Below are 135,079 nucleotides of genomic sequence, written 5' to 3'. Positions count from 1 at the left end.
TGGGGCCAGGAGCCCCCATTTGGCCATGTGTCGGACCAGCCAATTGGCTGGTCTCTGGTGCAGAGAGACCCACAGAGCCGTGCTGAATGGCACCGGCCGAGCTGGGGGGAGCCCAGGGCTGGGATAGCAGGGGCTACGGGTCGGGAGTGAGGGGCACCAGCCGCGCTGTTGTGGGGAACCCAGGGCTGGGATAGCAGGGGCTTCGGGTCGGGAGTGAGGGGCACCAGCCGTGCTGGGGGGAGCCCAGGGCTGGGATAGCAGGGGCTGCGGGTTGGGAGTGAGGGGCACCAGCCGCGCTGTGGGGAACCCAGGGCTGGGATAGCAGGGGCTGCGGGTCAGGAGTGAGGGGCACCAGCCGTGCTGGGGGGAGCCCAGGGCTGGGATAGCAGGGGCTGCGGGTCGGGAGTGAGGGGCACCAGCCGCGCTGTTGTGGGGAACCCAGGGCTGGGATAGCAGGGGCTGCGGGTCAGGAGTGAGGGGCACCAGCCGTGCTGGGGGGAGCCCAGGGCTGGGATAGCAGGGGCTGCGGGTCAGGAGTGAGGGGCACCGGCCGAGCTGGGGGGAGCCCAGGGCTGGGATAGCAGGGGCTGCGGGTCAGGAGTGAGGGGCACCAGCCGAGCTGGGGGGAGCCCAGGGCTGGGATAGCAGGGGCTGCGGGTCAGGAGTGAGGGGCACCAGCCGAGCTGGGGGGAGCCCAGGGCTGGGATAGCAGGGGCTGCGGGTCAGGAGTGAGGGGCACCGGCCGAGCTGGGGGGAGCCCAGGGCTGGGATAGCAGGGGCTGCGGGTCGGGAGTGAGGGGCACCAGCCGAGCTGTGGGGAGCCCAGGGCTGGGATAGCAGGGGCTGCGGGTCAGGAGTGAGGGGCACCGGCCGAGCTGGGGGGAGCCCAGGGCTGGGATAGCAGGGGCTGCGGGTCGGGAGTGAGGGGCACCAGCCGTGCAGGGTCTCGTTATCGTGCCACCCTCAGGCCAAGCGCCTTATGGGCCTGGCTTTTTCCCCCTCTCTCTGATCCACTCCCCCATCCCTGGTGGCTCAGGCCCTTGCTGGGACCCCAGCCCAGGGGGGAATCTGCCCCTCACAGCGCCCCTCCCCCCCGGTGATGTGAAATGACATCTCTGCCTCTCTCTTTGCAGGTCTGCAGCTGGCCAGCGGGAGCCCTGACTCACCCACCTGCTCCCCACTCCTGCAGCTGCTGCTCAGCTCCTCCTGCCTGCTCCTTGCTGGAGCCCCCTGAGCCGGGGCCCAGGGCCAGGCCTGGGCAGGGGGTTGGAGGTGCAAGGCCTCAGGGAGCCCTGGGAGGGCAGGCAGGGGGTGGCCAGGCAGGCAGGCGGCCAGTCAGTGCTCTGGGAAGAGGGGCTGAGCTGGTCCCCTGCCCCCCAGCACCCTCACGGGGACCCAGTGAGGCCACAGCCCTAGCAGGTGAAGGAGGAGCCTGGGAGAACCAAGGGAATCCCAGTGCCCCGAGCCTGCCCCCCCCCCCCCGCTACGGTAGGGGGTGAATAAAGTGAGTGCGAGACTCTCTGGGCTGTGACTAGTAGCCTGGCTTCGCCACAACAGGGGAGGGGGCTGGGAGCCAGGACTCCTGGGTTCGCTCTCCAGCTCTGGGAGGGGAGGGGGTCTGATGGTCAGAGTGGGGGGTGGGGCTAGGACCCAGGATTCCTGGGTTCTGATCCAGCTCTGGCTGTGACCTTGGTCAGGTCCTTTCCCCTGGGTGCCTCTCTGCTCCTCTGTGACATGAGGATGATGAACGGACCCGTCTTTGGTGGGGGGTGGGGGAGGCTCCGCGGCTGCCTGTGACTGGCCCTGGGCCCCTCGCCCGCCCTGGGAGTGGGGCTCGGGCTGCCAGTCCCCTTGCGGCAGGGGTGGCCGGGGGCTCCACGACTGGGCGTCCCTGCCCTGGGTGCCCCCGCGCCCGTAATTAGCTGCCAGGCGCTCCCCAACAAACCACCTGCCAGCAGCCCCACACGAACCAACCCCTCCCCCAGCAACACAACCCCCCCCTCCCCCGCCAGCAGCCCCACACGAACCAACCCCTCCCCCAGCAACACAACCCCCCCCCGCCAGCAGCCCCACACGAACCAACCCCCTCCCCCAGCAACACAACCCCCCCCCGCCAGCAGCCCCACACGAACCAACCCCTCCCCCAGCAACACAACCCCCCCCCCGCCAGCAGCCCCACACGAACCAACCCCTCCCCCAGCAACACAACCCCCCCCCCGCCAGCAGCCCCACACGAACCAACCCCTCCCCCAGCAACACAACCCCCCCCTCCCCCGCCAGCAGCCCCACACGAACCAACCCCTCCCCCAGCAACACAACCCCCCCCCCCCCGCCAGCAGCCCCACACGAACCAACCCCTCCCCCAGCAACACAACCCCCCCCCGCCAGCAGCCCCACACGAACCAACCCCTCCCCCAGCAACACAACCCCCCCCCCGCCAGCAGCCCCACACGAACCAACCCCTCCCCCAGCAACACAACCCCCCCCCCGCCAGCAGCCCCACACGAACCAACCCCTCCCCCAGCAACACAACCCCCCCCCCCCCGCCAGCAGCCCCACACGAACCAACCCCTCCCCCAGCAACACAACCCCCCCCCCGCCAGCAGCCCCACACGAACCAACCCCTCCCCCAGCAACACAACCCCCCCCCCCGCCAGCAGCCCCACACGAACCAACCCCTCCCCCAGCAACACAACCCCCCCCCCGCCAGCAGCCCCACACGAACCAACCCCTCCCCCAGCAACACAACCCCCCCCTCCCCCGCCAGCAGCCCCACACGAACCAACCCCTCCCCCAGCAACACAACCCCCCCCTCCCCCGCCAGCAGCCCCACACGAACCAACCCCTCCCCCAGCAACACAACCCCCCCCCCGCCAGCAGCCCCACACGAACCAACCCCTCCCCCAGCAACACAACCCCCCCCCCGCCAGCAGCCCCACACGAACCAACCCCTCCCCCAGCAACACAACCCCCCCCTCCCCCGCCAGCAGCCCCACACGAACCAACCCCTCCCCCAGCAACACAAACCCCCCCCCGCCAGCAGCCCCACACGAACCAACCCCTCCCCCAGCAACACAACCCCCCCCCCGCCAGCAGCCCCACACGAACCAACCCCTCCCCCAGCAACACAACCCCCCCCCCCCGCCAGCAGCCCCACACGAACCAACCCCTCCCCCAGCAACACAACCCCCCCCCGCCAGCAGCCCCACACGAACCAACCCCTCCCCCAGCAACACAACCCCCCCCTCCCCCGCCAGCAGCCCCACACGAACCAACCCCTCCCCCAGCAACACAACCCCCCCCCGCCAGCAGCCCCACACGAACCAACCCCTCCCCCAGCAACACAACCCCCCCCCCGCCAGCAGCCCCACACGAACCAACCCCTCCCCCAGCAACACAACCCCCCCCCCCCCGCCAGCAGCCCCACACGAACCAACCCCTCCCCCAGCAACACAACCCCCCCCCCGCCAGCAGCCCCACACGAACCAACCCCTCCCCCAGCAACACAACCCCCCCCCGCCAGCAGCCCCACACGAACCAACCCCTCCCCCAGCAACACAACCCCCCCCTCCCCCGCCAGCAGCCCCACACGAACCAACCCCTCCCCCAGCAACACAACCCCCCCCCCGCCAGCAGCCCCACACGAACCAACCCCTCCCCCAGCAACACAACCCCCCCCTCCCCGCCAGCAGCCCCACACGAACCAACCCCTCCCCCAGCAACACAACCCCCCCCCGCCAGCAGCCCCACACGAACCAACCCCTCCCCCAGCAACACAACCCCCCCCCCGCCAGCAGCCCCACACGAACCAACCCCTCCCCCAGCAACACAACCCCCCCCCCCCCGCCAGCAGCCCCACATGAACCAACCCCTCCCCCAGCAACACAACCCCCCCCCCCCCCGCCAGCAGCCCCACATGAACCAACCCCTCCCCCAGCAACACAACCCCCCCCCCCCGCCAGCAGCCCCACACGAACCAACCCCTCCCCCAGCAACACAACCCCCCCCTCCCCCGCCAGCAGCCCCACACGAACCAACCCCTCCCCCAGCAACACAACCCCCCCCCGCCAGCAGCCCCACACGAACCAACCCCTCCCCCAGCAACACAACCCCCCCCCCGCCAGCAGCCCCACACGAACCAACCCCTCCCCCAGCAACACAACCCCCCCCGCCAGCAGCCCCACACGAACCAACCCCTCCCCCAGCAACACAAACCCCCCCCCCCCCGCCAGCAGCCCCACACGAACCAACCCCTCCCCCAGCAACACAACCCCCCCCTCCCCCGCCAGCAGCCCCACACGAACCAACCCCTCCCCCAGCAACACAACCCCCCCCCGCCAGCAGCCCCACACGAACCAACCCCTCCCCCAGCAACACAACCCCCCCCCCGCCAGCAGCCCCACACGAACCAACCCCTCCCCCAGCAACACAACCCCCCCCCCCCGCCAGCAGCCCCACATGAACCAACCCCTCCCCCAGCAACACAACCCCCCCCCCCCGCCAGCAGCCCCACACGAACCAACCCCTCCCCCAGCAACACAACCCCCCCCCTCCCCCGCCAGCAGCCCCACACGAACCAACCCCTCCCCCAGCAACACAACCCCCCCCCCGCCAGCAGCCCCACACGAACCAACCCCTCCCCCAGCAACACAACCCCCCCCCCCGCCAGCAGCCCCACACGAACCAACCCCTCCCCCAGCAACACAACCCCCCCCTCCCCCGCCAGCAGCCCCACACGAACCAACCCCTCCCCCAGCAACACAACCCCCCCCCCGCCAGCAGCCCCACACGAACCAACCCCTCCCCCAGCAACACAACCCCCCCCCCCGCCAGCAGCCCCACACGAACCAACCCCTCCCCCAGCAACACAACCCCCCCCCGCCAGCAGCCCCACACGAACCAACCCCTCCCCCAGCAACACAACCCCCCCCCCCGCCAGCAGACGCGCTATCTCAGAGTCCCCACACGAACCAACCCCTCCCCCAGCAACACAACCCCCCCCCCCGCCAGCAGCCCCACACGAACCAACCCCTCCCCCAGCAACACAACCCCCCCCTCCCCCGCCAGCAGCCCCACACGAACCAACCCCTCCCCCAGCAACACAACCCCCCCCCCCCGCCAGCAGCCCCACACGAACCAACCCCTCCCCCAGCAACACAACCCCCCCCCCGCCAGCAGCCCCACACGAACCAACCCCTCCCCCAGCAACACAACCCCCCCCCCGCCAGCAGCCCCACACGAACCAACCCCTCCCCAGCAACACAACCCCCCCCCGCCAGCAGCCCCACACGAACCAACCCCTCCCCCAGCAACACAACCCCCCCCCCGCCAGCAGCCCCACACGAACCAACCCCTCCCCCAGCAACACAACCCCCCCCCCCCGCCAGCAGCCCCACACGAACCAACCCCTCCCCCAGCAACACAACCCCCCCCCGCCAGCAGCCCCACACGAACCAACCCCTCCCCCAGCAACACAACCCCCCCCCGCCAGCAGCCCCACACGAACCAACCCTCCCCCAGCAACACAACCCCCCCCCGCCAGCAGCCCCACACGAACCAACCCCTCCCCCAGCAACACAACCCCCCCCCGCCAGCAGCCCCACACGAACCAACCCCTCCCCCAGCAACACAACCCCCCCCCCCCGCCAGCAGCCCCACACGAACCAACCCCTCCCCCAGCAACACAACCCCCCCCCCCGCCAGCAGCCCCACACGAACCAACCCCTCCCCCAGCAACACAACCCCCCCCCCGCCAGCAGCCCCACACGAACCAACCCCTCCCCAGCAACACAACCCCCCCCCGCCAGCAGCCCCACACGAACCAACCCCTCCCCCAGCAACACAACCCCCCCCCCGCCAGCAGCCCCACACGAACCAACCCCTCCCCCAGCAACACAACCCCCCCCCGCCAGCAGCCCCACACGAAACCAACCCCTCCCCCAGCAACACAACCCCCCCCCGCCAGCAGCCCACACGAACCAACCCCTCCCCCAGCAACACAACCCCCCCCCCGCCAGCAGCCCCACACGAACCAACCCCTCCCCCAGCAACACAACCCCCCCCCGCCAGCAGCCCCACACGAACCAACCCCTCCCCCAGCAACACAACCCCCCCCCCCGCCAGCAGCCCCACACGAACCAACCCCTCCCCCAGCAACACAACCCCCCCCCCCCGCCAGCAGCCCCACACGAACCAACCCCTCCCCCAGCAACACAACCCCCCCCCCGCCAGCAGCCCCACACGAACCAACCCCTCCCCCAGCAACACAACCCCCCCCGCCAGCAGCCCCACACGAACCAACCCCTCCCCAGCAACACAACCCCCCCCCGCCAGCAGCCCCACACGAACCAACCCCTCCCCCAGCAACACAACCCCCCCCCCGCCAGCAGCCCCACACGAACCAACCCCTCCCCCAGCAACACAACCCCCCCCCCGCCAGCAGCCCCACACGAACCAACCCCTCCCCCAGCAACACAACCCCCCCCCGCCAGCAGCCCCACACGAACCAACCCCTCCCCCAGCAACACAACCCCCCCCGCCAGCAGCCCCACACGAACCAACCCCTCCCCCAGCAACACAACCCCCCCCCCCCGCCAGCAGCCCCACACGAACCAACCCCTCCCCCAGCAACACAACCCCCCCCCCGCCAGCAGCCCCACACGAACCAACCCCTCCCCCAGCAACACAACCCCCCCCCGCCAGCAGCCCCACACGAACCAACCCCTCCCCCAGCAACACAACCCCCCCCCGCCAGCAGCCCCACACGAACCAACCCCTCCCCCAGCAACACAACCCCCCCCCCGCCAGCAGCCCCACACGAACCAACCCCTCCCCCAGCAACACAACCCCCCCCCGCCAGCAGCCCCACACGAACCAACCCCTCCCCCAGCAACACAACCCCCCCCCCCGCCAGCAGCCCCACACGAACCAACCCCTCCCCCAGCAACACAACCCCCCCCCCGCCAGCAGCCCCACACGAACCAACCCCTCCCCAGCAACACAACCCCCCCCCGCCAGCAGCCCCACACGAACCAACCCCTCCCCCAGCAACACAACCCCCCCCCCGCCAGCAGCCCCACACGAACCAACCCCTCCCCCAGCAACACAACCCCCCCCCCCGCCAGCAGCCCCACACGAACCAACCCCTCCCCCAGCAACACAACCCCCCCCCCGCCAGCAGCCCCACACGAACCAACCCCTCCCCCAGCAACACAACCCCCCCCCGCCAGCAGCCCCACACGAACCAACCCCTCCCCCAGCAACACAACCCCCCCCCCGCCAGCAGCCCCACACGAACCAACCCCTCCCCCAGCAACACAACCCCCCCCCGCCAGCAGCCCCACACGAACCAACCCCTCCCCCAGCAACACAACCCCCCCCCGCCAGCAGCCCCACACGAACCAACCCCTCCCCCAGCAACACAACCCCCCCCCGCCAGCAGCCCCACACGAACCAACCCCTCCCCCAGCAACACAACCCCCCCCCCGCCAGCAGCCCCACACGAACCAACCCTCCCCCAGCAACACAACCCCCCCCGCCAGCAGCCCCACACGAACCAACCCCTCCCCCAGCAACACAACCCCCCCCGCCCCCCGCCAGCAGCCCCACACGAACCAACCCTCCCCAGCAACACAACCCCCCCCCCGCCAGCAGCCCCACACGAACCAACCCCTCCCCCAGCAACACAACCCCCCCCCCCGCCAGCAGCCCCACACGAACCAACCCCTCCCCCAGCAACACAACCCCCCCCCCGCCAGCAGCCCCACACGAACCAACCCCTCCCCCAGCAACACAACCCCCCCCGCCCCCCGCCAGCAGCCCCACACGAACCAACCCCTCCCCAGCAACACAACCCCCCCCCCGCCAGCAGCCCCACACGAACCAACCCCTCCCCCAGCAACACAACCCCCCCCCGCCAGCAGCCCCACACGAACCAACCCCTCCCCCAGCAACACAACCCCCCCCCGCCAGCAGCCCCACACGAACCAACCCCTCCCCCAGCAACACAACCCCCCCCCGCCAGCAGCCCCACACGAACCAACCCCTCCCCCAGCAACACAACCCCCCCGCCCCCGCCAGCAGCCCCACACGAACCAACCCCTCCCCCAGCAACACAACCCCCCCCGCCAGCAGCCCCACACGAACCAACCCCTCCCCCAGCAACACAACCCCCCCCCCGCCAGCAGCCCACACTAACCAACCCCTCCCCCAGCAACACAACCCCCCGCCCCCCGCCAGCAGCCCCACACGAACCAACCCCTCCCCCAGCAACACAGACCCGCCCCCGCCAGCAGCCCCACACGAACCAACCCCTCCCCCAGCAACACAACCCCCCCCGCCAGCAGCCCCACACGAACCAACCCCTCCCCCAGCAACACAACCCCCCCCCGCCAGCAGCCCCACACGAACCAACCCCTCCCCCAGCAACACAACCCCCCCCCGCCAGCAGCCCCACACGAACCAACCCCTCCCCCAGCAACACAACCCCCCCCCCGCCAGCAGCCCCACACGAACCAACCCCTCCCCAGCAACACAACCCCCCCCGCCAGCAGCCCCACACGAACCAACCCCTCCCCCAGCAACACAACCCCCCCCCCCCGCCAGCAGCCCCACACGAACCAACCCCTCCCCCAGCAACACAACCCCCCCCCCCCCGCCAGCAGCCCCACACGAACCAACCCCTCCCCCAGCAACACAACCCCCCCCCCGCCAGCAGCCCCACACGAACCAACCCCTCCCCCAGCAACACAACCCCCCCCGCCAGCAGCCCCACACGAACCAACCCCTCCCCCAGCAACACAACCCCCCCCCGCCAGCAGCCCCACACGAACCAACCCCTCCCCCAGCAACACAACCCCCCCCCCGCCAGCAGCCCCACACGAACCAACCCCTCCCCCAGCAACACAACCCCCCCCCCGCCAGCAGCCCCACACGAACCAACCCCTCCCCCAGCAACACAACCCCCCCCCGCCAGCAGCCCCACACGAACCAACCCCTCCCCCAGCAACACAACCCCCCCCCCCCCGCCAGCAGCCCCACACGAACCAACCCCTCCCCCAGCAACACAACCCCCCCCCGCCAGCAGCCCCACACGAACCAACCCCTCCCCCAGCTACACAACCCCCCCCCGCCAGCAGCCCCACACGAACCAACCCCTCCCCCAGCTACACAACCCCCCCCCGCCAGCAGCCCCACACGAACCAACCCCTCCCCCAGCAACACAACCCCCCCCCCCCGCCAGCAGCCCCACACGAACCAACCCCTCCCCCAGCTACACAGACCCGCCCCCCAGCAGCTCTGCAATGAGAAGCTCTCCGCCTCAGGAACCCCTCCCTAACAAATCCACGGGCCTGGGCAGCCCTGGCCTAGCTTAGCACCTGCCAGCAACGCTGCAATAACAAGCCCCGGTGCAGAGCCCTCCAGCGACCAAGCGGTGCAGCCTCGCCATGTATCGCAGGCCCTACAATGACAAACAGGGCCCGTGTCCCCAGGCTCCCAAATGACCCACCTGTGCTAAGCCGCCTGCCGAACAACCGGGGTGTCCGGGAGCCCCAGCCCCGGGGACACAGCGGCAGGCCTGGCCCTGCTCGAGCTCCCTGCGGCCAGGGAAGGGGAAATAGGCCGGGGCCGGCGAGTCGTTCCGCCCAAGGCCTGGGTGCAGGAGCCGGGCCCGGAGCCCAGCCCAGAGTTCAGGCCGGGGACAGGCAGGGAGGGACACAGCCTGTGCTGGGGCGTTGAGCATGAGCTGGGAGGGACGGGGGCTGTGTCAGGACCAGCGGCCGCGGGAGCCGAGCAGGGGTGGGGGGGTGGCCACGTTGTTTGTTCCCCGGGGTGGGGGGGAGACTTTCTGGTGCAGCCCCCGGGTCCAGGCTCCGGTGGCAACTGGGGCCTCTGCTGTCCCAGTGCCCTCCGGGACGGGCTTGATGCCCAGACCCCAAGGCAGCCCGTGGGCCCCGCTCGCCAGGGGGTTGAGGCCTTGCCTGCCCCAGCCTGAGCGAGCCCTGGCCAGGATCCCAGCCCCTCCCCACAGCTCCAGCACCACCTGCCCCCCTGCCCCCCCAGCAACCAGGCCGGCTGGAAACTAGGGGACAGTGCTGGGAAAGAACAGCTGTGCTGGTGCCCCTCACTCCCGACCCGCAGCCCCCCCCCCAACCCACAGAGCCGTGCTGGTGCCTCACACTCCCGACCTGCAGCCCCCCCACCAACCCACAGAGCCGTGCTGGTGCCCCACACTCCCGACCCGCAGGCCCCCCACCAACCCACAGAGCCGTGCTGGTGCCCCACACTCCCGACCCGCAGGCCCCCCCCCAACCCACAGAGCCGTGCTGGTGCCCCTCACTCCCGACCCGCAGCCCCCCCACCAACCCACAGAGCCGTGCTGGTGCCTCACACTCCGACCTGCAGCCCCCCCACCAACCCACAGAGCCGTGCTGGTGCCCCACACTCCCGACCCGCAGCCCCCCCCCAACCCACAAAGCCGTGCTGGTGCCTCACACTCCCGACCTGCAGCCCCCCCCCCAACCCACAGAGCCGTGCTGGTGCCCCTCACTCCCGACCCGCAGCCCCCCCACCAACCCACAGAGCCGTGCTGGTGCCCCACACTCCCGACCCGCAGCCCCCCCCCCAACCCACAAAGCCGTGCTGGTGCCCCACACTCCCGACCCGCAGGCCCCCCACCAACCCACAGAGTCGTGCTGGTGCCCCTCACTCCCGACCCGCAGCCCCCCCCCAACCCACAGAGCCGTGCTGGTGCCCCTCACTCCCGACCCGCAGCCCCCCCCCCAACCCACAGAGCCGTGCTGGTGCCCCACACTCCCGACCCGCAGGCCCCCCACCAACCCACAGAGCCGTGCTGGTGCCCACACTCCCGACCCGCAGGCCCCCCACCAACCCACAGAGCTGTGCTGGTGCCCCTCACTCCCGACCCGCAGCCCCCACCAACCCACAGAGCCGTGCTGGTGCCCCACACTCCCGACCCGCAGCCCCCCCCCCAACCCACAAAGCCGTGCTGGTGCCCCACACTCCCGACCCGCAGGCCCCCCACCAACCCACAGAGTCGTGCTGGTGCCCCTCACTCCCGACCCGCAGCCCCCCCCCAACCCACAGAGCCGTGCTGGTGCCCCTCACTCCCGACCCACAGCCCCCCCACCAACCCACAGAGCCGTGCTGGTGCCCCACACTCCCGACCCGCAGCCCCCCCACCAACCCACAGAGCCGTGCTGGTGCCCCTCACTCCCGACCCGCAGCCCCCCCCAACCCACAGAGTCGTGCTGGTGCCCCTCACTCCCGACCCGCAGCCCCCCCCCAACCCACAGAGCCGTGCTGGTGCCCCTCACTCCCGACCTGCAGGCCCCCCCCACCAACCCACAGAGCCGTGCTGGTGCCCCTCACTCCCGACCCGCGGCCCCCCCCCAACCCACAGAGCCGTGCTGGTGCCCCTCACTCCCGACCCGCAGCCCCCCCCACCAGCCCACAGAGCTGTGCTGGTGCCCCTCACTCCCGACCCGCAGCCCCCCACCCACAGAGCCGTGCTGATGCCCCTCACTCCCGACCCGCAGCCCCCCATGCACAGAGCTGCGCTGGTGCCCCTCACTCCCGACCCGCAGCCCTCACCAACCCACAGAGCCGTGCTGGTGCCCCTCACTCCCGACCTGCAGCCCCCCACGCACAGAGCCGTGCTCCTGACCTGCAGCGCCTCCCCCCGCCCCCAGCTCTGTCAGTGTCCCACAAACCCTGCTATCCCAGCCTTGGGCTTCCCCCATGCCCAGACACAGTGCCCTGCCCTGCCCTGCCCATGCCCAGTTCTGACCCTACCCCTCTGCATGGTGGGAGCTGAACACATTTTATAGATGTTAATTCAGGTCAGCTAGGAGGGGAATCATCGGCCCATAGAACAGAAAGGGAAACTGAGGCATGAAGGGGCTAAGATTTGCCCAATATGACATTGAGTCCCTGTCTGTGGTGGGAAGAGAACTCACCCCCCTCCCCCTCTCTAAGCCACTAGACCCCCACTCTCCTCTCTGAGCTGGGGATAGAACCCAGGAATCCTGGCTCTCAACCCCCCTGCTTTGGATACCACCAGCTCCCCCGTTCCTGTGCAATACCCACAGCCAGGAATGCCACGAGCTGCCCCCAGAGCAGTCACAGGGGGGTAAAGGGCAGGGGGCAGCGCACTGCCCGGCCATTGAACTCCGGGTGCCCTGGCCTCCCAGCTGGGCCCACGGGTGGGCACTGGGCTCTGAATGGCGGCACTCCAGGCTCAGGGCTGGGCTGGGCACCTCCCCTCTGCCACGTCCTGTGCTCAGAGCTGCCTGCACAGCGTCCCCCCAGCGTGACCCGGAGACAGCGGGAGTCACGGGACCCCAAAGTACTGGGGAACTGAGGCATGAGACGGGAGGGTCTCACAGGTCACACAGAACTGAAAGGACAGAACCCACGCGCTATCTCAGAGTAGCCCCCCAGCCCCCCCACCACTCGAACCACTAGACCCCACTCCCCTCCATGTGTCCGCCACCCTCTCGAGACCTAACTGGCTGCCACATCCTGTTGCCAGGGGGTGGCTGGGGCTCAGAGAGCAGAGCCGAAGGAGTGGGTGAGTTGCTCCCACACGATCTGCCCCAGCTCTGCCCTGGAGGGTCCCCTCGAGGGGGGGTGGGGTGAGGGAAGGGAGAGCCGCTCCCCATGAACCAGCCCCGTCACTGTTAACAGGGGACCCACTCCGCAGAGCTGGGCAGAGACTCACTGAGCTCAGAGCAAAATCATGGGCCCTGTCCCTGAGCCAGCGCCCCCAAGAGGGGAAAGGCCCCATGCCCCATTTCCCCCTCCTCCACCCCGAGCCAGCCAGTCCCCGCCCTGGGACTGGATCGGAGCCGGCGCCCCCTAGAGGGGAAAGGCCCCGTGCCCCATTTCCCCCTCCTCCACCCCGAGCCAGCCAGTCCCCGCCCTGGGACTGGATCGGAGCCGGCGCCCCCCAGAGGGGAAAGGCCCCGTGCCCCATTTCCCCCTCCTCCACCCCGAGCCAGCCAGTCCCCGCCCTGGGACTGGATCGGAGCCGGCGCCCCCGAGAGGGGAAAGGCCCCGTGCCCCATTTCCCCCTCCTCCACCCCGAGCCAGCCAGTCCCCACCCTGGGACTGGATCGGAGCCGGCGCCCCCGAGAGGGGAAAGGCCCCGTGCCCCATTTCCCCCTCCTCCACCCCGAGCCAGCCAGTCCCCGCCCTGGCCTGTTCTCCTTGGGGCTGCTGGCTCTGTGTGGGGCAGGCGGGTCCCGGGGCAGGGAGGGGCCACACATTGTTGCCAGGTTTTATCATCGGCTCCCAGAATTTCCTGTGGAGGCAGAACAAAGCCTGGGCCGGACCCCCCCCCCCACCCCCCAGGCCTGGCTTTCAATGGAGCCTTGTGTGGCCGCCAGCGCTGGACAATGGGCCTCTGTGCGCGGCTGGGCCGGGGGAGCCCCATGGGGCCGGGGTCAGCGGAAACCAGCGTGTGCCCGGGATGGGGACAGGGCAGCAGCCATGGGAGCCAGGATTCCCCACTGCCCCCCTTCCCCCACAGCCCAGCCCCCCGCAGGGCCCCTGCCCCCCTTCCCCCACAGCCCAGGCCCCTGCTAACCCTGCCCCCCCCAGCTCCGCCTGGTGCCCCCACTGCTGACCCACAGCCCCCTGCTAGCCCAGCCCTGCCCCACCCAGCTCCGCCTGGTGCCCCCACTGCTGACCCGCAGCCCCCTGCTAGCCCAGCCCTGCCCCCCCCAGCTGCGCCTGGTGCCCCCACTGCTGACCCGCAGCCCCCTGCTAGCCCAGCCCTGCCCCCCCCCAGCTCCGCCTGGTGCCCCCACTGCTGACCCGCAGCTCCCTGCTAGCCCAGCCCTGCCCCCCCCAGCTCCGCCTGGTGCCCCCAGTGCTGACCCACAGCCCCCTGCTAGCCCAGCCCTGCCCCCCCCCAGCTCCGCCTGGTGCCCCCACTGCTGACCCGCAGCTCCCTACTAGCCCAGCCCTGCCCCCCCCCAGCTCCGCCTGGTGCCCCCAGTGCTGACCCACAGCCCCCTGCTAGCCCAGCCCTGCCCCCCCCCAGCTCCGCTTGGTGCCCCCACTGCTGACCCGCAGCTCCCTGCTAGCCCAGCCCTGCCCCCGCCCAGCTCCGCCTGGTGCCCCCAGTGCTGACCCGCAGCCCCCTGCTAGCCCAGCCCTGCCCCCGCCCAGCTCCGCCTGGTGCCCCCAGTGCTGACCCACAGCCCCCTGCTCGCTCAGCCCTGCCCCCCCCCAGCTCCGCTTGGTGCCCCCACTGCTGACCCGCAGCCCCCTACTAGCCCAGCCCTGCCCCCCCCAGCTCCGCTTGGTGCCCCCACTGCTGACCCGCAGCCCCCTGCTAACCCAGCCCTGCCCCCCCCCAGCTCCGCCTGGTGCCCCCACTGCTGACCCGCAGCCCCCTGCTAGCCCAGCCCTGCCCCCCCCAGCTCCGCCTGGTGCCCCCACTGCTGACCCGCAGCCCCCTGCTAGCCCAGCCCTGCCCCCCAGCTCCGCTTGGTGCCCCCACTGCTGACCCGCAGCCCCCTGCTAGCCCAGCCCTGCCCCCCCAGCTCCGCCTGGTGCCCCCACTGCTGACCCGGAGCCCCCTGCTAGCCCAGCCCTGCCCCCGCCCAGCTCCGCCTGGTGCCCCCAGTGCTGACCCACAGCCCCCTACTAGCCCAGCCCTGCCCCCCCAGCTCCGCCTGGTGCTCCCAGTGCTGACCCGCAGCCCCCTGCTAGCCCAGCCCTGCCCCTGCCAGCTCCGCTTGGTGCCCCCACTGCTGACCCACAGCCCCCTGCTAACCCAGCCCTGCCCCCCCCAGCTCCGCCTGGTGCCCCCAGTGCTGACCCACAGCCCCCTGCTAGCCCAGCCCTGGGCTTCCCCCTCCCCCCAGCTCTGCCTGGCACCTGAAGGGAGTGCAGACAGCCAGGCAGATGGCCAGAAGCGGGTCTGAGGGTCCGTGCTGCTCCTGGTTTTACAGTAAGTTGGGGAAAGGAAGCAACTGAGAGGTGAAAGTCAATCCTGGGGTATCCAGGCCCCAAGTGTGGGGGGGGGCCGAAGGCCCAGCACAGCTGCTGCCCCCCGCAGCGGGGGTGGTGGCGCCTGGGGCGGGTCTCCTCTGATCTCCCTCCAGGGGGCTGTGGGGAGCTGTCAGGGCAGGACCACCCACCCCAGGCCTCTGCCTTTCACTGTTGAGCGGTTCCCACAGTGCAGAGCCAGGCAGGACAGCCAGGGCTGGCAGTGTGCCCCAAATTCCTGCCCGGGCACCACGCAAGCCCCATTGTGCTTCCCCAAGGGACTGGCACCAGCCCCACTCCCCCCGCAGCAAAGGCGCCTTGAACAGGCAGCCAAGAGCCAGTGAGGAGGGGCAGAGACTGGCCAGCAGCATCCACTGAATGGCTGCATGGGCAGAGATGGCGTGCCCGGTGCTGAGATGCAGCCACCTCTGCGTGGAGCAGCTGGGGAACAGCTGCAAATAATGCCGCAAAAGTTCAGGGTAGGAAGTGAGGAATCCAGCTGCAGCTGATGGGGATTTGCACAAGCTGCAGTTTAGACGTGACACAAATACACTGCCTGGGACAATCCATCTTCAGTGTCCCCATAGCACAGTGTCCCTTACTGAGCCCCCAAAGCACAGCGCTCATGGCTGAGCCCCCCACCCCGCTCCCTGCAGCACAGCGCCCCTGTCACGGACTCCCAGGTCGTGCCCACTTTTGGCCCGTGCAGTCCCTGGGAAGAACCCCCTTCAGTGCGACAGCCCTTCTCGGGGGTCCACTCTCTCTTGGGGGTTAAGCTCCTCCGGCCCCTGGGACTGCACCTCTCTGAGCCTTAGCACGCCTGTCTCTCGCCGTGGGCCCCTCAGGGAGTCCACTCGCTCTGGACCCCTGGGACCACCCACTCCCAGAGGGAATAATGCCACCTGTTCTCCAGACCGGAGCGACTCTCAGCCAGCGTAACACAGGAGGGTTTATTGAGCATCTGAACCCAGCAGAGGAAACTCTCAGGGCCTCAGGCCTGGCCTCCTTCAGCACCGTACATCTAGGGGTCTCCCCTGCATCCAGGGGGGCTCTGCCTGCTCCCTCTCTCCAGTCCCGAGCCCCCCTGCTTCCCCACTGGGCATCTGATATCACCTGCCCCAAGCCCCACCTCTGTCCATTGTCTTTTCTCCAGGTAAACAGGGTCACCTGGGCCTCCTTTCCTCTCATCCGTCCTTTGTTCCCCTCTGGCTGGAACCGGCTGGTCAGGTCACCGGGGTCCTCTCTCCGCAGCCCATTGTCCTCCCACCGGCCAGAACCGGAACTGGTGACTCCCGAGCTGGGCCTCCCGGTCACCAGTCGCTGGGGTGTCCATTCTCCAGGCTGCTTGCTGGCCCTCTGTAACAACAACCCCGCTCCCCCACCACCTCGTTAAACCAGTAACACCCAGGGAAACTGAGTCCCATCCCCTCTGCATGCATACCATTGAAAACAACAAGAAAAGCCCCTGCTTCATCACAGCCCCCTGCTGAGCCCCCTGCAGCCCAGCGCCCCCTACTGACCCCCTGCCCCGCTCCCTGCAGCCCAGTGCCCCCTGCTGACCCCCTGCCCCGCTCCCTGCAGCCCAGCGCCCCCTGCTGAGCCCCTGCCCCGCTCCCTGCAGCCCAGCGCCCCCTGCTGAGCCCCTGCCCCGCTCCCTGCAGCCCAGCGCCCCCTGCTGACCCCCTGCCCCGCTCCCTGCAGCCCAGCGCCCCCTACTGACCCCCTGCCCTGCTCCCTGCAGCCCAGCGCCCCCTGCTGAGCCCCTGCCCCGCTCCCTGCAGCCCAGCGCCCCCTGCTGAGCCCGGGTTCTCCTGCCTGCTGTGGAAGGGGAGTTGGGCTCTCGTGTTTAGAGCCAGGACCTATGAGATCTAACTATGAGGTTCAAGGGTGCTGGAACAATTTTTATCATGGGGGTGCTGAGAGCCATTGAACCAAACTGTAAACCTGTATAATACGGAAACCACTTCAAGACAGGGTGCTGCAGCATCCCCCGCATCCCTAGTTCCAGCACCTATGACGAGACCCCAGCTCCCCGCCCTGAACTGGGGAGAGAACCCGGGAGCCTTGGCTCCCAGCTGATGATCCATCCTGCCCACACCAGGTCTCGCTGTTAAAGTGAATGGAGGTCCCCAGTCCTGCTGCTGGCACCCCCATGGCAGGGCTGGAGGTGCCCATCACCGGTTCTTTAACCTTTCCCAGCATCAGCTGCAGCACCGGTGTCACGGAGTGTGGGGGAGTCCAGGCCCTGCACCCCTCTTCCTGGGATTCACTGAGACTCTCAGCCAGCCAGTAAAACGGAAGGTTTATTGGACCACAGGAAAACAGCCTCAAACAGAGCTTGTGGGTACAACCAGGACCCCTCAGTCAAGTTCTTCTGGGGGAGCAGGGAGCTTAGACCCCAGCCCTGGGGTTCCCTGCGTTCCTCCACCCAGCCCCAAACTGAAACTAAACCCCCCCAGCAGGTTCCCCTCTGCAGCCTCTGTACAGTTTCCTGGGCAGAGGTGTCACCTCCCCCTCCCGGCTCAGGTGACAGGCTCTCAGGTCTCCCATCCCTAGGGCACATTCCCAGGTCAACGCTCCCCCCTCCCTGCTGCCTCACATCGTCACAACCCGCCCTCCCGCTTTATCTCCAGGGGCCAGGCTGTGCCAGGGCTCTCGCTGCTGGGCAACGTCTGCATCTGGGAACGGCAAATACAGAGCTGGGAGGGAATGTCCTGAACACACAGACAACTAGGACCTGCTCCCGGCCCTGGGCTCCCTGCCGGTGCCCCTCACTCCCGACCTGCAGCCCCTACTGGCCCAGTCCTGCCAGCTCCCTCACTTCTGCCCCAGAGCCCTGACAGCCCCCCTCACTCCGGCCCCACAGCCCCACCGACCCAGTCCTGCCTGTCCCTCTTACTCCCACCCCACAGCCCCACCGGCCCAGCCCTGCTGGTGCCCCTCACTCCCGACCCACAGCCCCTGCCGGCCCAGCCTGTCCTGCCTGCACTCCTCACTCTCAACCTGCAGCCATTGCTAGCGCAGGAATCCCTCATTGAATGTTGACTTCTAGCATGCTGCATAATCCTGCAATTCTGTTACCCACAACCACTCAGGAACTCAGGGCCCCCCAACCCCACTCCCTTCACAGAGGCAGGGCAAGAACCCAGGAGTCCTGACTCCCAGCCTGCCTGCTCTAACCCACCAGACCCCGCTCCCCTCACAGAGCTGGGGAGAGAACCCAAGAGTCCTGGCTCCCACTCTGACACTTTGCACACTGACACACAAGAGGGGACCACGCAGAGACCTCCAAACTCGTCTCCATGGTGCCCGGCCCCCGAGGGGCTGCCCGATCCCTGCTGCGCTGCCTGGATCAGCTCCTGACTGGCTGAGGTGGAGGATCTAGGCTCAACCCTCCCCTCCTTGGAGCCCAGGCAGCCAGACCTGTCTCCACCTGCCTGGGTGTGGTCTGGACCCTGCCCTACTTAACCAGCTGAGCCAGGAGAGGGCTGAGCTGTACTGTCTGTGCCTAGCTGCTGTTGCTGCTCTGCCCTGGGTAAGTCACCTGGTACTGCCCTTACTGGGCTGGGGGATCCTGGCCCTAGTGTGGAGCTGCTGCCTGTTGCTGGGCTGCCGGGGGCAGATTGTCTGGTTGCCCTGGGAGTGGGTATTGGGGTGAATGTGCTGAGCGCCTGGCTTCTATTCCTGGCTTGGCTGCTGGCATCCCAGGCTGGCCTTGCTCTGTGCCTCAGTTTCCCCATCTGTAAAGTGGGGAGGATAAGGCCAAGAGGCCAATGGCATTTTGGGATGTATAAGTAGGGGCATTGCCAGCAGATCGAGGGACGTGATCGTTCTCCTCTATTTGACACTGGTGAGGCCTCATCTGGAGTACTGTGTCCAGTTTTGGGCCCCACACTACAAGAAGGATGTGGAAAAATTAGAAAGAGTCCAGCGGAGGGCAACAAAAATGACTAGGGGACTGGAACACATGAGTTTTGAGGAGAGGCTGAGGGAACTGGGATTGTTTAGTCTGCGGAAGAGAAGAATGAGGTGGGATTTGATAGCTGCTTTCAGCTACCTGAAAGGGGGTTCCAAAGAGGATGGATCTAGACTGTTCTCAGTGGGAGGAGATGACAGAACAAGGAGTAATGGTCTCAAGTTGCAGTGGGGGAGATCTAGGTTGATATTAGGAAAAACTTTTTCACTAGGAGGGTGGTGAAACACTGGAATGGGTTACCTAGGGAGGTGGTGGAATCTCCTTCCTTAGAAGTTTTTAAGGTCAGGCTTGACAAAGCCCTGGCTGGGATGCTTTAGTTGGGGATCGGTCTTGCTTTGAGCAGGGGGTTGGACTAGATGACCTCCTGAGGTCCCTTCCAACTCTGAGATTCTATGATCTGCCCTCTACAAGTTAAAATGCTACAGGAGGGATGCTGGATTGTGGGGGGTCTGTGCAGTGCTGGGAGGGGAGGGGGGGGGCCCTGATCTGTGGGGAGGGGAAGGGGTCTGTGCGGGGCCTGGAGAGGGTGCAGTATTTCCCATTACGTCCTCAAAGATCCTGGGGGCCAGGGCTGCCCCTGCCCCGTGTCAATGGCTGTTCTGGGTGGCCAGCTCAGCACTGAGGTTCTAGAGCTCTGAGGTCCCAGTGGCAGGTGCCTGGCACTGGGGTAGCGATGCCTGGTGCCAGCTGAGGGGGTTGCACTGCAATGTGAAAATGACCCGAGGCAGGCCTGGTTCACTGGGATTGTTACTGGAATTATTAATCCTGCCCCACCTGGGGACTAAGGGGTTACTGCTCTAGGGGGTTGCCTAGAAACACGATTAGCCTGAGCCGTGCTGCACCCTCAGCCTACCAGCTCCTGCCAGCAATGGGGAGAGAACCCAGGCGTCCTGGCTCCAAGCTCCTCTGGTCTAACCCCTAGACCCCACTCTCCTCCCCAAGCCAGGGAAAGAACCCAGGCATCCTGGTCTAATCCCTAGACCCCACTCTCCTCCCCAGGCCAGGGAAAGAACCCAGGACTCCCGGCACCCAGCCAGCTCCCTCCCCTCCCCAGGGCAGAGCTGTGGTGGGCTGGACCCTTTGCTGCCCCAGGCGCCTCTGGGGCAGGGCAGAAAGAGGGGACCCTGGGAGGTGGGTTTCTATGGGCCACACCCTGGCCTGGCTCCCTGTGCAGCGGGATCAGCCAGCTCTGAGGCCTCAGGCTTGGGAGACGCCCTAACCCTGGAATCCGCCCGCCCCCGGGGAATCCTGGCAGCTCCCTGCTGCTCCCACAGCCCCAGCTGGCTCTAGGAGCGGGAGGTAGCTGAGCGCAGCGGCCCCCCTGCCCAGCAGACACAGGCTGAGCGGGAGCGGACAGCTGGTTGACGAAACCAGACAAATCCAGACTAGCCAGGGGATCCCTTTGCTCCTGGGAGAGGAATTCACCTTTGGCACAACGGCCTCAGGGTTGGGGTGGGGCTGGGCTGGGCGGGTTCTCCCTTGCTTGGAGACAGGGCAGCCTACTGGGTAGCTTGGATTGAGTCCTGGTCCTTCTCTGTGCCTCAGTTTCCTCAGTTGTCCTGGGAGACCGTGATATCGGCCTGCTCAGAGCCCTACTGATGAGAAGTGCTAGGTGGGGGCTGGGGGCCATCCTGACACCCAGACTGGGCATCTGGGGCTTGAGTCCCTGGGATGTCCTACTGGGGTGACTTGACCGGGGCAGTTCAATGGCTCCAGGTGTCCCAGCCCTGCCTTCGGGAGGCACTCTCCATCTGGGGGCAGAGCTGAACCCTGGCCATGTGATGCTGGTGGGGCAGGGCTCAATCCCAGCCTGGTTCAGGGGTGTTGGACTGTCTCCTGTGTTGGAATGACCCCCCCCCGGCCCTCCCCTCTGTGCCTTACCCCAATGGTACAGACCTGACCCTGGCTGCAGCTCTGCCAGCAGATATAGCACCCCTAGGAGAGGGGGCAAGGTTAAGGATGACGGGGAGGAGTTAAGGACATTCCAGCAATGCCAGCTGCTATGACCTCCTTGGGAGAAGGGGGTGGGCTAAGGCTTGGCTGAGGGATGTCATCTCTCTTGTCCTGGAGGGGGCTGGGTGGGTGGCCTAGTCTCTGGGGCAGCAGGGCTAAGGGGCCCTGGGTGCCTGGCTTGGGGGGAGGAGCCTGTTGAGCTGGCTGAGGCCCTCCCACCTTTCCAGAGCTGGGGGAGGAGCTCCCTGTCCCATTGCCAGTCCTAGCCTATCTTCTACCATGTGCCACCCTTTGGACCCCTGGGGGACTCCTAGGAGTCCTAGGGGACTCACTGGGGGTAGGGTGGCGGGGGCACTTCAGCCTGGACTGTCACTCCTCTGATGGGGTGGGAAGGGTAGAGGCCTAAGGAAAATGGAGCAGCTGGGGGAAGGATACCAGCCTGGATTGGTCCAAGGAACCCAGGAGTCCTGACTCCCAGCCCCCACGCCTGCTCTAACCCAGTGGAGACCCCACGCCCCTGCCAGAGCTGGGGGTAGAACCCAGGAGTCCTGGCCTCATGACCCTAACTCTTTCTTTTCTGCCCCATGCCAGATCCAGCAAGCCCTGCTGTGATGGGGGCATGTGTGCCCTGGTGCTGCTCGGGCTTGGCGTTGCCCCCACTCCCCCATCTGAGCACTGGGGAATTGGCCCAAGGGCCACTCAGAGCAGAAGGGGAGGATGCTGACCCAGAGAGGTGCAGCAAGCCAGTGGCACAGCCAGGATGGAACCCAGGTGTCCTGGCTCCCCTCCCACCCTCAGCTCTAACCACTGGACCCCACTCCCCTCCCAGAGCCAGGGATAGAACCCAGGAGTCCTGATCCAGCCCTGGCTATGCTCCCCACCACCCCACACGCTTTGTGGACCGTTTCTGGCCAGTTGCATTGGCCCCTCAGGGAGTCCACTGGCTCTGGGCTCCCGGGGCCTCCACGCCCAGAGGGAGCAAAGCAGCCCCGGTCTCTAGCCTGCAGGGACTCCCAGCCAGCGTAACACAGGAGGGTTTATTGAGCATCTGAACCCAGCAGAGGAAACTCTCAGGGCCTCAGGCCTGGCCTCCCCCAGCAAAGCACATCTAGGTCTCTCCTGCATCCAGGGGGGCTCTGCTTGCTCCCTCGCCAGTCCAGCAGCCCCCTCCTTCCCGCCGAGCATCCTATATCCCCTTCCCCAACAGCTCGTCCCCTGTCCTTTGTCCTCCGTCCCAGGTAAACGGGGCGCTGGGCCCCTCTCTCTTCCGTCCTTTGTTCCCCTCTGGCTGCAACCGGCTGGTCAGGTCACTGGGGTCCTCTCTCCGGCCCCCGCAGCCCTTTGTCCTCCCACTGGCCAGAGCCAGCTGCCTGCCAAGCTGGGCTGGGCCTCCTGGTTGCTAGGATACCGCATCTCCAGGCCATTCTCTGGGGGTCCCGGCTGCGAGGTGGGGTCCCAGGCAGGGCTCTGCGCGCTCGGCTGACTGACCTTGCCGGTTACGAACCCACGGCCCAAGCTGGGGAGAGAGCGAGCGCCCTCAACTGACAGAAGAAGCCTTCATGTCTAGGGGGCACCGCTCTGATCCGGCCCCAGGGGTGGGGGCTGGCTGGCTGGGGAGAGCTGCAGGGGTACGGGGAAACGGGGCCTTTAACTTCTAGGGGGCACCAGCTCTGATCTGGCCCCAGGGCGGGGCTGGCTGGTGGTTTGGGGAGGGGGCGGGAAATGTGACACGGGGGCCCAGGCAGATGTTGGTTTAACGTTGGGGAGTGAGGTCTGGGGGGGACCCAGGAGTCCTGGTGCTGGCCCCTTCTCAGCTTTAACTGCCCTGCCCCTTTGTGTAGGGACCTGCCCCCCAGACGCGGTTCCAGGATGCAGCCAGTGACCACCGGCCTCCTGCTGCTCTTGGCAGGTGAGAAGCTCCCCACAGTGCCCCCTGCTGGAAGAGGCTGGGGCTGGAGTAGCCAGGAGCTCCCCCTCTGCCAGCTCTCCTGCCCTGCTCCCCACAGCGCCCCCTGCTGGGAGTCCAATGCTATTTTCTCTTTCAGCAGCGTTTCCTGCCCTGAAGGCTGAACACCCTATGGGTGAGTTCACCCTCTGCTCTCCTGCTGCCAGCATGGTCCTGAGCTGCCCTGGGAGGCGGGAGGGAGCAGAGGGGACTCACTGGGGGTAGGGTGGCGGGGGCACTTCAGCCTGGGCTGTCACTCCTCTGATGGGGTGGGAAGGGTAGAGGCCTAAGGAAAATGGAGCAGCTGGGGGAAGGATACCAGCCTGGATTGGTCCAAGGAACCCAGGAGTCCTGACTCCCAGCCCCCACGCCTGCTCTAACCCAGTGGAGACCCCACGCCCCTGCCAGAGCTGGGGGTAGAACCCAGGAGTCCTGGCCTCATGACCCTAACTCTTTCTTTTCTGCCCCATGCCAGATCCAGCAAGCCCCTTCTTTTATGGTAAGTGCTGCTCCTGCCATCTCCCTCCGCTGGCATCTCCCGGGGCAGGACCCCGCCAGCTGAGCCTGGCACAGGGAGGGGCTGGACTAGCCAGGCCAGTCTCCTGCCCTCTCATGGGGAGCTGGGAAGTAGCCTGGGATGGGCTGTGGAGAGCCTGCACTGGACCAAGGGGTGGGGGAGGGAGGGAGGATGGATTGGATGGGGGGAAGAGGGTGGGGGAGTGGAGGGATTTGGGGATCTAGTTGGGGGTTCTGGGTGTGGGAGGCTAGGGGAGTCAGGGATGGGAGGGATTCAGGGGATGTGGTGTTGGGCGGGGAGGAATTGGGGGGCAGGGGGATGGAGGGATTTGGGGGATGTGGTGTCAAGTGGAAGGATTTGGGGGGGATTTGGTGGGGATTCAGGGGACATGATTGGGTGGGGGGATTTCATGGGGGGGTTGGGGGACATGGGGGGATGTGGTGTTGGGCGGGGGGATGGGGGGTTCAGGGAATGTGGTGTTGGGTGAGGGGTTCTGGGGGTGGATCTGGGAGCATGGGGGTGGGGGTATAGCTGAGCTGCCCCTCTGCAGCAGAGGGAGATGATTTAGGGGTCCCCTTAGGCCAGGTTCTTACGGCTCCTCTTCCCCCAGACTGGCACCGCCTGCGGGTCGGGGGGCTGATCGCCGCTGCCGTTCTCTGCACCCTGGGGATTGTCGTGCTGCTCAGTGAGTGGGGTGGGGGCAGGGACTGGGGAGGGGGTCTCATCACCCAGCAGGTGAGGGTTGGCTGGGGGTGTCCCAGGGCCCTAGGAAGGTAGGTGGGGGGGCCTCAGAACTGGGACGGTGTCCCAGTGTCCATGGGGTGATGGGGAGGGGGGTGTCCCTGTGCCCTAGGGGTGTCTCGGCAGCAGGAGGGTGGAGGTGGGGTGGGGATATTCTGGCACCTGAGGAAATTGGGGGTTGTCTGCACTGAGCATCTGTCACTAGCGGTGGGGGGGGCAGTGATAGGGGGGCAGCTGTTCCTGGGTGGAGGGGATCACTGCTTCTCCCCCACCAGGTTTGTGTCTAACCCTCCCCCCGCTTTTTTTTTCCCTAGGTGGAAAATGCAAATGCAAATTTAACCGCAAAGCCAGGTAGGGGGTGGGGTCTGGGGGGTTCAAGGGGGGGGGGTCATGCTACACTTTGGAAGAGGTGGGGTCATGCTGTGGCTGGGGATGCAGGGGGTTCTGCTGGGGGTGTGTGGTGTGAATTGGGGGAACCAGTGGGGGTGGGGTAGTGAGGAGGGGGCATGGTGTGTGGGTGGAGGGGTCAGGCTGGGGCAGTGGGAGGTCGTGGTGTTGGGGGGGGGGTAACGTTCCAAATGCCCATAACCCCCTCTCTTCCTCCTCAGCCGGCGACCAAATGAGCCCCTGCACCTCATCACTCCTGGTAAGTCCCCCAACCCCTCTCCCTTTCCTGGTTGGCCCAGGGGGGATGCATTGGATTCTGGGGGGTGGGAAGGGGATCTCTAAACTTGTCACCCTGACCCTTGTGGGCCGCCTCCTGCTTCCCTGTGTCGCCCCCTACTGGCTGCTGGCAGGAGAGACCTCTCAGGCTGCAGAGGGGAGGGGGTCCTATGTGGGGCTAGTGGGTTGCATGTTTTTCCCCACCCCCAGCTCCACAGACTGCTCCCATGGCTCCTTTGTAAGCGGGTCTGTTCCTCTTTTTCCCCCACCCCCATCTCTCCGCAGGCAGCACCAGTAACTGCTGAACCAGGATGGTCCCGGTGCCAGGTCTCGCCCGGGGCGCTGGCTCCTTGCTGGGACATCCCGTCCCCCCACCCTCCCCATCTAGGGAAGTGGGAGGGGGAGAAGTTTTTTAACTGAACTTTCCACGCTGTGGAATAAAAGTCTCCTGAGCTTGAAACCCTGAGCAAGTCATGGGTGCCTTTCCCCACTGTGGGGCACCAGCTTCCATCCGGCCCGGCGGGGGGACAGGACTGGCTGACTTGAGGGGGGGCAGGGAATGGGACAAGGGGCCTTTCCCCTCTAGAGGGCGCCAGCTCCCATCTGGCCCCAGGGCAGGGAGGTAGGACAAGTGGGCTCTCCCCCTCTAGGGGGCGCTGGCTCTGGTGTAGGGAAGGCCCCGGTGGCTATGGGGCAGAAAACCAGCAGGAGAACCCCAGGAAAGCTCCTAGTTCCAGCAGAGTGTGAGGAACCTGCAGCGTCCCGTGAAAATGCGTTGAATTGGCTGAACTCTTGATGAAACCCTGGCTGGGCTGGCCAGAAGCCTGGGGGCCAGGCCCTGCACTCAGTGCACACCTAACTACTGGCCAAGAAAGGCCCAAGTTGCCCCCAGTTTGCGGGCTGGGCATGGGATGAACCACAGGCATCCTGCCCCTACTCAGCTGCTCTGTGCCAACTCCCGCTTCTGGCTGGGCCCTTGCCAGCTGCTCACACAGGCAGTGCCAAGCAGCCAGCCCTTCTGCCCTCCATGTAACCCTGTGGGCGGGGCACACCGCTGGCCCTGGGGAGCCCTGGGTCCAATCCCACTGTGCCGCAGGGGAAGACAGGGTTGGGAGAGGGGTTTCCAGCTCTCAAAGGCTCTCCTCCCTGCCCCCTAGCGTCCTTTTCTTGCAGCCCTGGCTAGCTCGCCTGGGTCCCGCTAGACAGGGTGCCACGGCTGGCCACCAGCACTCTTGGGAGCCTAGCTCCCTACGCCCCACAGCAGCCAGGGCTAAACAGTGGCTACCCCATCTCTGGGGCTCCTAAACCCAGGCTGCCTGGGTTAAACTGCCCTTGCCCTGCCATCACAGCTTCCCTCTCAGTTGAGCCAGGCCTGCCCCGGGGGTAGTTGGGCAACACCTGTGCCCATCCTTTCTCCCTGGCCGCAGGGAACCTGCTCTCCCCTGGCCCAGCTGCCTGCTGTAGCCACAGGGCTGAAGGGGGAGGAGCCAGGCCGTGTCCTTAGCCATATTCCAGTGCAGCATTAGGCCGGCATGGCTGGGCTTCCAGCCCGAGTCCTGGCAGGGGGGACTGCCGCCAGAGCCACTGGGCCAAGGGGAATGTTCTGGAACTGTAGGGAGCCTGTGTGACTCAGTTTCTCTCTCTACTTTGCATTGTTACCTCAGGGGTGCGAAACAGTTAACGCTGTGCCAGGAGCCAGGAACCCGCGGTCTGTGCCCCAAAGCTGGGGGATGGGGACCTGAATGGGACTAGCTGAAACCTGCCCGCTCAAGGGTGGAGTCAGAAGGCCCGTGGGAGCCTGAGGGGGCCATCAAGCACCCTCCCCCCAACACACACAGAGGGGAAGGTGATTTTGCCCCCCACCTCTCAGCAAGGGGAGCAGTGCCAGTGAACAAAGGGGGGAGGAGGATTAAGGGCTGCCCTAGGAAGGGGCGCAGGGTATGCAGCCAGATGGCCCTGGGTACCCAATGCCCTTCCAGCCACACCCCTCTCCTCAGCACTTCCTATTGGCTACTTTAGGCTCCTCCCCACTCAGCCTGCTGGCTCTGGTGGGGCTCAGACAGTGCCTGATGTGCCCATGGTTGTGGGCACCAAATGTGCAGTGGGGGGCACTGGGGCGGGGGAGGGCCCTGGCAAGGTCGGTGCTGCCACACTCAGCATTGCAACAGCTAAATCCCCTAGGCCCAGGAGTCCTGGCTCCCCTCTGCCGCTCCCAGTGCCTGGGATAGATCCCAGGAGTCCTGGCTCCAAGTCCTGCCTTGCTCTACCCTCTAGACCCCACCCCTCCCAGAGCCGAGGTAGAACCCAGGAGGCCTGGCTGTCTCCCCCTTTCTCGTCTTTGCTCTGCCCCCCACCCCCATCACAGCAGCACAGGGACAATATATAGTGTTATTTACAGAGCTCTGGCTGGGGTAATGGGGCAGGGGGCATTGGTCGTGTCTGGGGGAGGGGGACAGAGGAATGCTCCATGCTGATTTTTCAGCAGCTACCTCCAACCTGTGTGCCCCCCGCCCATCCCAACATGGGCACTAGCTACACAGGCACCCCTGAAGTCCCTATTGCCCCCAGGGGCAGTGGAGGGTGTGGGGATGGGGCACCTGTAGCTGAAACTGCTGGTTAGTGACCAGCAGGGGTGGCAAGGGTTAAAATTCACCAGCTGGTTGAGGCCTATTGGACTGTCAAGTCCTGTGTTACTCCCCCAGCCCAGAGTGGGCCTAGCTAGCCCCATAGCCTCCCTTCCCCCTGGAGCCGGCCCATGAGCCATCTAGCCTGGCATCCTGTCCCCTCCCATCAGCCCCATGGGCCCATCTAGCCTGGCATCTTGTTGCACTAGTTCAGGCCCAGGGGGTGCCCAGCAGCTAAGAATCCAGCCTATGAGCCACCTGGATGGGGGGCCTTGATCACAATTTTATTTTAAAAGCAAAATTAAAAACCAAGGACAAATTAGTTGGAGAAAAGTAAATAAAATTCCAACTTAACGGGGAAAAAGGCAAACAAAACCTCCCTTTGAATGACGGGACAGGACGCCCCCCCCCCCTTGGAACTGACCCCCTTAAACGGGAACTAAAACAAAGGGCAGTTGGGGTGGGGGTACCTGAATTTTCTATTTAATGTTTTTTAAAAAGGAAAGAAACAATGGAACGAAAACAAAGCAAAGTGTTTTCTCGGTACCGAGAAAAGTGACAGAATCAAAGCAACAGGGTATTATTGTGGGGGGAGGCTTAAAAGAGTAAATAAAATTAAACAATTAACGTGACTTTTAAAACTTTGAGACAAAATGACTCAGTAAATGAACCCGAACATTTAATGTAGGGGAGATGGAAAAAGATTTAAAGGCTAAAAAGGAAATGCCATCAAAGTAAGAAACATGAAATGAATGAAAAAGGTGGCAAATGGTTTTCTTTAATGACTCTGTGAAATGACTCAGCGGTTTAAAAGCAGGACCTGACTGAAAATTGAATTTTTTTAGTTAAGGAAAATTGTAAATGAATAAAAATTTGAAAAAGACACACCTGAAAGGGAAATGCTAACGATGAAAAAGCCACAGGACACTGGCTCTTAACCAGAAACCTTTGTAAAGAGGTGGGGAAAAAACAAGTCTCTGAAATCCATTTTTAAAAATGTAACGGGGAAACGGTTCTTAACCAACTCCAGAACCGATTTTAAAAGGCGGGCGGGCGGGCGGAGGGTTGGCATCGAAATAGGTTTGAAAAGTCGGTCCCTGCTGCTGTCCCCACCTAGTGGGCATCACTGGCACAGCCTCCTCCTGCTCCGTTCCCCCTTGTCTGGGGCCTGTTCTGCACCCCCAGTGGCCATGGCTGGTGCTGCACCCCCATTGTCTGTGTCTCTTTCTGAGCCCCAGTGGCCACGGCTGGTGCTGTACCCCCCCATTGTCTGCGTCCCCAGTGACCAAGGCTGGTGCTGCTCCCCCACATTGTCTGAAGCCTGTTCTGTGCCCTCGGTGGCCGTGGCCGGTGCTGCACCCCCATTGTCTGCATCCCATTCTGTGCCACCCGGTGACTAAGGCTGGTGCTGCTCCCCCACATTGTCTGAAGCCCGTTCTGCCCCCCTCTGCCCCGGCGCGGGGCTCAGGCACTCAGGTCGATGGTGATGTGCCGGTAGATCTGCGTGTCTCCCTTGAAGCTGGCAGCGAAGACGAAGTCCCGCTGGTGGACGGCCAGGTGGGCAAAAGAGCGGGGCGCCTGGGTGTTCAGCTCCTGGAAGCGGACAAAGAGGCCCGAGCGGGCATCGTAGCGGTAAACCTGGCTGAAGGAGTAGTCGTTGCCCAGCACGGCATAGCGGTGGTTCCCAATTCCCAGCGGCTGGAAGACCATGGAGCCGCGCGATGGCATGTGCTGGACGTCCCGGAACATGGAGCCCTCCCAGCGCATCACCTGAAGAGGCAGAGAGGACTGTGGGTTATGCCAGAAATGCCAGCAGGGCAGAGAGGCTGGAGATTACAGTGGATGAGAAGCTTGACTGGGATGATTTAGTTGGGGTTGGTCCTGCTTTGAGCAGGGGCTTGGACTAGATGACCTCCTGAGGTCCCTTCCAACCCTGATATTCTCTGATTCTATGGGTAATGCCAGACTGGAGGCAGAGGGCATCATGGGGGACAGAAAGCATGCTGAGAGAAGAGAATGATGGGAGTGGCTGAGTGGGAGCAAAGCAAGATGGGAGCATATTGGGGGCAGAGGCAAAGTCAAGAGTATGGTGGGAGAAGCTGAGCAGAGACAGAGAGCATTATGGGAGCAGAGCATGCTTGGCCCAGTCAGAGCATTCCGGGAGCAGAGCATTCTGGGAGCACTGTTAGCAGGGTACAGCGGGGGCACACTGCAGGGTTGCTGGATGCATGCAGGGCATGCTGGGAGCAGGGGGGTGCATGCCGGATGCAGGGCATGCTGGGAGCAGGGGGGTGCATGCCGGATGCAGGGCATGCTGGGAGCAGGGAGGTGCACACCAGGCACAGGGCACGCTGGGCACGCTGAGAACAGGAGGTGCACGCCAGGCACAGGGCACACCGGCACGGGGGGGCACGCTAAGCGCTGGGCAGGCGGGGAACAGGGCACATTGGGGGCACACTGGGAACGGGAGGTGCACGCTGGGCGCAGGGCACGCTGGGGACACGCCAGGCGCTGACCTTGGAGTCACCAATGAAGCGGGTCAGGCACACGTAGACGTCCCCGCGCAGGCGGAAGTGCTTAACGGCGTAGACGTCGTCCATGTCGGGGATATCCGTGTGGCGCAGGAAGGCACGGCCGGGCCGGCTCCACTGGTAGACCACGGGGCGCTGGGAGCTGCTGGCCAGGATGAGGCTGGGCCGGCCGGCGAGCTCCAGGAACTCCACGTGGGTGTCGCGGTGCCAGGCATGCAGGGCCTGGTGGGCGTAGAAGCCGCGCCCACCCCAGCGGAAGAGCGTGGTGGCCCCCGCCTTGGAGCTGTCGGCCACGGCCAGGAACCAGTCGCCGTCCACCCGGAAACTGGCCAGGGCGTTGGGCTTGCGGATGCGCTGCGGGCCCAGCTCCTGCAGCCGCACGAAGCGCCCCGAGGCCCCCTCCTGGCGCCACACATGGGAACCCCCGGCCAGCTGTGCCAGCACCACCAGCAGCCGCCCCTCCACCACCAGCGGCTTGCAGGCCACGGGCGACGAGCCTGTGGGGGCAGGGGTCAGGGGGGCTGCCCAAGGGGACAGGGGGGCTGCCCAAGGGGGCAGGGATTGGGAGGCTACCCAAGGGGGCAGGGATCGGGGGGCTGCCCAAGGGGGCAGGGATCGGGGGGTTGCCCAAGGGGTCAGGGGGGCTGCCCAAGGGGACAGGGGGGCTGCCCAAGGGGGGCAGGGATCAGGGGGTTGCCCAAGGGGGCAGGGATCAGGGGGTTGCCCAAGGGGTCAGGGGGGCTGCCCAAGGGGGCAGGGATCGGGGGGTTGCCCAAGGGGGGCAGGGATCGGGGAGTTGCCCAAGGGGTCAGGGGGGCTGCCCAAGGGGTCAGGGATCGGGGGGTTGCCCAAGGGGTCAGGGGGGCTGCCCAAGGGGGCAGGGATCGGGGAGTTGCCCAAGGGGGGCAGGGATCGGGGTGCTGCCCAAGGGGACAGGGATCGGGGGGTTGCCCAAGGGGTCAGGGGGGCTGCCCAAGGGGTCAGGGATCGTGGGGTTGCCCAAGGGGACAGGGATCGGGGGGCTGCCCAAGGGGGCAGGGATTGGGAGGCTACCCAAGGGGGGCAGGGATCGGGGGGTTGCCCAAGGGGGGCAGAGGTTAGAAAGAGGGAGGAAGGGAGAGGGGTTCAGGAAGGCTGCACAGGGGGAGGTTTTGGGGGGAAGGCTGTCCCTGGGGTGGGGAGATGGGTTAAGGGGGTCAGGGGATCTGCCTGGTGGGAAGAAAAGGGGCAGCTGAAGGTAGGGGTGCCGGGGGGGTGGGTGATCTCGTGGAGGGGAGGGGGCTGCTCCGGGGTACCCCTGGGGCAGGGCTCAGGGGGGCTGTGAGGGTATCCCTGCAGGTGGGGTGCAGGGGGCACTGGCGGACATGGTGGGGAGGCGGAGCACAAGGGGACTCGGGGGTAGCCGGGCGGGCTGGGGCCCTCGCTCACCGTTGATGGAGGCGTAGGCCCGGAAGGCCCCGTCCAGGTGGTCCCACTCAAGCAGGCTGCAGCGCCCTGCGAAGGGCTGGGTGATGGCCACGTGCTGCTCCCCCTGGTACCAGAACGGCTCCACCGCCAGCGCCTGGAAGGGCAGCGACTGGAACAGTACCAGCGCTGGTGGGGGTGGAGGTTAGACCAGGGCTGGGGAGCAGCTGGGCGCCTGGGTTCATCCCCAGCTCTGCGCTCTCTTCTGCTTCCTGTGCCAGCCTTGAGACAATAGAACCCAGGAGTCCTGGCTCCCAGCCCCCTGCACTGGACCTCCCTCCCCTCCTGGGTCTGGAGATAGAACCCAGGAGTCCTGGCTCCCAGCCCCCTGCACTGGACCTCCCTCCCCTCCTGGGTCTGGAGATAGAACCCAGGAGTCCTGAGGCTTCTCACACAGCCAGCTCTGGAGCAGTTTGTGTCTCACCAGGAATTGGGTTGAGATGCAGCGAGGGCAATGAGCTAAGAATGGGTTCACCCGGGGCTGAGATGCAGCCACCTCTGGGGCGGGGCAGCTGGGGAACAGCCGCACATAACGCCGCATGGGGCCGGCTACCCGAGGCTGGGTGCAGCTGGCTCAGGGGTTCCGTACCGGTGGTAATGCAGTCAAAGTCCTGAAGGTGCAGCTGGCTCAGCCGGGTGCCGTTGAGCTCGGCCGGGCCCTGGCACTCGCCCAGCTCGGCGCTGGCATTGGTGCTGCTCAGCCACTCCACCAGCCACTTGATCCGGCAGTCGCAGTGGAAGGGGTTCCCCCGCAGGTCCCTGGTGGGAGAATCGCCCCGCGTGGGGCCGGGGGACATGGGGCAGGGGGGCCAGAGCCAGGCAGCAAGGCCCTCCTCTGCCCCTCCCCCCCACTGCTGCCCCGTCCTCACCCTTCATTTCTTCCTCCTCCTCTTTTCTGCCCATCTCTACCCCCCACCGCTCCTCCGCATCCCCTCCCCCACGCCTGCCCCCCAGTCCCGCCTCTGCCCCCCACTCACACGTGGGTGAGGGCATCCAGGCCCCGGAACAGGTGGCGTGGCAGCGTCTGCAGCTGGTTGTGTGCCAGGCTCCTGGACGGGGGGAGACGTCAGATGGGGAGGGCCCTTCGACACCGGCGCCCTTCCCCTCTGTGGGGTGTTTGCTCCCATCTGGCCACAGGGCGGGGGCAGGGTCCCGTGGGGACAGAGGGGTCCCAGTGTGTGTGTGGGGGGGTGGGGTGGGGGTTCCACTGGTACGGGCTGTCCGCGGGTCGGGGGGGAGTGTGGGGATAGGTTCCCTTGGGGGTTGCCCCATTGGGGGATTCATTTTAGGGGTGACAGGAGTGTCAGGGGGAGGGGTCCCCTTGGGGGGTGTCACATCAGGCTGATGTTGGGGTCCCTGGGAGGGTGTTAGTGCCAAGGAACCTCTGGTGTCAGGGATCGCAGGGGGATATCAGGGCTGGGTGTCAGGGGGTTCTTGGGGGGGTCTGTCAGTGTTGGGGTGGGGGGTGTTGGGGGGCCAAGGGGGTCAGTCACAGGGGTCCCTGGGGTCTGGTATTAGAGTGCTGGGGGGTCATCGTGGTCTGTCGATGCTGGGGAGCTGGTGAGGTCCCCAGAGTCCATCGGTTTTCGGGGGCCAGGGGGGTCACTGGGGTCTGTTGGTGCTGGGGGGCGAGAGGCCATGGGGGGGGGTGTCACTCACAGATGCACAAGCCCCTTGAGGCCCCGCAGTGCGTTCTTGGAAATGGAGCCGACTTTGTTGTTCTCGATGAACCTGCAAGGGGGGGGGGCTCTGTCAGTGGGTCACGCCCTGTGTGCCCCCTGCTTCCCGCCCCCACAAAGTCCCCTGTGCAGACTCCCCCTTGCACCCCCACCCCCTCGCACACTCACAGATACTCCAGGTGCAGGAGTCCCACGAAGGCATCGTCCCTGATCAGCCCCAGGGTGCTGGATGTGAACAAGCTGGGGAGAGAGGGGGAGTCAGTGCCTGCCGGGACCCTGAACTCTTGACCTCCCTCAATCCCAGTCCACAGCCTCCGCTCCCCCCAGACAGCCTTGTCCTGGCTCCAGAAGGGGAGTGGGGCCTTATGGTTAGAGCGGGCGGGGACTGGGAGCCAGGACTCCTGGGTTCCCTTGCTTGCTCTGCTACAGACCTGCTGGGTAAATCTGGGCAAGTCATTTCCCTGCTCCGTGCCTTAGTTTCCCCTTGCCCCCTGTGTCTGTGTAGATGGTGAGCTCTGTGGGGCAGGGCCCATCCCTCACTGTGCCTGGGCGGCACCCGGCTCGGGGCTGTGAGCATTCCTGGGCTAACGGTGAGCACCTGCCCCCCACAAGACTGCCCCCTCAGCTGCTCCCTCTGAGCAGCACACATCCATTTGCACATGCACCTTCCCATATGCACTGGCTGACACACACCCATTTGCACACTCGCCTCCCCATACACACTGGCCAGCACACACCCATTTTCATGCTCTCCCTGCCCCCATGGGCTACCATGCACAGACATGGCTCCCCCTTGCACACTAGAGAGTTGGGGGCATTGGTCTCCTTACAGCAGCTGCAGGGATGGCGTCTGCAGGAAACTTCCCTCTTGGAGCTCAGTGAATCCGGATCGCACCAGGGACCTGGGGAGGGGAGACGGGGTGTGAGGGGGGTACGGGTCAGAACCGGCACCAGCACCGGTGCTGCACCCATCACCAGGACTCCCACAGAGAGGGCACAGCACCACGGGCAGCTCCAGAGCCAGGAGAGGAACCAAGTCCAGAACCAGCACCAACATCAGACCAGCACCAGCAGTCCAGAACCAGACCAGAACCAGCACCATCAGACCAACATCAGACCAGCGCCAGCAGTCCAGAACCAGACCAGAACCAGCACCATCAGACCAGCACCACCAATCCAGAACCAGCACCATCAGATCAACATCAGACCAGAACCAGCACCATCAGACCAGCACCAGACCAGAACCAGCACCATCAGACCAGAACCAGCACCATCAGATCAATATCAGACCAGCCCCAGCAGTCCAGAACCAGACCAGAACCAGCACCATCAGACCAGCACCACCAGTCCAGAACCGGCACCACCTTCTGATCACAACCAGCACCGCCATCAGGAACAGAACCAGCACTAATATGAGACCAGAACCAACTTCAAACCAGTCCCAATAGCAAACCCAAAGCTGAACCAGAGCCAACACAGAACCAGAACTGACCATAAACCAGAACCAGCACCAGCCTCCTGCCAAGACCCAGGTTCAACAGCACCATTGAGAGAGGCAGCCTGGAGGCCCAAGCTAAAACCAGCTGGGAGGACGATGTTAATCAGGAAAAGGAGGCTGATAATTGGACTCATTTCAGAGCCCCGGAGAGACCCCAAAGCGCTGGCAGTCACTGGGTGGAGGAAGGCCGTGCTGGTTCCAAAACCAACCCGCTTTAGAGGGGCCGTGAGGGCGGTTCTACAACCTATACAGCGCCTGGATGGGAGGAAGGGGAGTGGTGAGTATCAGTGGGGGTGGGTTTATGTTTCCCTCCACATTGTTGGTGGTAATGTTGAAGAGCATAATTTATCTTTCTCCGTGGCCCAAGGGGCTCCTGGGACACATAAACAGAGGAGTCTTGAGTAGGGGCAGAGAGGTTCCTCGGCCCTGGTGTGTATACAGCTGGACTCCTGTGTCCAGTTCAGGAAGGAGGCGGATAAATTGCAGAGGAGCCAGAGAAGAACCAGGAGGAGGATTATAAGACCAGAAAAGTCCAGGAGCTCCATCGCTGTAGCTGAGCACAGCGCAGGTCCAGGGGTGACGTGATCCTGGCTAGAACAGAGCGTTAGTCCAGCAGAGGAAAGTCTAACATGGTCCAAGGGCTGGGAGTCAAAATTAGACAATTTCAGACTAGAAACAAGATGTAAATTGTTACTGGCGAGAGCATTAACCATGGGAGCAATTAGCCAAGGGTCGGGGATGCTCCCTCACTGGCAATGTTTAAGCCATGGTTGGACATTGTCGAACAGCTCTGCTCTAGGGATGACTTGGGCCCTTCTCCGACCTGGGAGTCCCACGAGATGCGCACAATAGTCCCTCCTGCCTTGGAACCTGGGACTCAAGCCAGAACCAGGCGCCCCCTGGCACTGAGCCAGCACCTCTATCACAGCACGACTGGTACCACTGCCAGAACCAGCCCCAGAGCCTTCCCAAGGGGACACCGGGAGCAAGGCCGCCAGCACCATCCAACCCAAACCAGCCCCCGCGCAACGCCCACCCCGGGTGCAGAGCTGTAGTGGAGCTGGTGAATGGCCCAGCACCAGAACCAGCACCTTAACCAGAACAGCCAGCAACCTCCGACCAGCACCAGCATCAGAACCAGCCCCAGATCAGAGCTGCTCCCAGAACCAGAAGCAGAACCAGCCCCAAATCAGAGCTGCTCCCAGAACCAGAACCAGCCCCAAATCAGAGCTGCTCCCAGCACCAGAACCAGCCCCAAATCAGAGCTGCTCCCAGAACCAGAACCAGCCCCAAATCAGAGCTGCTCCCAGAACCAGAACCAGCACCAAATCAGAGCTGCTCCCAGAACCAGAACCAGCCCCAAATCAGAGCTGCTCCCAGCACCAGAACCAGAACCAGCACCAATATCAAATGAGGACCAGAACCAATGCCAGAATCAGCATCAATGTCAAACCAGAACTAGCACAAAGATCCAAGTGGCACAAAGACCAGCGGTGACACTGAACCAGTACCAGAACCGGTGCCAGAATCGGGTTCTCAGCAGGCCCCCTACCAGGGCTGACACCAGTGTCCCACCAGACACAACGCAGTCACCCACCCCAGCCGGCAAATAGACCAGAACCAGCCACAGCAACAGAACTGGCACCAGTGACCGATAAACCCAGCACCATTGAATCAGAACCAGAATCAAATCACAGCTCCAGCTTCCAGTAACAAGGGATTGTGTGACAGGGCAGGGTCGTGAGGAGGGGGGTGCAGGGGTGGCAGAGGGCTGCTGGGGGATCTTACAGGGAGGTGATGTCGGGGGGCAGTCCTTGGGGGACCCCGTCTGTCCTGTCACACAGTGCGTTGTCCTGGGTGCAGCTGCAGCCGATGGGGCATTTCCGCCGGGGGGCCCGGCGCCGCTCACCCCCCCCAGCCGCCAGCAGCAGTAGCATGAGCAGGGGGGCACAGGCCCATGGTCCCCCCCAGCCCATTGTCTGGCCCAGGGGCCCTGGGCTGCTCCCCCCTATACAACCCTGGGACCCCCTCCACGCTGGGGTCCTTCTACCTATCCCTGAATTCCTGATTCTTGCTATGCAGCTCTCTGCCACCCCTGTATCTCTCCCCCTAGCCACCCCTGTATCCACCCCTCTATCCACCCCTGTATCTCTCCCCCTAGTCACCCCTGTATCTACCCCTCTATCCACCCCTGTATCCACCCCTCTATCCACCCCTGTATCTCTCCGTCCACCCTGTATCTCTCCCCCTAGTCACCCCTGTATCCACCCCTCTATCCACCCCTGTATCTCTCCCCCTAGTCACCCCTGTATCTACCCCTCTATCCACCCCTGTATCCACCCCTCTATCCACCCCTGTATCTCTCCGTCCACCCTGTATCTCTCCCCCTAGTCACCCCTGTATCCACCCCTCTATCCACCCCTGTATCTCTCCCCCTAGTCACCCCTGTATCCACCCCTGTATCCACCCCTGTATCTCTCCCTCTATCCACCCCTGTATCTCTCCCTCCATCCACCCTGTATCTCTCCCTCTATCCACCCCTGTATCTCTCCCCCTAGTCACCCCTGTATCCACCCCTCTATCCACCCCTGTATCTACCCCTCTATCCACCCCTGTATCTCTCCGTCCACCCTGTATCTCTCCCTCTATCCACCCCTGTATCCACCCCTGTATCCACCCCTTTATCTCTCCGTCCACCCTGTATCTCTCCCTCTATCCACCCCTGTATCCACCCCTCTATCCACCCCTGTATCCACCCCTCTATCCACCCCTGTATCTCTCCCCCTAGTCACCCCTGTATCTACCCTGTATCTGTCCCTTTATTTTTCTGTCTAACCCTGTGTCTCTCCATCCATCCCCGGTTCTGTCCCGCTGTCCCCCTGCGATCTCGGTCAGTCCGCTTGTCGGTGCTCCCCCGTCCCGCAGTTCTTGTGGCCGTCCCTTCCTCTGTGAGTGGCAGTGCTGCCAGCCAATCGCGAGCCGGAGATGGGGAACCTTGGGGAGGGGGGTGTTGACCAGGGGCGGAGCCATAAGTAAAGAAAAGGAGGGGGGCAGCTCAGCCCAGGGGCTGGGAGAAGGGGCCGGGCACCCGGACTCCTGGGTTCTACCTCAGCCCTGGGGGGCACTGGGGTCTGGTGGTTAGACTTGGGGAGCGCTGAGAGCCAGGACTCCTGGGTTCTGTCCTGGCCGTGGGAGGGCTCAGCAGCTGCCTGGGCCATTCCCTGTTTGTGCCAAAAAGTGAAGCTCTGTGTGTCATGGAAGCAAACCATGTGGCTGGAGTGAGGGGGTGGGGGTCACCCTGGGGTGACGGGAGGGCGGGGGCAGCAGGGTTATATAATTTTTGGTGGTGCCCAGAACGGGTCCAAGTCCTGCCCCCCCACCTGCCTAAGGCTCTGGGAGGGAGTTTGGGTGTGGGGTGCAGGCCCTGGGCGGGGGCAGGGAGTTGGGGTGCAGGAGGGGGTGCGGGCTCTGGCAGGGAGTATGGGTGCTGGGTGTGGGCTCTGTGCTGGGGCAGGGGTTGGGGTGCAGGAGAGAATGCAGGGGGCGGGCTCTGGGAGAGAGTTGGGGTGCAAGAGGGGGATGGGCTCTGGGAGGGAGGGGAAGGAGTTGGGGTGCAGGAGGAAGTGCAGGGTGCAGGTTCTGGGAGGGAGTGTGGGTGCTGGGTGCGGGCTTTGGGCTGGGGCAGGGGGTTGGGGTACAGGAGGGGGTGAGGGGTGCAGCACATACCTCAGGCGGCTCCCAAAAGCAACCCGCACGCCCCTACGGCAGTGGCTCCTACCTGGGGGGCCGGGAGGTCTCTGCATGTCGCTGGCTGCAGGGATCACCTCCGCTTCTCCCAAAGGTCGCAGTTCCAATGGCGGACACGGCGCTCAGGGCAGGGGCATGCATGGAGACACAGGGGCCGCAGGGACGTGCCAACTGCTTCTGGGAGTGGCGTGCTGTGCGAAGCAAGGGCAGGCAGGAAGTTGCTTTAGGCCCGCTGCACATCTGGTGATGGCGGCAGGGGCCCCCAGTCCCTTTAAAATCATCTGGGGCAGCAGGCAGGGCTGGGGAGATACCCGGCCCTGAACATTGGTGGAGCCAGGCTGCCGGGCCTTGAATATTCCTGGAGCCCGGGCACCACGGGCCCATATAACTCACCACCCCTGGTGGGGGGAGTTAGCTGGTGGGGCAACTTGGCTCCACCTCCCCCCACCAACTAACCATGTACCCCACCCAGCATCACCAAGCTCCACTTACAGAAGCAGGCCCCACCCACAACCCCAGGTCACCGCCATTACAAAGAGCTAACAGGTGGTGTCAGTAGGGTTCAGAGTGAACATCCATGTGCTCGATGACCAGTAAGGGCTGGGACTGCATGATCGCATCCTACACCTGCTGTTAACCCTCTGCTAGCCGCAGAGCAGGATAATGATCTGCCATTGCCGCCAGTTACCAGAGTTACCCTGTACTCCCGGGACCAGAGGACACCACCCCACTCCCAGAGCCTGGGAGAGAAACCAGGAATCCTGACTCCCAGCCTCCCCTGCTTTGATCCCTGGAGTTGCCCCAGACACAAAGAAAGCCTCATAGATGGCGGGAACTGGGGGGGTGCAGGATCGTCGCAACTCCTACTGTAGACAGGGCCCGTGTCTGTCTGCCCAGAGAGGGCAGGGCTTATGGCTAGTTAACCTCCCCTGCCCACATCCCATCCCTCTGCTCCAGGCAGGAAATGGGACATGAGCCTTTCCCCTCTAGGGGGCACCAGCTTTAGGAGGGCAATTGGGGCTTGTTGTTAGAGCGGGGAGTGGTACTGGGAGCCAGGACTTCTGGGTTCTATCCCTGGCTCTGGGAAGAGAGTGGGGTCTAGTGTTTGGTGGGGGGCTGGGAGTCAGGACTCCTGGGTTCTTTCCCCGACTCTGCCTTCCCCCTCCCAGGCTGGTTCCTAATCTTCCTGCTATCCCAGCTGTGCCCCCTCACCCAGAAATGCCTGCTCAGATGCTCAGGACCAGGGGTGGATTGTGGGGGCTGGGGGACAATGGGCCCAGCTGTCTGGCTGCCCGCCAGTCCCTGGGAGTGGGATCCCAGCCCGGAGCTGGCATTTCCCCTCACACAGGGGCCTTTGTCCTGTGATGGGGGGTGGGAATCTGGGTGGTGGAAACACTCCCTGCAGGGAGATGCCGGGGGTACTGGGGGGTGAGGGGGAAGGAGGCTGCAGCTGGGCAGAGGGCTTGGAGGTGTGAGTGTGGCTGGGGGGGATGGGCCCTAACAATGGGATCCGCAGCTGGAGTAAGGCTAGAACAGAGAGAGAGAGAGAGAGTGTGTCCCTGCTGCCCCCTGCTGGAGGGGACAAGCCCTGCTGGAGGGAGGGCGGGGGAGGTGGCACCCTGTGCTTTCTTCCCGAGTGAGAATTGTGATCAGGAACCAAGAGTCCTGACTCCCAGCCCCCCTGCTGTAACCACTAGACCCCACTCCCCTCCCAGAGTCTGAGCTCACTTGTAACTTGGCTGTGCTACACTAGTCAGTGACTGTGTATGTGTGTGAAGGAATAGCAGAAATCTTGTTAGGTTTAATGACCACCTGACTCCTCTTCTTCCTGCTCAGGATCCCAAAGTGCCAGGACATTAACATTATAACATCATCCCCCTCCCTGCCCCGCCCCACCCCGCCCCAGAAACACGACCTCTCCCCTCTTTGGAATCTGCTGGATTCTGTGCTTTGCGTGGATTTATGATTCCACATACGCAGCCACCTCTGGAGCAGGGCAGCTGGGGAAAAGACGCACATCACACTGCATGGGGATGGCTTGTCCGCCCTGAGATGCAGCCACCTCTGAGTCGGGGCAGCTGGGGAACAGCCATTTAGGACAGGAAGTCCTAACCAACCTGTGTCAACCAGGAGCTAGAACAGAGGCAGTCTGAACTGGGCTCTGGCCCAGACACTGGGGTTCACACTCCAGCTTGGCCTATCAAACTGCCTTCAGGCCTTGGGATCTTTACTGGCCATGAAGTGTCTGTCCCAGCCCTGCAGGGGGGTGCGTGGAATAGGAGGGACGATCCTGGCCAGTGGCCACCCACAGTTCAATTCCACATGGGGGCAGCAGTGGGACCCAGAGAGAGGGAGCTGCCCTGCAGCAGCCCCTTCTTCCCCCAGGGCCCGCCCCAGCCCTCTGCCCCAGTTTAATGACCCCCAGCTCCCCCCTGGCCAACCTGCAACCAGGAAACAGAATCCACCCAGCCAGGCTATACACAGGGACACGTCACCCCGACACCCAGTCACACCCGGATACACTGTCACCCCAACAGCTACACCAATACCCCGACAATCAGACACACTATCACCCTGACAGCCACACTGACACCCTGACAGCCATAGCAATACCCTGACACACTGACATGCTGTCACCCTTACAGTCACACTGATACTCCAACCCACTAACATGCTGTCACCCTGAAAGCCACACCTATACCCTTACACACTGACACATTGTTGCCCCGACAGCCACACCAATAGCCTGACACTGCTGTCCCCCTGACAGCTACACCGTCAACCTGACAGCCACACCAATACCCTGACACACTAACACGCTGTCACCCTGACAGCCACATTGATACATTGACACACTGACACAGTCACCCGGACAGCCACACTGAGAGTCACCCCAACACACAGCCACACTGATACCCCGACACACTGACACAGTCACCCGGACAGCCACACTGACAGTCACCCCAAAACACAGCCACATTGATACCCTGACACACTGACACAGTCACCCTGACAGTCACCCCAACACACAGCGACACTGATACCCCGACACACTGACACAGTCACCTGGACAGCCACACTGACAGTCACCCCAACACACAGCCACATTGATACCCTGACACACTGACACAGTCACCCGGACAGCCACACTGACAGTCAGCCCAACACACAGCCACATTGATACCCTGACACACTGACACAGTCACCCGGACAGCCACACTGACAGTCACCCCAACACACAGCCACACTGATACCCCGACACACTGACACAGTCACCCGGACAGCCACACTGACAGTCACCCCAACACACAGCCACACTGATACCCCGACATACTGACACAGTCACCCTGACAGCCACACTGACAGTCACCCCAACACACAGCCACACTGATACCCCGACACACTGACACAGTCACCCGGACAGCCACACTGACAGTCACCCCAACACACAGCCACACTGATACCCCGACACACTGACACAGTCACCCGGACAGCCACACTGACAGTCACCCCAACACACAGCCACACTGATACCCCGACACACTGACACAGTCACTCGGACAGCCACACTGACAGTCACCCCAACACACAGCCACACTGATACCCCGACACACTGACACAGTCACCCGGACAGCCACACTGACAGTCACCCCAACACACAGCCACACTGATACCCCGACACACTGACACAGTCACCCGGACAGCCACACTGACAGTCACCCCAACACACAGCCACACTGATACCCCGACACACTGACACAGTCACCCGGACAGCCACACTGACAGTCACCCCAACACACAGCCACATTGATACCCTGACACACTGACACAGTCACCCGGACAGCCACACGGATACTCCAACACACCAAGCCAAGTCCCTATAGCCAAGTCCCACACAGCCCCACCCACACACCATCACCCGCCACACAGCCACATGGACACACTGACACGGGGGCACCAACCCACGGACAGAACCACACCCGCCCTCCAGGGGGCTGCTTCGCCCCACCCCACCCAGATCCCGCCATGGGGGGGCAGTTACGAAATTCTGCCTGAATTGACACCCCCCGCCCCCTTCCTCCAGACCCACCCCCACCCACTGCCGCGTCCCCTCCCCCATTCCCTCAGTCCCACCCCGCCCCCGCCCCTCTCCGGGCCGGGCGCTCCCCGCTGTCCGGTCCCGCACTCTGCGTTCGGCCGGGCTGACAGCTGCGAGGGGAGCGGGGTAAGGGGCGGCCGGGGGGCCCGGGGGAGACGCGGCAGGGGGAGGAGGGAAAGTCCTGTGGGGGGAAGGGGGCGGATCGGCTGAGATCTGGGCAACGGGAGAGGGGGTCTCTGCCCCCCAGGGAAGGGTCTAACCACGGGGGGGTCTAACCATGGGGGAAGGGTCTAACAGGGGTTCTGTGCCCCCCAGGGAGTGGGTTTTACCGGGAGGGGGGCGGGCTTAAAAAGTGGGCTCTGACCACAGGGGGTCTAACTAGGGGGTCTAACCCTGGGGAGGTCTAACAGGGGGGACACCGCCCTCCAGGAGGGGGGTTTAACCTGGGGGTTCTAACGGGGACGTGCACTGTCTGGGGGATCTGCCCCCAGGGAGGTGGGTCTAACCCCAAGGGGTCAAACAGGGGGGGTCTAACCCCGGGGAGGGGGATTTAACCGGGGGGGGTGTCTAACAGGGGGCTCTGCCCCCAGGGTGGAGGCTCTAACCACGGGGGGGGTCTAACCATGGGGAGGTCTAAAGGGGGCTTTAATGGGGGGTTGCCCCCCAAAGAGGAGGTCTAGCCATGGGGGGTTCTAACAGGGGGTCTCTGCCCCCCACGATGGGGTTTTAACCTGGGGGGGCTTAAAAGGTGGGCTCTGCCCTCCAGGGAGGGGAGTCTAACTATGGAGGGGTCCAACTGGGGGGCTCTGACCCCAGGGAGAGGGGTCTAACCACAGGGGAGTCTAACAGGGGGGCTTTTCCCCCCAGGGAGGGGGGTCTAACCAAAGGGGGGGTCTAATGAGGGGGCTCTACCCCCCAGGAGGGGGCTTTAACCAGAGGGTTCTAACAGGGGGGCACTGCCTGGGGGATCTGCCCCCAGGGAAGTGGGTCTAATCCCAGGGATGTCTAACAGGGGGGCTCTGCCCCCCAGGAAGGGGGTCTAACCACAGGAGGTTCTAATAGGGGGATGTCTGACCCAGGGGAGGGTTGGGGTGATGACTGGGAAGGGAGGACGGGATATTTTGCAGGGGGAGAGGTTGGGGATGTACTAGCACCTTAGGGGAATGTTTGGGGTGCTCAGGTGGCCCCGACTCTGCCCCAGGGGCCCATCTGACAGGCCTGGTCCAGAGGCACTTGTGCCTGTAGGAGGGTCCATCCCCCACTGCAGTGGGAGGCAGCTCCCCCTCCTGGATCTCAGGGTCTCCCCATAGCCAAGTCCATCCATGACACCAGCTCCCTCCCCACCAGGCCTGTGGTGCCTAGTGGCAGAGAGTTCCACAGGTCAATGGTGGGACAAATGGCCCCATGTCCTTGGGCCAAGAGACTGGTGCGGAGACCCTCATGGCCTGGCCTGTCCCACTGGCATGGCCCCCCAGCCCCTCCCCCAGTGCCTCCCTCGGGGCTTCTTGCCAGGTGGCAACCAACACCTGGTGACTTCTGTGTGGACAAGGGAGCAGTGGCGGGGGGGGAGGGAGGATTCAGGGAGAGGGGTGGGGTGAAGGGGGTTGTGGGAGCAGTAATGGGGTAGGGATGAGGAGAAGGGGGAGGTATGTGGCACAAGGGTGAGGGGTCCCAATGCTGGGCCGGGGGACTGTGGGGGGGTCCCCCCTTCCCCTCCCGAGCTGTGGGGGGACCCATGTCCCAGCTTGGCACAAAGCTGCCCATGCAGCTTTTGGGGGAGTTGGAGGTGGGATCTGGTCACCTTGGTGTCCCACTGGCCCCAGTACCCCTGCCCAGCTGAGACGTGAGCCGAGCTGTGGGTGCTGCATGCCAGGCCAGCTGAGTCAGGGGTATTTATACTCCAGTGCCGGGGCCCGGGTATATTTAGACACGCTGCCAGGGAGCGCGAAGACCCAACAATCCCAGCTGGGGCTAGAGGGGGTGTCTGGCAGCTCTCCTCAGAGAGGGGGCACAGACAGAGGGGCCCTACTTTAACCACTAGACCCCCTCCACTCCCAGAGCTGGGAGAGAACCCAGGAGTCCTGGATCCCAGCCCTCCCTTGCTAGTCACACCACACAGATCTGTTATCGAGAGCTCCCATCCTGTCCAGGGCTTGTCAGGCAGCCAACCCAGCCGAATTTAGCTGCCTTAATCTCTGCCCCCGAGCCAGTCCCCGCGGCCCACGATAACGCCCTGTCCTGCCCAGCCGCCAGCAAGAGGCCCAGGCCCGAACGCAGGGGTAGGTGCAGGGAGCTGTGGTGGGGGGGCAGTCCAGGGCTGGGATACAGGAGGCTGTGGGTCGGGACGGAGGGGCACCGGCAGAGCTGTGGTGGGGGGGCAGTCCAGGGCTGGGATACAGGAGGCTGTGGGTCGGGACGGAGGGGCACCGGCAGAGCTGTGGTGGGGGGGCAGTCCAGGGCTGGGATACAGGAGGCTGTGGGTCGGGACGGAGGGGCACCGGCAGAGCTGTGGTGGGGGGGCAGTCCAGGGCTGGGATACAGGAGGCTGTGGGTTGGGACGGAGGGGCACCGGCAGAGCTGTGGTGGGGGGGCAGTCCAGGGCTGGGATACAGGAGGCTGTGGGTTGGGACGGAGGGGCACCGGCAGAGCTGTGGTGGGGGGGCAGTCCAGGGCTGGGATACAGGAGGCTGTGGGTCGGGACGGAGGGGCACCGGCAGAGCTGTGGTGGGGGGGCAGTCCAGGGCTGGGATACAGGAGGCTGTGGGTTGGGACGGAGGGGCACCGGCAGAGCTGTGGTGGGGGGGCAGTCCAGGGCTGGGATACAGGAGGCTGTGGGTTGGGACGGAGGGGCACCGGCAGAGCTGTGGTGGGGGGGCAGTCCAGGGCTGGGATACAGGAGGCTGTGGGTTGGGACGGAGGGGCACCGGCAGAGCTGTGGTGGGGGGGCAGTCCAGGGCTGGGATACAGGAGGCTGTGGGTTGGGACGGAGGGGCACCGGCAGAGCTGTGGTGGGGGGGGCAGTCCAGGGCTGGGATACAGGAGGCTGTGGGTTGGGACGGAGGGGCACCGGCAGAGCTGTGGTGGGGGGGCAGTCCAGGGCTGGGATACAGGAGGCTGTGGGTCGGGACGGAGGGGCACCGGCAGAGCTGTGGGTGGGGATACCAGGGACTGTGGGTCGGGACGGAGGGGCACCGGCAGAGCTGTGGGGGGGGGGGCAGTCCAGGGCTGGGATAGAAGATGTCTGGGTCAGGACTGAGGGGCACTGGTAGAGTTCTGTGGGAGCAGGACTGGGCTAGCACGGGGCTGCGTGTTGGGAGTGAGGGGCACTCGGGGGGGTGGGGCAGGGCTAGGATAATAGGGGTGCAGGTCGGGAGTGAGGGGCCCTGGCAGAATGGGGGTGCTGCGGGGTCTGGGCAGAGGCAGGCCCCAGGGGTGCTGACGTGTAGTGGCTATGGGGCATGCAGGCTGGAATGTTCTCTGCTCTGTGGGGAATGGCAGGAGGGGGGGCATCCAGCACTGGGGGGGGGGCAAGGCGTAACTCGGGGTTACGGGCGCCCAGGGTTACGGGCGCCCAGTGCCAGGGATTAGGCTGGCAAATGCAAATCCCCTGGGTTAACCCTTTATTGGCTGCAGACAAAGCAGGGACCGAGGGGGGTGGGTATTTACACTCACCCCCGTATCTCAGAAGGGGGTCCTCTATCTGGGGGTTAGAGACTACAGAGATCCCCACTCCCCTTCCTACCATGTGTCACTGCTGGCAGGTTAGAGCAGGGGGCTGGGAGCCAGGACTCCTGGGTTCTCTCCTGGCTCTGGCAGGGGAGTGGGGTCTAATGGATGGAGCTGGGGGGGGCACTGATGCGAAGCTGCAGGCTGCACAGTGCTGGGCGGGGAGATGAGGAGGCGCCAGCTTCTCCCGCCCCCCAAGTGCAGAGGGAGCAGAACCCTGGGTGAGGCTGGTGGGACTCGGTGTCCAAAAGGCATGAGGCCAGCCCAGGGTCTTCTTGCCTGCCCCCTCCTCCCACCCTGGGGTCCCCTGGCTTGAGGGGGCGGGGCAGGGTTATCATCTGCAAACACTGCCCGGCAGGCTGGGGGGGGCGCAAGGTCACATCTCTATGGTAACAAACCTTTGGCCCCCAGCAGACCCACCAGGCAGGGGCCAGGTGTGAATGACCTGGCCCCACCCCCAACCCTGCCATGGACTGTACCCAGGCCATAGCCCCACCCCCCAGTACCTCCCATCCCACCCCAGCCCCCCAGACTCCCCCACCCCTGCCACAGCTCCACCCTGCCCCCAATATCTCCCATCCTGGCCCTGCCACGGCCCCACTCACCAGCCCTCTTTCTGCCCCCCTGTACCTCCCCCCCACTACCTTCTCACCCTGTCCCTGCCCCCCACAACCCCCTACCTGTAACACAGCCCCATTCCTTCCCCCCAGTACCTCCCATCCTGCCCCCCAGTACACCCCCACCCCTGCCACAGCCCCACCCCCCCACTACCTTCCCACCCCATCCCTGACCCCCAGAACCCCCTACCAGTGCCACAGCCCCGTTCCTGCCCCCCACGACTTCTCACCCCATCCCTGCCCCCCAGAACCCCCTACCCGTGCCACAGCCCTGTTCCTGCCCCCCAGTACCTCCCATCCCAGCCCTGCCCCCCAGTAAATCCCCACCCGGGTCCCTCCCCACGCGCCATGACCTCACCGTACCCCCTCCGCCCCCATGGTCCACAGTCCCTCCCTTTGCTTCCCCCATCCCGTGCCCTGCCAGGGCCTCACCCTCCCATCTTGTCCCTCCCTGGCTTTTCCTGTTTCTGTGCTCCCCTCCCTTCTCCCCCATGGCGGGCGGCGCTGACCCTCTGTCCCTTGGTGTCTCAGCAGGACAGACATGGGGACGTGGATCCTGCTGCTGTTCTGCTGGGCCCTGCTGGGAGCAGCCAGTGCTGGTGAGTGCCGGGGGCAAGAGAACGCAGGGGAGCTCCCAGAACCCGGATCCCAGACCCAGGGCCTATGGTATGTCACCGGGAACAAGGAGCTGCCAAGCCTCCAGGATAGTCTGGGAGTCTCCAGGAATTAAAGACAATGTCATGTGATGAAACCTCCAGGAATTCATCCAACCAAAGTTGGCAACCCTAGGGGAGAGAACCCAGGAGTCCTGGTGCCTAGCCCCCTGCTCTAACCACTAGATCCCCCTCCCCTCGAGAAGAGCACCCAGGTTAGCTCCAGCCCCCCTCCAAGTGGTGCACCCGCACCCCTGGATCAGAGGTGCTGAACTAGGGTGCTGGGGTGTGGCCACACCCCAGCTTGCAGTGGTTTCCCAGGTTTGTAGTTTGGGTCGGGGTCCAGCCCCACCACTGTCCCTGCCCAATCTGTCACTGGGCAGGGCCAGGGCTTTTGTGCACCAACCAACTCGCAGCTTGGAGGGAGCCCAAACTGCAGAGATTCAAAAAGCTCCATCTACCCACTCAGCTGCGGGGCGACAGGGGAAACCGCCAGTGTGGGGAGCACAGCCTGGGGGAGCCAGCAGCGGCATGAGCGGGCGGGGGGTGGAGGAATCCCAGCAGCAGGGAAGGGGACAGCGGGGTGAGTGGGGAGGGGACGGGGAGGAGTCCCAGCAGCAGGGAAGGGGGCAGCGGGGCGAGTGGGGATGGGAGGAGCCAAAGCGGGGGACGGGGGGGACTCCCAGCAGCAGGAAAGGGGGCAGTGAGGTGAGCGAGGAGGAGGAATCCCAGCACAGGGGAGGGGACAGTGGGGGGCAGGTATCCCAGGAGCGGGGCAGGGGGCAGTGGGGTGGGAGGAGGGTGGAATCCCAGCAGCAGGAGGAGGGGGGGAACTAATCCCAGCAGTGGAGAGTGGCTTGGGGAGGTCTAATGGTTTCAGCAGTGAACTAGGACTCAGGACCTCTCGGTTCTAATCCCAGCTCTGCCCCAGACACCCTGTGGGACCCTGGCACCCATTCCCTGCCCTCTGGGCCAGCCAGTCCCCCACCCGGGGCTGGATGGGAGTCAGTGCCCCCTGAAGGGCCCCAGCCCCCCTTCACCAGCCAGGCAGGCCCCAGGAGGTGAGGCGACTAGGGCTCCAGTGGCTCAGCATGTCAGGGCAGATGCTCAGGGCGATGCCAAAGGGGCTCCCTGGTCAGCCGGGGGGCCCCCAGCAAGCAGTCGCTGGGCAAGTGAAGAGTTTGTCCATCTGCCTAGTGCTGGCCACAGCTTTTGGGGGCAGGGTGTCTTTTACACCCCTCAGAAATGTAGCTACTCTGAGGGAAGTTTTCAGTCTAGACCAGCCCTAGGGGCCAGGACTCCTGGGTTCTGTCCCCAGCTCTGGGAGGGGAGTGGGATCAGGACTCCTGGGTTCTTTCTTTGGCACTAGGAGGGTAGTGGTGCCTAAGGGTTAGAGCAGGGGGTGGGGGGGACAGACTGGAGGCCAGAGGGGTTAGAGTGCACTCCATGTCTCCGTAGCATCTCTGAATCCCAGGACAGAGATCCTTAACGCCTCTCTCTCTCTCTCTCTCTCTCTCTCTCTCTCTCTCAGAGCCTCCCAAGGAGCACGACCCCTTTAACTACGGTGAGCTGGGGGGTCTCAGGGCGGGTGGCTGCTGAGCGGGGCCTCTGACCAGGGGCTGGCAGCTGCTGGGAGGGGGGTGGAGGGTGTCTGTGGTGCACAGATTAGATTTCTCTTCGGTGCCAGCTGCAGCCACTAGGGGGCGGCAGCATGGCAGGGGTCAGTGCATGTCCGCACCAGCGCACACACATGCAGACCAGGGCCCAGCCCCTCCAGCAGGGGGCGGCAGGGACACACAAACGCACGTGTACAATGGCTGTGTATCGGTGTCTCTCTCTGGGGGGGGCAGGTCCCCTCTCCCCCTGAGCCCGTCTCTCCCCCCAGACTATCAGTCCCTGAGAATTGGAGGCCTCATCTTCGCGGTCATCCTCTTTCTGCTGGGAATCCTCATCATCCTCAGTGAGTATCCAGCGCCCCCTAGAGGGGAAAGGCCCCATGTCCTGTTCCCTGCCCAGCCAGTCCCCTGCCCTGAGGCTGGATCAGGGCCAATGCCCCCTAGAGGGGAAGGCCCCATGTCCCATCCCCTTGAGCCAGTCAGTTGCTCAGCCAGAGAGGAGGGGGAGTTTTTGGGTGGCTGGTTCCTCTGGGTGCTGCTTCTGGGGCTGGTTGGACACCAGGTCCCTTCAGCCCCATAAATCTCACCCAGAGCTTTGGCTCCATCTGTATCTGCTGGGGGGGGGAGGGGGTGTGATGGCTAACCCCCACAGTTCCCCCAGTCTGCTTTCATTAACCCCTCGCTGCTCAGCCTGCTGCTACTCAGCACCCCCCCAAGCCACCAAACCCCACTCCCCTCCTGGAGCCAGGATAGAACCCAGGAGTCCTGGCTCCCAGCCCCCCCGCAGCTCCCTGTCCTGCCCCGCCCTGTCCTGGCCTGCCCTGCCACGCCATCTCGCTGCCAGGGGGTATTTACTGTTTTATCTTTTCTAGGTCGACGCTGCCGTTGTAAATTTAACCAGCAACAAAGGTAAATACCCCACTGCCCACCGCTCACAACGCACCCTAGGGCTGGGACCGGAGGGGGCTGCAGGTCAGGAGTGAGGGGCTCCGGCAGAGCTGTGGGGGAGGGGAGCCCATTGCTGGGATAATGGGGGCTGCGGGTTGGGAGTGAAGGACATGGGTGGGTGGGGGCTGGGGGGCTGCTGAGAGTACAGGGACCCATGTAATGCTGCTGTCCCCCCAGGACTGGTGAACCAGACGAGGAGGAAGGGACTCTCCGAAGCTCCATTCGCCGTAAGTACCAGGCATCCTGCAGCCTCGGATTAACACATGGGCCTACAGAGGAGGGGAGTGCAGGGGTTGGGAGCGCAGGGGGCACAGGGCTGGGAGTTGGGAGTGTGGGGGGCACAGGGCCAGGGTGGGGGTTGGGAGCGTGGGGGGCACAGGGCAGAGGGTGGGAGTGCAGGAGGGGAGTGCAGGGGTTGGAAGCGCGGTGGGCACAGGGCTGGGAGTTGGGGGCGTGTGGGGCAGAGGGTGGGGGTGCAGGAGGGGAGTGCAGGGGTTGGAAGCGCGGTGGGCACAGGGCTGGGAGTTGGGGGCGTGTGGGGCACAGGGCAGAGGGTGGGGGTGCAGGAGGGGAGTGCAGGGGTGGGGAGGCCGGGGGGCACAGGCCCGAGGTGAGGGGTGCGGGGGGATCAGGGCTTGGGTGGGGGTGCAGGAGGGGAGTGCAGGGGTTGGGAGCGCAGGGGGCACAGGGCTGGGAGTTGGGAGTGTGGGGGGCACAGGGCCAGGGTGGGGGTTGGGAGCGTGTGGGGCACAGGGCAGAGGGTGGGAGTGCAGGAGGGGAGTGCAGGGGTTGGAAGCGCGGTGGGCACAGGGCTGGGAGTTGGGGGCGTGTGGGGCAGAGGGTGGGGGTGCAGGAGGGGAGTGCAGGGGTTGGAAGCGCGGTGGGCACAGGGCTGGGAGTTGGGGGCGTGTGGGGCAGAGGGTGGGGGTGCAGGAGGGGAGTGCAGGGGTTGGAAGCGCGGTGGGCACAGGGCTGGGAGTTGGGGGCGTGTGGGGCACAGGGCAGAGGGTGGGGGTGCAGGAGGGGAGTGCAGGGGTGGGGAGGCCGGGGGGCACAGGCCCGAGGTGAGGGGTGCGGGGGGATCAGGGCTTGGGTGGGGGTGCAGGAGGGGAGTGCAGGGGTTGGGAGCGCAGGGGGCACAGGGCTGGGAGTTGGGAGTGTGGGGGGCACAGGGCCAGGGTGGGGGTTGGGAGCGTGTGGGGCACAGGGCAGAGGGTGGGAGTGCAGGAGGGGAGTGCAGGGGTTGGAAGCGCGGTGGGCACAGGGCTGGGAGTTGGGGGCGTGTGGGGCAGAGGGTGGGGGTGCAGGAGGGGAGTGCAGGGGTTGGAAGCGCGGTGGGCATAGGGCTGGGAGTTGGGAGTGTGTGGGGCACAGGGCAGAGGGTGGGGGTGCAGGAGGGGAGTGCAGGGGTGGGGAGGCCGGGGGGCACAGGCCCGAGGTGAGGGGTGCGGGGGGATCAGGGCTTGGGTGGGGGTTGGGGGCACGGAGGGCACAGTGCAGCACAGAGTAAGGGGGGCAATACACCATGCCTCTTACTTCTTCGCTGCTGGTGTTGTCTTTGGAGCCAGCAGCCGCTGCTCTCCGGCCACCTGGCCAGTGCTTAACTTTGTGCTGGGGCTGAGCCCGGCACCTCGTTCAATACAAATTAAGCGCTGGGAGGAGGCAGCAGGGCCCTGGGGAGTGGAGAGACCATGGGGGCCATGGGCAATGTGGGGGGCAACATGCTCACAGGGGACAGGGGCACCATTTTCCCTAAGGCCAGCCCTGCCTGGCTCCAGCTTCTGGCCTGGCCTGGCCTGGCCTGACCAGGGGGCGGGGCCTCGGGGGTGGGGGCCCATGGTGACAGGGAGGCAGTGTGGGGGGCCCAAAAGTTCTTTGTGCCAAGGGTCCTAATAAATCTTAATCCACTTCTGCCTCCCCTCCCGCCCTTGGTGACCCTGTGTGACACATGCTGGGGGAGGGCATGGCCAGGATGCTGGGGTCCTCTCCCCACCCCCGCAGGGCTGGTCTATCAAGGATCTGACCCCAGTTCCCGCAGGCAGAACCCCGCCCTGGGCACCTGACTCCTTGACTCTTTTCTACAGGTTTGTCCACCCGGATGAGATAGGCGGGCCCAGAGGCTGGTGAGTGGGGAGGCAGGGGGAAGGGATGGGACATGGGGCCCTTTCCCCCAGGGGAACATGAGCAGTGCTCAGTTTGTGCCAGGGCTGAGCCCTTGGCGTCTCCGGGCTGGGCCGTCAAGCCACCTCCGGGCTTGCTGCATTAGTTAGAAGTGCTAAAAAATTGCTGGGGCCCCGGGCACCTCTTTCACTACAAATGAAACACTGGGCGCTGGCTCTGGCCCCAGGGTGGGGGACTGGCTGGCTCAGGGAGGTGGGGAATGGGGCATGGGGGTTTCCCCTCCAGGGGCTGCCAGCTGCTATGAGTTCTGTGGATCTGCATTCCTACTGTGGCAGTCATCCACATTACATAGAGACCAAGACTCCTGGGTTCTAGCCCCAGCTCTGGGAGGAGAGTGGGGTCTGGAGGGTTAGAGCAGGGGGGACTGGGAGCCAGGACTCTGGGGTTCTATCCCTGGCTAGGGGAGTGGGGTCTAGGGGGCTGGAGCAGGGGGGCTGGGAGCCGGGACTCCTGGGTTCTCCCTTGGGTGGGGCAGTGTTGCTCATTGTCCATACATAATCCCTTCCCGTTTGCTCTTTGTGCAGGTCTCCCCAAGGCGCAGAACTCTCCCTGGATATGAAGAGTGACTCCCTCTTCCCCCGCCCCATGCTGAATAGCCGTAGCACTTAGCCTAGACCAGGCCCCCCAAGCTCTGATTGCAGCCCGCAGAATCTGAGCCAGCCAGCAGGGGGCAATAGGGACACACACACGCGGCAGGTCTCATTCCCTCCAACAGGGGGCGGCCGAGACACACACACAGCGCAGGTCTTGTCCCCTCCAGCAGGGGGCAGCAGGGACACACAGAGCAGGGCCTGTCCCCAGCAGCAGGGGAACACCCCCACATTCTAGGGGTGCTGCCCTCGTGGGCTCTGGGCAGTGGTGCCAAGAGCCCTGTGTGTGAGGGGTGCAGGGAGGGGTGACCGTGGGGGGCGGCAGTCGGGGTCCCTGTTGAAGCGTCCGTCATGGGACTGTGGTGGGAACAGCTGGCTCCAACCTCTGGGTCAGGGCTGATCCCCTCCAGCAGGGGGCAGCAGGAACCCCCCCAGCCTCTGCAAGTGTCCCTGTGTCCAGCCGGGGGCGCTGTCCGTAGTCGCTGGCCGGAGATGGCTTCCCAATAAACGCTACCTGCCCCCTCCATCTGCCTCCTGGCACTTACTGCCTGGGGCGGGAGCCACTGTGTGTCAGCACTGAACCCCCACCCCCGCTGCCAAGCTTGCCCCCCCAGCTCTGCCAGTTCCCCTCACTCGCAGCCTGCTGCCCTCTCAGCCCTGGGCTCCCCCCCAGCTCTGCTGGTTCCCCTCACTCCTGACCCGACCCGCAGCCCCTCTCTCTCCTCCCTGGCTCCCGGTCGCCAGTGCATGGTCTGTGATCGCGGACAGGCCATTCCAAGGGCGCCGTGGGGCAGGGGCTGGGCCAGCTAGAGAAGCTGCCCCAAGAGTCGTGCGCTGGGAGCAGGTCCTGTCCCAATCACCGGCTCGGGTGTGGTGGGATCCCGGCCCGTGGCTGAGCGGGTGCTTTCTGCATGTGTGTGTAGGGGGCGGGCCTGATCCCTGGGAGGTGCATGAGCAGACAGAAAGCAGGTTTGATCCCCTCCAGCAGGGGGCAGCAGGACGCGCGCACGCATGTTTGTCAGGTCACAGCTCTCACGCTGCTAGTCCTTGACCCAGCAGAGGGGTCCGTGTGCCCCAGGCCCTGGCGCTGCCCTGTGACCCCCCCAGCCCGAACCCCCATCCCCCAATGCACGAGGACTGTCTCCCTCCTGCTGGCCAGTATCCCCTTGAGATTTTACCCTCAATCCCCCAGAGCTCTTGGCCCAGCCCTGCCCAGGCTGGACAGCCACAGGGCTCTCTGGATTAGGCTGAAATGAATGCAGATATACAAATGAGCCCAGGTAGTGATTTGCATAATTTTATATCTCCCTCCCCCCCACCCCCCCGTAGCCTTCACCTAGTTTGGCCCTTCAACTCCTGTGGCTGGTGGATCTGGAAACCGCCAAAGGCCCTTTCCCACTTGGTGCCTCAGTTTCCCCTCCCCCACTGTGGCGGTTTAAACTGGGTGCTGTGGGGCAGGGACTGTCTCAGGGCATGTCTCCACTAGCCAGGTTAAAGCGCGGTGTCGTTAACGTGGCTGTGTAGTCGTGGCACCAGCGCGGGGGAAAAAGCCCCCCCATGAGGGGAGCAGCTCCCCGCGCTGGGGCTCTTCCTATGCTGCTGCTTTCCAGCGCTGAGACTTGCAGCGCTCGGGGTGGGGGGTTCACACCCCTGAGCGAGGAAGTTGCAGCACTATTAAAATGGCAGCATAGACCAGGCCTCACTGTGGGTCTGTGCAGTGGGTCGGGGGTGGGTGGGTCTGCACACAAAAGAAGGCAACTTCTATGATGAACATGCTTTTCTGTGGGAGGGGGTGTCTGCATCTTTGACTGCTCCCAGCACTGTGAGAGGTGGGGCACTTAACCCAGGTTGGTGGGCACGTGGGGCGGCTCTGGGAGGGTGGGGCAGGGGAGTATGTGGGGTTGGTGGCTGCATCTCCATGCTGGACTAGCGATCTTGCTGTGGCATTATGTGTGGCTGTTCCCCAGCCACCCTGCCCCAGAGGTGGCTGCATCTCAGTGCCAGGTGAGCTGTCCCTCTATGGTGTTATGTGCAGCTGTTCCCTGGCTGTCCTGCCCCAGAGGTGGCTGCATCTCAGTGCCAGGTGAGCTGTCCCTCTATGATGTTATGTGCTGCTGTTCCCTGGCTGTCCTGCCCCAGAGGTGGCTGCATCTCAGTGCCAAGTGAGCTGTCCCTCTATGGTGTTATGTGTGGCTGTTCCCTGGCTGCTCTGCCCCAGAAGTGGCTGCATCTCAGTGCCAAGTGAGCTGTCCCTCTATGGTGTTATGTGTGGCTGTTCCCTGGCTGCCCTGCCCCAGAAGTGGCTGCATCTCAGTGCCAAGTGAGCTGTCCCTCTATGGTATTATGTGCGGCTGTTCCCTGGCTGTCCTGCCCCAGAGGTGGCTGCATCTCAGTGCCAAGTGAGCTGTCCCTCTATGGTATTATGTGCGGCTGTTCCCTGGCTGTCCTGCCCCAGGGGTGGCTACATCTCAGTGCCAAGTGAGCTGTTCCTCTATGGTGTTATGTGTGGCTGTTCCCTGGTTGTCCTGCCCCAGAGATGGCTGCATCTCAGTGCCAAGTGAGCTGTCCCTCTATGGTGTTATGTGTGGCTGTTCCCCAGCTGCCCCACCCTAGAGGTGGCTGCATCTCAGGGCCTGGAAAGCCACCCTGTAGGTAACCCTGGGGAAGCCCTGTGGAGAGTCGAGGTAGCTGCAGGTGACAGGAGTGGGGGGAGCACGGCAGGGCCGGCTGGAGAGGTTGCCCCCTCCCCAGCCAGGCAGCTCCCCCCGCCCCCCACCCCGAGCCCAGCCGCGTCTGACTCCCATTGGCCGCCGCCCTCCTCCATGCGCAGCGGAAAAAAAAAAAAAAACCGCTTCCCGCCCGCTCCCTCCCTCGGCCGCTGCCGCATTCGCTCCTGCGACGGGAGAGAGCCGCGGCTGCAGCATGGCCACCCCCACCGAGGCACCTAGGCACGGTGAGCCCCTCCCCGGCCACCCGCACCAGGGGGCCTGAATCCCACGGTGCCCAGATCCTCCCTCTGCCCGCGGTGCCCGACTCCCCTCTGCCCGCGGTGCCCGATTCCCCTGCGCCCGTGGTGCCCGACTCCCCTCTGCCCACGGTGCCCGACTCCCCTCTGCCCACGGTGCCCAACTCCCCTGCGCCTGCGGTGCCCGATTCCCCTCTGCCCGCAGTGCCCGACTCCCCTCTGCCCACGGTGCCCGACTCCCCTGCGCCCACGGTGCCCGATTCCCCTCTGCCCACGGTGCCCAACTCCCCTCTGCCCGCAGTGCCTGATTCCCCTCTGCCCACGGTGCCCAACTCCCCTCTGCCCACAGTGCCTGATTCCCCTCTGCCCACGGTGCCCAACTCCCCTCTGCCCACAGTGCCCGACTCCCCTCTGCCCACGGTGCCCGACTCCCCTGCGCCCACGGTGCCCGATTCCCCTCTGCCCACGGTGCCCAACTCCCCTCTGCCCGCAGTGCCTGATTCCCCTCTGCCCACGGTGCCCAACTCCCCTCTGCCCACAGTGCCTGATTCCCCTCTGCCCACGGTGCCCAACTCCCCTGCGTCCGCAGTGCCCGACTCCCCTCTGCCCACGGTGCCCGACTCCCCTCTGCCCACGGTGCCCGATTCCCCTGCGCTCGCAGTGCCCGACTCCCCTCTGCCCGCGGTGCCCAATTCCCCTGCGCCCGCGGTGCCCAACTCCCCCTGCTCCTATGGTACCCGATTCCCCTCTGCCCACAGTGCCTCATTCCCCTGTGCCCAGGGTGCCCTGTTCCCCTCTGCTCAAAGTGCCCAATTACCCCTGCACCCATGGTGCCCAACTCCTCCTGCTCCCATGGTGCCTGATTCCCCCTGCTCCCACAGTGCCCGAATCCGCTGCATCCACAAAGCCCGAATCCCCCCTTCATCCCTGAAGCCAGAACTGCAGGACCGCTACGCCCATGCAGCCCGAGTCCCTGGCATTGCAGCCCTCTGCCTGCCCCCTGCTCCCGCTGCACCACCCAACCCCTGGCATCCCACCCCCCTCTCCCTGAAGAGCCACCCCACTCCTCCACATCAGACTCACCCCTCAATGTCCAGAGTGCCGGGCTGCTGCCCAAGGTCCCCTCCCCCCCATCCTCACCATGCCAGCTCCCTGCCTGGGCACATGGCTCTGCCCCAAGGGGCTGATGGACAGAGGGAAGGTGTGTGCGGGGGGAGGAGGGATGGATTCAGGGCTGGATGTAGGGAAGGATAGAGGGATGGATTCAGGGCTGGTTGGAGGGATGGATTCAGGGCTGGATGGAGGGATGGATACAGGGCTGGTCGGAGGGAGGGATGGAGGGATGGATACAGGGTTGGATGGAGGGATAGATTCAGGGGTGGAGGGAGGAATGGATGGAGGGATGGATACAGGGCTGGATGGAGGGAGGGATAGAGGGGTGGATACAGGGTTGGGTGGAGGGATGGATGGATACAGGGCTGGCTGGCTGGAGGCATGGATTCAGGGCTGGATGGAGAGAGGGATGGAGGGATGGATTCAGGGATGGAGGGAGGAATGGATGGAGGGATGATACAAGGCTGGCTGGCTGGAGGGATGGATTCAGGGCTGGATGGATGGAGGGATGGATTCAGGGCTGGATGTAGGGAAGGATAGAGGGATGGATTCAGGGCTGGTCGAAGAGAGGGATGGAGGGATGGATACAGGGCTGGATGGATGGAGGATAGAGGGATGGATACAGGGTTGGATGGAGGGATGGATTCAGGGGTGGCGGGAGGAATGGATGGAGGGATGGATACAGGGCTGGACAGAGGGAGGGATGGATACAGGGCTGGATGGAGGGAGGGATAGAGGGATAGATACAGGGCTGGATGGAGGGATTGATGGATACAAGGCTGGATGGATGGAGGCATGAATTCAGGGCTGGATGGAGGGAGGGGTGGAGGGATGGATACAGGGCTGGACGGAGGGATGGATGGAGGGATGGATACAGGGCTGGATGGAGGGAAGGATAGAGGGATGGATACAGGGTTGGATGGAGGGATGGATGGATACAGGGCTGGATGGATGGAGGCATGGATTCAGGGCTGGATGGAGACAGGGATGGAGGGATGGATTCAGGGATGGAGGGAGGAATGGATGGAGGGATGGATACAAGGCTGGCTGGCTGGAGGGATGGATTCAGGGCTGGATGGATGGAGGGATGGATTCAGGGCTGGATGGATGGAGGGATGGATACAGGGCAGGACGGAGGGAGGGATGGAGGGATGGATTCAGGGCTGGCTGGCTCCGGGAGACTCACAGCTCCAGACATAGCTGGGAAGCAGCTGCCACACACAGGAAGTGAGAGGGGCTGCAGATCAGCTTCGGGGAGCGCGGCAGGGGGGTGGTGTCTGGGGGGAGCAGGGAGCTGTGGGGAGGGGGGAGTCAGGGGGGGCCTGGGGAGCAGGGAGCTCTGGGGCAGGGGGGCCTGGGGGAGCAGGGAGCTGTGGGGAGGGGGGCAGTTGGGGGGGCCTGGGGGAGCAGGGAGCTGTGGGGAAGGGGGCAGTTGGGGGGGCCTGGGGGAGCAGGGAGCTGTGGGGTGGGGTGGGGGGGACCTGGGGGAGGAGGGAGCCGTGGGGCTACGACTCCCGGCTCCCCTTTACCAGAGGCTGCGGGAGTGACTGGGATGGGAACTGGGAGCCCTCGTGCAGTGTGTGTGTCTGGTACAGTATGTGTGTGGTGCGTGTGTGTCCCATGTGTACGCAGAGCAGTGTGTTTTGAGGCATAAGGCTGTGTTGTGTTAGTGTATGTGGTGCGAATGTGTGTGAGGTGAAGTGTGGGTGGGTTGTGTCAGTGTATACGGTGTAAGGTTGTGTGGGGAAGTGCCGTCTGTCTGTCCCTTTCCCCTGCAGGGCCCATGGAGTTGCTGCAGATAGGGTGGGCTGTGTGTGGGCGTGGGCGTGGGCACAGCGTGTTCAGGGTGTAACTGGGTGTGGGGTGGGTTCCCATCGTACAGCACAGAGCCTTCCTCAGGCTGCAATGGTGTGTGATTGTCGGGCTGTGGAAGAATCTCTCGCTACCCCATGTCCTTTGTGGGTGTGGGGCTGTGTGTGCATGCGTGTGTCGGCACACGCTGTGGGATGTTTGTGGGGCTCGGCGTCGGGTTGCGAGGGCCTGACAATTTGTACGTGTGTGTGGATTTTTGCAAGGGTATGGTAGTGTGTGTGCTGGGTCACAATGAGTGTGGCCAAGTGAGGCTGTGGTTGTGTGTATGTTTGGGGGTGTATCGGGTTGTGAGGGGGTGAGGGTGTAAGTGCTGTAGTCTGTGTGTGTGAGGCTGCCTAGGGGCAGCAGTGTGCCTGACTCCAAGGGACTGGCTTCTAGGTGTTGTCTGGCGGTGCAGTGTGCCTGTCCGCCCCCCGGCCCCTCGGCAGGTGTGCAGTGGGCTGTTGTGTTGGGGTTGTGTGCGCGCGGTGGGGTGTTGTGCAAGGGGGGGTGCGCATGCTGAAGGGGTTTTGTGGGCTGTGTCGCACGGGGTGTTGTGTGGTGTGCGTGTGCACTGTGGTGTGTAGCCACTCTCCCCGGTGGGTGTGGGATCGAGCGAATGGGGGGGGCAGTGGGGTGTGTACTGCGAGTGTGCGCTGGGTGTCTGGGGGGGGCAGCGGGTGCCTACGGGGTTTGTGTGTCTCGGGGCCGGGCTCTGGCATGGGGAGCTCGTGCTGGCTGGGCTGTGGCTCTGCGGCTGGCTGCGCTGCCAAGGATCCCCCCCCCCCGGTCAGCACAGGGATTCGGGAGCTGTCTGCGTCCGGCTCTGTACGTGTGTGCTCTATGCCGCGGGGGTGTTCCACTCTGTGCAGTGTGTGTGTCTTAGGGATGTAAATAGCGTTTAAAAAGTGAACCATTTCCATGAGTAAAATGATTGTTTAAACGGTTAACTGATTAAAAGGAGAGGGGCTGAGGTCAGGTTCAGCCGGCCGGTGTGGCAGGGGCTGGGGTCGGCTGGCTGGCTGGTGTGGGGCTGCGGGGGTCGGTGGGCCGGTTGGTTGGCGTGGGGCTGCGGGGGTCGGCGGGCCGGTTGGTTGGCGTGGGGCTGCGGGGGTCGGCGGGCCGGTTGTCTGGCATGGGGCTGCGGGGGTCCGTGGGCCAGTTGGTTGGCGTGGGGCTGCGGGGGTCGGCGGGCTGGTTGGTTGGCGTGGGGCTGCGGGGGTCGGCGGGCCGCTTGGTGGGTGTGGGGCTGCCGGGGTCGGCGGGCCGCTTGGTGGGTGTGGGGCTGCGGGGGTCGGCGGGCCGGTTGGTTGGCGTGGGGCTGCGGGGGTCGGTGGGCTGGTTGGTTGGCGTGGGGCTGTGGGGGTCGGCGGGCCGGTTGGTTGGCGTGGGGCTCCAGGGGTCGGTGGGCTGGTTGGTTGGCGTGGGGCTCCAGGGATCCGTGGGCCGGTTGGTTGGCGTGGGGCTGCGGGGGTCGGCGGGCCGGTTGGTTGGCGTGGGGCTGCGGGGGTCCGTGGGCCAGTTGGTTGGTGTGGGGCTGCCGGGGTCGGTGGGCTGGTTGGCCGGCATGGGGCTGCTGGGGTTGGCGGGCCGGTTGGTTGGCGTGGGGCTCCAGGGGTCGGTGGGCCGGTTGGTTGGCGTGGGGCTCCAGGGGTTGGCGGGCTGGTTGGTTGGCGTGGGGCTGTGGGGGTCGGTGGGCCGGTTGGTTGGCGTGGGGCTGCGGGGGTCGGTGGGCCGGTTGGTTGGCGTGGGGCTGCGGGGGTCGGCGGGCTGGTTGGTTGGCGTGGGGCTGCGGGGGTCGGTGGGCCGGTTGGTTGGCGTGGGGCTGCGGGGGTCGGTGGGCCGGTTGGTTGGCGTGGGGCTGCGGGGGTCGGCGGGCCGGTTGGTTGGCGTGGGGCTGCGGGGGTCGGCGGGCCGGTTGGTTGGCGTGGGGCTGCGGGGGTCGGCGGGCCGGTTGGTTGGCGTGGGGCTGCGGGGGTCGGCGGGCCGGTTGGTTGGCGTGGGGCTGCGGGGGTCGGCGGGCCGGTTGGTTGGCGTGGGGCTGCGGGGGTCGGCGGGCCGGTTGGTTGGCGTGGGGCTGCGGGGGTCGGCGGGCCGGTTGGTTGGCGTGGGGCTGCGGGGGTCGGCGGGCCGGTTGGTTGGCGTGGGGCTGCGGGGGTCGGTGGGCCGGTTGGTTGGCGTGGGGCTGCGGGGGTCGGTGGGCCGGTTGGTTGGCGTGGGGCTGCGGGGGTTGGCGGGCCGGTTGGTTGGCGTGGGGCTGCGGGGGTCGGTGGGCCGGTTGGTTGGCGTGGGGCTGCGGGGGTCGGTGGGCCGGTTGGTTGGCGTGGGGCTGCGGGGGTTGGCGGGCCGGTTGGTTGGCGTGGGGCTGCGGGGGTCGGTGGGCCGGTTGGTTGGCGTGGGGCTGCGGGGGTCGGTGGGCCGGTTGGTTGGCCAGCCCAGGGGTTAATGACGGTTAAGGCGGGTTAACCTGTTAACATTTTACACCCCTAGTGTGTGTGTCCATTCTGTGCAGTGTGTTGTCTGTGCAGGGGGTGTGTGTGTGTGCAGTGTGTTGTGTGCCGTGTGTGTTACTCCCAGCGTAGCCGTGCTCCGTGAGCTCTGTGTGCTTTGAATCTGGTGGGCAGTTCAAATAAAGAGTGCAGCTCTAATGCAGCTATCGTGTTGATTACACACACACACACATTCAGACTGCCCCACAACAGCATCAACCCTGCACTCACACACGCTGCACACCCTCACCCTGACCCCACCAGCCTCTCCAGCCTCTCCCACTCACCCCCTCCAGTTGGGCACTGAGAAGCCAGCGCAGCACTCTGAGTGTTGTGTGTGTGTCTGTGCAAGCTGTGTGTGTGTGTGTGTGTAGCAGCTGAGCAGCACAGGGCTCTGTGGGCATCTACACTGTTGTCACTAGGCTTCAGGATTAACACCCTCTTGAGATGAACAGAAGAGTCCATCCCTCTCCCAGCAATGGGTGTAGGCTCTCGGCAGACTCAGGCAGCATTGCTGGATCAGTTGTACTGGGGGGCAGCTCCCCACGTCTCCCAGCAACGGGCGAGAGCTCTGGCAGCATCTGGGCTGAGGGAGCTCGCCTGGCGGCTGATCTGCCCTGGGCGAGAGCATGGCTGGTTTGCTTGCAGAGCCCCCCAGCTGCTGAGTCTGCAGGGAGCAGGGTGGGGGCTCCGTGGGGGGCGCTGAGATGCAGGGGGCTCAGTGGGGGGCACTGTGCTGTGGGGGTAGGGAGTCAGCAGAGGGCGCTGTGATGCAGGGAGCAGGGCGGGGGCTCCGCGGGGGGCGCTGTGATGCAGAGGGCTCAGCGGGGGGCACTGTGCTGTGGGGGTAGGGAGTCAGCAGGGGGCGCTGTGATGCAGGGAGCAGGGTGGGGGCTCTGCGGGGGTGCTGTGATGCAGGGAGCAGGGGGCTCAGCGGGGGGCACTGTTCTGTGGGGGTAGGGAGTCAGCAGGGAGCAGGGCGGAGGCTCAGCGGGGGGCGCTGTGATGCAGGGAGCAGGGGGCTCAGCGGGGGGCACTGTTCTGTGGGGGTAGGGAGTCAGCAGGGGGCGCTGCGATGCAGGGAGCAGGGCGGGGGCTCAGCACGGGGCGCTGTGAGGCAGGGAGCAGGGCGGGGGCTCAGCGGGGGGCGCTGTGCTGTGGGGGTAGGGAGTCAGCAGAGGGCGCTGTGATGCAGAGAGCAGGGCGGGGGCTCCATGGGGGGTGCTGTGATGCAGGGAGCAGGGTGGGGGCTCAGCGGGGGGAGCTGTGATGCAGGGAGCAGGGCGGGGGCTCAGTGGGGGGCGCTGTGATGCAGGGAGCAGGGGGCTCAGCGGGGGGCGCTGTGCTGTGGGGGTAGGGAGTCAGCAGGGAGCAGGGCGGGGGCTCACCGGGGGGGGGGCTGTGATGCAGGGATGCTCCCCCCTCACAGTCAGTGCTGACCTCATGGATCTAGGGTTGAGGTGGACATGGGGAGAGTCAACCAATGGCCAGACGATGGGGGTAGGGAAAGAGACCCAGAGGTGGGGTGGGGAGTGGGGCTCAGTAGAGGCGGCCCAGAGTTGGGGGGCAGGGCTCAGAGCCTCCCAGGGGTGGGTAGAGTCATGGCCAGTCTTTGTCTTACACCCATCCTGAGGTTGAGCCCTAATATTGGGGGGGTGGACGTGCTCTCTGCCCCCCCCCGGTTGCTAGGACACAGCCCATGCAGGGGTGGGGGGACCAGGAGGGCAGAGTGGGTGCGTGTTGGGGGGCACTCCCTGCCGGTCTCCATCTGTCTGTCTATGCCCAGCCCTTGATTCCCTGGCCAGGTGCCAGAGCCGGGAACCTCCCCAGGTACCCCCACGCGGATCCCTCTGCCGGGACCCAGGGCTAGGAGAGCAGGGGGCTGCCGGTCACTGGCAGGGCCGTGCCAGGGCTGGTTTCCGCAGGTGGTGGCTGGGTGCCAGGTCCCCGGTTCCCTCCCTGCTGCCCCCCCACCCCGCCCTGGCAGCCAGCTGAGGATGCAGACTCCTGATGTGCTTGTTTCCATGGCAACCCCCCATGGCCTGCATTGGGGTTTGCATTATTCATCCTGCAGGGCCACCCCAACAGACAGCGCTGCAGGGAATGGGGCGGGGAGGGGGCTCAGTGGGGGGCGCTGTGCTGTGGGGAGCAGGGCAGGGGGCTCGCTGGGGGCGCTGGGCTGCAGGGAGCAGGGCGGGGGCTCAGTAGGGGGTGCTGTGCTGTGGGGACCAGGGCAGGCGGCTCGCTGGGGGCGCTGTGCTGCAAGGAGTGGGGCGGAGACTCAGTGGGGGGCACTGTGCTGTGGGGAGCAGGACAGGGGGCTCGCTGGGGGCGCTGGGCTGCAGGGAGCGGGACGGGGGCTCAGTAGGGGGCGCTGTGCTGTGGGGAGCAGGGCAGGGGGCTCGCTGGGGGCGCTGGGCTGCAGGGAGTGGGACAGGGGCTCAGTGGGGGGTGCTGTGCTGTGGGGAGCAGGGCAGGGGGCTCGCTGGGGGTGCTGGGCTGCTGACCTGTCCTGGATTCTTGATGACTTCACTCAGTGCAAGACGTTTTCGCCAAGGCTGGGGGAGTCGGATGCGAACCAGGGTGGGAGCTCTGGCCCGGGTTAATGGCTTTGCCAGGGGTTTCCTCTGCCCTGCAGCAATGATCCTGCTGCTGCGAATGACATGGGAGTCTCTGTCCCTCCCTATCTCAAACTCCCGTGCGGTGTTATGTGTAGCTGTTCCCCAGCTGCCCCACCCCAGAGGTGGCTGCATCTCAGGGCTGGGTGAGCCCTCTCTGGGGCTGGGGTAGCTCAGGGGTTCGTCTCTCTCTCTCTTCTCTCTCCAGATGGCCACGGACACCGGGATCCCTTCTCCTACGGTGAGTGGGGCCACCCGTGTGGCTGCCCCGTGGGCTGATGTTTCTGTGCTGCTGGGAGGGGGCCGGAGTTGTCCCCGTTTGCGGCTCCACATGTCTGGCCCCCAGTTTGGGGGGCACTGCCTAGCAGGGATCCTCCGTGGCGTCCCCTGGCCCAGCTCACATCTGGGGTGTCTGCTGGAACATGGGGCCTCACTAGAGCTGGTGGGAGCTGGGGGGGCAGGGGGTAGTGGGCTGGGGCAGGGGGCTGTGGGGCTGGGGCGAGCGGCTGTGGGGTTGTCTGTCTCTGACCCCTCCTCTCCTCCCAGACTATGACACCCTGCGCGTGGTCGGCCTTGTCCTGGCCATTGTCATGTTCGTGGTGGGCATCCTGACAGCGCTGAGTGAGTGATCCTCCGTCTGGCCCCTCAACCCCCCCAAACTCCCCTGGATGGCCCCGTAACACCCCATAACCCCTCAGCAGGTCCTAGAACCCTTCTGAACCCCTAGCTGGCCCCCCAACCCCCTCAGCAGGGCCCCCAACCCCCCAAACTTCCCCGAACACCCCATAACCCCCCAACCCCCACAGCAGGCTCCTAAAGCCCCCCAAACTCCCCTGGCCAGCCCCATAATGTCCCTAACCCCTCCCAGCTGGCCCCATAACCCCTCGAACCACCCAGCAGGCCCCCCAAACTCCCCCAGCTGGCCCCTGAACTCCCTGAACCCCCCAGAAGCCCCCTGAGCCCCCCAAACAATCCAGCAGGCCCCAGAACCCACCTGAACCCCCCAGCAGGCCCCTCAAACCCCAAACTCTCCCACCCAGCCCCATAACCCCCTGAAACTCCAACAGCTGGCCCCTGAAACCACCAGCAGGCCCCAAACTCCCCAAACTCCCCCGGCTGGCCCCCAACCCCTCCCAAACCCCACAGCAGGCCCCCCAACCCCAAAAACTCCCCCAGCCATCCCCATATCCCCCCAAACTCCCCTGACTGGCTCCCAAACCGCCTCAAACCTCCCAGCAGACCCCCAACACCCAAGTCCCCTGTCTGGCCACTAAACTCCAGCCATCCGCCACCCCCGAATCCTGCCGGCCAGCCCTGCAAACCCCTGAACCCCAACCCCACAACTGGCCCCACAACCCCCCTGAATTCCCCCAGCTGACCCCCTTCCTCCTGGCCAGCCCTCAACCCCGAACCCCATCCCCCAGCTGGCCCCCCAAGCCCCTGAGCTCCCGGCTGGCTCCTATCCCCCGCAAGCCAACCCTCCACCCCCGAACTCCCCTGGCCAGGCCCCCAACCCTCCCAAGAGCCCTGGCTTGCCCCTAAAACCCTCAGCCAAACCCAAATCCCACACCCCGCCGGTCGGCCAGCCGGCCAGCCCCCAGCCCTCTGCCCCCAAACTCCCCCGGCTGGACCCTTAGCCCCTCTAACCTCTGGCCGCCCCCTCAAACCATCCCTGAACACCAACCCCCACCCCGGCCAGCCCCTCAAACTCCCCATAACACTGAAACCCCCCAGCTGGCCACTTGAACCCCCAAAACATGGAAACCCCACCCTGGCCTGCCTGCCAACCCTGCCCCTGAGCTTCCCGGCCAGCCTCTAAACCCCCCAGCCAGCCCTCCACTCTGAATCCCAGTGTCCGGCTCCACAGCCCCCGCGACTCTTGAACCCCCCAGCCAGCCCCCCATCCCCCTGGCCAGTTTCCCACCCCCAAACTCCCCTGGCTGGTCCCCCAACCCCCCAAACCCCTGGCCAGCCCCTAACCCCACCCCCAAACTTCACTGGCTGCCCCCTGAACCCCCTCGGCCAGCGCCCCAATCCCCCATGAACCCTGAACCCCCTCAGCTGGCCCTAAACCCCCTGGCCAGTTCCCCGCCCTCTGAACCCCTCTGATCGGCCTCCCAAACCTCCCAGAACCCCCGCCCCCGGCCGGGCCCTTGCACCCCAAACTCCCTGGCTGGCTCCCCAAACTCCCAAAGCTGGCCCCTCAGCCAGCCGCCTGTACCCCAAACCTCCCTGGTCAGGCCCCCTGTGCCCCAGAGCCACCCCCCAGCCAGCCCCTTACCTGCCCCCCTGAACTTCACCCTATCCCACACAACTACTCCCTCCACCCCTTCCCCTTTGGTCTCCTGCCCCATCATCTGCCCCCAAATCCCTCCTGCCCCCAGCTGCCCCCCCTCACTCTCTCTCTCTCTTCCCTGCAGGTAAGAAATTCAAATGTAAAAAGTCCGACTCCAGGTAGGTGCTGCACCCCCCCCCCGCTATAACTGCTCCCCTTGCTCCCCGGCCCCCTTGGCAGCCCCCCACTGCCTCTTGCTCTAACTACTCCCAGGGGCAGCTCTCCACATTGTAACTGCCCCCCTTTGACCACGGGGCAGCTCCCCACATTGTAATTGCCCCCGGCCCCCTGGAGAAGACCCCCACTGCCCCCCAGGGGCAGCTCCCCCACTCTAACTGCCTCCCAACCCCGTGGGGCAGACCCCCACTTCCCCCCACTCTAGCTGCCCCCCACAGTCCCACCAGCCCTCCTTGACATCCCCCCCCAACAATTTACCTGTCTCCCCTTTTGTGTCCCCCCTCAGCCTGCCGGAGGCCAGGCAACCAGGAAAGACCCCAAGTAAGTGAAGGTCGGGGGTCTGTATGGGGGTGGGGGGTGTCCCTGCTGCCCCCCGCTGGCTGGCATCAGACTGTCCTGTAGAGGAAGGGGTTTTCCCTCTGTTGGGGGGGCCGGGGGGGTCAGGTGAGGCTCCCCCTCCAGATGCTGCTTTGTCTCCATTGGAGAAGGATGTTGCCAGGGATGTGGGGGCACCATGGTAACGCCATGGCAACGCCCTCCTGCGGCTGCTTCCCAGCTGGGGCTGGAGGTGAGGAGGAAGCTCCTGGACACTGGGGTCCCCTCAGGCCCTGATCTCCCCTGTCCCTCTCTCACTCCTCCCCCTCCCCCCGTCTCTCACTCCTCCCCCTCCCCCCGTCTCTCTTGCAGCTCCAGCAGGCAGCGCGTAGGCCTGGTGACTGGAATGTAGCGCCCCCCTCTGGCTGGGGGGTGCAGCCCCTGCAGCCCCCTTCTCGCCCAGGACAGCTCCAAGACCTCAGCTCCAGCGCCCGGCGACATCCGTGGGGGCAGGGAAGGGGGAACCCCGTTATCTGAGCCTCTGTCTTTTAGAACCTCTGCCTCCAATTGGTTGGCGAGCCCATTGCATGCTGGGAGCAGGCACCATATGCAGGGAGGGGGGGTCTCTTAGCCTCACTTGCCCCCCCCCATCTTGACCCATTGGGTCCCCTTCACTTCCTGTCCCCCCCAGCACATGTGACTCTCATGCCATTACTGCTTTGCTTACGGCACCCCCCTCCCCGCTGCATTGGGCGGGTGCTCCATGTGGGGGGACGGCCACACACCACCAAAACATCCCGCCAGGCCCAGACACAGGCCTCACCTGGGCCCTGGGCCCTGGGCCAGCAGCTGGATGCTGACAGGGTGCTGCTTTCATGATGTGTTTTCAGCTGCCCCCAGGGGGCGCCACCCTGTGGCTGCCCCCCACACCCCCAAGCACGGGGCAGAGCAGACCCAGCGCTCAATAAACATGGGGTTGTTTCTTACTTTGTTATTCCGACTTTGTTATTCACCTCCATCGCCAATGCCCCTCACTCCCAACTTGCAGCCCCCTGCTAGCCCAGCCCTGGGCTCCCCCCACCCCCAGGTCTGCTGGTGCCCCTCACTCATGACTCCCATCCAGTATAGTACTACAAGGCCAGTGCCGAGGTGAGGGGGAATCCCCAGAAGCCATCCGCGGTACAGGGTTTATGACACACGCAGCAGGACTGATCCCTTCCAGCAGAGGGCAGCAGGAAAACACACACATATGAGACGGTGCAGTTCTCTTTCTCATCTTTTCCACTGTGTGGGGTACTCTTATCCTGGGGCAGCCTGTCTTCCACATGATGCCCACTCCCTGTGCTAGGTGCTGTATTTTCATCCTCCACATCTTGGTTCCATGTGTTCAGGACCATGCAAAGAAAGAATTGAGAAAGAACAGTGCAGCCACCTCTAGGGCGGGGCAGCCTGGGAACAGTCACACGTAACGTTGCACGGGGATGTCTTGCCTGGGGCTGAAGTGCAGTCACCCATGGGCGGCGGGTGAATCCTCCATTGGGGAGGCTAGCCCCCTGCCCCTTCCAGCCCCCCTCACCCACCAGAGCCAGAGGAATCCCAAGCCCCCCACCGCAGCACGAGGAGCCCCGTTCTGCCCCTGCCAGCTTCGGGGGAGAGGTGGAGTGAGGGCGGAAAGAGGAGCAGCATGGGCAGGGCTATGGGATGTGGGAGTGGAGCTTCGGGCCGAGTGTGGGCTGGGCCGCGGCCTGGGTGCCCTTTCGCAGCAGCGCTCCAAATGTGGCAGGCCGGCGGCATGCCTCCAGAGGGAGGTGAGCCGCATCCTGTTGGGGGAAGCTTAGCCTCCCCTGGCCTATTATACCCACCACCCATGCAGCCACCTCTGGGGTGGGGCAGCGGAGGAACAGCCGCACATAACACCACATGGGGATGGCTTGCCCGGGCGCTGAGATGCAGCCACCTCTGGCTGGGGACCAGCTGCACATAACGCCGCATGTGGACGGCTCACCTGGAGCACACTGTGGAGAACAGTGGCATTGCTCTCCAAGGCCATTCTTCAGGAGTTGAACCGTTAGGTCTCAAGAGGGATCCACGGCTAAACGCAGGTTTCTGGGATGTGTGTGTGGGGAGAGGGCGGGGGGGCGGCAGCTGGAGTCCCCAGCACTGACCGGGACTGTGAGGGGCGAATCTTCAGGGGGACCAAGCTGAGGACCTGCCCAGCAATAATGGAGAGGAATCTGGGACACGGCCCTACACAGGGCGGGGCGAGGGGGAATGGGGTACAGGGCCTTTCCCCTCTAGCAGTGCCCGCTTCCCTCTGGCCCCATGTCTCTCGGCCATTTAGCGCCCTGGGGACAGGGTGGGTTTGAGCCCCAGAGGCCACTCAACTGGCCCCTCTCGGCAGAGCTCTGAAAAAGGAAGACAGAGGCCCTATCCCAGCATGCCCCAGCCTTCCCAGCATGCACCACGATCAGAGCAGAGCTCCCAGCGTGCACCAGGCCTGGAGCGGGACTCCCAGCATGCACCACGATCAGAGCAGAGCTCCCAGCGTGCACCAGGCCTGGAGCGGGACTCCCAGCATGCACCACGATCAGAGCAGAGCTCCCAGCGTGCACCAGGCCTGGAGTGGGACTCCCAGCATGCACTGGGGCTCACCACCAGTCTTGCCCTACCTCCTGTCCTGCTCCCATTCCTGAATCTCCCCCATCTACTCAGGGCACATGCCAGTGGGTAGGCTCCTGCTGGGCAGCCCTCTGCTGTGTGGGGCTGGGTAGAGTCCGGATCCCCATCTGCCCAGCTCCCTGGGGATAAGGAAATGACAGTGGGGCAGGAGGGGGGAACTGAGCACACTGAGATGCAGCCATCTCTGGGGCGGGGCAGCTGGGGAACATCTGCACATAACGCTGTATGGGGAAGGGTCGCCTGGTGCTGAGCTGCAGCCATCTCTGGCGCAGGGCAGTTCTCTGCCTCTTCGTTTCCACTTCTCGGGGTTCCCTTTCATTTTGCGGCCACACCACTGGCAGACAAACAGTCCTCTGAGTGCACGCACACACACGGTCTCTCTCACACACGCGCGCCTTGCAGGAAGTACTGGCGGGAGGAAATGACTTGTGAGGCCTCCTTGTTCTGCCGCCCGAGCGCTGCCCTCCCATTCCTGCTCACACACCGTCCCAGCACCTGCTGCCATGAGGGTGAGTCCCCACCCCCCATTCCGGACGCCTGGGTTCCCCGGCTCTTATCAGAGCCAGCTGTGCCCCCAATCCAGCATCACGGCCCCGACTTCCTGCCACGTGTAACCCTGGTGGGTCACGGCTGCAGGAGGGGGGGCTTTGAGTGGGGAGGGGCATGGAGAGCCAGGCAGGCTGGTGATGGGAACCAGGTGTCCTGGCCGCATGGGGGTGGGGGGGAAGAGGGGCCGGCAAGGGGCGGGGGAGGGGGGGGGGCCCTGGGATGGGAACCAGGCCACCAGGCTGATTGCATATGGGGCTGCAGCTAACGGTTGTAGACCTACATCCCCCGACATGGCATCCGGTCCCTATCTCTCTATCTGTCTCTGTACACGCTCCACCCCAGCTGAATCATCTGCCCTGTGAGCCAGCTATGTCCAGTCCCTGGGTGAGGCCCAGTCACCAGGCCCCTGGGAGCCAGTGTGAGTTCCAGGGCATTCACCTGCCCTGAGATCAGAGCAGCCCCCCGCAGCCTGGCCTGACCCGCCTCCCCACCCCCGGGCTGTTCACCATGCAGGGTGGAGGGTTCTCCTCTATACCCTGGGATTGCCTCAGAGTTCGATTTCTGTGTGTGTGGGGGGAGGGACGGCATTTTTAGCTCGCAGGTTTGGGGATCAAACATGAGTCTGCCCGAGTCAGCTGGGAGCCTGGGCCCATCGCTGGGAGAGGAGAGATCTGCCCAGGGCGTGGCGATGCTGCCTGAGTCAGCCGGGAGCCTGAGCCCATCGCTGGGAGAGGAGAGATCTGCCCCGGGTGTGGCCGGCGTGGCGATGCTGCCTGAGTCAGCCAGGAGCCTGGGCCCATCGCTGGGAGAGGAGAGATCTGCCCAGGGCGCGGCGATGCTGCCTGAGTCAGCTGGGAGCCTGAGCCCGTCGCTGGGAGAGGAGAGATCTGCCCCAGGTGTGGCCAGCGCAGCGATGCTGCCTGAGTCAGCCAGGAGCCTGAGCCCATCGCTGGGAGAGGAGAGATCTGCCCCGGGTGTGGCTGGCGCAGCGATGCTGCCTGAGTCAGCCAGGAGCCTGAGCCCATCGCTGGGAGAGGAGAGATCTGCCCCGGGTGTGGCCGGCGCGGCGATGCTGCCTGAGTCTGCTGGGAGCCTGAGCCCATCGCTGGGAGAGGAGAGATCTGCCCCGGGTGTGGCCGGCGCGGCGATGCTGCCTGAGTCAGCCAGGAGCCTGAGCCCATCGCTGGGAGAGGAGAGATCTGCCCCAGGTGTGGCCGGCATGGCGATGCTGCCTGAGTCTGCTGTGAGCCTGAGCCCATCGCTGGGAGAGGAGAGATCTGCCCCGGGTGTGGCCGGCGCGGCAATGCTGCCTGAGTCTGCTGGGAGCCTGAGCCCATCGCTGGGAGAGGAGAGATCTGCCCCGGGTGTGGCCGGCGCGGCAATGCTGCCTGAGTCTGCTGGGAGCCTGAGCCCGTCGCTGGGAGAGGAGAGATCTGCCCCGGATGTGGCCGGCGCGGCGATGCTGCCTGAGTCTGCTGGGAGCCTGAGCCCATCGCTGGGAGAGGAGAGATCTGCCCCGGGTGTGGCCGGCGCGGCGATGCTGCCTGAGTCAGCCAGGAGCCTGAGCCCGTCGCTAGGGCCAGCGGCTCCCCCAGTAGCTCATAAATCAAGAAGGCAAATCCCCCCCATCCCCACCCCAGCCCGGCTGGGTCTCTCCTCCCAGGCCTGTCAGGCTCTGAAAATGTTTCACACACATTGGTCACCTTAGTAGCCCCTCGTGGGTAGTCTGAGTCAGTATATAGAAATATATACAGTGGCGCAGCTCAGCCCAGGGCAGGGCTAGCAGGTGCTGCAGGACAGGAGTGAGGGGCACTGGCAGAGCTGGAGGCGGGCTCCGGGGCTGGCAGGGGGCTGCGGGTGGGAGTGAGGGCTACCAGCAGAGCCCAGGACAATTGAATCGCTCTGGTTTTGCTGCAGGTCCAGATCTCCATATTGTTCTTGTTCCTGGGCCTGGTCCCGGGCCTGGTTCTGGCTCAGCAAGGTAAGTGTCACCTGCCTTTCCCTATGGCACCACACCCTGGGTAGCACCAGCACCCACAGCCCTGGGGCACCAGACCCCTTGACTGACCAGGAAATCCTGTCTTGGGAAACATCTGTAGGAGGGACCAGTGGGGCTGGGAACCAGGACTTCTGGGTTCTATCCCAGCTCTAGGAGGGGATGGGGTCTAGTGGTTAGATCAGGGGGGCTGGGCGTCAGGGCTCCTGGGGGTCTGCTTTGCCCCCTCTCTTTCTGTCCTTTTGCGTAACCTTGGACATGTCTTTTTGCTTCTTTGTGTCTCAGGTTCCTTCTCTTTAGGGGTAGAAAGGGGAATCCCCCTCAGTCAGGTGCTGTACAGGGAATATGATGTGTAGCAGAGTAGGTCTATTTCCGGGCGGCGTGCACTGCTCGCATGCGTGCATACACACACACGGAGCAGGGCTCGTCCCCTCCAGCAGGGGGCAGCAGGGACACACACCCTCTCACCCAATGGAAGCTGGGTGGCTGAGGACAAGCATGGGTGGGGCTCCCCCCACCCAGCCACCGAAATCTCCCACCCAGCCCTTTGCTCCCACAGATAACGCCACGAAGGATGTCGTAGCGATGACTTTGCTGGCTGAGACAACCCTTGCGGGTGAGCAGGGGGGTAAGTGCCTGCCCAGGGCCCACGGCATGGACAGGCGTGCTGTGGGGAACAGGGCAGGGAGTGAGTAGGGGGGCTGTGCTGCTGAGAGCGGAGTGGGGAGTCAGCAGGGCTGCGGGGAGCGGGCGGTCAGCAGAGGGCTCTGTGCAGCAGGGAGTGGGCTGGGACCCAGAAGGGGCGCTCTGTATGTGTGGGATCAGCCCGGTGCTGTGGGGTGTGCGTGTGTGTGATACACACTAGCTGCCACACACGCACACGGAGGCTTTTATCCTTCATCAGCAATCGTCACCCCGAGGCCCAAACTGGGGCAGGACTCTGGCGTCATGACCCCGTCCGACCCCAACTCGGATTTGAGAGGTGAATATCAGTGCCTAGCAGCCATCCCTGTGTGGCGTTATGTTCAGCTGTTCCCTGGCTGCTCCGCCCCAGAGGTGGCTGATCCGTTGTTACTAATCTCGGTTCTTTCTTTGCATGACACGGCAGGGGGGTAAGTGCCCGCCCAGGGCCCACGGCATGGACAGGCGTGCTGTGGGGAACAGGGCAGGGAGTGAGTAGGGGGGCTGTGCTGCTGAGAGCGGAGTGGGGAGTCAGCAGGGCTGCGGGGAGCGGGCGGTCAGCAGAGGGCTCTGTGCAGCAGGGAGTGGGCTGGGACCCAGAAGGGGCGCTCTGTATGTGTGGGATCAGCCCGGTGCTGTGGGGTGTGCGTGTGTGTGATACACACTAGCTGCCACACACGCACACGGAGGCTTTTATCCTTCATCAGCAATCGTCACCCCGAGGCCCAAACTGGGGCAGGACTCTGGCGTCATGACCCCGTCCGACCCCAACTCGGATTTGAGAGGTGAATATCAGTGCCTAGCAGCCATCCCTGTGTGGCGTTATGTTCAGCTGTTCCCTGGCTGCTCCGCCCCAGAGGTGGCTGATCCGTTGTTTCTAATCTCGGTTCTTTCTTTGCATGACACGGCCAGATGGAGACCAAGATGCAGAGGGGGGGAAACACATCTAGCGCAGGGAGTGGGCATCACGTAGAAGACGGGTGACCAACTGTGGGAGCACCCCTCTCCAGGCCAAGCCAGATCCCCTCCACGTAGCCCCAGTCATAGGATCATAGAATGATAGAAGATTAGGGTTGGAAGAGACCTCAAGGTCATCTAGTCCAACCCCCTGCTCAAAGCAGGACCAACACCAACTAAATCATCCCAGCCAGGGCTTTGTCCATCCCCCCAATCATACCGCACATAACTGCTCTGCCCCAAAATGTGCCCCCCAGTTCCCCTAGCTGCAACACCCCAGTTAGGTGTGACTTGGCTGGGCAAAGCTCCCCACATAAGAGCTCAGCCTGAAAAGAGTGAGAGGGACGTTAAAAATGGAAGAAGGACCAGCTGGGAGAGCAGGGGGTTGTGGGTCAGGAACGAGGGGCAAGCTGTTGAGGGGAATCCCAGGGCTGGGATAGCCAGGACTGTGGGTTGGGAGTGAGGGGCACTGGCAGAGCTGGGGGTGGGGGTGGGGTGGGCAGAAGGGTCCAAGATCTGAGTCTCACCCTCCTTTCATCTCCCCGCAGTCACCACAGGATCTGGGGGCTCCAGTTCCAGCAGCATGAGCACAACCACTTCAGGTAGGAGAAATAACCAGCCCCCCCCCACATCCCACCCCAGAGGTGGCTGCAACTCATGGCCAGGCAGGGGCTCCCTGGATGACCAGCCCCCCCCCACATCCCACCCCAGAGGTGGCTGCAACTCATGGCCAGGCAAGGGCTCCCTGGATGACCAGCCCCCCCCCATCCCACCCCAGAGGTGGCTGCAACTCATGGCCAGGCAAGGACTCCCTGGATGACCAGCCCCCCCCCCCACATCCCACCCCAGAGGTGGCTGCAACTCATAGCCAGGCAAGGGCTCCCTGGATGACCAGCCCCCCCCCCCCACATCCCACCCCAAAGGTGGCTGCAACTCATGGCCAGGCAAGGGCTCCCTGGATGACCAGCCCCCCCCACATCCCACCCCAAAGGTGGCTGCAACTCATGGCCAGGCAAGGGCTCCCTGGATGACCAGCCCCCCACGTCCCACCCCTGTTACCAGATTTGCCCGTTACTTTGGGGTACACTCATTTATTAGGGTTACGCTTCGGGGGGGGGGCGGGTCTGTAATTCTATCCACGTACGGCTTGTGTCACTTGTGTTCTTGCATGGAGCGCTACTTCTCCCTGCTGCAAGTCCCCTCCCAGTGGAGCTACCCTGCAGGTCCTCGGTTCCCCACAGCTCGGTTCCTCCAGCCCCAGAATCAGATGAACACGCGCACCCACACCCACACCCCCACCCACACCCACACACATTAGCAGAGCACGTCTGAGTGGACCGGGTCAATCAGGACTCCCAAACTGACCCCTTATTTGTCCCCGAGCAGCACCTCCAAGCTGTCACCCTCATATGCACCGCACCAGAACAGAGCACCCCTGAGCCGGCTGGGTCAAGCAGCACCTCCAAGCTGTTACCCACCTATGCCCCAGGTTCAGCACATCCCTATCCCCATTTCCACGTTACAGTGGTTCTGGTCGTAACCCACTTGATGAGCAAACCCCACAGGATTTTGGGGTGCTGCAGGGATCTTTAGCTTAGGTAAGAGGAGCGTTGCTGCAGAGCGGATGGGGAAGCCAAAAACAAGAGAGAGAGAGAGAGTGCGTGAAAGAGAGAGCGCGCGAGAGAGGGAAGCAACCAGCTTAACCTTAAAAGTTATTTATTGCCTGGTAATAACCATACAAGGGGAGCCAAACAAACAAACGAGTTACATTATTGCATCTAGCTTCAATCTGATCCCACAAGTCAGGTTTAGAAAACTCTAACTGATCACACAAGTCAGGGTCAGAAGGCTGTACCTAGAGAGAGTGAGAGCTGGGTTCTCGCCACTCCGGGACCCTTGAACTGGTCGGGGTTCCCAGGTGGTGGGGGTAGCTGGGGGTCCGGAGTGCTGGAGCCAGGCAGAGCCCCCAGCACGATCAGTCAGGAGACGATGAAATCCCAATGGAACTGATGCAGATGTTGGATCCAGGCATCAGAGCACTTCCTTGAGCATGCGTCGGGGTCTTTGTAGGGAAAGAACAATGGTTCAAGGGAGAACACTAAATTTGTTTATGGGTAAACTGGTGGCTCAAGGGAGGATACCAAAATTGTTTTGTTCAGGCTAGACAATAGGAACTGCTCATTCCTGGCTATGGGCAGTGTTCCTTCAAGGGAGCTCACAGTGCAATTAGGCAGGTTCAGTATTGCGGATCCCAATCAAGGATTTATTCCTCGAATTGGTCTGATAACGGCTGAGCTGGGTGTGTGCAGGTGTGAGTTCATTAACATCTGGAGCAGGGATTCCCCCATCATGCAGTTCATCCCTGCTTTTCTGGTTGCCTTGGAATCTCTGTTCTCCATTCTGTATGCTAAGGGCGATGCCTCCCTGTCCCATCTTCCATGCAAATGACGCTAGGGCAGTTTCCTTAATCCCGTCACCCTTGTCCGGAGGGCTGTAGGTGTGTTGCCCACGGCCTTTTCATTGCTTTTTGTAAGTTTTTCTTCAGTTCAAGTGGAGGCTGGGGGGTGGGGGGTCCTTTGTGAATCAGACAAGCTGGATACTGCACCCTGGTTCCCCAAGAACATAGAGCTGACAGGTAACACCCCAGAGGCGGCCGCAACTCAGGGCCGGGCGAGGGTTCCCTGGATAACCATGTCCCTCCCCAGAAGCAGCCACATCTTGGGGCTGGGCGAGGGGGTCTCTGGATAATCAGCTCCCTCACGTCACACCCTAGTGATGACCGCATCTCGGCACTGGGTGCGGGCTCCCTGGATGACCAGCCCCCCTGTGCCCCATCCCAAAGGTAGCTGGTGGGGAGGGCAGGTCTCAGCTGGGGTCTCTGAATCCTTTTCACTCCAGAACTTGTTCTTTTCAGGCCCCAAGAGGCCTGAGACCCAGGCGACGAGCCGCAGAGAACATGGGAGCTCGGCCAGATCAGGTGAGTGCCCTGGGGCTGGATCGGAGCCGGAGCCCTGCAGAGGGGAAAGGTCCCTGCCCCATTTCCCCCCCTCCTCCAAGCCAGGCATTTTGGGTAATTCTCTCTCTGCCCCCACAGGAGCCGGCCAAAGCCAAGAGGAAATCTTCTCTTACGGTGGGTAGCAGCTGTCCCTGCCCCGAGCAGCAGGGGGTGCTGCTCCTCACCTCACTCCCCTCACAGTCACCCTGTTCCCCCCTCCTTTCAGATTACCACTCCCTGCGCAAGTGGGGCCTGATTGCCGCCGCCATCCTCTTCGTCCTGGGCATCCTCATCCTCACCTGTGAGTGGGGGCTGGGAGCCAGGACGCCTGGGTTCTCTCTCCGGCTCTGGGAGGGGAGTGGGGTCTGATGGGTAGAGCAGTGTGGGGTGGGGTTGGAACCAGGATGCCTGGGTTCTCTCCCTGGCTCTGGGAGGGGAGTGGGGTCTGATGGGTAGAGCGGGGCTGGGGGCTGGGAGCCAGGTCGCCTGGGTTCACACTCTTACTCTCTCCATTCCCAGGTGGTAAATTCGGGAAGTTCCACGGATGTGGGGGCCGGAAGCGGAGGAGGTGAGAGCCGCCCCTGTCCTCTCTTGGGCCCCGCAGGGTCCCCCCAGCCCCCCTAAGCCCTTCTTCCTTTTCCTTACAGTGCCTACGATATCTCGCGGCTCTGAGGCACGCCCTGCTGGGGGATGCCTGGGGGCCAGACACTGCGTGGAGGGGCCGGCTCGGAGCCCCACAGCGATGCTGCATGCCTAATGGGGGCTGGGGCAGAACCAGCAGCACAGACCAGAGGGCTGCTGAGTGCCCCTGGTTCCCTCCTCTGTGATCTGCATATCAGACCCCTGGCTCAGATCACCCCCGCCAATCCCCTCTACCTCCAGCCGACTCCCCGGCCTGGATCCTGCATCCCTCTCTTTTCCCCCTCCCAGCCTTGTCCCCTGATCCCTGTCCCCTCCCTCTCCCAGCCTTGTTCCTCCATCTCTGTCCCCTCCCACTTCCTGGCCTGGATTCCCATCCTTGTCCTCCCTTCAGGCCTTATCCTCCCCATCCGAGTCTCCAGCCTGTGCCTGGCCTGTCCCCCGCATCCCTGTCCCCCCAACCTGTCTCTGAGCGCCGGTCGCCCTGTGTTGTATTTTGATGACATTAAATGACTCCCTCTGGGGAAGCAAAGTGTCTGTGAGCCTCTCATGCAGCAGGGCGTGGGGGCAGGAGTCAGGACTCCTGGGTTCTATCCCCAGCTCCGGGAGGGGAGTGGGGTCTAGTGGGTGAGAGCAGGGGCTGGGAGCCGGGACTCCTGGGTTCCATCCATGGCTCTGGGAGGGGAGTGGGGGTCTAGTGGGTTAGAGCAGGGGCTGGGAGCCAGGACTCCTGGGTTCCATCTGTGGCTGTGGGAGGGGAGCATAGCTCAGTGGTTTGAGCATTGGCCTGCTAAACCCAGGGTTGTGAGTTCAATCCTTGAGGGGGCCATTTGGGATCTGGGGCAAAAATTGGGGATTGGTCCTGCTTTGAGCAGGGGGTTGGACTAGATGACCTCCTGAGGTCCCTTCCAACTCTGTGATTCTGTGGTAGCTCTTGCCCCTTCTGGTGGCAGCAGGGCTCCATTAGCACTTTGCTGAGCTCAGGCCAGTTCAAAGAGCTCAGAGAGTTGGCTGCCATGGGCTTTAGTGAATGAAAACAACCAAGGGCAGGAATTTCCCCCTGGGTGGAGCCAGCTCTGTGCTGGTTGCTCAAAGCCTGAACTGTGCTCAGATAATGAGCTACAGGTGGCTACATCTCAGCACTGGGTGAGCTGTCCCCATGGGGTGTTATGTGTGGCTGTTCCCCAGCTGCTCCACTCCAGAGGTAGGGCCTGTTGTTCAGGGTCAGAGACTGGAAAGTAGAGGGTTAATATCATGGGGCTTTCACTCACCACACCATCACTCCTGCAACAGAAATGGACTCCTCTGCACAAATCATCTGAGACCCATAACGCTGGGATTGGGTATGCAGAGCACTGAGATGCAGCTACATCTGGGGTGGGGCAGATGGGGAAAGCCGCATGAGGACAGCTTTCCCAGCGCTGGGATGCAGCCGCCTCAGGGGTGGGACAGCTGGGGAACAGCCACACATAACGGCACATGAGGACAGCTCACCTGGCACTGCGATGCAGCTCCCTCGGGTAGAGCAGGTAGGTCCCACAAATGCAACTGTTGTTTGTCAGCACCCGGAAGACACTTAGTGGCTGCCAAAAGAACAGCCGGGACACTCCGAACAGGTTACCCAAGGAACCGTGTCACTGGAAGGTTTTAAGACCGGGCTGGACACACCCTGTCAGGGCCGCTCGGGGGTCCCTCGGCTCTGACTTGGCCCCGGGGTGCTGGCCCTGAGGCCCTCTTGAGGTCCCCTCCAGCCCCGCATGTCTGGGAAACCTCCACACACGACATGGCCCAGAGGGCAGAGCCGCGCCGGGAGCTCGGTGGCCTGGCCCGCCAGGCCCGGCCCCTTTCGGCTGATCCCCGAGCCCTGACCTGCTGTCAAACCACCGGGCTGCAGGCTTGAGGCAGCGGCCGGACAGTTCCTCTCAGTCGCTCACCCATGGCACCAGCTTGTGCCCAGCCTGCTGCTGGGCTGGGTGTTTCTGCCAGCCTGGCCCGGAGGTACCAGGGCCAAATCCGCCCTTGCTCTATCCTCGTGCCAGAGGCCACTGGCTCCCCCCTCGCACGGGCCTCTCCCTCTTCCTCTCCCTCCCTGGCTGGGCACCAGGCCCAGCCACTTCCTGCCCAGGCAGACAGCCCGAGCTGCGGGGGCCTGCAGGAGCGGCCGGGGGTGCTAGGAGCCCAGGGCAAGTACAGCCTAGCATAGCAGGGGCACTGGGCAGCGGGGGGCGCTCTCTGGGGTGCATCAGCCACAGAGCAGCTGGGGGGCTGCGAGCCTTGGGGCTCTGGGGCAGACGGAGGCTGGGAGGGTCACTATGTCTGATGCCCTCCCACCACAGGCCTGGGAGAGATCCGCTAGCAAGCGGACAGGCAGAGATGGGAGGGGAAAGGTTTCCTGTGAAAAACTGGCTCTGTGCACCCCCCCCCCCAACCACTAGACCCTACTCCCCTCCCAGAGCCATAGAGAGAACCCAGGAGTCCTGGCTCCCAACCCTCCCTTCTCTAACCACTAGCCCCCACTTCCCTCCCAGAGCCATAGAGAGAACCCAGGAGTCCTGGCTCCCAACCCTCCCTTTTCTAACCACTAGACTCCCCCCCCCCCCCCCGCTCCCAGAGCCAGGGAGAAAACCCAGGAGTTCTGAATCCCAATTGTTCTCATCCTAAATGTGAGACTCTTCATTCTTTCCCCGTCCTTCTCTCTCTTTTCCTCTCCCTCATTTAGTTGCTGTGACGGCTCCTGTCAGCACTGCACAGGCCGGGAATAGGCACCTGCTGCCCTCATGGAGGCGGGGCCCTCCGGAGTCGTCCTGCTGACGCAGATCATACCCCAGCCCCACTCGTCAGCCTCCTCTGCCCCACCACGGCCCCTGCGGAAGTTCTACCAGGGGGAGCCACTGGCTCTGGGCGTGAGTCCAGCATAGCCGGAGGCTGGCCTGCGAAGGGGACCCAGGGGGACACAATGAGCCTTTCTGACTCCTTCTGCTGGCTGGGCCATTAACAGGAGGCGGCTGCTGCCCTTGCTGGGTGTAGTTGCCTGATTAGCTTGGACGGAAGACACTCAGGCTTTTAGGTGCAGGGGGTCCTATCCTTGGCCACAGGCTGTCATGTGTGGCCTTGGTATAGTGCTGTGGCACTGAGGATCCCAAAGTGCCTTAGAAATGTGGTTGGGGATGATTATCTCTGTAATACAGAGGGGGAAACTGAGGCACAGAGCTAGGTGGGTGCCTGACTGGAGACTTGCAGCGAGTCAGGGTCAGGATGCACAAGACCTGACCCTCTGAGCACCCTCCTCCCCTACGAGAGCTAGAAATAGAAGCCAGGAGTCCTAGCTCCTCTGCTGTAACCCACTAGACGCCCCCTCCCCTCCCAGAGCTGGGGATAGAACCCAGGAGTCCTAATTCCCAGCTGTTTTCATTAGGAATGTTCCACTTGGGAGCATGATGCAATTCCATTATTTTAATCCATTACTTCCAAACTAAGGTGATGGGCCATATAGACGAAAACAAAAGTAGATACATATCTAAGTTGATTAGATAGGTAGAGAGGAGCAAGTGGGACTTGCCAAGACTTACCTAGGTGCCTGCAGCTCATGGAAAGTGAAAGGGAGTTAGGCACCTAGCTCTGGCACTTTTGGGTTTGGGATCAATGGGAGTTAGGCACCTAGCTCTGGCACTTTTGTCAAGCCCAAGAGACACCCACCTGCATTCAGGTGCATAATTCCTTTGGAAATCTTGGCCTAAGTAGATGTAAGGACTAAGTAGCCATATAATTATCATCCCTAGCTCTTGGTAGCCCTTGTCATCAGTTGATCTCAAAGTACTTTACAAATGAGGTATCGTGAGGAAACAGACACAGGGAGGATAAGGCCAGTGGCAGAGTTGGGAACAGAACACGTCTCCTGAGGATCCGTCTAGAGGCTTTATCCTCTCATGAATGACTAGCCAAAATACAGAGACCCTGTGTAGTAGAGACTGTGTCACCGTGTGGTAGGGATGGAGTAACCGTGTAGTAGGGACTGAGTAACCATGTAGTAAGTTCCCCAGAATGCAGCTCCTGGCCAGTAACATGCCTCATGGTGTCTCTGCAGATCACACAGATACTCACGGGCATTGTGCAGATAGCTTTTGGCATCATCCTGACCCTGACGAATGACCACCACCAAGTGGCGATAAAGGTGGGGACCCCCTTTTGGACTGGGATCCTGGTAAGTCCTAGTGGTGGGGGCTTCGGGGTGTGTGTGTGCAAACAAGGAGTACATTGTCTCGGAATCCTCTCCGTAGGGCGGTTTAGCCAGCCAGCGCCGTGCCCTGAACCCGGCTTCCCAATGATCTTTGGAAGCCCAGCTGGTACTGCCAGGGGTGGCGGAGTGGCGACTGGGGCACTGGCCATGGGGCTAGAAGAGTTGGGGGTTGCTCCCTGAGCTGCCGCTGGCCTGCTGGGCGGGTTCGCATGTCCCGTCTGTGAGTCCTTGGGGTGGCCACTGGCTGTGTGTCTGTGCAGAGCACCGACCTATCACAGGTGCTTCTTTGGCCCCGATCCCCGCAGCACCTGGACCCCTCCCCCATCTTCAGCTGAGTCTCTGTAGGGCATACAGAGCCTGTGGCATGGGGAGAAAGGGAAGAATGGGGGGATCCAGAACCCCCTGGCATGGAAGGGAGGGGAAGTGGGGGACACATAAGGCCCTTGGCATGGTGGGGAGGGAGCCTCTGAGATGTGTAATGGGCATGAGAAATGTGTGACTCCCCTCCACCCCCGGTGTATTGATCCTCACCCTGCCTGTGAGGGAGGGAATGCCAATATACCTAATGCATGGAGGGGAAACTGAGGCACCAAGCGAGTGGGATGATCTCACCTGTTGGGTGAAGAGTGGGAAGCAGCTTTCACCCATCTCTGCTTTTCCTCCAGTACATCCTTTCGGGGTTCATTTGTGTGGAGGCTGCCAAGAACCCCAAGATCTCACTGGTAAGGAATGAGGTTTCTGTCCCTTGTTTTTTGAGCCAGTTGGAATATATTGGGGTTTCCCCCCCCGGGAAAGTTAATTGAAACATGAAAAATTGGCGGGGGGGGCGGGGGAAGAATTCACCAAAAATTCCAATGGAAACTTTTGACTTTTTTCTCAACACTGAAAATTCCCATCCCCAAACTGGCCAAACGGCTGAGAATTGAAACATTTTACCCCAAAACAGTCATGAAAGGAAGAATTTCCAGGGGGAAATTGCCCAAAATTGAAAAATTTCAGCCCAAAACAGCCACCAAACACCCCCCCCCCCAGTTTTTTCAGACAAAAACAGCAGCCCACCCCACACAGCTGAAAATGGCCAATTGGCTGCCAAAACTTGCCCCCAAAAGAGCAAATTTGTAGCTGGAAGCTGCTAAAAAGTGCAGGGAAAATGAAAAATGTCTACTCAAAATTGCCCCAAAGCCCAAAACGTTGCCACTGAAAACTGCCACGAATGGCTGAAAGCCGCCTGTTTCGGGCTGAAGATTGTAACAAGGATCAGAAGAAGAGCTCTGGAGAGCAGGCTAGCTTGCTTACGAGGAGAGGCTGAGGGAACTGGGATTGTTTAGTCTGCAGAAGAGAAGAGTGAGGGGGGATTTGAGAGCAGCCTTCAACTACCTGAAGGGGGGCTCCAAAGAGGATGGATCTAGACTGTTCTCAGTGGTAGCAGATGACAGAATGAGGAGTAATGGTCTCAAGTTGCAGTGAGGGAGGTTTAGGTTGCATATTAGGAAAAACTTTTTCACTAGGAGGGTGGTGAAGCACTGGAAGGGGTTCCCTAGGCAGGTGGTGGAATCTCCTTCCTTAGAGGTTTTTAAGGCCTGGCTTTGCAAAGCCCTGGCTGGGATGATTTAGTTGGGGTTGGTCCTGCTTTGAGCAGGGGGTGGGACTAGATGACTCCTGAGGTCCCTTCCAGCCCTGAGATTCTATGATTCTATGATTTCCCCAGCGGAAGCTGGGCCCCCACCAGCCTTGTCTCGCTAGACATTAAAATCTCCACCGACATGCTGTACCGTGGAAGCTGGACACAGGCTGAGGGTGTCTGGAGGGGTGCAGGAGGATTCAAGGGCAGGAGGGTGGCTGGGGAGATGCAGGGGTGGGAGGTGTGGGGTGTGTGGGCGACATAGCTGGGCGTCCTAGCCCCACATCTCTGATGCCTCCTCCCCAGGTGAAGGGCATGCTAGCTATGAATACCCTCAGCGCCATAGTGGCCGGAGTGGGAATCATCATCTGTTCGTTCTCGTTTGTCTTCTACTTCCCGGGAGTAACCTGCTACTGGATCGAGGAGTCCAAGTCCTGCGCGCCGACCTCCCGAGTGCCCACGGTGAGTCCGGCTGCCCCCTCGGCCTGCCCAGCTCTGCCCCATGAAGCTATCTGTGACCCGGGAGGCTCAGCAGGGGGCGCTGTGCTGCGGGGAGCGGGGGCTCAGCAGGGGGCGCTGTGTGTATTCTCAGTCAGTCCCTCGTGGATCTTCCCTGGCCAGGATACCATGTTCGGGGTGGTCATGATTCTCCTGGTCTTCACCATCCTGGAGTTCTGTGTCTCCATCTCCAGTGCTGCCTTCGGGTGCAAAACACTCTGCCGGGACAGCTACAGCGACACGGTGACAGCCTTTGTGCGAGGGGATGGGGGTCTTGGGGTTGGGGGGGGAGGGCTGGGAGCCAGGACGCCTGGGTTCTATCCCAGGCTCAGAGAAGGGAGTGGAGTTTAGAGTTTAAAGCCATGGGTGAGGACTCCTGGGTTCTATCCCTGGGTGTGTGAAACATTTGTCCAGCCCATCTTCTTTTTAAGTCAGTTGACAGATGTAGGAACCTCTCCCCGCCCGGCCCCCGTACTTCCCTAGGGGAGTTATTCCATGAACAATTTGTGTCTGTGCACTGCCCAATAGGGCTGCATGAGAATGTGGGGGGCAGGAAGGAGGAGTAGGGGGTATAGGGGAATGTGGGGGGCAGGGGAGTGGGTGGCCCTAGGGCTGCCCCTCATGCTCTCCTCCTGTCTCTCCCTCCAGTCTGTGGTGATTTATCAGAACATGGGGCCTCCAGCTGCCCTCGCCAATGACCCCCCCAAAGCCCCGCCCCCTTACCAGGACACCCAGACCCCTTGAGCCATGCCCCACTTCACCTGCTGACCGACCCCAACCACTCCGAGTTGCTGCCGGCTCTGCAGTGGCCCCCAGGGGGCAGCGCAGTATCTGGGCCAGCATTGTGGATGGTGACGACTGGGACTCACTCCTGATGGTGCCATCTACACTAACAGTGTGACAGCTTCCTTCTGCGGGATTTAAAGGGACGGTGCGAGGCTACAGTGTGGCAAATTACAGTTTCTTTCTTTCTTTCTTTCTTTCTTTCTTTCTTTCTTCTCCCCTGCCGACAGGATCTGATTCCTCTCTACTGCGCATTCACCCCTGATCTCCCTACACCCAATAAACGTGTTTCATACGAACGACCAGCCCCAGTTTCTGCCTCTGTTATTCATCAGGATCCCCTGACTTGGCGAAGGAACAGGGGCAGCCCAGGAATGGTCCTGGTATTGTAGGGGCTGCCAAAATGCTGGACCTGAGAACAGGTGAACTCGCTGAGATAAAGGCAGTGAGCTGAGAACAGGTGAACTCAGTGCATGGCACAGACCTTCAGTGCTGAGATAAAGGCAGCGTGCAGTGTGCATGTGGCAACTTGGATTGCCTTGAAAGCTGGTGTTCCTCTTGGGGCTACAGGGTAGGTTTAGAGCTCTAAATCGGGGGCAATTTGAGCGAGGCGTTCCCACGAGGCACCCCTCCCCCAAGAAAACAGTTTCTCTTAAGGTTAACAGATTCTCCGCATTCTCTTTGCACACAAACAGGGATCAAGCCAGGGGTCGGCTCCTGCCCCGAGCGGGCTCAGTCGCTCGCCATTTACCCCGGCTAGCACATGGCACCAACTTGCCCCTCGAGGGAGTAACGCTGAGCATGGGGTTCAACTGAGAGCATGGCGCTGGGGACGGGGGCATGGCTACTGGGCACATGCCAAAGGAATGATGCGGAGCCAGCATGCCCAGGCAGCCAGCCAGCCAGGCCGAGCTCCCCAATCTGGTGGAGGTTAAAGGAGCACGTTATTGGCAAATTGGAAAGGGCTCAAAGTCCGGCAGAGAAGGGAGTGAACATTAGGGGGTGGAAGGGTGAGGGGGCAGTGGAGATTTGAGTGGAGGTGGTTATGGAGAGGGGCCTGGGTGGTAGGGGACAGGAGTTAGAGGGATCAGAGGATGGGGTGGGGATTATGGTGACACTCCTCTGCAAAGGGGGGCAGTTCTAGTGGTTAGAGCAAGGGAGCTAGGACTCTTGGGTTCTCCTCTAGCTCTAGGAGTGGAGCGGGGCGGAACGGTTAGAGCAGGAGGCAAGGAGATAGAAGTTAATTGCAGGGAAAATCTTCCCCTCCCCCCCAAATCCAGCTGCCCCTGGAGGGGACTGTTCAGAACAATCTGTTCTCTTCCTGGGGCGGGAAGTGTCTGGGCCTGGAGCCCAGCCTGGGGAGGAAGAGGAACTAACGGGAGTGGGGAATGGGGGGAGCCAAGGAACTAGCCCTGGGGTGGGGCAGGCCCTGAAGGGTTAATATTGAGCAATGGTTTAGCAGTGACTCCCTCTGCCAGTAACTGTGACCTTGGAGCCGTGCTGAGCCCCCTGCAGCACGGTGCCCCCCCGCCCCACAGCACAATACTCCCCCGCCCCACTCCCGGCACAGTGCCCCCTGCTGAGCCCTCCCCCACTCCCTGCAGCATGGTGCCCCTCCTCCATTGTCAGAGTTACTGGCAGAGGGAGTCATTGCTAAATCATTACTCAATATTAACCCTTCAGGGGCTAGATCCTGAGTCTCCACACCCTAGGGCCAGTTCCTTGGTTCCCCACATCCCCCACCCTTCTTAGTTCCTTTTCCTCCCCTGGCCAGGCTGCAGGCCCAGATGCTTCCTGCCGCAGGCTGAGAACAGCTTGTGCTGTGCAGGCCCCTCCAGAGCAGCGCGGGAGCCGGGCATCGGGCGACGCAGCCTCATTCACCTCTGAGGACAGGACGCAATGGGCTTAAATTGCAGCAAGGGCAGTTTAGGTTGGGCATCAGGAAAAACGTCCTAACTGTCTGGGTGGTTAAGCCCTGGAACAAATTGCCTAGGGAGGCTGTGGAATCATTGGGTTTTAAAGAGCAAATTAGACAAACACCCGTCAGGCCTGGTCTGGCTGTTACAGTCCTGCCTTGAGTGCAGGGGACTGGACCAAAGGGCGCATGGAGGTCCCCTCCAGTCCTACACTTTGATGGTCACTGAACAAACCAACAACCTTCAAGAGAGTCTAATCAGTTCCTCCCTCAACCACTGCAGAGAGAGAGGATCAGATAGTATCTGAGAGCTGGGCTACACGACAGTTAGGTCGATATATGGCAGCTTACGTCACTTTAACTCTGTTCATGTCTACACTGCAACAGGGCTTCCGCCGATGTGAGTTGCCCGCTACACCGACCCAATAACGCCACCTCTGCGAGAGGTGTAGCGCTTAGGTGGGTGTACTTAGGGTGACGCAGTGGCTATGTAGACACTGTTACTTACATCTCCTGTTGGCTGTCAGCCCTGCATGGGGCTCACAGCCGGAGCCCTGCCACCAGGACTGACAGCTGGAGCCTGGCCCCCATCCCCACAGCACCTGGGTCCCTTCCCATCGTCAGAAGACTGGTGAAGTGAGGCCCGACACGCCGCTCAGTAGTATGTCTTTGTCCGTCTGTGTGGATGTTACAGGATAGTGTTTGAACGCTGCATCTGATCAGTGCCGAACTGTCAGGGAAGGGACCAGGCACCGATGGACAGAACCCTGTTGATTTGCGGGGGGGCACTAGAAAAACAGAAGGGAAAAATGGTGAGGGACTGTCACGGAGTCCCTGGGCAATGCTCTGGAACTGCTCCCCGCGAAGCCAGTCAGGACTCTGGGGAAGTCTCCTTTCTGTGAGCAGACTGTCTGCAGGACACACAGCTCACACAGCTTCCACCTTCCTGGGTCTGACCTCGGAGCATTCAGCATCCTCTGCCCCTCCGTGTGCTTCCGACAGCGAGTCCGCCCAGGCAGGGTCCTGGGGAAGCCAGAGGGTCCTGCACCCCAACTTCGCAGTCAGACGTGACTCTCAACCAGCCAGTAAAACAGAAATTTACTAGACTACAGGAACATGGTCTAAAACAGAGCTTGTAGGTGCAGAGAACAGGACCCCTCAGCTGGGTCCATTGTGGGGGGAGGCAGGGTCCATTGGAGGGGGAGCAGTGAGCCAGACAACCACGTCTGCACTTCACTCCATGTCCCCAGCCAGCCCCAAACTGAAACTCTCTCCAGCCCTTAGCTCTCACCTTGCAGGGGGGAAGGCCCATGCCATCAGGTGCCAGGAAACAGGGTGTTGGCCATTCTCTGTGTCCAGAGCCCTGCACACACCCGCCCTCTAGGGCTCTGCAACGATCATACACCCTTATCCCACCCCCTAGATACTTAAGAACTGCATAGGGGAAACTGAGGCACCCCCACAATAGTCAGAGGAAACATTAAGAACAGTCCCGCTTCACCACAGGGACATATAGAGCCACTGGCATGGGGAAAGAATGGGGGGATCTGGTATATGGGGGAGGGGCACACAGAGGCCCTGCCATGGGGCAGATTCCCTTGCGAACCTGTTCCAGTACTCAGCTCCCCTTAGAGTTAGCAAATTGGTCCTAATATCCACCCTCAGGCTCACCTGCTGTGGATTAACCGCCGCTTCTCCTCCTACCTTCGCTGGGCAAGGAGAACAGCTGACCCCCAGCCTCGTTAGAACAGCCCTGGGCCTATTTAAGGACTGTCATCAGGGCCCTGCTTTGTCACCTTTTTGCTTTGCAGCCCGCGTGTCCCCACGGGAAGTTTGGGGGCTGAGAAATCTGCATTTTCCAACAGCAAAACATCCCTCTGGAAAACCTCCCGTCAGCTCTGCCTAGAAGCACAACCGCAGCTCGGTGTCTCCAGCCCTCCCCTGCTTACCCTTACTTTGGGCAGGGGGAGGAAATGGTTAGTCTCCAGAGGTCCTGCTGCTGAGCAGCGTATTGCCTGCAGCCTGCTGACAGGAGCCATTTGTGCACCAGGCAAAGGGGTGCAGGGGAACTGGGACACTGTCCAGCCCCTGGCCTGCCTTACGCGTACTTTGGCACCAATCAGGGTGGCGATCGGTTCTGGAGCTTCCCAAAAAGGGCCCCTTGTTTACGGCATGGGGTCTAAGCTCAGCTCTTTCCTGCCAGAGTGAGAGCCAGCTGCAGAGCCGGATGGAGGGTAAGCCGGAGGCAGGATAGGATTGGGGAAGGGGATTTGCCATGGCTGGGTCTCTCTGGGGAGCGTGGCGGGTTGCTGGGATGGGGGCTGTCAGTTAGTGGCAGGGTCAGATGGAGCTGGGAGTTCAGGGGCAGGAGGGACTTGCGTACAGCACACACTCTGATACACACACACACTCAAATACCCCATAAACAGACACACACGTGGCCCCTTCTGACCTCAGAAGCTAGTCAAAGTAGGGGGTTCGGGGGATGTCCCAGCTGGAGGCAGAAATCGAGGCTAGCCAGGGATCGGCTTTGACACAGTTTTGTTTATTAGCAAGCAGAGTACAAAGCCCCATGTCTCTGCACCCAAATCACCCTGGTGTGGACACGTTAGGATTCTCCTGTCGACCTAGCTACCACATCTCATAGGGATGGATTCAGTACAGCGCTGGAAACCCCACCACCGACAAGGGTCTGCACGAGAGAGCTGTAGCCATGCGGCTGTAGTGTAGACACACTGCTTGTGTATGAGCTCAGTGTCTGGGTGTTCTCACACACAGCCCTGCCCAAAACAATACCCAGCCCCAAAACTCTGTCTGTCTGCGTGTGTGTGTGTGTGTCACACGCACCTTTTGTCTTTACTGGGGATTATGTTTACAGCTATGATAATGGGAGGGTGAGTTCACACCTGTCAACCTGACTAGGGTTTTAACCCAAATTATAGAGAGGTTTCACCCAGCTCATAACACACACACACACACACACACACACACACTCAAGAGACTCACAACAACAATGGACACAAACACACAGTCACACTCCTGCCACACTCACATATACACACATGTTCACACACACACTCAGAGACAGACACACACAAGAGAAACATTCACACACAATCTCTCTCACACCCACCCACTGAAGCACGCTTACAGACACATCAAGCTGGCAACCATAGAGATGCAACAGGGACACATGGACAGTCCCACACAGTAAGACACACAGAGGGTCACATGCACACACAGACAAACTGACAGTCCCATGCACAGACAATCAGACACACAGAGAGCACATGCACACACAGAAACACGGACAGTCCCCCCACCCACAGACAGTCAGACACACAGAGAGTCCCATGCACACACGGACAGTCCCCCCCACACAGACAGTCAGACACACAGAGTCCCATGCACACACGGACAGTCCCCTCCACACAGACAGTCAGACACACAGAGTCACATGCACACACAGACAGTCGTCCCCCTCACAGAGTCACATGCACACAAGTTTCAGAGTAGCAGCCGTGTTAGTCTGTATTCGGAAAAAGAAAAGGAGTACTTGTGGCATCTTAGAGACTAACCAATTTATTTGAGCATAAGCTTTCGTGAGCTACAGCTCACTTAATCGGATGCATAAAAGTGGAAAATGCAGTGAGGATGTTTTTATACACACAGATCATGAAAAAATGGGTGTTTATCACTTCAAAAGGTTCTCTCTCCCCCCACCCCACTCTCCTGCTGGTAATAGCTTATCTAAAGTGATCACTCTCCTTACAATGTAAGGATAAGCTATTACCAGCAGGAGAGTGGGGTGGGGGGAGAGAAAACCTGGATTTGTGCTGGAAATGGCCCACCTTGATTATCATACACATTGTAAGGAGAGTGCTCACTTTAGATAAGCTATTACCAGCAGGAGAGTGGGGTGGGGGGAGAGAAAACCTTTTGAAGTGATAAACACCCATTTTTTCATGATTTGTATAAAAACATCCTCACTGCATTTTCCACTTTTATGCATCCGATGAAGTGAGCTGTAGCTCATGAAAGCTTATGCTCAAATAAATTGATGCACACAAGGACAGTCCCACCAGACAGTCAGACACATAGAGAGTCACATGCACATACAAACAGTCACACACACACACACACACACACGCTCTTAGTCCATTGTGGAAACTCAGTGGCTCAGAATCTGGGCTCCTTACTGGGGCTGGGGCTCTGGATATAACCACAGTGTTTTGGGGGACACCCTCCCCCCCAACCTGTATCAGCCCTGGCCTGTGCATCTCTCCTGACTCCCAGGTCCTCTTCCCTTTCCAGACCACCTCCCCTTCCTGTCATAGCCATCTCTGCTGGGGCCCCCTACTGAGCCCCCTGCAGCATGGCCTACTGGGGGGGTCTACCTCCTGCCCACTCCAGCTCCAGGTGGGGCTGCTAGTCAGGTTGCTCTGTTTTAGCTCATTTCTGCTCAGTTCATGGGATCCCTCAGCCGGGGCTCTGCTCTTTACCAGGCAAGAAAAATGGCACAAAACTCCATGCTCAGCCAGAACCAACCTCAGCCCTGCCTCTCACACCCTCTCTGTACCCAAACCGGCGGGTTCTTCACTACCATGGAGGTTTCCAGTGGAACCCAACCTGGGCCATGGGGGAAGTTGGGAGACACACCGGAGTTCACAGCATCCCCTGCTGCTCACTGAAGCGATGCCGATGTGGAGGGCTAGAGCTAGGGTGATGATAACATGACCTGGGTGGAGGTGGAGTGTTATGAATGGATCATCACCCCATTCCCTCCTGGCAGAAAAAGAAGACCTTGAATTTTTCCCACACTTTGATTAGACTGAGACTCTTCCCAGACTGCGCCTCACTGAATTCTCGTTCACTGAGAAGCTGGTTTGTACAGCTCTGAAATTCTGCTGTGATGTTGGTGTGAGCGGTGGGAAACTGGTGTGAGTGGTGGGATACTGGTAATCAAGGTGAGATATTGGTGTGAGAGGTGGGAAAGTGGTGTGAGTGATGGGAAACTGGCATCAGGCATGGGATATTGGTGTTAGCTGTGGGATATTGGTATTCGATGTGAGATATTGCTGTGAGAGGTGGGATACTGGGGTTAGCTGTGGGATATTGGTGTCAGTCGTGGGATACTGGGGTTAGCTGTGGGATACTGGGGTGAGAGCTGTGAAACAGATCTGACATGTGGGACACTGGCGTCAGTTGTGTGAAAGGTGGGATACTGGTGTTAATACTGGTGTCAGTGGTGGGATACTGGTATGAATGGTGAGAAACTGGTGTTAGCAGTGGGATCTTGGTGTTAGTAGTGGGATACTGGGTGAGAGGTGGGAAATTGGTTTTAGAAATGGGATATCGGTGTCAGCCAAAGGAACAACTATCCCATTGCTCCACTGCCACATGGTGGGAAGGGCCACGTTCCATGGGGCACAGACTGTGGGAGCCACGTTTGGTTCAGTAGCGCCCCCTGCTGCGGGTGAAACTGATGGCAATATTAAAGGGGTGAATGAGGGTGATATTAACATGGGGGTGATTGGGCACCACAAGGAAAACCCTGATCTGTATCTCCCCCAGATAGGGCAAGGGGTGACCCAGATGAGCTGGGTGCGGGGGTTGTTTGTTATCCTGGGAGGGGGGTGTCTTTTACCTCCCCAATGTCCTGCCAGCACAAAGAAAGCCCAGCTCTTATCTCAGCAGGGTTCTGCTATGGCCACCACCATGACAGCCAGCTCAGCCAGCCCCATCACCATCATCAACAGCTTCATCACCCAACCCCACACGGCCAGTGCTGCCATCTCAGCCAAACTGCAGCCCCTGGAGAAGTTCTACAAGGGGGAGCCACTGGCCCTGGGGGTGAGTATCCTGTGCACTGGGGCGGCTTCCCCACCCACCTGGGACAATCAGCTAATGAGAGCTTGTTCTGATGATGTCGTGGTTTGAAGGTGGTGTCCCATTGGCCAAAGGATGCTAGGGGGTGGAATTCCAGAAGACGACTCCCTCCAGCTCTTAGGATAAACTGGGTAGGTGTTTACGTGACCCAGCCCCGTCCTCTTGCTGCCCCCATGTTTGCCTGAACGTGGGCCTCGTGCCAGGGAGGAGCCTGGCCTGGTTACCCCAGACACACCAGCATCGTTCTTGCAGAGAATGCAGCCGGCTGGGGCCAGCATAATCCCCTGACAGTGGGCACCTATTCCTCCTGTACCTGCCAGACCATGGGGCGCTGGTACGGCAGGCAGTGCTGGCGTGTCCCCCTGACCGTTGCTTTTCAAGCCCAGAACCCCCCAGGCCAACCTGCATCCAGCCTGTCTGTATTTCAGCATGGCTGACTTCCCTGGTGGGAGCCATGGGGTGGTTCACAGGGACTGTGGCTTCTGTTGGGATTATAATTACCAAATTTTTGTGGTGATAAACCATAGAAACATTAGATTTGTCTCCCTGATGGCCTGCATCAGACCCTTGGGACCATCTAGCCTGGAAACCTGTCCCCTCCCTGATGACCCAGATCAGACGCATGGGTCCTTAGGCCTGGTATCACATCCCCTCCCTGCCACCCTGGATCCGACCCACGAGCCCATCTAGCCTGGTATCACATCCCCTCCCTGCCACCCTGGATCAGACCCATGGCCCCAGTCAGCCCAGTACCCTTCCCAACTCTCCCTGCTATGTCAGATCTGATCAATGGGCCTACTTACTCCTTCCCTACCATAAACTCCTAGTGTGCCCCTTGGGCAACTCCCTTAATCTTCCTCTGTGCCTCAGTTTCTCTACCTCTACAATAGCGATAACACCACATTTGTGCCTCCCAGGGTGTGGGGGTGGGGAGGATCAGTGCATTAGACTAAGACTATCAGAGGCTATGGTGATGGCAGGGCCGTCCCTAGAGGGGTGCGGGCCCAGGATATACGTGCCAAGTTTCTTATCAGACCCCGCCCAGGCCCCACCCCCACTCCACCCCTTCCCCTAAGGCCCCACCCCGCCTCTGCTCCTACCCTGCCCAGTTCTTCCCCCTCCCACAAGCATGCTGTGCCCTTGCTCCTCTCCCCTCCCTCCCAGCGCCTCCTGATGCTGCAAAAAACTTCTGATCCATGGCAGGCAGTAGGTGCTGACTGGCAGGGCCCACTGGCGGGCAGGAGGTGGTAGGGGAAGGGAGAGGTTCTGGTGGTGGGGGTCCTCCTCACCCCCCCCGCCCACTTGCCGCTCACCTCCCTATTTGCCTCCTCACCCCACTCGCTCACCTGCCCACCCCCGCCTCACCTCTCCGCCCACGCGGGGGCCCCCAAAGTGTGGGGGCCGGAGCAGTGGCTCCGATTCGCCGTACCCAAGGGATGGCTCTGGATGATAGGCACCAGATCAATACCCAAGACAGAGGGACCTGTTAGGAGCACCAAGGGGAAAGCGACCCCCAGTGAGCTCGGAGTGCAGTGATGAAATTCTTGGCTTCACTTCCTGGTAGATCACCCAGATCCTAGTTGGAGCCGTGCAGGTTGCTGTCGGGATGGTGATGGCTATGGTCAACTCCTATTTGTGGATATTAGCATTGACTGTGCACGTCCCGCTATGGAGTGGGTTGCTGGTAAGTCTCCACCCCACCCCGCCTTCTGCCATCGGGTCACATGTAGGAGCAGGGAAGGATTGGAGCATACTCAGTGCAGACAGATCCTTTGGAGAATCTAGCTGCCAAATTCTAACACATCTCTATGGAGCATGTGCAAACAGAAATTTTTCAGATGCTTATAATTTGGCCAAATTTGAGTGGACTTTTTATGGAACAGCAAAAGGCACATCCCTGTCCCCAGGGTGACCTCCTCCCCCGCCACATTTCCAGGCCCTGCTCCAAAGCATGCAGGCCCTACAGCTTCTCAATGAAACAGTTGTAAGAATTATTCTTACCAGGGTCAAAACAACGTATTTTCCCCTAGCCTCATCCTCAGCAATGGCTGAATGATTTGGACTGAAATTTATCCCCAAAATCAAGCCTGCAGCAGACCGTGAATGGGAAATTTCAGCCCTAATAGTTAATGCTTGGCAAAGTTATCAGCACCTGAAAGTAGGATCTGATAAGGATGTGTCGGGCAACATTACCTCTAGGTGGCGCTAGCAGCAGACCCTACAATAGGATACGTGGGGCTCTAATCCCACCAGGCAGCTCGCCAGGGCTCAGGAGAGAAATATAGAGACGCTCAGGGTCAGGCTGTGGGTGGATCAGCACAGACGTTGGCTCCCATGTGACCACCAGTCTTCATCCTGTCTCCTGCTGGACTACCTCTCCCAAGCACACCCTAGTCTAGTATTTCCCAGCATCCACAGCACCTATCCACCCCTGCTGTGCTCCGCTAACCCTAGACACAGGCACAGCACTGCTTCTAACCCTTTCTCTCCCCCACACAGTACATCATCTCGGGGTCCATCTCAGTGGTGGCTGCAAAGAATCCCAAGATACCACTGGTACGAATTGATGCCTCAGTTTCCTATCTATCTATCTATCTATCTATCTATCGTGAGAAAGTTCCTCCTTTGCGTTGGTGGGTTCTGCTCTTTCTGGCAGGTTTGCTCACCTCAGAGCTTCACAGCAGTCCGCACTTTGGCTCCTTTTGTTAGTGGCACAAACCTGTTGTTCGCTCAGCTAACCCCATCACTGGCCAGCATGGGGAAAAGGAGGAGAACAGTCCCCGCAGTCTCTGCTGGCCCATCTAATGGGTTGAGGGACAGGCCAGAGACCTTCCCCTCTGGTGGGACCCACAGTCCAGATCAACACCTCTTATATCAAACAGGGAGTTGGGGGGATAGGAGGAACCTGGGCCTGCCCTCTACTCCAGGTTCCAGCCCAGGGCCCTGTGGATTGCAGCATCTATAGTGTCTCCTGTAAGAGCTGCGTGACAGCTACAACTCCCTGGGCTACTTCCCCATGGCCTCCTCCCAACACCTTCTTTGTCCTCACCACAGGATCTTCCTCCTGATGTCTGATAACGCTTGTACTCCTCAGTCCTCCAGCAGTATGCCTTCTCACTCTCACCTTTTTGCACGCCTCTTGCTCCCAGCTCCTCGCACACACGCCACAAACTGAAGTGAGGTCCTTTTAAAAACCAGGTGTCCTGATTAGCCTGCCTATCCTAATTGATTCTGGTAGCTTCTTAATTGGCTGCCTTAATTGGTTCCAGCAACTTCCTGATTGTTCTGGAACAGCCCATTATCTTACTCAGGGAAAAAGGGATCTGCTTAATCCAGGGCTAATACATCTACCTTCTATCACTCTCCTGTAGCCATCTGGCTTGACCCTGTCACACTATCTATCTACAAGAGCAGAAGCTTGAAGGGACTAAATCAGACAGATTAAGGAACAAAATGAGTTACACCTGTCAAGGAACATAAAAAGCAACAAGAAGAGGTTCTATAAATACATTAAGAGCAAGAGAAAGATGGCAGCAAGTGTAGATCCACTACTTAGTGGGGAAGGAGAGCTAATAACTCATGACATCAAGAAGGCTGAGGTGTTTAATATAGGGCTGTCAACTGCAGTTAATGCATGCAATTAACGCAAAACAAACAAACATGATTAAAAAATAGTTGCAATTAATTACAGTTTCAATAGCACCGTTAAACAATAATAGAATATCAATTTAAATTTATTATAAATATTTTTGGATGTTTTTCTACATCTTCAAATATACTGATTTCAGTTACAACACAGAATACAAAGTGTGCAGTGCTCACCTTATATTCTTATTTTTGATTACAGATATTGCACTGTAAAAAAGATAAACAAAAGAAATAGTATTTTTCAGTTCACTTCCTACAAGTACTGTACTGCGATCTCTTTATCCTGAAAGTGCAACTTACAAGTGTTGAATTTTTTTTTTTACATAACTGCACTCCAGAACAAAACAGTGTAAAACTTTACAGCCTATAAATCCCCTCAGTCCTTCTTCTTGTCAGCCAATCGCTCAGACAAACAAGTTTGTTTACATTTACGGGAGATAATGCTGCCCGCTTCTTATTTACAATGTCACCTGAAAGTGAGAACAGGCATTCGCATGGCACTGTTGTAGGCAGTGTTGCAAGGTATTTATGTGCCAGATGGGCTAAACATTCGTATGCCCCTTCGTGGGTCGACTTTTAGGCTCTAAAGTTTTACATTGTTTTGGTTCTGAGTGCGGTTATGTAAAAGAAAAAAATAAATTCTACAATTATAAATTGCACTTTCCCGATAAAGGGAGTGCACTACAGTACTTGTAGGAGGTGAATTGAAAAATGCCATGTTTATTTTGTTTTACAGTGCGATATCTGTACTCAAAAATAAGAATATAAGGTGATCACGGTACACTTTGTGTTCTGTGTTGTAATTGAAATCAATATATTTGAAGATGTAGAAAAAAATCCCAAAATGTTTATCATAAATTTAAATCGGTATTCTGTTATTGTCTAACAGTGCAATTAAAACTGCGATTAATCACGACTATTATTTTAATCTCGCGATTATTTTTGTAAATCGATTGGCATTCCTAGTTTAATATCTACTTTTCTTCAATTTTCCCTAAAAAAGGTTAATGGTGACCAGATGCTCAACACAATTAATATTGACAACCAGGGAGAAGGAACACAAGCCAAAATAGGGAAAGAACAGGTTAAAAAAATATTCAGATAAGTTGGATGTATTCAAGTCATTAGAGCCTGATTAAATTCAACCCAGAGTACTTAAGGAACCAGCTGAATCTAAGGCTTTTGACACAGTCCCTCAAGACAAGCTCATGAGCAAATGAGGGAAATGAAGTCTTGATGAAATTCCTATAAGGTGGGTGCACAGCTGGTCAAAAGAGTAGTTACAAATGGTTTGCTGGGAAGCTGTGAGAGCTTATCAAGTGGGATCCCGCAGTAGTTCTTCCTGGGGCCAGTACTATTCAATATGTTCTTTAATGGCGTGGACGATGGAGTGGAAAGTACACTTATGAAATGTGCAGATGACACCAAGCTGGGAGGGGTTGCAAGCATTTGGGGTGACAGGATTAGAATTAAAAAAGGCCTTGACAAATTGGAGAATTGGTCTGAATTCAAAAAGTGAAAGGAAAAATCAAATGCACAGGTACAAAATGGGGAATAACTGGCTAGGGGGTTGCTGAAAAGAAGCTGTTATAGTGGATCACAAACTGAATATGCGTCAAGGCTGTGATGCAGCTGAGAAAAAGGCTAATATCATCCTGGGGTATTAACAGGACTGTTGTATGTAAGGGATGGGAGGTAACTGTCCAAGCTCCTTGGCACTGGGGAGGCTTCAGCTGGCATATTTTATCCAATTCTGGGCACCACACTTTAGGAAAGATGTGGACAAATTGGAGAGAGGCCTGAGGAAAGCAACAAAATGACAAAAGGTTTAGAAAAGCAGACGTCTGAGGAAAGGTGAAAAAAGCGGGCATGTATAGTGGTGAAAGGAAGTTGGAGGAGGGGCCTGATAACAGCCAAGGGGAGGTCAGGTCTGGAACAGGCTTCTCAGGGAGGTTGTGGAATCCCCGTCATTGGAGGTGTACAAGAACATGTTGGACAAGCATTTGTTGTCAGGGATGGTCTAGGGTTATTTGGTCCTGCCTGAGTGCAGAGAGCTGGACTCGATGACCTCTTGAGGTGCCTCCCACATCTTATCTATCTATCTATCTATCTATCTATCTATCTATCTATCTATCTATCTATCTATCTATCTATCTCTTATACCCACAATCACTCATTCTTTCCAAAGCGGTTGGAATGATTTGAACCGTACCTCAACCCAGCGTCGCAATTTAGCCCCTAAATGTTCCTGCTACAGCAATGGGAGTGAACATTATGATCACAAGAATGGGATGTCAAAGTGAGGGCTCTCCCCGCTGCTGTTGGGGGGGTCTTCCCCGAGAGGGGCTTGGCTTCATGCCATGTTGTCTGCGTGTGTCCAGCTGGGCTCTCAGCGCACTCCTCTCCCTACCCCCATCTCCTGGCCAGGTGAAAGGCAGCCTGGGAATGAACATCATCAGCTCGGTGCTGGCCGGATGTGCCATGATCCTGTACCTGATCAGTTTGATGGAATCCAGGTATCAGTCCAGGTGTGACTGGTACCCAGAGAATTGCTTCCCTTATGTGAGTACCTGGTATCACCGCACGAGGGCAGGGCTGTCAGTGCAACCATCCCCTTGCTCCCATGGGGACCAACCTGCCTCCCATGGCCACCCCTAGGGACTGCCTTAACCAGCTGGCAGGGAATGGGGCACGGGGTCTTTCCCCTCCAAGGGGCGCTGGCTCTGATCCAGCCCAGGGTGGGGACTGGCTGGCTTGCGGGGTAAGGTTGAGGGAATGGGACATGGGGCCTTTGTCCTGTAGGGAATTCAACAGTTTCCCGTTGGCAGAAGGTAACCATGGCCTGTATCATGGTTCTGTTCCTGTTCACCTTCCTGGAATTCTGCGTCTCCATCTCCACTGCGGCCTTTGGGTGCAAAACCGTCTGCCGGGACAGCTACAGCCAAGTGGTAATGATGCGTCACCATGGGGCCTGTATTAATGACAGGGACGGTGGAGGGGAGGGGGGTCTAGTGGGTTAAAGTGTGTGGGGGGGGCGGGGGAGCTGGGACTCCAGGGTTCTATACTGGGAGCACATCACTGGGGCGTTGCTGGGCTGAGAGGTGCGCTTGAGTCCTGTCCTGATAGGTTGTCCTTACCTTTTCCTCCAGTCTGTGGTCATTTACCAGAACATGGTGCCTCCAGGTGACCCAACTACTGCCACCAACACCCACACGGATGCTGTTGCCTGCACTCCTCCCCCTTACAAGGGCCTCGCCACCGCATGAGCTGTTAACTAGGGCAGCCACTGCCTGGGTCACCAGCTCCCTACATACCGTGCCCACCTGTGCCTTGCTGGAGACCAAAGCAGCAGAGTGGGAACTGGTCGTAGCATCTCGCTCCCGACACTGAGCCTGCTGACCCCCATGCACTGATCACACTGACCATGGAGAGAGACATGTCCCTACAGCATCACACAATCGATCTGCCGGTCTCAATGCCTTTTCCATCCTACCCCTGTGCATGGGATCTCAGCCCCAGGTCCCACCACTCTATAACATGTCCAGGCTGCCTGCAATAAAACCTTTGTCTCTAATCATCCAGCCCTCATTTCGCTCCTCTGTTCAGTGGGATCCCCTGATCCTAAGCCCCAGCCCCAGGTTGTTGGGGGGTTTATCTGGACTGTCCCTGCTACCCCCCACTAACAGGGCCAGTGTGTGCTGGGACCCAGGATGAGGTGCCTGGAGCCTGAGGAGGTGGGGACAGGGAGGACGGCAGGAGTGACTGTGAGAGCAGCTTTGTGGGGGTTGTTGGAGAGAGACAGGACATGCAACAGAAAGAGAGAGAAATTACCATAGCTGGGATAGAACTCTGGCTCCCAGCCCCTGCTGCTCTAACCTACCAGACACCCCTCCCCTCCCAGAGCTAGGATAGAACCCAGGAGTCCTGGCTCCTAGCTTCCCACACTGAGCACTAGACCCCACTCCCCTCCCAGAGCTTACGGTAGAATCAAGGAGTCCTGGCTCCCAGCCCCCCTGCTCTAATCTGCTGTGATTCTTCCCCACTCCCTTCCCAGATCCCCCCACCCTTCAGTGATCTGGGACCTCCCCCCAAGAGAACTCAGCAGGGTGATTCCCAGAGAACCCCAGTCCCCAAGCCCACCCTCCCTCCAGCTTGCTTGGTCTCCGTTGGGCTCTGGGGCTGGAGACATCTGAGCTGGTAGCCCAGCCAAGAGCCACGAGACCCATTCTCTGAAGCCTCAGAACTTTTCACCCCACTGTCCATCACTGATGTTTGACCATATCCCCAGGCCTGGCACCTCTGGGCCTGCATCTGTGCTCCAAAATTTGGGTGCCTGCCCTGCCTTCATTTAGCACTAAGCTTTTAGGTTTGGTCTCATTCTCCACAAGGGACTCAGTTCTTTGGAATGGGGCGGGGCCTCGCGTAGAGAGGGGCTGGAGTAACCCCAGGGAAAACTAAAAGTCACCTTCTATGGATCTGAGCTGAGGTGGATACACACCAGTACGTGATGGACTGAGCCAGTCCATGGAGGGACCTCATGCCCAGTGTCCCAAAGTTGTGTATAAAAAACCACAAGGCAGACTTACCCTGTCTTGAACAACCCTGTCCTGGGATGGAGAACGGGATGGGCGGGGGTGGGGTTACAATCGCTGGTACGGATATCAAGCCGTAGTTAATAGTAAGAGCTGTGAGGCGCTCATTCGTCACTGGAAATTCTCCTGGTTTCCAGCCTACTGCGTCTTCCCCAAAGCTAGAGAGGGTTTTCTGTGAGAGGGCCTAACTGTTTTGCACTCAGGGGTCTGGGATCTGTGCAGAAAAAACGTCAGAGAGCTGGTTAGGTATTGGGCGTGAGTGCTGGTTCTCTGCACTAAACCCACCTCCTGACAGGGGCTCTCCAGTGCAAAAAGGCTGAAGTGGACCATGCCTATGGATTTTTCTCTAGTTCTGTGCAAAGAAGTGTGACCAGAAAGCGGATTATTTTTAAAAAATTGTCATTTTGGGAGGGCTGTATATCAAAAAACAGGCTCCGAATTTGCATCACAAACCTTGCCATGGCCTTTGAACCAGCATGTCAAATTTCAAGATAATCTGACTGAGCATCTGGTCTTCAGAGAGGATTGAAAACCTCTCTCTGTGCAAAAAAGGTAGGATAAGCATGTTGAAATTTTAAAAATGGGACTTTGAGGGGAGGACTGTATCTCTGGAACCCTGTGGCCAAACGACTCTAATTTTGCACCATAAATTTTACCCTGGTCCCTTAACGGGTATAATGATTTTCAAACGAATCTGACTGCACATATGCTCTTTAGAGAGGTTTGAACTATCAAAAAAGCACAAGAAAGTTGACATTTTAAAAATGGGTCATTCGGGGGGGTTGTATCTCAGGAACCCCTTTATCAAATGACCCTAGATCTGTAACAAAAACTTCCCGCCAGTTTGGTGTGCCAATTTTCAAGAGGCTCAGACACTGCACATGGATTGTAGAACAGTTTGGTATCCCTGTCTCTACTAAAATGTGTCAAAGTTGAAATTTTAAAAATGGGCCATTTAGAGGGCCTGTATCTCAGGAACTCCTTCATCTAATGACTCCAAATTTGCATCACAAACCCTGCCATGGACCCTGAACCAGCATATCTAATTTCAAGATAATCTGACTGAACATGCAGGTTTCAAGAAGGATTAAAAGTCTCTGTCTCAGTGCAAAAAAAGCATGATAAGCAAGTTGAAATTTTAAATGTGTTCTTTTGGAAGGGCTGTATCTCAGGAACCCCTCTATTAAATTGCCTCAAATTTGCACTGCAAAGTATATCCCAGGCGCTGAATTGGTGTGTCAATTTTCAAGCCAATCTGCAGCTGCATGTGGATTTTAGAACAGCTTGGAAATTCCTATCTGCAAAATAGCACGATCAGAAGAGAGCTGAAACTTTAAAAATGGTTCATTTTGGGGAGCCCTGTCTCAGGAACCCGTTTATCAAACAACACTGCTTTTGCACCACAAACTGCCTCCCCAGGCTCTGAATTGGTGTGCCAATTTTCTAGGTCCTTGGACCATGCATGTGGATTGTAGAACAGTTTGGATGTCCCCATTCCTGCTAAAATGCCTAAGAAAGTTGAAGTTAAAAAAGGGTCCTTTTGAGGGTGCTCCTGAGCACCCCTTTATCAGAGGACCCCCAATTTGCTCCACAGACTGTGCCCCAGGCCCTAGAGCATGGCCCCAGGCCCCTTCCTACCCCTGGCCCTTGAGCATGGCCCAGTCTGATTTCCCCGTGCAGCGCCGAAGGGCCGGGGCGGGCAGGAAATGCAAGGTCCCCTGTGAGTACTGGCTCCTGCTGGACAGGGCCCCCACTGACTCCAGCCCCCGAGCGCGGCCCTTCCGCTTTCCCCACGCAGGTGCTGACTGGCAGGGCCAGTGGACGGGGCCGTGTGCCCTGGGGCTACACTGAAGGGCCGGGGCAGGAGGGGAAGGAGAGATGCCCCCGTGAGTACTGGCCCCTGCTGTTGAAATATGGGCTAAAAGGCAATTTTCTAGTTAAATAAGGGATGTCCCTTGTAATACGGGACTGTTGGCAGCCCTAGTTTGTCTGAACTGTGCCTGTATTTATAGGAATTTTGGGTTTATACGAACTGTGTGTAAGTGTGACCTGTGTGTGTGTTTATATGAACTCTGTGTGTGGATTTTGTATATTTACGAGAACTCTGCGTGTCCCCCCATGCGTGTGTTTATAAGAACTGTGTGTGTGTGCTTATCTGGATTGTGTTTATATGAACTGTGTCTGTTTCTGTCTGTACTTGTGTGTTGGTGTAAACCGTGTGTTTGAGTATCAAGATCGGGGTGTCTCTCTGGACGGAAATTCACTTTCACTCTTTCCTTTTTTTTTAATTTTCTTCTTCTCTTCCTCGTTTTCCTGAAATTCTGACTTTCTTGCACAGACAGTGTTAGGAATCAGGGTGTGGGTCATGTGTTAGGGGGAGGAGATGGTGCGTCTTTCTTCCTCTTTCCCACAGACCCACTGTGGAGTGTGCTGACAAATCCCAGTGCAAAGTGTATGGGGGAGGGGGGGGAGAGGGTAGGGGCGGTGGCGGTGGATAGAATTCAGGAACCCCGGCACCCCTGTGCTAACCCACCAGACCCCACTCCACTCCCAGAGCAGGGGAGAGAACCCAAGAGTCCTGACTCCCAGCCCTCCCTGCTTTAACCACGACACCCCACTCCCCTTCCAGAGCAGGGGAGAGAACCCAGGCATCCTGGCTCCCAGCTCCCCTGGACTGCTCTCACATCTGAGCCAGAGCCAAGTGGCTGAGGGGCACCCTTTAAATGCTGCAGTCCTGAAGCAGCTCTGGATCAGGAGGTTCCCTGGGCCCAACCCTGGTGAATCAGTCCCTCCCCCCTTCCCCCCAGTACCGTGTGGAAGGGGACAGGCCCATTAGCTATCGGACCAGAGGAACAGTGAGTCCATGGGCTCCAGGAGCCGCCATTGCCCTGTAGGCTCCCACCCACCCCCATAACCTGCTCTCCCTCTCATTTTCTCTTCTTCCTCCTATCCTGCGGTTCAGGGCCATTCCCTGTCCCCATGGGCAGCCCCCTGCCACCATCCCTCTTCCCAGCCACCCTGCAGGAGTATTACAGATGGGAGCAACTGGCCTTCGGGGTGAATATCCTGTGACAGAGATAGGGATAGAACCCAGGAGTCCTGGCTCCCAGCCCCCTGACCTAAGCACTAGACCCCCCTCTCCCCGAGTCAGGGACAGAACCCAGAAGTCCTAGCTTCCAGTGCCCCCTGCTCTGACCCACTAGACCCCACTCCCCTCTTAGAGCCAGGGATAGAACCCAGGAGTCCTGGCTCTGTTTCGGAGCCCAGATATGTTTAACAGCTGATCATCTCTAAGGAAGGCATCTCAGCGCCCCATTGTGCCATGGCAGGTCGCCCAGATTGTGATGGGGATGGTGCAGACAGGTCTCTGAGAAGTGCTGATGCCTTTCCTGACCTACTGGAGTCTGAATGTGGAGATTTCTCTGCAGTGGATCGGTACGCAGGTATGTGCCATGGGCAACCTCTGAGGTCTCTGGCACCCCTAGAAGGGAAAAGGTCCCATGCCCCATTCCCCACCCCTCTAAGCCAGTGAGTCCTGGACCTGGGGCTGGATCAGAGCTGGCACCCCCTAGTGGTGTAATCTGTCTCTTGTACCCTACAGTACATTGCTTCTGGATCCCTCAGCATGGTGACTGTCAGGACCCCCATCTCTCACTGGTGAGGCAGGCTGGAGTTTGTGGGGGCTGGTGTGGGGCGGCTGGCCAGCCAGAGAGGGAGCTGGGCAGTGTACAAGAGGAGCTGTTGCTGAGTTTTGCACAGCTGCCTGGTGGTGTTTTTCTGCAAATTGATTTATGGCTGTTTGCACTTAACCATAAACTTTTATCTTAAACAAATAGTTGTCTGGCTTCCATGCTGATGAAAGTCCTGGCAGGTGTGAAGGGCCTCCGGGGTGGCTAGAAGTGCTCCAGGTGTAGATGCCACAAGTCCTCTTTTTCTTTTTGCGGATACAGACTAACACGGCTGCTACTCTGAAACCTTTATTTCTTATATAGGTACCTGGCTCCAACTACCAGCCCCCACTTCCTTCCCAGATCTGGGGCTAGAACCAGGTGTTCTGACTCCCAGCCGAAGTGGGCATCTGATGGAGGTCTATACACTCATGTGTGGTGTGGAGAGGGAAGTGTTATTTATCCATTAATGTAAAACAAGAACTAGGGGTCACCCGATGACATTAATAGGCAGCAGCTTTAAAGCGAACAAAAGGAAGTATTTCTTCACACAATGAGCATGTAACAGTGCAGGACTCACCCCTGCAGCGCCTCCTGCTGGTCTCTCAGGGAATTAGCTCTTCCAGCCTCCAGAGCGCCCTCTGCAGGCCAGTGTCCAGCTTGCCACTGGCCCCCATGTCCCTCCCAGACCTCAGGGCCCCTTTTACCCAGGGTGCTGCCCCCTGGCAGTACCCCCACAGTCTCTGGGTCTCCCCTCCCCAGGGAACCCCCACCCACTATCCCCACCTTGCCTGAGTCTTTGGCTACTGCCTGTCACCATTGAGCCCCCGCACACTGGGGCAGACTGCAGTGTATAAGCCAATCATCACAGGCAAGGGGGGTTTGGACCTGCTGCCTCTGGCTGCCCCCTGCAACCCCAGTACCTATCTTAGGCCTCCCAGCTCCTCTGGCCTTCCCCAGCCCTGCTTCACCTCAGATACCCAGATACATTCCCCAGCAGCCAAGCCCTTCTCCCTCTAAAGGCAAAGAGAGACTCTCTCTGCTCCTGGCCCATTGCCCTCTTATAAGGGCCAGCTGAGCCCTGATTGGGGCACGGCCACAGCTGAGCCTGCTTCCCCCAGCCAGCCCGGGAACTGCTTGCTCCCAGCGCAGCAAGTCCGAGTGCTTTAGAGCGCTAGTGTAGACAGGCTCCGAGCACTGGGCCCCTCGTGGAGGCGGATTACCAGGAGCGCTGGGAGAGCTCCCGCCCGGCGCTCGCGCGCGACTACTTCAAAGCATTGCCTCGGGAGCGTTCCCATGACAGCACTTTGAAGTTTCCAGTGTAGCCAGGCCCTTTGCAATTTTCAGCTTTTAGCAAGCTGGGCAAAAATGCTGTCCCACCACACGTGATTTCAGCTCTAATTTAACCAGAAGTACTTGTGGCACCTTAGAGACAAACAAATTTGACTAATAAATGCCATAAGTACGTCTCATTCTTTTTTCTGATACGGACTAACATGACTACCACTCTGAAACAGCTCTCATTTAAGCACTTAAAATAAGAAAAAGCTTCTAATAGAGCCGACTTAGCTTTATTTTTTAACAGCTGGGAGTAAGAAGCTAAACCAGACTGGGGACCCTCAGGCAGAGTCTACACCTCCTGGCGGGACCAGGACCCTGTCCCAACTACAACTTTCACAGGGCTCTGGCATTCGAGCGCCTAGCTTAGGGAGTTCCTTTCTGCTGAGGGTGACCCCCTCATTTGGGACAATTCTGCTCTCCTTTATTCATACAATAAAGACAACAACATTGATAACAGCATTTCACTCCCCCTGCATTCAGTACTAAAGTGATTTGTAACCAACACCAGCCAAAGTCGATCACTTTGAGCAACGCCGCTCTGTCTGCTGGATACCTACGCAGAGTAGGTGTGTTCATGTAGATACAGTTTGCTCCTGAAGTCTTTCCCCTCCCAGCTAGCTGTCAGGGGAGAGCTCATTCAGACCCTGCTTACATAACTCTATGGACTCTGGCTGCTAGGCCATACAGCCCCGCCCCGCAGGGCAACTCTACTGACTCTGGCGACTTGACTTCACTGCTCTGTGAAGTCAGGATAACTCTATGGACTCTGGCCACTAGGCCTCACTGCCCTGAGAGCCTGGAGTATTTCTATTGACTGTGGCTGCTAGGCCACATTGCCCTGCGAACTAGGGTAACTCTATGGACTCTGGCCGCTAGGTCTCACTGCCTAGCGAGCCCGGAGTAGCTCCATTGACATTGGCCACTAGGCCTCGCTGCCCTAGGGTAATTCTATGGATTCTGGATGTTAGGTCTTGCTGCCCTGTGGAGAAGGGCTACTCCACTGACTTGGGCCATGAGGCCCTACGGACAGGGTTGCCAGGTGTCCAGTTTTTGACCGGAATGCCCAGTGGAAAAGGATCCTGATGGCTCCAGACAGCACCACTGACCGGGCCGTTAAAAGTCTGGTTGGCAGGCAGGAAACCTGCCTTAGCCCTGCTGCGCCACCAACGGGGAGTCGCCTGAGGTAAGCACCACCCGGCTGGAGCCTGCACCCTGAGCCCCCTCCTGTACCCCAACCCTCTGCCCCCGGTCTGCACCCCCTCCTGGACCCCAACTCCTTCCCAGACACTGCTCCCCCACCTGCACCCCTACCCCAGCCCTGAGCCCCCTTCTGTACCCAAACTCCCTCTTGGAGCCTGCACCCCAACCCCTGAGCCCTCTCCCGCACTCCACATGCCATGGCCTCAGCCCAGAGCATCCTCCTGCGTCCCAAACCCCTCATTCCCGGCCCCACCCTAGAGCCCACACCCCCAGCTGGAACCCTCACCCCCTCCTGCCCCCAACCCCCTGCCCCAGCCCAGAGCCCTCTCCTTGCACCCTGAAACCCTCATTTCTGGCCCAACCCTGCAGCCCGCAACCCTATCCAGAGCCCTCACCCCCTCCCACACACCAACCCCCTGCCCCAGCCCAGTGAAAGTGAGTGAGGTTGGGGGAGAGCAAGCAACTGAGGGAGTGGGACTGGAGTGAGTCAGGGTGGGGCCTAGAGAAGGGGCAGGGCAGGGACCGGACCTCAGGGAAGGGGCAGGGCAGGGGGCAGGGCAAGGGTGTTCAGTTTTGTGCAATTAGAAAGTTGGCAACCCTACATTGATTTAGTCCTTAGGTCTCACTGCCTAGAGACAGAGGGCAGCTCGAAGGACAAGGTGAACTCACCCCGCAGTGGACAGGGTCCCCCCACCCTGTCACGGTCGGCAATAAACCTGACCAAGTACCTTTGCTACTAAATGGTTCAAGAATGTTAACATGGTCAAAATCAGAAAGGTTCATTTTGACTTTTTCAGAATGAAATGTTTGGATTTTTTGGTTGGAACCAACTTTCCATTTCAGACTTTCTTTAATTTTATTTAAAAAAGAACAATTCCAAAGCATTAAGAAATGATCAAACTAAGGACTTTTAATTTGGATTTCATCAAAACGAAATGTTTCATTTGACCCAAACCAAAACTTTTTCTTGCTTTTTGTTTCACCCAAAATGTTCGTTTTTGAGCCGACCTGAAATGAATATTATTGTCGTCTTTTGGAAATTGCCAGTGAACCAGAAAAATCCAATATTTGCCCAGCTCTAGTTTTGAACTGCACGGAAATGTTTTCCACAATAGTAGATCTCCTGGTTCCCACCCTAGTGCATCTTCCCCTAGGTCAGGGAAGGGAAAGAGGTAGACGGGGTTGATGGTCCCTTCCACATGCTTTCCTGTCTCTGCTCCTGTCCTTTTCCCATACAAAGCATGTTGCAATGGCTTCCTAACTGCCCATACCCCCACTACCCTCTCCATGCCCTTCCAGGGTGGCATGAGGGGTGAAGCCCAAACCCTCTGACTGCCCCCATGCGGAGGAGGGCAGTGCTCATTGGGAGTGCCCTGAGCATGCTAGCAGCTGGAGCGAGCATTTTCCTCTACATCATGTTGCTGAGCGAGGTGAGTATTGGATATTGTGGGGTCTTGGTGGGCAGACATTCATCTGCTGCATCCTCCATGGAGAACACTCTGCCCCAAGCAATGCAGCACCCCTTACCAAGGCCCCCCCACACTTCCTGCAGCACGGCGCCCCCGACCCAGCCTCCATCCTGCTCCCTGCGGCCCAGCTGCCACTAGCCCCATGCTGGGTTTTTGGGGGACAGTATTAAATGTGAGAGAAGAGCACCCCCTACTGAGTCCCACCCTGGTCCCTGCAGCAGGGCCCCCCTAGCACAACACAGGTGGAAGCACTTAGACCAGGGGGCGAGTGCCCCCTCCTGGGCCCCCCACATTGCTCCATGGGTGTACAGGGTTATATATTCCTCAGCTTCAAGAGAGTCTTTTTTAAACAGACTCTTCGCTTTCTGGTCCCCTGTGGTCAGAAAATCACAGGCCTTTACGTCAGTTAAAACAGGTTGCAGCTTCCACCTCCCCCAGTACAGGAATCCCCCCCCCGTGATAAACATCTGGCCAGAGTTTCCCCTTTCACTTGCCACTGAAAGCTGGTGGGTGCTTTGAAGAGTTTGAGCAAGCGCTGAGCAGGTGTTGCTGACAGCAGTAAGGGCGTGAGAATGCGCAGCCCTGCAGCCCCCTGCCACGCACAGGGGTGGGGGCAGCCCCCAGGGATCAGAAGATCTCAGGAGATCCAGCCCCAGCAGTGTTGTAACCTCCCTCTAGGAGCTGAACCAAGCTGCGCTACAGGCTGTTATAGCCAGAGGGGAAATGATTTAGTGGTTAGAGTGGGGAGGGAGCTGGGAGTCAGGACTCCTGGGCTCTCTACCCAGCTCTGGGAGGGGAGTGTGGTTTATAGGGGGTTAGAGTGGGGGCAGGGGGGGGTTTGGAGCCAGGGCTCCTGGGTTCTGTCCCCGGCTCCGGAAGGGGAGTAGGGTCTAACAGTCAGAGCATGAGGAGGGTAGGACTGGGCGTCAGAACTGCTGGGTACCATGACCGTTCAGGGCAGAGACTGAATAGGGGCCCTGGGACTCACGAGTTCTGGGTTCTGTTCCTTGCTGTGTCACTAACTGGGTGTATGACTGAGCACCTGCAGAACAGCGCCCCCTAGCGCCGCACTGGGGCCAGATCTGACTTCGAGGGGAGAGCTCCCCCTCCTGACCCCCCTGGCTCCCTCTCAGTTGTCTTTCAGTGCAGTACACTCTCCCCGCACAGTGTGACCAGATACATGGAAGCTCAGGGGTTATAGCGTGACTCAGCGATTGGTTAGCCAGCTGTCCACCGAGTGTGCCTCTGCCCCCCACATCTGATCCCCTTGCAAATGCCTCTGGCCTCACGACGCCCCCTGTGAGTCCACGGTACGGAAGGGAAACTGAGGCACAGAGGGACTAAGTGGCCCGGCTAAGGGGAGTCTGGAGCAGAGCAGGGGCTGGAATGCCGCTCTCCCAAGAGTGAGCCTAGTGCTCTAACTACTGAGCCTGCCTGCCTCTCTGCCGCCCCTGGCTGAGCTGTGCTCTTGCCAGCATAGCCATCAACTTTCCTTTCTCAGAAGTATGGCTCCTGGGCTGGCACCAGGGCGTTTGCTGGGTTACCGAGGGGGGATGGGTGGGCCCCTGTTCACCTCATCATGGCGTCTGTTTGCTACATGCCGGCAATGATGCAGCATCGCTGCGTAGCCAGCCTGCCAGTGAAATCAAACAGTGGCCAGGAACAGGCCGGCTCCGGGTTCGCTTAGTGCCACGCAGCCTCAGTGAGTGAGTCAGAGGTGTCAAGGTGACACTTAGGCATGAAAAGCCACTGTCAGTGCTCAAAGACACTCGTCTGTCTGTCCCCACAGACACCCCTCTGTCCATCTGTCCCCCCCACCCCCCTGTCCCCATACACACCTCTCTATGTATCTATCTGCCCCTGTAGACACCCCTCTGTCTGTCTATCCTCATACACCCCATCTATCTATCTATCTATCTATCTATCTCCATAAACCTCCATTATCATCTAATCTATCTATCTATCTATCCCCATACACCCCCATCTATCTATCTATCTATCTATCTATCTATCTATCTATCTATCTATCTATCTCCATAAACCTCCACTATCATCTAATCTATTTATCTATCTATCTATCTATCCCCATACACCCCCATCTATCTATCTATCTATCTATCTATCTATCTATCTATCTATCTATCTATCTATCTATCTATCTATCTATCTATCTATCTATCCCCATACACACCTCTCTATGTATCTATCTGCCCCTGTAGACACCCCTCTGTCTGTCTATCCTCATACACCCCCATCTATCTATCTATCTATCTATCTATCTATCTATCTATCTATCTATCTATCTATCTATCTATCTATCTATCTATCTATCTATCTCCATAAACCTCCACAATCATCTAATCTATCTCCATACAGCCCCATCTATCTATCTATCTATCTATCTATCTATCTATCTATCTATCTATCTATCTATCTATCTATCTATCTATCTATCTAATATCTTGCTTTCAGATTTAGACATCTGGACACTGAGCAGGTTTAATTCTTTCCACTAGGAGGCAGTGCACACACACACACTCTCTCTCTCTCTCTCTCCCGTCCCCAGGCGTGCCCCATCCCGCAGGTGACAGACATCCCAAGCCACAGTTCACAGATGATGCTTTATTGCTACACTACACCCAGGGCTGGCTGCAGGGGGCGCCCTGCCAGTCGGGGCAGCATCCTGGATCCTTCCAGCAGCTGGGACAGGTCGGCCGGCGTCCAGCAGGGCCCCTCTGAGCCAGGCCTGGATTCATCTGGAGAAAGGACACAGGGTTGGCGTGAGCAGGGAGACTGGCTGCAGTGCCCCAGCGGGGATGTGCCTGGAAAGGGGGCTCAGGCAGGGCTGGGGGGCAGAGATCTGAGATTTGCAAACTGGGCGTGTGACTCTAGAGCTGGTGCCACTTACAGCGAACAGTCGCTGCTCTCGGTGGGGACCCCCGTCACCTTGAAATCATCCACCTGGAAGACCCAGCGGCCCTGAACCCCGACGTTGCTCGTCTGCCCAATGTGGAGGATGGCGGCGGTGCGGGAGCCTGGGATGTTGTAGAAGTTTTTGTCATCGCCGCTGTTGAAGCCAGCCTGACACATGGGGAGCAAATGTTAATGCAATAGCCCATCGCAGCACCCCCGACTGCCATGCTGGGGTATTGGGACAGCACTGACAATGAGGGGAGTGAGCCCCCTGCTGAGCCCCCGCCCCGCTCCCTGCAGCACAGCGCCCCCTACTGAGCCCCCGCCCCGCTCCCTGCAGCACAGCGCCCCCTACTGAGTCCGTACCCCTCTCCCTGCAGCACAGCACCCCCTGCTGAGCCCCGGCCCCATTGCCTGCCACACAGCGCCCCCTATTGAGCCTGCACCCCTCTCCCTGCCCACAGCGCCCCCTACTGAGCCCCCGCCCTGCTCCCTGCAGCACAGCGCCCCCTACTAAGCCCCCGTCCCATTCCCTGCAGCACAGCGCCCCCTACTGAGCCCCCGCCCCGCTCCCTGCAGCACAGCGCCCCCTGCTGAGCCCCGGCCCCGTTCCCTGCACCACGGCGCCCCCTACTGAGCCTGCACCCCTCTCCCTGCACCACAGCGCCCCCTACTGAGCTACGGCCCCGCTCTCTGCAGCACAGCACCTCTACTGAGCCCCCGCCCCGCTCCCTGCAGCACAGAGCCCCCTACTGAGCCCCTGCCCCACTCCCTGCAGCACAGAGCCCCCTACTGAGCCCCCACCCCGTTCCCTGCACCACAGCGCTTCCTACTGAGCCCCCATCCCATTCCCTGCAGCACAGCGCCTCCTACTGAGCCCCTGCCCCGTTCCCTGCACCACAGCGCCTCCTACTGAGCCCCGGCCCCGTTCCCTGCAGCACAGTGCCCCCTACTGAGCCCATACCCCTCTCCCTGCAGCACAGAGCCCCCTACTGAGCCCCCACCCCGCTCCCTGCAGCACAGCACCCCCTACTGAGCCCCTGTCCTGGCTCATGCTGCCACCTTGTGCCGTATTTCTGTATGTGCTGTATAAGGGGACTTACCTGGGCAGGAGTGCCCCCTAGCCCGGTGTTGGCGTCTCCGCCACTCGCTGTGCCCGTGGTCCACTGGATTGTGCCATAGTTCAGCATGATGAAGGTGACTTTGCCGTTGTTTGCCAGCAGGGCCTGGAATGTGTTCACCTGCAGCAGAGCGGGAAGGGACCTGGGTGAATCAGTCTGGGAGGTGGGAGGGGAATCCTGCACGGGGACTGTGGGAGGAGAAGGCCAGGTGCCTGGGGGAGGCTGGCCTTGGCCTCCCCATGGGGTACTCCACCCTTGCTGTGCTACGTATAGGCGCCAATGAAACCAATTGGTCGGTAGGTGGAGGATTCGCTGCTCCTTGAAGTCTTGAAACCAGGATTTGAGGACTTCAGTAGCTCAGACACAGGTGAGAGGTTTTTTGCAGGAGTGGGTGGGTGAGATTCTGTGGCCTGCATTGTGCAGGAGGTCGGACTAGAGGATCATAATGGTCCCTTAGTATCTATGAATCTATGGGGAGACCCCTAGTGGTGACCATAGAGTTAAATAGCTGCAGGACCCACAGGTCCCGCAACCCTGCTAGCCAGTCCCCCCGGAGAGCCCCCTAGTGGCGAACATGCGCCGTGCAGCATGGGAGCTTCACAGCAGCAGGAAGCACAGGGTCCTGTCTGGATCCGGCAGCCCAGCTAGCCAGTCTCCCTCCCTGTCTCTCTCCCCTGCCCCTAGGGGCTTGGCGGGGGCCTTGGGGAGTGAGGTGCCACCTACCTTCTGGGAGGTGGAGCCGTAGTAGGCCACACGGTCCCAGGTGGCCACGAAGGCCCACGTGGCAGTGAAGGGGATCGCCGGGAAGTACTGGTTGATGTCTCCGGTGAGGCGGTGCAGCAGCTCGGGGTCCTGGGTCTCCCGGTAATAGACGTCCCCACGCAGGTTGTTGTTCACATCACCCCAGTAGGGGGCCACAAAGGGGCGGCCATCAGCCAAGGGGAAGGGGTCGGGGGTGTACTGGGTGACGGACACGCCGAAGGACACCACACCATTGTTGTTCACCTGTGGGGGTGGGGAGCAGAGTGGGGGATGTAGGAACACAGCAGAGCATGGCTAACACCCTCCTTGCAGCACAGCACCCCCCACTGAGCCCCCACCCCTATCCGTGCAGCACAGCACCCCCTACCGAGTCCCCTGTCCTGCTCCCCGCAGCACAGCGCCCCCTACCGAGTCCCCTGTCCTGCTCACCATAGCACAGCGCCCCCTACTGAGTCCCCTGTCCTGCTTCCTGCAGCACAGCACCCCCTACTGAGTCCCCTGTCCTGCTCCCCGCAGCACAGCGCCCCCTACTGAGTCCCCTGTCCTGCTCACCATAGCACAGCACCCCCTACTGAGTCCCCTGTCCTGCTCACCATAGCACAGCGCCCCCTACTGAGTCCCCTGTCCTGCTCCCTGCAGCACAGCACCCCCTACCGAGTCCCCTGTCCTGCTCACCATAGCACAGCGCCCCCTACTGAGTCCCCTGTCCTGCTCCCTGCAGCACAGCACCCCCTACTGAGTCCCCTGTCCTGCTCACCATAGCACAGCGCCCCCTACTGAGTCCCCTGTCCTGCTCCCTGCAGCACAGCACCCCCTACTGAGTCCCCTGTCCTGCTCACCATAGCACAGCGCCCCCTACCGAGTCCCCTGTCCTGCTCCCTGCAGCACAGCACCCCCTACCGAGTCCCCTGTCCTGCTCACCATAGCACAGCGCCCCCTACTGAGTCCCCTGTTCTGCTCCCTGCAGCACAGCGTCCCCTACTGAGTCCTCTGTCCTGCTCACCATAGCACAGCGCCCCCTACTGAGTCCCCTGTCCTGCTCCCTGCAGCACAGCACCCCCTACTGAGTCCCCTGTCCTGCTCACCATAGCACAGCGCCCCCTACCGAGTCCCCTGTCCTGCTCACCATAGCACAGCGCCCCCTACTGAGTCCCCTGTTCTGCTCCCTGCAGCACAGCGTCCCCTACTGAGTCCCCTGTTCCATTCCTCACAACATGGTGTCCCCTGCTGAGGCTCGCCCACACCCACAATGCCCAGTGGGATGCGAGGCACCTCAGCTGGTGATGGGGACACAGACACAGACATCCACTGAGTCTAAGGTCCATCCTGCCCACCTGCTCTGCCGTCCTGCCTAACCTCGGTCTCAGAACCTCCCCTGGGGATCCCAGCCTCCAGCCCAGCCCTGTGGTTGAGCTAGAGCACAGCTTTCAGATGCCCCATCTCCATGGAAAGACTCTGAAAGATGGAGACCCCACCCTGCCACTGGGGCAGTCATGCCAAGGGTTGGCTGCCCTCCCTCCCGAGGGCAAAGTCACCCCTCGTTTCCAGCCTGGATTTGTCCAGCTTCATCTCCCAGCCATCAGCTCTCACTATGCCTGGGTCTGCTGGGTTCAGGAGCTCTCTGCACTGAGCAATCTCCTCCCCAGGGAGGCGCTGATAGACCAGGATCAAATCCCCTCTTGGGCTTCTCTGGAGAAATTGAGCAGAGCGAGGTACTTATGGCTGTCTGTCTAAATACTGTTGGTACAATAGATAAATAGACAGGCCGTGTCTATGGGGATAGATAGATAGATAGATAGATAGATAGATAGATAGATAGATAGATAGATAGATAGATAGATAGATAGATAGATAAGCAGAAAATTACGCCCTGAGCCCTAGGAATTGGTTACTGGTGGGTACTTACATTGACAGGGTTACAGCTGAGCCCTAGGAACAGGGTAAGAGTGGGTGCCCTAGAGTGTGCATGTGACAGAGAATTTTGTGTGGGAAACAGCATGGATAGATAGATAGCTCTCTGTGGCACCCTACTGCTGGCTGCCTGTGAGCCGTGTGCCTTGGGGTTGGCAGTGGGATCGGCCCTGCTGTACATACATAGAGGGAACGGTGCTCCTTGCCATAGAAGGTGAAGGTCATGGAGATGGGGATCTCCGGTGATGACCCATCATCAGCTTTGGGGTTCTGCCGGTCGCCCTGGGCAGGTCCATAGGGATACAGCAGGGAGTCTGGGGCGGGGAGAACATGCCTTGTGAGAGCCTGGAGCACCTCCTCCCCGTCGGGTCCCATTGGCCCCCGGAGAGCCACCTCCCCCCTCATCCCCAGCCTGATGCCCTTTGGGATCAGCAGTGCCCCCGCATGGTGTCAGGAGCTACTATGGGAGGGCTCCCCGTTGGCCTTTGTATTCAGAGCCATGCTGAAACAAACCAAATCCCTCCAATCTTCACCCTGATCCTCCCCATCCATAACATAGCCCTCCACCCCGATTCTCCAACAACCTCTAATACAGGCCCCTACCCTGATCTTCCCCCCTCACCCCATCCCTAACATAGACCTTGACCCGATCCTCCATCCACCACTAATACGGGCCCCTACCCTGATCCTCCCACCTCCCCTCACCCCTAACATAGCACCACCCCAATTCTCCACCCATCCCTAATACAGGACCCTACCCAAATCCCTGCTCCTAACACAGCCCTCCATCCCGATTCTCCACCCCAACCCTAATACAGGCCTCTGTTGGACCATATTAAAGAAGTTCTGTATTAAAATCACAAATGAGTTTGATTCCCCATAGTTTAAATTCCAGGGTATTACTAATTAAGAGGTCTCTTGGTTTTTGGTACTGTTTCTCTCCCTCTATGTGTGAAACTTGCAAGCTGCTAATTATGTTAGTACATTCTAAGACAGAGTCTGTTCTCAAAGCAATTCTTTGTAACAACAACTACTCACACAGAGAGAGAGACTCAAAGCAATACTTTGTAACAATAGAAACAGCACCCAGAGACTCCCCACCCTTTTGTTGTATTAACAATTGTGATTAAAATAGAGATAGAGGATGTATGTGGATGGATGCTTGGTGTGGATAATAACTGAATGATCAGGGAGGTGCCAGCCTAAGAATCCAGTGTCCATCGGCTGAAGAAGGCGTCAAGTGGAAATAACAAGAGGACCCCCGGAGGGTAGACTGCAACCCACCCAACAGCCTCAAGAATGGGAGAACCAAAGAAGAAGATAACATCTGGCAGCATGGAGCCGTCAGGAATGTGCCATCTGCTGATTGATTCAGCAACAGCATGATGAAGCAATTCCCATAGACTGGCCTAGGAATAAATTCCTATAAAAGTAGACTCTAGAAAGTGAGAACTTTGGGGGTCTGATTCTGCAAACCAACTTCCAGGAGCATCAGACGAGCATCTGACAAGGCCCTGCTCCCTCCTCATGTCCAGGCCACCTGGCCAGTGGCTTGGCATGAGCAACTCTAAGGCTGGTAACTATGATAACAACCTTGCAGAACCTGTGTGTGTGTGTATGAATGAATGTGTGAATAAATATGAGATTGAATGGAATGTTATAACTAACTGCTTACTATGATTCTTTCTGTATTCACAATAAATGTGGTATTTTGCCTTTTCCTCTTTAATAAGATCCTGCTGGTTTTTATTTTATTGGTATAACACCTCTACCCCAATCCCCACACCAACACAACCCCCACTCTGATTTTCCACCCCCACCTCTAATACAGGTCCCTACCCTGATCCCCACCCCACCGTGATTTCCCACCCCTAACACATTCCCCTATCCCAATTCTCCACCCCACCCCAATACAGCCCCCTACCTTGATTCTCACCTAGGGTTGCCAACTTTCTAATTGCCCAAAATCCAACACCCTTGCCCCACCCTGCCCCTTCTCTGAGGCCCCACCCCCACTCATTCTGTCCCCCCTCCCTCCGTCACTTGCTCTCCCCCATCCTCATTCATTTTCACCGGGCTGGGGCAGGGGGTTGGGGTGCAGGATCCAACCAGGTAGTGCTTACCTCAGGTGGCTCCTGGTTGGTAGCACAGTGGGGTGAGAGGGGTGAGGGCTCCAGCTGGGGATGGAGGCTCCAGGCTGGGGCCAGAAATGAGGGGTTCAGGGTGGGGCTCTGGGCTGGGGCAGAGGGTTGGGGTGTGGGAGGAGGTGAGGACTCTGGGGTCAGGATGAGTATGAGGGGTTTGGGGTGCAGGAAGGGGCTCTGGGCTTGGGTAGGAGGCTCAGGGTGTGGGTGGGGGTGTAGGTGCAGCTCTGGAAGGGCGTTTGGGTGTGGGAGGGGGCTCTGACCTGGGGCAGGGGGTTGGGATGCAAGAGCTGGTTTGGGGTGTGGGCTCCGGCCAGGCGGCTCCTGGTCAGTGATGCAGCAGGGCTAAGACAGGCTCCCTACCTGCCATGTCTCCGAGCTGCTCCCAGAAGCAGCCTGCATGCCCAGCTCCTAGGCGTAGGCGTGGCCAGGCGGCTCTGTGCGGTGTGCACTGCCTGTGCCCGCAGACACCGCCCCCACAGCTCCCATTGGCCACAGTTCACAGCCAACGGGAGCTGCGGAGCCAGAGCTGGGGGCACCATGTGGAACTTTCCTGATCTCTGCACCTAGGGGCCGGACATGCCGGCTGCTTCCGGGGAGCTGCGAAGAGCCAGAGCAGGCAGGGAGCCTGCCTTAGCCCCACTGCGCTGCCGACTGGACTTTTAAAGGCCTGGTTAGTGGTGCTGACTGGAGCCGCCAGGGTCCCTTTTTGACTGGGTGTTCTGGTCAAAAACCGGACAACTGGCAGCCCTCCCCCCCTCCCCAACCCTCACATGACTCCCAACTTGAACCCTACCCCGCTTCTCCACCCTTTCCTCATACAGGCCCCTCCCCAATCCTCACCCTGAACCTTCTCATCCCTAACGTAGCCCTCCACCCGATTCCCACCCCAATTCTCCACCCACCGCTAATACAGGCCCCTACCCCTATCCTCACCCTGATCCTCCCCATCCTTAACATAGCCCCCCACCTGATTCTCCCCCCAATTCTCCCCTCATCTCTAATACAGGCCCCTACCCTAATCCCTACCCCTAACACAGACCCCCACCCTGATTCTACCCCCCCATACCAGCCCCTACCCCAATCCCCCCACCCTGATTCTCCACCCCCACCCCTCATACAGGTCCCTACCCTGATCCACACCCCTCCCTCCCCATCCCTAACATAGCCCTACCCCGATTCTCCACCCCACCCTAATATAGGCCCATACCCCAATTCCCACCCCTAACAAAGCCCCCCACTCTGATGCTCCACCCCAATCCTAATACAGGCCCCTACCCCTATCCTCACCTTCACTCCCCATCCCTAACATAGCCCCCATCCAATCCCCACCCTGATTCTCCACCCCACCCCTAATACAGCCCCCCCCCGATTCTCCACCCCCACCCCTAATACAGGCCCTCCACTCTGATTCTCCACCCCCACCCCAATACAGGCCGCTATCCTGATCCTCACCCCTCTCTCCCCATCCCTAACATAGTCCCCGACTCGATTCCTACCCTGATTCTCCACCCACACCTTTAATACAGGCCCCTACCTCGATCCCCACATCATCCGTAATACAGCCCCCCACCCTGAATTCCCACCACTAACACACCCCCTACCCCGATTCTCCACCCCCATTCCTAATACAGGCTCCATCTCCCACCCTGGTCCCAACCTCACCCCTAATATGGGTCCCCCCCATTCCGAGGCATTCTTACCTTCTGCCATCACCACAGGGGCAGGCTGCACCAACCCTAGAGAGGGGAGGGAACAGACTGTCAGCCCCGGGGCAGGACACACTGACACCAGCCCCCCCCGCCTGATGGGCTCCAGACCCAGCGGTGGGCCTGGGCTCCACTCACCCAGCAGCAGCAGCAGGAAAGTGAGGGGGGTTTTCATCTCGGCCAGTCCCTTCGACGGGCAGCCGCTGGGTCGGGATGGGCAAGTGTAACAGCAGCCGGACTGCGGGGCCAGGAGAGGGAGTTAGGGTTAGGGAAGTTAGGGTAGTTAGCCAGTGAATCAACAGGATCTAGTGACATCTCCCCCCCAGCCCCCATACACACCCCACTGTCTATGTCTGTACAACGTCTATCTAATCTGCCTATCCCTATACACAGCCATCTCTCTCTCTCTCCCACCGCACGAGTGTTGTCACCTGTCCAGGATTTCCCAGGATCGTCCCTTTTTTGCTGTGGCTGTCCCGGGAAGTTTATAAGGATGATCAGCAGACACTGCCAGATGGCCAGCTTTCCGGGCTCAGGACTGTCCTGGATTTTGTCCCATTTTTCCCTACCTACACGATGATAACCTTATCCCCTGCCACACCCATCCATCTGTCAATCACCCCACCCCATCCATATGGCATATAAGCCACCTTCTGCAAATATTAGTCACTTCATTTCTCACCACTGCTGGTTAGCAGTGTCCACAGCACAGCACAAAGACGAGCATAAGGAAATAACACCTCTGAATCCCAACCCCCCTGCTCCAGTCCACTAGGCCCCATTCCTGTCCAAGACCTAGGGAGAGAATCCAGGAGTCCTGACCCCAGCCCCTCTTGCTCTAAATCACTAGACCTCACTCCTCTCCCAGAGTTGGGGATTGAACCCAGGAATCCTGGCTCCCAGCCCACTTTGCTGTAATCATTGCAAGCCTCTTTCTATGGAAATGCTCATAAATAATATCATTTATGAAGTGGGTGCACAGAAACCCAGGTGGGCGAGTGTTTGTGGGTGAGTGCACACGTGGCTGTTCCTCGTTTCTGTCTCTCAGACCTCGCCGAGCCTCACGGTCAAGGCGCTTAATTTGAACTCTGAGAGCTGTGTTCTAATCCCAGTGGTCCCACCAACTCCCTGTGTGACCGTGCCCATGTCACTTAGCCTCTTGTGCCTCAGTTTCCCCGTATGAGAAGTAATAGTCTTCTCTGTGTAGATTAGGAGCTTTTCAGGGTGTTGACTGTCTCTTACTTCATGTCTGCGCAGCGCCTGGCACAACAGGGGCCTTGATTATGGTCGGGTCTGTGCAGCGCCTGGCACAAGGGGGGCCCTGATCTCAGCCAGGGTCTGTGCACGCCTGGCACAAGGGGGGCCCTGATCTCGGTCGGGGTCTGTGCACGCCTGGCACAAGGGGGGCCCTGATCTCGGTCGGGGTCTGTGCACGCCTGGCACAAGGGGGGCCCTGATCTCAGCCAGGGTCTGTGCACGCCTGGCACAAGGGGGGACCTGATCTCAGTCGGGTCTGGGTAGCAGAGGGCACAATGGGGGCCCTGATCTTGGTTGGGGTCTGGGCAATGGCTGGTACAATTTTGCCCTGATCTCTCACAGATGCTACTGAAATACAAAGCACTCACCAGCTGGGTCCGATCCGTTCAGCGTCTCTGACTTGCCCTGAATGAAACTCTCCAAGCCAGCTGTGTCTCTTTATTTCACCTGGGACAGGGCTGGGAGACAGGAGTGCCCTCCTCCTCCCATGTGTCCCTCCCACCCCATGTGATCCTGGCCAGCGGCACAACTGTTGCTGCTGTGTTTGTATGTGTGTGTTTGGCCTAATGAGAGATTCCAGGGGAGGAGCCCGGAAGCCCAGTGATACTGTGAGGGTGCAACTGAATCAGAGCTAAGGATAAACCTGCAGCCATAAGGCCAGGGAGATGGACACCTGGGAAGACTCCCCTGCCACCCGCCTCTTCTGGCCGAGGCCCTGCCCCTGCTCACTGCTCTCAGGCTCCCTGAGATCCCAGCCAGAGTGGGGAGGCAGGGCCAGATTTCCCTTTAAGTCCTGGGTGTGACGTTGCCTTCTGAGCAGCAGTTCTGCAGAAAAGGACCTGGGGATTACAGTGGAAGAGAAGCTGGATATGAGTCAGCAGGGTGCCCTTGTTGCCAAGAAGGCTAATGGCATATTGGGCTGTATTAGTAGGAGCATTGCCAGCAGATCGAGGGAAGTGATTATTCCCCTCTATTTGGCCCCGGTGAGGCCACACCTGGAGTATTGCGTCCAGTTTTGGTCCCCCCACTACAGAAGGGATGTGGACAAACTGAAGAGTGTCTAGCAGAGGACAACGAAAATGATTAGGGGGCTGGGGTACATGACTTACGAGGAGAGGGTGAGGGAACTGGGGTTATTTAGTTTGCAGAAGAGAAGAGTTGGGGGGATTTGATAGCAGCCTTCAACTACCTGAAGGGGGGTTTCAAAGAGGATGGAGCTCGGCTGTTTTCAGTGGTGGCAGATGACACAACAAGGAGTAATGGTCTCAAGTTGCAGTGGGGGAGGTCTAGGTTGGATATTAGGAAACACTATTTCACTAGGAGGGTGGTGAAGCACTGGAGTGGGTTACCTAGGGAGGTGGTGGAATCTCCATCCTTAGAGGTTTTTAAGGCCCAGCTTGACAAAGCCCTGGCTGGGATGATTTAGTTGGTGTTGGTCCTGCTTTGAGCAGGGGGTTGGACTAGATGACCTCCTGAGGTCTCTTCCAACCCTAATATTCTATGATATGTTTATGGAAATATGCTTATGAGTGTAAATATGACATAACTGAAATATGCTTTGTGCTAGATATGCCATGTAACATATGTTTGCAAAGGTTATGATCTACTAAATATATTCATCCTATTTGTATGCATGTATGATTTTTATATCTAAAGTTATGAGCATTAGCTCTGTGTTTGTATTTGAAGTGTTTACTGTAGGAAACACATAAGGGAGCTTTGGCCAACATATTGTGAAGGGATGATTCAAGTATTGGGAGTACTTAACTAACAGTAGACTTTGGGAGACACCAAGCCACATCTGAACTTTCCTGGGAACCTTCAAACTAACATGTAAACAATGGCATCAGCCTGCAAAAAGCTGAATCATTCATGGACATGTGACTTGCCCAGGTGGCTACAAACTCCATCTTTTTGCTGTGATTTTGCACAGAAGAACAAAGGGGTTTCCGCCCACAAGAGAGAGAGAGAATATAAAAGGCCCTGGAAGCCTCTCCGTTTTGTCTTCAGCTGGCTAAAAAGATAGCCTCTCTACCCCAAAGAGATGCCTGAAAGAAACTGGAACAAAGGACTATAACTACGGGGTGTGAGTGATTGCGGAGGCCATAAACTACCATGTGCCAGGCCATAAACTACAATGTTGGTCTGAAAAGGATTGTTCCTGAGATAACATCTAGTGTGAGAAGTTAGTATTTGTAACTCGATCCTTAGTGTATTAAGTTAGCCTTGTGTGTTTTATTTTATTTTGCTTGGGAACTTACTTTGTTCTGACTGTTATTACTTGAAACCACTTAAATCCTACTTTTTATACTTAATAAAATCACTTTTGCTTATTAATTAATCCAGAGTAAGTAATTAATACCTGAGGGAGCAAACAGCTGTGCATCTCTCTTTATTGGTATTATAGAGGGCGGACAATTTATGAGTTTACCCTGTATAAACCTTATACAGAGTAAAATGGATTTATTCGGGGTTTAGGATCCTAGAAAGACAGAATACTGGGTGCTGGGAAAGTTCCTGTTAACTGAGAAGGCCCTGTTCTAAATGAATCTTAGTTTTTGTGAACTGCAGGGTGGCATGGCCCAACCTCTTGGAAAATATTTACCAATTTTTGACCATCTTCACCTCATTAATCTCTAATCTCTCTGCCCATCTGTCTTCCACAGAGGCACCAATCCGTGGGTGCTCTGGGGCTGGAGAACCCATGGGGAAAAAATTTTGGGTGCTGAGCACCCACCTGCAGCCCCCCTGAATCATCACCTCCTCTTCCCCACAGTGTCTCCTGCCAGTCGGCAGCCCTGCTGCTAACACGGATCAGCTGTTCCACCGTGAGCAGGAGGCGCTGGGGGGAGAGGAGCGAGGGTGGGTCGTGCTCAGGGGAGGGGGCAGAATGGGAGGGGAAGAGGTGGGGTGAGGGCAGAGTCGGGGCAGGAAGGGGCTGGGTGGGGCCTGGGGAAAGGACAAATTGGGATGTGAGCAAATTGGAGAGTCCAGCGGCGGGCAACAGAAATGATTAGGGGGCTGGAGCACATGATTTATGAGGAGAGGGTGAGGGAACTGGGATTATTTAGTTTTCAGAAGAGAAGAGTGAGGGGGGATTTGATAGCAGCCTTTAACTACCTGAAGGGGAGTTCCAAAGAGGATGGAGCTCGGCTGTTCTCAGTGGTGGCAGATGACAGAATGAGGAGCAATGGTCTCAAGTTGCAGTGTGGAGGGGTCTAGATTGGATATTAGGAAAAACTATTTCACTAGGAGGGTGGTGAAGCACTGGAATGGGTTACCTAGGGAGGTGGTGGAATCTCCATCCTTAGAGGTTTTTAAGGCCCGGCTTGACTAAGCCCTGGCTGGGATGATTTAGTTGGGGTTGGTCCTGCTTTGAGCAGAGGATTGGACTAGATGACTCCTGAGGTCCCTTCCAACCCTGATCTTCTATGATTCTATGATTCTATAAGGGGTGGAGTGGGGGCAGGGTCTGGGGCAGAGCAGGGGGTTGAGCACCCCAGCACAGTCGGACCCTACCATCTTCAGCTATTCTATTGCACACATCCCTTTTGTCTGAGCTAATAACTCAAGATTGTCAAAATAACAGGCTCAATTGGAATGATTTAATCTAAGATTATGAATCAGAGATTAGTACAGCACTACACAGAATAAAGAGAGAAATAAGATACATTACAACCCTTTGTTGTCAGACTAAGAACTGGATATGTCTAACATAGTGAATGCCCGTGAAAATGAGGTAGGATCAGAAGAAGCTAACATCGGGAAAGAACAAGTTAAAAATTACTTAGACAAATTAGATGTCTTCAAGTTACCAGGGCCTGATGAAATGCATCCTAGAATACTCAAGGAGTTGACTGTGGAGATATCTGAGCCATTAGTGATTCTCTTTGAAAAGTCACGGAAGACGGGAGAGATTCGAGAAGACAGGAAAAGGGCAAATATAGTGCCAATCTATAAAAAGGGAAATAAGGACAACCCAGGGAATTACAGACCAGTCATCTTAACTTCTGTACCCGGAAAGATAATGGAGCAAATAATTAAGCAAATAATTTGCAAACATCTAGAAGATAATAAGGTGATAAATTCTTGGTACGGTTCTGTTCAATATCTTCATCAAGGATTTAGATAATGGCATACAGAGTACACTTATAAAGTTTGTGGACAATATCAAGCTGGGAGGGGTTGCAAGTGCTTTGGAGGATAGGATTAAAATTCAAAATGATCTGGACAAACTGGAGAAATGGTCTGAAGTAAATAGGATGAAATTCAATAGGGACAAGTGCAAAGTACTCCACTTAGGAAGGAACAATCAGTTGCACACATACAAAATGGGAAATGATTACCTTGTACTGTGGAAAGGGATCTGGGGGTCATAGTGGACCACAAGCTAAATATGAGTCAACAGTGTAACGCTGATGCAAAAAAAGCGAACATCGTTCTGGGATGTATTAACAGGAATGTTGTAAGCAAGACACAAGAAGTAATTCTTCTGCTCTACTCTGCGCTGATTAGACCTTAACTGGAGTATTGTGTCCAGGTCTGGGCGCCACATTTCAGGAAGAATGTGGACAAATTGGAAAGAGCCCAGAGAAGAGCCACAAAAATGATTAAACGCTTAGAAAACATGACCTATGCGGGAAGATTGAAAAAATTGGGTTTGTTTAGTCTGGAAAAGAGAAGAGAGAGGGGACATGATGACAGTTTTCAAGTATGTAAAAGGTTGTTACAAGAAGGAGGAAGAAAAATTGTTTTTCTTAACCGCTGAGGAGGGGACAAGAAGCAATGGGCTTAAATTGCAGCCAGGGCGGTTTAGTTTAAACATTAGGAAAAACTTCCTAACTGTCAGGGTGGTTAAGCACTGGAATAAATTGCCTAGGGAGATTGTGGAATCTCCATCCTTGGAGATTTTTAAGAGCAGGTTAGACAAACACCTGTCAGGGATGATCTAGGTAATACTTAGTCCTGCCACGAGTGCAGGGGCCTGGACTAGATGACCTCTTGAGGTCCTTCCAGTCCTATTATTCTATGTGTGTCTCCTGCATCTGGAAGGGACATGCAGTTTTCATTCCCCCAACTAAATTTCCATAGCAGCAGAGGTGCTAATTTTCTGATTTCCTGGGAGGGTGCTTACCCCCGCTCCACCCCTTCCCCCACCCCCACTCCACCCCTTCCCCCAAGACTCCACCCCCTGCATCACCTCTTCCTGCTCCCTCTCTGCCCCCACCCAACCTCTTCCTGGTCCATTTCACCCCTCCTCTTCCTGCCCCATTCTGCCCCCTCCCCAAAGCATGCCCTGCCCTCGCTCCCCCTCCCCCCAAGCACCTCCTGTCTGCTGCTGAACAGCTGATCCTCAGTGGGTGGGAGGTGCCGTGGGGGGAGGGAGGAGCTGATCAGTGGGGCCCATCAGCAGGCAGGAGGCGCTGTGGGGGGAGGGAAGAGCTAATCGGCAGGGCCTGCCGGTGGGTGCTGAGCATTCACTGTTTTTCCCATGGGTGTTCCAGCCCGAGAGCACCCACGGAGTCGGCACCATCCCTTTCACAAAGGGACCCTTATTGCCCAGAATATTTTCCCAGAGACATATTAGTCGTGACGTCATTTCCATACATTCTCAGTTTACCCGATTTGTGTGTGAAGGCGTGATTACTTACAGCTGAGAGGACTAACAGGTCTTCAGGATAATCTCTCTCAGTGCGTCCTTCTTACCGCACAGTCATTCTTCCTTGCTGATTCCTCAACAGAAAACATCGGCTGTATCATCCCTTTAGTTTCCCAAATCCATATATGCTGATGTCCTGTGATACAGGAGGGCCAGGGAGCCGTAGTTGAGTGGTCCTTTTGAGTGTGGGGACTGCTAAAAGCCCGTCCCCCAGCCTAGGGAGGGGCTACTAAACCCAGAACCCAACTGAGTTGGGAACTCTGCCCGGATACGTGAACAGATAAGGGAACGAAAAACAGCCCCACAGTCGCAGGCCCCCCGTCTGCCAACGTCCTCTCCCTGGTGTTACGAATGGCCACCTTGGCCATGGCCAGGAGGAGGTTGACGAGGTGGTCCCGCGACTTTGTGGGGCCTCGAATCGGGTGTGTGTAAACAAACAAGTGTGGGGAAAAGTGCAGCCAGAACCTCAATAAGAGGTTCTGGAGGAGCCAGAAGAGGGGCTGCAGCCTGGTGCACTGAAGATACGTGTGCACCAGGGTGTCCCTCATGCCACAAAAGGGACAGGCCTCAGGGACAGAGGCGAACCGCGCCAAGTACATGCCTGTGCTCACGGCTCCATGGAAGAGCCGCCAGCTGATATCCCCAGCAGGCCGTGGGACTAAGATGGAATAGAAACTGGCCCACCGGGGTTCGCCAACCTCCACGGCTGGTAAAAGGTCCCGCCACTTAGTGTCAGGGTGGTACACGAGGGTGGGGTAATGGAGCGTGTGCAGCACGAGCGTGTATAGATGGTCCCTTGGCGCGGTGTGGAAATGAACCGGCTGCATAGCACGCAGCCAGCTCGAGGTACGAGGAAGAGGGGGCAGGGAAGGCTTACAGGGCAGGGGGCCAATGGAAAGATCCGGAGGGCCTGGAGTGAGGGGCAGGTGGGGCGCACTCTCTCGCAGGACCTGCTGGAGGAAAAACCGAGCAGTGGGAGGCAGGGCTGCCTCCACCTCCTGGAGTACACGCCGGGGGTCGTAAGGGTGGAGAGCCCCATACGGCGACTGAGCGCCTAGGGATCCACCAAACCCCCCAGGTCGTAGTCCAGGAGGTCTCCGATCTTGGTGACTCCCGCCAGGACCAACCTCTGGCGCACCAAGGAGGACTCCACCACCTGCACACGAAGATGGGGATTGTGTAGCAGGGGCTCCGCGAGGAGATCTACCCCCTCGGTGGCCACAAAGGACCTGGTTGCTGAAACCAGCCTCCAGGCCCAGAGGAGGTCCTGGTAGAAGACTGGCAGCTCAGAGAGGTCTTGCGGAAGACCTCGCAGATGGAGAAAAAAGAGCTGCCGGTCATATCGGAGTCCGCGCAGGTGGCAGAGGAAGGCATGCGCCAATATGCTCCATGCCGAGCCACCTGCACCATAAAGGAGTCTCTGCAGGGCCTGGAGGAGGAAGACATGGACCTGCATGCCCATACACATCAGGCCCTGTCCTTCCTCCTCCAGCGGGAGGTGAAGAACCCCTGTAGAGACTCAGTGCGGTCCCAGGCAAAAAAACTCCAGAACCAGCCTCTGGAGATTGGCCAGGAACACCGGAGGCGGGCACAGGGTGTTGAGTCGGTGCCAGAGCATGGACAGGACAAGTTGGTTAAGCACCAGCGCTCTCCCTCAGAGGGAGAGGTACCAGAGCAGTCCTGTCCAGCCCCGCAACCGCCCAGTCACCCTGTCCTCTAAACCATGCCAGTTCTCCTGTGGAGACGGATGTGTGGCAGAAAGGTAAACGCCGAGATAGAGCAGTGGACACGCGCTCCACCGGATGGCCTGAAGCGCGGATGGGAGGGAGCTCGCCGGCCACCCGGCCCCAACCTGCAGGCCAGAGCTCTTGACCCAGTTGACCCAGGTGGAAGAGGCTGCTGAGTAAACAGCTTGACAAGCCTCCACCTGCACCAGGTCGTCCGGGTCCTGGACCACAAGGAGCACGTCGTCGGTGTATGCTGCCAGGATCAGCCGCACCTCCGGCTCACACAGCACCAACCGCGTCAACTTCTTGAGAAGGAGACGAAGGAAGGGCTCAATGGCCAGAATGTAACAAGGCCTCCTCCACTCCCTTATTCCCTTACACAAATAGGTATCACAAATAACAGAGATTTGTTATTATAGGGTTTCTCCCTCTCTCTTTCTGGTTGGCTAGTGTGAATTTATTCCCTCACACAGTGCTTTGTTATTGTCGGGTTGCTGACACGTGTGTTATTGTAACATTGCTGGCAGACACAGATTTGTTAGTATAGGTTTGCTAACAGCACCGGCACCCACAAAAGTTGGTGCCCGTGGTTAACAGATAGATTTGTTATTACAGTGGTGCTGGGACACACACACATGTTATTGTAGGGTTGCTTGCCTGGACACTCACGGATACCTTATTCAGGAAAGCTGGCCTACCAGTATAAGTCTGGCCAAACTGGGTGAAATTTTTGGACAAAACTCTTTTTCAGTGAAAAATTCAGATTTGAGACGACCAAAACATTTCACAGATTAGTACTGATTTCCACAAAGTGTTTTGGTTAAAAAAAAATCAGAAAAAATTCCAAACATTTCAACTTTTTGAGTTGATATGACATTTTGTTATGAAATTTCCTTTCCTTTTGTGTTTTTAAACATATTTAAAAATGCCTGAAATCAAAATGAAACATTTTGCTTGACACAAAAGAAGTTTTTTAGCAACTTTTCAATGCACCAAAAAACCTAAAAACTTTGTTTACAAGTCATCTGAAATAAATTTGTTTTTCAATCTTTCAGACCGACCAGCAAACTGAAGAATCCATTATTGACACACCTTTTTCCTGATCCCTCTGGGACAAAGTCAGAATTTTCTGAAATGCTTTTATGATGCCTGTGTGTGCCTCAGTTTCCCTTTGTACTTTGCACTTTGCATTGCTGCTCAGTGGGTGCAACAGGGTTAAAAAGCAGCTTAAAAACCTGCTGGAGTGGAATGAATGGGTTGTTTAAGGACCAGCGGAAACCAATGGCAGGCAGAGGATGTGAACTCAGCATAGATCAACAGGGAAGGATAAGGGTTGGGTGTTGGATGAGATGCAGCAGCTGTCAGCTGGGAATAAGGACAAAGAGACAGAAACAGAGAGAGAGACGTGATTTCTATGACCGCAGGGCGTTGGCCATGCCTCTGTTGTAACTTTGCCTCTCTGTGCTAACCCCAGGACTTTCAGATCTAGGAGGGCAGGTGACTAATAAATTGTTCCCTCATTTTGCAAAGATTACCTGGTGTCACTGCATGTGCTCCCTGAGAACATGGCATCCTGAAGGGACTCAGTATAAGCCCCTTGCAGAAGTCTGGTGCGGCTGCAGGGAGCCACAGAGAGAGACAGGGTTAGCTGGTGCTGAAGGCCCAATTTCGGAGTTGTGGAGGCCATGCTCCCAAGGGTTTGATTCCTGGCTGGGGCACAGACCATCCCCTGTGGATCCGAGAGAGAAGATACCTACAAGAATGAGACCAGCAGCTGCCGACAACCCCCAGCCCCTTGCCCAGAGAACGGAGGTGAGGAATGTAGTCGTGTTTTGATGATCCCTAGGTGCGTCTCCGTTTCTCTGTGTGCTTTGTGCTGCTAGACACTGAGGACATGGCTACACTGTAAGCAAAGGTGTGGCTATCGCACAGGCGGGCACCCCAGCAGCTAGCTTCTGTCTAGCTAGCCTGGGTAACAATAGCAGGGCAGACATGGCGGCATGTGCCAAGAGATGAAACTGAAACCCATGCTGCTACGTCTACACTGCTCTTGTGACTGAGTGAGTGGCTGCGTGAGACAGCAATGACCTCAGCTGCCTTGGCTCGCTCATATCCTGGGACCAACTGGGCTAGAACATCACAGCAAACAATTGTCCCTGGACAACCGGGACAGTAGGCGATTTCCTCCAGGGAAGGAAAGGCCAGAGCTGGAAACAAAAGAAGGACAGGTGTGAACTAACAGCTCTTCAGAGGACACCCAGAGACGGAGAGAGGTTTGGGTTCAGCAGAGCCTGGATCTTGAGCTATGACTCCCACCAACCTTAAGTATCCTTTTCCCAGGCTGACCTCAGGGTTCTCCGACACTGGATTCCAAGTGACTGAGTGTTGCTCCCTTGTTTTGCCAAGGCTGCGCTGGATCACAGCCCATCCTTACCGTCTGCATTGCTCTCTAAGACAGAAAAGCCTCTCTCAGGCATCTGACCTCGGTTGGACTCTGTAACATTATATGATTTTAAATATGACCATGTAGATCATTGTTGCTACCACTGTTATATAATTGAAACAAATCTTGTACAAAGAGTATCATATGAGGGGTCAATGGGAAAGTTATGGTTTGCTGAATATGATTATCCTTTGTATGCATGTGTGATTTTTGTATCTGACGTTATGAATATTGATTACGTACCTGTATTTCAAATGTGTTTGCTTCTGTGGTAACATCCACAAGGTACTTACACGTAACAAGCCAGCATATTGTGAATGGAGTGTTCAAGTTGATGGCTCATCAGCGAACACAATGGACCATGGAAGAAGCCTATCCACACCTGATGGACTTTCATGTGAACGTTCGAACTAGAGTATGGGTAATGGCCTCTGCTATGACTTATCAAAACATGGAAAGGCATGTGACTTGCTCATATGACTCCAAATGCCATCTTGTGCCTGTAATTTTCCACAAACTGACTACAGAAGGCCCTGGAAACATCTCCATTTTGCCTCTTATATTAATGGGAGCATTCATTCTAACCAAGGGACTGAGGACATTCCAATTATTTGGGAGCAACCAGAAACTTAACCAGTCAGCAGTTTATGCCATCACTGCTTCAAGCCTGATCCAAGAACTTTGCAATTATTGTATGTATTTGATTCTTTTAACCAATTTTAACTCTCACCTATTTCTTTCTTTCATTTTATAAATAAACCTTTAGATGTTAGATACTGAAGGAATGGCAACAGCGTGATTACTGGGTAAGATCTGAGTTATATATTGACCTGGGTATGTGGCTGATCCTTTGGAATCAGAAGAACCCTTTGTTTGATGATATTGGTTTTATATAACCACTCATCTTTAAGTCTAGTGTCTGGGATCCAGGACTGGAATACCTAAGGAGGCTGCATTTCTGACTTCTTGTTAGCCAGTGTGGTGAGACAGAAGTTTACTTTTGTTGCTGGTTTGGTATATCTTATGGAAGAATAACCACCAGTTTTGGGGTGTGTCTTCCCTATTTCTCAGCAGCTTGTCCTGAATGTTGTATTTTCAGTTGTGACGCACTGAGGCACGGTGACAGACTCACCGCAGAGAGCCACGGTGAGACACGGGTGCTTGAGCCCAAAGTCCTGGAAGCAGTGAGGCCCAGCCTGGATGGATAACATGGGCCACTAGGGGTCTGGTGCAATACAGGGGTACTGTTTAAAGATCAGGGTGTAGCACAGTCCCTGTGAATCTGTGATGGGGCAAGGGGAATGATTCTACAATTCTTCCTATGGAGTCACCCACATGACTCCTGGAGCACAGGTTGCTGCCGCACAGCTAGGAAACATGCCAGGAAACATGAGAATGACTAAGGGACTGGAAAACATGCTTTATAGTGATAGACTCAAAGAGTTCCCTCTAGTTAGCTTAACAAAGAGGCAGCTCAGGGGTGACTTGATCACAGCCTAAAAGCATCTACATGGGGAACAAATATCCAGACATGGGCTCTTCAATCTAGCAGACAAAGGTTGGAGGTGGAAGTTGGAGCTAGACAAATTCAGACTGGAAATAAGGTGTACATTTTTAATGGTGAGAGTAATTAGCCATTGGAACAATTTACTGAGGGTCTTGGTGGATTCTCCATCACTGACAATTTTAAAATCAAAATGGGAAGTTTTGATAAAAGATCTGCTCTAGGAAATATTTTGAGGGCAGGTCTCTGGCCTGTGCTATGCAGGAGGTCAGACTAGATGATCACAATGGTCCCTTCTGGCCTTGGAATCAATGAATCCATGAAAACCTGGGCCTGGAGCAATAACTCTGCTATCTGCACCCTACTCCTACGTTTGCCCAAGTAGAGCAAAACAGCTCCCACAACGGGGAGGAGATGCTAGTCACACAGGAGGGCAATAATTAGTGTAATATGCCTCAGTTCATCGGCGATCCAAGCCACACCAGATAGGCAGGCAACTGGCAACTATCAGGGTGGGGGAGTGACTCAATGAGCCATGGATACATGGAGCCTGACTCAATAGAGGCAGACTGGGCTCGACTCTTGAGTATCAAATGTCACCCCCTACCCTTGAGCTACGGGAGCACTCCTCTAGTCAGAACTCGTTTGTTGGCAGTTACGCACACTGGCGTTGGCGGCTAGCGTGAAACACAACTGTACGTGCCTAAAAGGGCCCCTGTTTCCTGATTTGGAAGGAGATAAACATCTCTGTTTCAGGGCACAGACCCATCTCTAATTGCCTGGGGTCATGAAGAAACTATTCCTTCCTTGTCCACTAGGGGAATTACTTACACTTTCCTCTGAAGCTGCAGGTACAGGCCACGGTCAGAGATGGGATACTGGGGAAGAGGGACCAATGGATCTGATCCACTCCAGCAGCTGCTTGGCACTGTTATGCAAATGCAACATGCTCCATGCATGTGGATTAGGTAGGTTTGTCTGGTTGCTTTCTAAGTAACTTGATGGGAAATCTGCAAGATGTGGTGGGGAAAGCTGGTTGAAAACCAGAAATTCAGTCCCACAGGAAATTTGGATTCTCACAGTTCTGGGGTGAGCTCTACTCTGGACCCCTCCCTAACTCTCTCAGATAAAACTGGGTGAATAATAAGTTTTTGGGTTTTTTTGCTTCACCGGCAGTTCTGAAAAATTAGGGGGAAAAATCTCAGTTCAGGTTGAACTGAACCCTTTTTTCAATTTTTTTGTCGAATCGAAAAATAAATAATTTCAGGGCAAACGAATGGTTTTGTTTTGATAAAATTGAAATGTTTCATTTTGATTTTGACCATTTGTAACTATTTTAAATGTAATTACGGTTTTTAAAAAGGGACATTTTGTTTCAAATTGAAAAAATCAAAATAATGCATTTGAAAATGTAAAAACAAAATGTTTAGATTTTTTCAGAATTCACTTTATTCCCAGCCAAAACAATTCAGCGAAACCAACGTGAATTCGACATCAGTTTCCATGTCACTGAAACTGCACTTTTCACCGAAAAAACAATTTCAGTCAAAAAATGTCACCCAGCTCTACTTTCAAGTGACAGGCCCACCACCTGCACTTTTTTCAGAGTGGGGTCCTGCAATTCAGCCCACTTTTAGATCACCATAGAATATTAGGGTTGGAAGGGAACTCAGGAGGTCATCTAGTCCAATCCCCTGCTCAAAGCAGGACCAGCACCCACTAAATCATCCCAGCCAGGCCTTGTCAAGCCGGGCCTTAAAAACCTCTAAGGATGGAGATTCCACCACCTCCCTAGGTAACGCATTCCAGTGCTTCACCAGCCTCCTGTTGAAATAGTGTTTCCTGATATCCAACCTAGACCTCCCCCACTGCAACTTGAGACCATTACTCCTTGTTCTGTCATCTGCTGCCACTGAGAACAGCCGAGTTCCATCCTCTTTGGAGCCCCCCTTCAGGTAGTTGAAGGCTGCTATCAAATCCCCCCTCACTCTTCTCTTCTGTAGACTAAATAACCCCAGTTCCCTCAGCCTCTCCTCATAAGTCATGTGCCCCAGCCCCCTAATAATTTTCATTGCCCTCCGCTGGACTCTTTCTAATTTTTCCACATCCTTCTTGTAGTGTGGGGCCCGAAACTGGTCACAGTACTCCAGATGAGGCCTTACCAGTGCCGAATAGAGGGGAATAATCACTTCCCTTGATCTGCTGGCAATGCTCCTACTAATGCAGCTTAATATGCCGTTGGCCTTCTTGGCAGCAAGGGCACACTGCTGACTCATATCCAGATTCTCTTCCACTGCAATCCCCAGGTCCTTTTCTGCAGAACTGCTGCTTAGCCAGTCGGTCTCCAGCCTGTAGCAGTGCATGGGATTCTTCCGTCCTAAGTGCAGGACTCTGCACTTGTCCTTGTTGAACCTCATCAGATTTCTTTTGGCCCAATCCTCCAATTTGTCTAGGGCCCTCTGGACCCTATCACTATCTTCCAGCATATCTACCTCTCCCCCCAGCTTAGTGTCATTCACAAACTTGCTGAGGATGCAATCTATCCATATCATTAATAAAGATGTTGAACAAAACCGGCCCCAGGACCGACCCCTGAGGCACTCCGCTTGATACTTTCTTCCAACTAGACATGGAGCCATTGATCATGACCCGTTGAGCCTGACAATCTAGCCAACTTTCTATCCACCTTATAGTCCATTCATCCAATCCATACTTTTTTAACTTGCTGGCAAGAACACTGTGGGATACCGTATCAAAAACTTTGTTAAAGTCAAGATATATCACATCCACCGCTTTCCCCATATCCACAGTGCCAGTTATCTCATCATAGAAGGCAATCAGGTTGGTCAGGCATGACTTCCCCTTGGTGAATCCATGTTGACTGTTCCTGATCACCTTCCTTTCCTCCAAGTGCTTCAAAATGGATTCCTTGAGTACCTGCTCCATGATTTTGCTGGGGACTGAAGTGAAGCTGACCGATCTACAGTTCCCTGGGTTCTCTTTCTTCCCTTTTTAAAATATGGGCACTATATTTGCCTTTTTCCAGTCATCTGGGACCTTCCCCAATCACCACAAATTTTCAAAGATAATGGCCAATGGCTCTGCAGTCACATCAGCCAACTCCCTCAGCATCCTTGGCTGCATTAGATCTGGACCCATGGACTTGTGCACGTCCAGCTTTTCTAAATAGTCCTTAACCTCTTCTTCCACCACTGAGGGCTGCTCATCTTCTCCCCATACTGTGCTGCCCAGTGCAACAGTCTGGGAGCTGACCTTGTCTGTGAAGACCAAGGAAAAAAAGCATTGAGTACTTCAGCTTTTTCCATATCATCTGTCACTAGGTTGTCTCCCCCATTCAGTAAGGGTCCCACACTTTCCGTGACCTTCTTCTTGTTGCTAGCATATGTGTAGAAACCCTTCTTGTTACCCTTCACATCCCTTGCTAGCTGCAACTCCAATTGTGCCTTGGCCTTCCTGATTACACCCCTGCATGCTTGAGCAATATTTTTATACTCCTCCCTAGTCATCTATCCAAATTTCCACTTCTTGTAAGCTTCCTTTTTGAGTTTAAGCTTACTGAAGATTTCACTGTTAAAATGGTTGCCTGCCATATTTGCTATTCTTTCTGCACATCAGGATGGTTTGTTCTTGCGCCCTCAATAAGGCTTCTTTAAAATACAGTCAGCTCTCATGGACTCCTTTCATAGAATCATAGAATCATAGAATATCAGGGTTGGAAGGGACCCCAGAAGGTCATCTAGTCCAACCCCCTCCTCGAAGCAGGACCAATTCCCAGTTAAATCATCCCAGCCAGGGCTTTGTCAAGCCTGACCTTAAAAAACTCTAAGGAAGGAGATTCTACCACCTCCCTAGGTAACGCATTCCAGTGTTTCACCACCCTCTTAGTGAAAAAGTTTTTC

General features: G+C 59.5%; 9 protein-coding genes across 20 annotated transcripts in view; 7 read left to right on the top strand and 2 right to left on the bottom strand.

The window, feature by feature from the left end:
• Positions 1-1,511, top strand: part of LOC140902936 (alpha-tectorin) — a 7,272-nt gene extending 5,761 nt beyond the window's left edge. The window contains exon 8 of the mRNA XM_073323519.1: positions 1,134-1,511. Within this exon, the coding sequence (XP_073179620.1) occupies positions 1,134-1,234 (101 nt within the window). The 3' untranslated portion in view covers positions 1,235-1,511. The remainder of the gene's footprint in view (positions 1-1,133) is intronic.
• A 16,161-nt stretch (positions 1,512-17,672) lies between these two features.
• FXYD3 (FXYD domain containing ion transport regulator 3) lies at positions 17,673-28,081 on the top strand. 2 transcript variants are annotated; one of them, XM_073322836.2, is made up of 8 exons: positions 17,673-18,556; positions 22,792-22,859; positions 22,999-23,031; positions 23,371-23,394; positions 24,023-24,097; positions 24,468-24,504; positions 24,762-24,799; positions 25,102-28,081. In XM_073322836.2, the coding sequence occupies exons 2-8, from the start codon at positions 22,820-22,822 to the stop codon at positions 25,119-25,121; spliced, it is 267 nt and encodes an 88-aa protein (XP_073178937.1). In that variant the 5' UTR covers positions 17,673-18,556; positions 22,792-22,819; the 3' UTR covers positions 25,122-28,081. The 2 variants fall into 2 exon arrangements, with proteins under 2 accessions (XP_073178937.1, XP_073178936.1); XM_073322835.2 differs by having other exon boundaries at positions 17,677-18,556; positions 22,996-23,031.
• LOC140902572 (leucine-rich glioma-inactivated protein 1-like) lies at positions 28,030-36,715 on the bottom strand. 2 transcript variants are annotated; one of them, XM_073322787.2, is made up of 9 exons: positions 36,401-36,715; positions 33,945-34,016; positions 33,283-33,354; positions 33,095-33,166; positions 32,413-32,484; positions 32,025-32,194; positions 31,400-31,564; positions 29,957-30,468; positions 28,030-29,210 (listed from the first exon to the last, which is right to left on the bottom strand). In XM_073322787.2, exons 1-9 carry the CDS (start codon positions 36,586-36,588, stop codon positions 28,905-28,907), a joined length of 1,629 nt encoding a protein of 542 aa, XP_073178888.2. In that variant the 5' UTR covers positions 36,589-36,715; the 3' UTR covers positions 28,030-28,904. The 2 variants fall into 2 exon arrangements, with proteins under 2 accessions (XP_073178888.2, XP_078706641.1); XM_078850515.1 differs by lacking the exon at positions 32,413-32,484.
• A 5,792-nt stretch (positions 36,716-42,507) lies between these two features.
• FXYD1 (FXYD domain containing ion transport regulator 1) lies at positions 42,508-53,313 on the top strand. The gene is made up of 8 exons (XM_073322833.1): positions 42,508-42,584; positions 47,333-47,400; positions 48,986-49,018; positions 49,340-49,414; positions 49,943-49,979; positions 50,196-50,245; positions 52,103-52,141; positions 52,724-53,313. The coding sequence occupies exons 2-7, from the start codon at positions 47,343-47,345 to the stop codon at positions 52,123-52,125; spliced, it is 276 nt and encodes a 91-aa protein (XP_073178934.1). The 5' UTR covers positions 42,508-42,584; positions 47,333-47,342; the 3' UTR covers positions 52,126-52,141; positions 52,724-53,313.
• Positions 53,314-54,714: 1,401 nt separating this feature from the next.
• Positions 54,715-67,638, top strand: LOC144929880 (sodium/potassium-transporting ATPase subunit gamma-like). Its single transcript, XM_078850523.1, has 6 exons — positions 54,715-55,742; positions 64,034-64,066; positions 64,372-64,446; positions 66,246-66,279; positions 66,624-66,658; positions 67,025-67,638. The coding sequence occupies exons 1-6, from the start codon at positions 55,712-55,714 to the stop codon at positions 67,042-67,044; spliced, it is 228 nt and encodes a 75-aa protein (XP_078706649.1). The 5' UTR covers positions 54,715-55,711; the 3' UTR covers positions 67,045-67,638.
• Positions 67,639-69,717: 2,079 nt separating this feature from the next.
• Positions 69,718-77,686, top strand: LOC144929879 (uncharacterized). Of its 2 annotated transcripts, none has more exons than XM_078850522.1 (11): positions 69,718-69,840; positions 71,798-71,861; positions 72,436-72,492; positions 72,781-72,858; positions 73,265-73,342; positions 74,063-74,116; positions 76,429-76,491; positions 76,609-76,644; positions 76,736-76,810; positions 77,029-77,077; positions 77,157-77,686. In XM_078850522.1, the coding sequence occupies exons 1-11, from the start codon at positions 69,835-69,837 to the stop codon at positions 77,179-77,181; spliced, it is 585 nt and encodes a 194-aa protein (XP_078706648.1). In that variant the 5' UTR covers positions 69,718-69,834; the 3' UTR covers positions 77,182-77,686. The 2 variants fall into 2 exon arrangements, with proteins under 2 accessions (XP_078706648.1, XP_078706647.1); XM_078850521.1 differs by having other exon boundaries at positions 72,436-72,504.
• Positions 77,687-78,651: 965 nt separating this feature from the next.
• Positions 78,652-84,592, top strand: LOC140902585 (membrane-spanning 4-domains subfamily A member 4A). Of its 2 annotated transcripts, XM_073322823.2 has the most exons (7): positions 78,662-79,331; positions 79,868-80,051; positions 81,233-81,349; positions 82,051-82,107; positions 83,313-83,468; positions 83,628-83,747; positions 84,153-84,592. In XM_073322823.2, the coding sequence occupies exons 2-7, from the start codon at positions 79,926-79,928 to the stop codon at positions 84,246-84,248; spliced, it is 672 nt and encodes a 223-aa protein (XP_073178924.1). In that variant the 5' UTR covers positions 78,662-79,331; positions 79,868-79,925; the 3' UTR covers positions 84,249-84,592. The 2 variants fall into 2 exon arrangements, with proteins under 2 accessions (XP_073178925.1, XP_073178924.1); XM_073322824.2 differs by lacking the exon at positions 83,628-83,747 and having other exon boundaries at positions 78,652-79,331.
• A 3,624-nt stretch (positions 84,593-88,216) lies between these two features.
• On the top strand, positions 88,217-99,313 carry LOC140902582 (membrane-spanning 4-domains subfamily A member 4D). 8 transcript variants are annotated; one of them, XM_073322814.2, is made up of 9 exons: positions 88,217-88,436; positions 90,995-91,086; positions 91,900-92,055; positions 92,145-92,222; positions 93,656-93,775; positions 94,591-94,647; positions 98,167-98,301; positions 98,568-98,687; positions 98,889-99,313. In XM_073322814.2, the coding sequence occupies exons 3-9, from the start codon at positions 91,909-91,911 to the stop codon at positions 99,003-99,005; spliced, it is 774 nt and encodes a 257-aa protein (XP_073178915.1). In that variant the 5' UTR covers positions 88,217-88,436; positions 90,995-91,086; positions 91,900-91,908; the 3' UTR covers positions 99,006-99,313. The 8 variants fall into 8 exon arrangements, with proteins under 8 accessions (XP_073178915.1, XP_073178914.1, XP_073178912.1 ...); XM_073322813.2 differs by having other exon boundaries at positions 91,897-92,055; XM_073322811.2 differs by having other exon boundaries at positions 90,995-91,169; positions 91,897-92,055.
• An 11,600-nt stretch (positions 99,314-110,913) lies between these two features.
• LOC140902935 (sushi, nidogen and EGF-like domain-containing protein 1) lies at positions 110,914-129,655 on the bottom strand. The gene is made up of 9 exons (XM_073323518.2): positions 129,647-129,655; positions 127,338-127,517; positions 126,184-126,483; positions 118,708-118,807; positions 118,564-118,599; positions 114,900-115,030; positions 112,767-113,048; positions 112,026-112,163; positions 110,914-111,090 (listed from the first exon to the last, which is right to left on the bottom strand). The coding sequence occupies exons 1-9, from the start codon at positions 129,653-129,655 to the stop codon at positions 110,914-110,916; spliced, it is 1,353 nt and encodes a 450-aa protein (XP_073179619.2).
• Between the last annotated feature and the right edge of the window lie 5,424 nt (positions 129,656-135,079).

The sequence above is a fragment of the Lepidochelys kempii genome, chromosome 24 (assembly GCF_965140285.1).
Source record: "Lepidochelys kempii isolate rLepKem1 chromosome 24, rLepKem1.hap1, whole genome shotgun sequence".
NCBI lineage: Eukaryota > Metazoa > Chordata > Testudines > Cheloniidae > Lepidochelys > Lepidochelys kempii.
This window is presented reverse-complemented; position numbering and strand designations above follow the sequence as displayed.

What these genes read in the sequence shown, in the direction of transcription:
- LOC140902585 (XM_073322823.2), top strand. Translation starts at nt 79,926, where the DNA reads ATGGAGGCGGGGCCCTCCGGAGTCGTCCTGCTGACGCAGATCATACCC. An exon ending in AGAACCCCAAGATCTCACTG is followed by an intron (nt 82,108 to 83,312) that starts GTAAGGAATGAG and finishes CCTCCTCCCCAG; the next exon opens with GTGAAGGGCATGCTAGCTAT. An exon ending in GGGACAGCTACAGCGACACG is followed by an intron (nt 83,748 to 84,152) that starts GTGACAGCCTTT and finishes CTCTCCCTCCAG; the next exon opens with TCTGTGGTGATTTATCAGAA.
- FXYD3 (XM_073322835.2), top strand. Translation starts at nt 22,820, where the DNA reads ATGCAGCCAGTGACCACCGGCCTCCTGCTGCTCTTGGCAG. An exon ending in CCTCCTGCTGCTCTTGGCAG is followed by an intron (nt 22,860 to 22,995) that starts GTGAGAAGCTCC and finishes TTTCTCTTTCAG; the next exon opens with CAGCGTTTCCTGCCCTGAAG. An exon ending in CCTGCACCTCATCACTCCTG is followed by an intron (nt 24,800 to 25,101) that starts GTAAGTCCCCCA and finishes ATCTCTCCGCAG; the next exon opens with GCAGCACCAGTAACTGCTGA.
- LOC144929880 (XM_078850523.1), top strand. Translation starts at nt 55,712, where the DNA reads ATGGCCACCCCCACCGAGGCACCTAGGCACG. An exon ending in GGGCATCCTGACAGCGCTGA is followed by an intron (nt 64,447 to 66,245) that starts GTGAGTGATCCT and finishes TCTTCCCTGCAG; the next exon opens with GTAAGAAATTCAAATGTAAA. An exon ending in GCAACCAGGAAAGACCCCAA is followed by an intron (nt 66,659 to 67,024) that starts GTAAGTGAAGGT and finishes TCTCTCTTGCAG; the next exon opens with CTCCAGCAGGCAGCGCGTAG.
- LOC140902572 (XM_073322787.2), bottom strand. Translation starts at nt 36,588, where the DNA reads ATGGGCTGGGGGGGACCATGGGCCTGTGCCCCCCTGCTCATGCTACTG. An exon ending in CCCCCCGACATCACCTCCCT is followed by an intron (nt 34,017 to 36,400) that starts GTAAGATCCCCC and finishes TCCCCTCCCCAG; the next exon opens with GTCCCTGGTGCGATCCGGAT. An exon ending in CTCAAGGGGCTTGTGCATCT is followed by an intron (nt 32,485 to 33,094) that starts GTGAGTGACACC and finishes CCCCCCGTCCAG; the next exon opens with GAGCCTGGCACACAACCAGC.
- LOC140902935 (XM_073323518.2), bottom strand. An exon ending in TCAAGAGCTCTGGCCTGCAG is followed by an intron (nt 126,484 to 127,337) that starts GTTGGGGCCGGG and finishes CGTGTACTCCAG; the next exon opens with GAGGTGGAGGCAGCCCTGCC. An exon ending in ACCTTTTACCAGCCGTGGAG is followed by an intron (nt 118,808 to 126,183) that starts GTTGGCGAACCC and finishes CTGGCCCCGCAG; the next exon opens with TCCGGCTGCTGTTACACTTG.
- LOC140902582 (XM_073322815.2), top strand. Translation starts at nt 91,909, where the DNA reads ATGGCCACCACCATGACAGCCAGCTCAGCCAGCCCCATCACCATCATC. An exon ending in GGGAGCCACTGGCCCTGGGG is followed by an intron (nt 92,056 to 92,144) that starts GTGAGTATCCTG and finishes CGTGGTTTGAAG; the next exon opens with GTGGTGTCCCATTGGCCAAA. An exon ending in CGCTATGGAGTGGGTTGCTG is followed by an intron (nt 93,776 to 94,590) that starts GTAAGTCTCCAC and finishes TCCCCCACACAG; the next exon opens with TACATCATCTCGGGGTCCAT.
- FXYD1 (XM_073322833.1), top strand. Translation starts at nt 47,343, where the DNA reads ATGGGGACGTGGATCCTGCTGCTGTTCTGCTGGGCCCTGCTGGGAGCA. An exon ending in GCTGGGAGCAGCCAGTGCTG is followed by an intron (nt 47,401 to 48,985) that starts GTGAGTGCCGGG and finishes TCTCTCTCTCAG; the next exon opens with AGCCTCCCAAGGAGCACGAC. An exon ending in AAATTTAACCAGCAACAAAG is followed by an intron (nt 49,980 to 50,195) that starts GTAAATACCCCA and finishes CTGTCCCCCCAG; the next exon opens with GACTGGTGAACCAGACGAGG.
- LOC144929879 (XM_078850521.1), top strand. An exon ending in CCCCAACTCGGATTTGAGAG is followed by an intron (nt 72,859 to 73,264) that starts GTGAATATCAGT and finishes ATCCTTCATCAG; the next exon opens with CAATCGTCACCCCGAGGCCC. An exon ending in TGGGAGCTCGGCCAGATCAG is followed by an intron (nt 76,492 to 76,608) that starts GTGAGTGCCCTG and finishes CTGCCCCCACAG; the next exon opens with GAGCCGGCCAAAGCCAAGAG.